General features: G+C 41.9%; 7 protein-coding genes across 10 annotated transcripts; 3 read left to right on the plus strand and 4 right to left on the minus strand.

Annotated features, from left to right (window-relative positions):
- Positions 1-2,837: 2,837 nt before the first annotated feature.
- On the minus strand, positions 2,838-6,370 carry myl2a (myosin, light chain 2a, regulatory, cardiac, slow). Of its 2 annotated transcripts, none has more exons than XM_070549339.1 (7): positions 6,255-6,370; positions 4,603-4,695; positions 4,066-4,141; positions 3,857-3,961; positions 3,681-3,759; positions 3,474-3,522; positions 2,838-3,244 (listed from the first exon to the last, which is right to left on the minus strand). In XM_070549339.1, exons 2-7 carry the CDS (start codon positions 4,636-4,638, stop codon positions 3,140-3,142), a joined length of 450 nt encoding a protein of 149 aa, XP_070405440.1. In that variant the 5' UTR covers positions 4,639-4,695; positions 6,255-6,370; the 3' UTR covers positions 2,838-3,139. The 2 variants fall into 2 exon arrangements, with proteins under 2 accessions (XP_070405440.1, XP_015814900.1); XM_015959414.3 differs by lacking the exon at positions 6,255-6,370 and adding an exon at positions 4,984-5,127.
- A 2,279-nt stretch (positions 6,371-8,649) lies between these two features.
- Positions 8,650-51,956, minus strand: cita (citron rho-interacting serine/threonine kinase a). The gene is made up of 51 exons (XM_070549338.1): positions 51,855-51,956; positions 51,545-51,667; positions 51,322-51,451; positions 50,120-50,295; positions 48,427-48,528; positions 45,752-45,894; positions 45,437-45,530; positions 44,783-44,989; positions 44,440-44,593; positions 43,176-43,365; positions 36,571-36,676; positions 35,810-35,953; positions 35,550-35,669; positions 34,491-34,661; positions 32,390-32,443; positions 32,017-32,070; positions 28,609-28,707; positions 28,273-28,413; positions 28,004-28,132; positions 27,571-27,666; positions 27,186-27,302; positions 26,178-26,287; positions 25,748-25,922; positions 24,686-24,883; positions 24,291-24,344; positions 23,909-24,106; positions 23,506-23,699; positions 23,276-23,411; positions 22,623-22,727; positions 22,356-22,496; positions 22,021-22,128; positions 21,690-21,882; positions 18,734-18,895; positions 18,021-18,044; positions 17,365-17,502; positions 15,965-16,145; positions 15,769-15,860; positions 15,342-15,446; positions 15,090-15,259; positions 14,659-14,703; positions 12,847-12,927; positions 12,624-12,759; positions 11,898-12,037; positions 11,672-11,764; positions 11,459-11,567; positions 11,242-11,370; positions 11,056-11,136; positions 10,890-10,968; positions 10,605-10,787; positions 9,395-9,782; positions 8,650-8,873 (listed from the first exon to the last, which is right to left on the minus strand). The coding sequence occupies exons 2-51, from the start codon at positions 51,644-51,646 to the stop codon at positions 8,850-8,852; spliced, it is 6,501 nt and encodes a 2,166-aa protein (XP_070405439.1). The 5' UTR covers positions 51,647-51,667; positions 51,855-51,956; the 3' UTR covers positions 8,650-8,849.
- A 239-nt stretch (positions 51,957-52,195) lies between these two features.
- Positions 52,196-54,740, minus strand: LOC107374269 (beta-crystallin B3). Its single transcript, XM_015942418.3, has 6 exons — positions 54,430-54,740; positions 54,192-54,270; positions 53,303-53,418; positions 53,068-53,200; positions 52,837-52,979; positions 52,196-52,718 (listed from the first exon to the last, which is right to left on the minus strand). The coding sequence occupies exons 1-6, from the start codon at positions 54,702-54,704 to the stop codon at positions 52,430-52,432; spliced, it is 1,035 nt and encodes a 344-aa protein (XP_015797904.1). The 5' UTR covers positions 54,705-54,740; the 3' UTR covers positions 52,196-52,429.
- A 190-nt stretch (positions 54,741-54,930) lies between these two features.
- Positions 54,931-78,266, minus strand: LOC107374270 (trichohyalin). The gene is made up of 10 exons (XM_015942419.3): positions 77,973-78,266; positions 72,350-73,330; positions 67,996-70,219; positions 59,696-59,805; positions 59,276-59,354; positions 58,979-59,117; positions 58,738-58,883; positions 58,470-58,657; positions 58,285-58,370; positions 54,931-55,996 (listed from the first exon to the last, which is right to left on the minus strand). The coding sequence occupies exons 2-9, from the start codon at positions 73,318-73,320 to the stop codon at positions 58,295-58,297; spliced, it is 3,933 nt and encodes a 1,310-aa protein (XP_015797905.3). The 5' UTR covers positions 73,321-73,330; positions 77,973-78,266; the 3' UTR covers positions 54,931-55,996; positions 58,285-58,294.
- Positions 78,267-82,042: 3,776 nt separating this feature from the next.
- On the plus strand, positions 82,043-87,832 carry LOC107374271 (protein unc-119 homolog B). 2 transcript variants are annotated; one of them, XM_015942420.3, is made up of 6 exons: positions 82,043-82,117; positions 82,199-82,508; positions 84,088-84,201; positions 84,292-84,391; positions 84,586-84,758; positions 87,442-87,832. In XM_015942420.3, exons 2-6 carry the CDS (start codon positions 82,268-82,270, stop codon positions 87,552-87,554), a joined length of 741 nt encoding a protein of 246 aa, XP_015797906.1. In that variant the 5' UTR covers positions 82,043-82,117; positions 82,199-82,267; the 3' UTR covers positions 87,555-87,832. The 2 variants fall into 2 exon arrangements, with proteins under 2 accessions (XP_015797906.1, XP_070405987.1); XM_070549886.1 differs by having other exon boundaries at positions 82,067-82,508.
- Positions 87,833-108,775: 20,943 nt separating this feature from the next.
- Positions 108,776-136,072, plus strand: LOC107385497 (RNA-binding protein Musashi homolog 1). Its single transcript, XM_054751069.2, has 14 exons — positions 108,776-108,952; positions 109,523-109,563; positions 110,094-110,175; positions 110,292-110,376; positions 116,953-116,994; positions 117,231-117,323; positions 125,983-126,031; positions 126,472-126,554; positions 126,629-126,746; positions 127,436-127,516; positions 127,821-127,877; positions 132,293-132,349; positions 132,523-132,677; positions 132,779-136,072. The coding sequence occupies exons 1-14, from the start codon at positions 108,888-108,890 to the stop codon at positions 132,818-132,820; spliced, it is 1,050 nt and encodes a 349-aa protein (XP_054607044.1). The 5' UTR covers positions 108,776-108,887; the 3' UTR covers positions 132,821-136,072.
- A 189-nt stretch (positions 136,073-136,261) lies between these two features.
- LOC107385496 (transmembrane protein 233) lies at positions 136,262-138,259 on the plus strand. 2 transcript variants are annotated; one of them, XM_070549340.1, is made up of 4 exons: positions 136,262-136,751; positions 136,957-137,161; positions 137,405-137,539; positions 137,896-138,259. In XM_070549340.1, the coding sequence occupies exons 2-4, from the start codon at positions 136,979-136,981 to the stop codon at positions 137,905-137,907; spliced, it is 330 nt and encodes a 109-aa protein (XP_070405441.1). In that variant the 5' UTR covers positions 136,262-136,751; positions 136,957-136,978; the 3' UTR covers positions 137,908-138,259. The 2 variants fall into 2 exon arrangements, with proteins under 2 accessions (XP_070405441.1, XP_015814895.3); XM_015959409.3 differs by having other exon boundaries at positions 136,262-137,161.
- Positions 138,260-142,681: the final 4,422 nt, after the last annotated feature.

The raw sequence follows: 142,681 nt of genomic DNA on the forward strand, positions 1-142,681 counted from the left end.
GGACACAACGACAGCGACAGACTGGGTGGGGCTCGAACCTTTTAGAAGTAGTATGATTGCTTTTAAGGCAGTTCAGCTTTTTTCTCAGTCCACAGACTATTCATAAGCACTAATTCACACTAGAAATAAAACATCTTAATCTTAATGACGAGGTTTTTACTTCTTGGATCATAATTTTCAATTTAATCAGAAATGACAAAAGCTAAGCATAATATGTATTTCCAGATTATGGTGCTAATAAAATCAGAAATTGGTTTTGATAAAAAAATAAAATAATAAAATGTATTGGTGGCACATTCCCACCATCCTACATAGATACATGCATGAGTTTGCAGCACAGGTGCATAAACAGCCACATGGTGGCAGTAGCTCTATCAAAAAGTGACCAGCCGTGTCAGGACTCTCATTATTAGGACAAAATGATTGTAACATCTTTCTGCATTGGAGAAAAAAATAAAATCACAAACAAGATGAAAAAAAATTCTGATCATATCTGATGGTAGAAACAGTTGAGATGAGATTCAATGAAACCACATGTGTTGAGGAGAAACATGGAGGAGTTATTCTGTCTTCATTTAGGAAGGTTAAATGTACAAAACACACACACACACACACACACACACACACACACACACACACACACACATGGCAAACGGACATAAAACTTTCCCCATTCATAAATGTTGTTTTACACATTTACCTCTATGCTCATTGCCAGTGATGAAAGTGACGTGCTTGTCATTTTGGTGGAGGTTGCACTCCCAGGGACTTTTGGCCCTAATGGCCATCCGTTGGTAAAGTCTTACTCGAACACAAACATATTGCTTGCTTTCAATGTTTAAGGTACGTACTGCCCCCTATCGTCAAGGAAAATACACACCATCACTTTAATGAATGCTCTAAAAATGATTTTCAAAGTTTCTTTTTAGATTATGAGCAAGAAAAACAGATGATGTGAGGCACTCTCAGGTGTAATGAATCAAAAGGGTCAATTTTCACCATCGAATTGACACAGTAACCTTTCATACGTGCCAGAGCTGCAAAGTCATGGTTACGCCAGCTGGAGGATCCAGACGCACAGATCAAACTCATTGTTCTTCAACGCAGACATAAATAAACTGTCAAGGTCTCCTGCAAAAGCCGTATCTCGCTGCTAAAAGTCAGACTGCTGGATTCCTCACTTGAAATAAAAGTGAATCCACACAAACCCTACAAGGCTTTACAACTTATGGGTTAAATAATCATATGTGATGAATGAACAAGATGTTTAAATCAAATGTTTGAATGACCTTTGCTTAAATCAATGAATTTGAAATGAATATTGTTCTTACAATGATCCATTTATGTCACAAATCACTATGTGTTTGATTTAACAAGTTAATCATTGTAATGTGTATGAGTGTAAACAAAAACATGCATATTAAGGTTAAAAACATTTTTGTATCCGAAGGAAGGCGTGGCTTTCTGAGGAATGTTTTGGTAAAGCCTTCCAGACACGGCACATTCTGATTTACCAGAATGGCCGGAAATCATGGCAAAGTAGTTTAATAAAACAGGAATTACTTCCCGAGTAATTCAGTTTCTAGCGGCGTTCCGAATCGGCCAATTCAACGAGCATTCTTGAGACATCTCTTTTGACATAGAGTCAAAACCTGTAAGCACGCTGCAAGCTGACGCAGCCAGACGGCTCCTTAAGAGCCACATCCACTTGGGATGCAGACAAGCATTCCAGCCATTGTTGTGACCTGAAGACATTTCAAGACTGGACGGGTCGTATCGAAGTTAATCTACTGGCTTCAGGTGCCGTGAAGCCCACCCAACTTTTGACAGTCCAGATCTGCTGGGAGTCTCCACCAGGTTTTGTAGACACAACAGATTGTGTCTGATGCTGTTTCATTAACAATCAACTCTCTATTTTATGGCAGACAACAAAGTCTTTTACACCCAGATTTCACAATTTCTTTCAGATACAAGATTCTGATAAACATCTAACTTACATCACACCACCTACACATCACATCCCATCACCGCATATCCACTCCATCACATCTCATTATTCATATCTTGTCATGTATAATCATTAGTTTAGAAAAGAATAAAATTCCTTTTTAACTAGATACTTGACTTTGTCTGAATTAATACGAAGTGCGTTTATGGTCCCTGAACAAGTAAAAGTAACAATAATCTTCTGATTGAACATTCAAAGATCAATCAGATTGATATTTCATATTTATATGGAATCATCACATCTTATTGGTCATAATTAATTTGCAGTCGTCACGCTATAAAGTGTGACAGCTACACAGGATTGTATTTTATTGAGCAAGAAAAAGCGGATGCGTTTCAGTCGCGTACGACCTTCGCCAGGACATAAACCCATGAATAAATTTATTTTTATTTACCAGTTTTGAATATTTAATACTTGGTCAGTTTACGGATTTGTTTGATTAAGTTAAATGAGATTTTAACACTGAGCAGTCCTAAATTAGGATTTAACAGTTGGTTAAATTCAGTGTTCAAAAACCAATTCAGCTTCTGAAACTTAGTGCATCTGCTGATGTTATCTGTGACATTTTAGCATGAAAATAAGGTGGAAAACGTCTAGACGTCGTCCATGAAAATTGGCCCAAAATTATCAGCAGCACAAATCAGCCGTCAGCTGATCATGACCTTTACATGTCGGCATCAGTAAAAGGAAAAAACAATATCTGTCGACCTCTAATTCAGAAGTCTACCATTTAAGTGTTCACTTGATTGAAACCTGAAATGAAAACAAGCTTTCATATGTTTAAAAAGTAAATATCATATAAACTTGAGCCTCAAAAGCAGGCTGCAGCTCCATTTAAAAATGTTTATTAGACAGACTTGCAAAATTTTAACAAGAAGACATGACGAAAGTAATTTCTGATGTAAAAAATTATGAGAAGAATAATCTAGTCTCAAGTGAAGGTGAAACAGAAAGGGAAAAACTCTTAAATGTCCATTTTATGGCCTTGAAAAGAAAAATCTGGATTCCTTTGAAATCCACTGTAGAAAGACTAGGAATCCAGCATGAGTTAATGATGGCTGGTTTCTCTTTCACGGATCTCCTTCTAGAGGCAGACGTTCTTTTTAACAAGCACACGAAGCAAAATCATGTTTACTCTTGGTCCTTTTCCTCTCCGTGAGTAATGATATGAACCAGATTCTTGTAGTCCAGATTTCCTGCCACATCAGGGGGGAAGGCAGTGAACATCTGCTCCATCTAGTCAACAAAAAAGGCAAGAACACCACACAACTCAGTCTGTATAAAGGGGTGGGATGATTCATTGTTTGCGTTCCTGTTTCTCTTCTTTTTCCACACGAAATTGTGTCTGACATGGAAGCATTCGGTCGTCACGATGACATTCATGTTTGTGTTTTTCAGGTTCACCCACATGCACAAAGCCATCTGCAATAATAGTGATAATTAGTGTAAAAACAGGACACAGTACCTCTTCAGCTGAGAATCGGTCGGCTTGCGTCGTTAGCATCTGTGTCACACTAGAAAGGGAGGAAAGAAGAAAAACGCATTTGAGCAGGAAACAATTATTTTGTTGGAGAGTTGCACTGAGGTGAACAACAGCAGTCACAGCTTTCTATGGAAAGCTCACGCACACTTCCGCCTAAAATGGATTTGCATATTCCAGATGCATACTTACTAATCCTTCTTCAGCACACCCTTCCCTTCAGGGTCAAAGACTTTAAACGCGTTGAGGATGGTCTCCTCTGGATCAGCACCTGTAAGCATTAATCAGAATGTCGCCTTGATGCTCATTTACATTGCTTCGTTGTAGCTTTTATGGGTGAATACAGCAGTCAGCTGATGAGGTCCTACCTTTCAGCTTCTCACCAAACATAGTGAGGAATACGGTAAAGTTGATCGGACCAGGAGCCTCATTGAGCATTTCATCAATCTCTTCCTGTTTCACATTCAGACGTCCTGTGGCACCGGACATGCAGCACACACACGACAAACATGAGAAGTATGGATTTAGATTATGCCTCAAAGACCACAGGACATCAGAACAGTGGATGAAAACACACCGAGAGCTGCAAAAGTGTCCCTCAGATCGTTCTTGTCAATGAAGCCATCTCTGTTCTGGTCCATGATGGTAAAGGCCTGAGATCAGAGCAAAGCTGTTCTGGTCACACAATGATATAAGAGCACTGTCCATTGCGCTCTTGATTTAAATTCTCTTTTCTGTCTCATGTTGATAGATTAAGTATTTTTAACTTCGGATTCGGTCTGGCATCCCCAGCACGCCCAGCAGTTCATTTGTGGTCTAATCACTGATGACACTGTTTGAATGTCTGGGCACCAGCAACCTTCATTCCAACATACCACAAACCTCACTGTTGTCGAGCCAGCAGCATGAAAATAGACAGGTGGACATACTGTAGCGATGAACAATGGAAAGGAGGCAAGGACAGAAAGTAGCTGGGTACCTTAAAAGTGTACCTTGTGTTATAAACCACTATACTTCAGTCAGTCTTCAGAGTGGTGAGTTTCATTATTTATTAACCATTTGAGCCAAATAGGAAACAGTAGAAAACAAAACTCAACAGTTCATCACATCTCACCTCTTTAAATTCCTGAATCTGGGCCTGCTCAAACATGGAGAACACATTAGAGTTGGCTCCCTCTGCTGTCCTCCTCTTGGCTTTCTTAGGGGCCTTTACACATAAATCAAAGATGATGAGACACAAACTAGAAAACAGTACAGTTAAAACTCTATGTAGGGGAAAACAAAGCAGCTTCATAAGCAAAAATGAAATAAAAGACAAAACAGACAAATGTAGTTTCTAACTTTTGTTTGCAAGGATGGTGTTATGAGTTATTCACATGCAAATGAGAGAGCACGACTTCAGTCAGCTGTCTAAATGAAAGATAGCATCTTTAAAGCTGAGAAAACACACCTGTTGTTGATCCAGGCCAAATCAAACACACACACACCAACTTACCATGGCTGTGCTGCTGGGATGTCAGAACAGTGATGCCAGTGAACAATGGAGGAGATTGAGGGTGGCCTTTTGTAGCTCCCCAGCTACAACTCCACTGGATGATATTTATAAACTATGTCCTCTTTAGGAAGTGACAGGTAAATGATGCTTCATAAAGTACTTATAGTACTAGATGCTTATGAAAGAAAACAATTATGACCCCCCACACACACCTCTGCAGCATCGGTCTCCTCATGTTGAAACCGATGTTGGACGAGAGTGGAATAACCAGTGGAGGACACCAAGAACAGGCTGAAGGTTAAAGGGATCCATCGTCACAATTATATAGTTGTTTCTACAGTTTAAACTGGTTTTAAATGTTTAATAAACTATTAACTTTACAAGAGAAGTAGAAGTTAGTTATGTGTGTTTATAATGTTGCAATAAATAAAAACACCATATTCTGTCATTTGTCCGATTGTACACATTTTATGCACAGTTGGACTTTGCGATACTGAAATTCAGAACATTACATTCATGAACTTTAGAAGAGTCATGCAAGCCGCATTTTTAAGTATCCACAACCTGATAAAAGCAACTCAAGGGATCCTGCACAGAAAACTTCTATGGTACATAAAGTGTTGGAGGAAAATATGTTTTATTTTGTAAGATCTGAAGTAATGAAGTAACAACCTCTTGATATTATGAACTCTTAACACTACCATCAAAAGAAATTCCTAAATTTATATTCTAATCCACGAACCATCATCATTTCAAGCTCCCATCTGATAAATAGGATGAGAGTGCTTGAAAATCAGCAGTTTATTAGGTGTAATTTAGTGACTTGTCAGGACCGAGTCGGAGCCAAACGTACTCGCATTTCTCATCAGCTTTTCCAAATCACTGGTGTGGGCTAACCTTTCCCTCACATTATAGCCTGACACCATTACACGGCCCAGATTTGATATTTAAATGTAAAATCATACACCAGCGGGACGTATTCAAACAAGGGAATTTATGTTTACGTGTTCCCACTGCTTAGAGATTTGAAACAAAGCTTACGGATGTCAGCAGCAGCGAGGTGAGACATACTAAAGTGCAACTCTGTTGACCCTGAACACATCCTCACAATGTGTCATGTCTCAGTGCTCCATTAACAAGTCATCCGGTGACACTTCAAATTCACTTGGTTAAGACAAGCGTCAGTGTGTGAAGATGAGCGAAAAGGGCCGAGGGTAGGTGGTGAGGCCACAGGCGTGTGTTCTATAGAGGGATGCAGAGAGTTGCCTCACCGTAAAACACAATGCTGCCGATGAACAGCAGTTGCTATTGGTGTCATCTCACAGCACAGCGCATACGACGAGGTCAGAATTAGACAAGTTATTGTTGACCAGAGAGACAGACGGTGTTAAAACTTCTCTTCTTCGGCCCCTCGCGGATGTGTGCAGCTGCTGCAGCTACTGTAGCTGAAATGGCAGGCTTTTGTCACACTGGCTGGGCTCAAACACCTAAAAATAGACCAGCCTTTTATAATACAATGGACATGGACAAAGTGCCATTTCACTGGCAGTCTAAAAAGAGTCTGAAAGTAGGAGGGATGACAGGAGAGGTGGAAAAGCTTTAAATACAACCAGGGAAAAAGGATGAGTTTAAGTCACTTTAAATAAAATACGATTTTTCTCCAATAGTTCTGTGGTCGATACAAAACATGTCCATAGTTATTTGCTAAATCCCTCTCACATGAAGCGACGTCAGCAGTTTTATTCTCAACAGTCTCAGTACTTTCCAGAAGGCTCTGTCACGCCCACCAATGCCCCACCAGGGTGCTAGCAGCAGCCCCCTCTTGCATGTGATAGGTGGTTCTAATGCTAATTTCCCCATTTGTTGTCACAAATGGAGACCTTTAGAAATAATTTTTTAGGCATGATTCCAAAATCAAACAGAAAAAGGATGGAGAGATTTTTTTTATGTTCGTCATGTTTATAGAGGCCCACATGGCAGCACAAAAGGATGCAAACGGTGAATTTTGCATTATACGTCCCCTTTAAATTCATTTATAGAAAGTAAACAGAAGCAAAACACAAAGACACAATTTATAAGTGAAAGACAGTGATTATAATATTTAATATTCTGTGACAAAATCTCTACAGGGAACGGTAATTAAACATTTGTTAGCAGACATCAATATCATATCCAGCATAAGAGCATCATGGTTATGTAAAGCATAAAGACATTCTAAAAAATGGAAATAAAACCAAGTAAGATGGATAAAACCCTTTTGTACAGAGTCCTATAGAAACAGCGGAGAGTGTGTGCGGCCATTTATTGTGTTTTTAAAAAGGTTTTATTAAACCAGTAATCAGCTCGGTCTACATGACTAATACATTCAGGAAGGCATTAACGTCCAACATCATTTCTCTGAATTGGAGAAACGTCTGTTGACAGATGGGTTGGGTAAGTTAGAGCGAGACATCAGAAAATATATAGTTTGATCACAAAAAAATAAAGACCTGAAATTTCATCTCAGATTAAAAAATTAGGATGGATTTGGTCAAATCGAGAGCCAATAAAAGAAAGAGGAGATTTAGTAATTATTGTCACATAAATTCACTCCGCAAATGGTTTTCATTCACGTGATTTGTTGTTCTCCTGTGCAATTAAAATATAACCCAATCAGGCAGAAGACAACACTTTGCTTCATTTCAGATATACAAATCCATGCTGATTTAATGATTCAGGTATTTTCATCTTCATCTTTAACATCTTCAGGTTATATACAACAGTAAGGGACACTGTACAAAAAGAAATGCCCAAACACGATGTAGTAAACTTCAAACGTGATCTCCCTTTTCTCCATTCCTTCATATAGTTCAGCACTGAGGTTTTTGCCTTTAGACAAACGGGTGTGCGTAAACAAGTTAGATCCAGATACACTCACTCACATGGTCAAGACGCGTGGACGTGTTAAAAGAATACTCATCGGACATTCAAGAGGACACTTTATCACTTTGTTGTTTAACAAAAATAGACAGGGCTTTTCCAGCCTTGAAATTCCCTCTCAGTTTATATATAAAATTATGTTTCGTCTATTTACACTTAGATTGTGTTCTGAAGGATTAGAAAGGTTGCTGCTCCATTGCTGCTGGGGATTGTGGGTAGTGCACTTTTTGTATCAGACAGGGATCTTTGCGTGTGGTTCTGTAGGACGGCTCGTCAAAGGCGGAGTTATTGATCATTTTTACTCCACATATTTGTTCTCCAGTCCCATCAGCTACTGAGAGACTGAGCTGGAGATGATTGTAACAAGCCAATGGTGATTGGGTTGACATGCCGCCACGGGGCTGGAGACAGAGGTGACCAGCTACACATCTGCCCTGAGCTGCAGCTACTGTGGACAGAGTTGTTTATGAAACAGAGCCAGCTTTTTTAAAAATGTATTATTAATGCCATTTTTGGTCAGCCTCCATTACTTTGTAAATATTTAGGCATGAAAAAAAAAAGTTTTTATGGCTGTGCTTTTCTCTTCTAGTGTCTACTTTCTCAAGGAAACTGAAGCTAGCAAAACCCATCAAGCTCAGTCTTAACTTGAAAACGCATCTCAGATTTTTCTGGTCGAAGAAGAAATTTGATCTAATTGTTGATCCCCACTTAGGGCAGAGAAGACAACCCTGCTCAGGGGGTTAAAATGACAGTTAGCTGATCTTTGCTTTCTTGAGCTTGCTTTATTATCGGACACTACAGTTGGGTTTCTGAGTGGATCTTTAAGTTTAGACAGAACAGATGTGGCAGTGTTTCATCATGAGTTGGTAACATTCTCACTTTTCCTCTGTTTCTCTTTGCAAAGATGGATTTCTCTGTCTGTGATGGTTGTGTAGCTCTGTGATCCCCTAAACAGATGACTGGTCCCACACCTGCAAGATAAAAGCAACAACATAGCTTCAACTATTTTTACATTACACATTCCCCCCTGGATCCAAGAATTCCCTGGACAGATTATACGTCCGTGCTAAACTAGAAACCCTTCCTGATCCTCCAGAGACAACTGAGGTGCCACTGAGAAGCGGGATGTCTGGGTTTCTCTCCTAGACCTGCTGCCTCTGTGAACCAGGTTTGCATAAGCTAGCAAACATGGATGGGTGGCTGAGTGGACTGATTTAGGAAAACAGAATTTGGAATGCTCTCATCCTGACGAATGAAAAATATACTGCAAAATCTAAAAGCATCAAAGGGAATTTATCTGTTTCAAAGATCTCTGGCAATAGTTGCTAAGATATTTCACTTCCAACAGGAAACAATGCTGATGGAGCTACAGGACTCATTAAGGCTGCAGAAAAAAACAAATTAACCCTCTAGATACCAAATAACAGAATATAAAACAAATAATAAACATACTGGGAGTGCTTATTTACCAGTCACGTATCTATGAACAAACCTTGTTAACAGGGTTTATAGGTGTGCGTCCAGAGCCAGTGTGAAGTCTTTGTCGCTCCTCGAATCGTCCAGGAGATCTCTCCCTACGCATGTCCATCATTCGGCCTGGGGAGCGGTCCATGCGGGGATCTGCCATTGCCCTCCCTGGAGACCAGTCTAACCGGGGGTCGGCCATGGCCCTGCCTGGAGAACCCACGATCCGGCTCTCCAGCATTCTACCTGGAGACTTCTCTCTTTCTAATGGACGGCTGGGGGACTTGTCCCGCCGAAACTCGGTGCGAGCCTCTCTGTAGCGGTGAGGTGTGCCGGGGTCCCCGTGGACTAGAGGATTGGAGGCAAGCCTCTTCGAGATGTGCTCATTGTAGGAGGGGGGCCCCCGCTTGTTGGGACTGTAGAGAGGAACCCAGGAATAAAGATGTGGAGGCAGCATCGGTTAAAGGAAACGCTCACGTGTGCCTCAGGCTGTGGGCTTTGCTAGGCTCTGTGGAAATAAGCTTGCTTGTAGAATGGAGGTTGAGTGACTGACTTAAATAGGCTAAACCAATTAGTTATCAAATACTTTGTTACCTGTGATTAGAAGTGACTAAATCCATCAACTCTACTTAGTTTGCTAAATGAGGCTAGAGTTGATGGTTGACAACGGTAACAAAAGTATAAATAAAGCTCCATTGCTGTTTTAAATTGCAGCACACCAGTTCAGGACAGATAAGATCTTTATTTACCAGGTGAGCTTTCTAAACTTCACAAGAAGAATCCAAAATATAATAAAACAAACAAGTAAAAAAACAAAACAATCCTAATGTTTGTTACAGGTAAAAAACAAACCCTTCCGCCTGGAAGAAAGAAAAAATTAAGTGTTACTTTTTGTTTAATAAAATGTCGATGGTGTCACCATACCCCGTGGACACCAGCCTGCGCCCTTCTACGCCAGCTAAGCCCACAGAACTGTCAACACCAGTGGCCATAAAACAGAAAAGCACGATGGGAAATCTTCCACTATAGTTCACCTAAAAATCATCTAATAGTTGCTCAGTTCATCTAAGAAATAGAAAAATAAACTCATGATTGGGAAAAAGTAAACACTTCTTAGTTTTTAGTGCCATGGACAGATTTGGGTAAAATACACCAGAAGAATTCTCATCTCAGAAGGTTTAGTGTTTTGCAGATAGCGTGTTAAATAAAACAACAAAAGGTAAAGGAGGTCTTCTCACCTGCGTCCTGACCCATTACGCTGCAGATCCCCTCCACCTTCTTGACTCTGCACCAAATTGCCTTTGCAGCAAATGACCCGCAGTTTGTTCTGGTAGGAAGAGGCCAAATAGATGGCCCCAGAGGAGATGGCTGGGCCAAGGTAGCGTGGGTTTGGAATATCCAAGTGTGCGTACGAGTGTGGCCTAGAAAGAGGGGAATAATTACTTGGCTACAGAATAAAGCAAGACTTAAATTAGGTAACATTATTCAGGGTGCTTGGGCCGCAGCCCAGTGAAGAATCTCACCCGAGAGCAGAATGCCCCTGAATCTCAATAACATCGAGAGAGTTGAAGTAAGTCACAAACAGGTAGGGCTCCCTGTAGGCTGGAACACCAACATGTCACTAAATTTCATTCACGTTGCCTTTAGAGAACTCGGTGAGAGTTAAACAGTCAGCTGGTTAACACTAACCAAATGAGAGAGGCAGACGGCTCCATTTGATGTCATCTGTTCTACTCCTGCGACCGTACGCGTCCACAAACACACCAAACTCTGCACGACAAAGTCCTAGAGTTACGTTTTGCCGCCTCCCCGTCTAGAGTTCAGGTTTGTAAGAATTATACTCTTCACACATAGTCAAACAAAGGAAAGCCCAACCGTGGAAACAGAGCAGGTATTCATCCTTCTGCGGGGCTGTGGTGACTTGGATAATGGAGATAGGGAAGCTGTGCGAGGACGCGGCAAAGACGGCAGAAGCTAACGTCACATCGTTTTTATCCAGGAATTCTGTGGAACCAAGTAGTTAAGAGTCACTCAGCTCGGTCTTCCTCTGGTAGTCATTAGTCACTGTGTTGGTTTAAATGTAATGACCCACCTTCCAGCACGTACTGCTTCATCTCAATCTCATAGAACTTGTTGGTGCCAATAATGATGCTGTAGCCAGTGAAGTGAATACAGCTGCAGGGCTCGGACGTCTCAATCTCCTGAAAAACAGAAACGAAAGTCAGCTGAGCGGCTTCTTACTAAAGCAAAGCAGTGCATTCTACCACATCATCTGTCAGCTATCCATCTCTAAGGTTCATTTTACCTTCCTGATGCAGAACTTGTTAAGGCTTTCATTATATCGCAGAATAGTAATCTTGTTGGGCATGGCAGCACAGATACAGATCCCGTTATCAATCTGTGAAGGTAAAAACAACTCCGGTTGGAACAGCAGTCGAATATCTGTTAGTGCTGCAAGGTTCAGCTAATTAGCTGTGACTGAGAGACAATCTGGAAGAAGTTTGTTCTGTTTGAGTAACAACCTGACTCACCTTTCCAGAGGAGAAAAGGTGGCATCCCTTTACTGTCTCAAAGATGAAGGGATTGAGATCCGGCTGAGCTGGGAGATGGGACTGTGATAAAGACTGTTTCACCTTCTTGATCTCCACCAAACACAAAGCCCTCTCCTCCCCTGAATAAACCATCAACCGTAACATGAGACACACATAATCACCTCATTTTACTTGTGCACTCATCTCCATCTGCACTATGCAGGTTCTTAATAACGAAACTGTCTGGTAAACTGTATTTTGACATTACAGTGCTGTGATTTCTTCCCGTTTTTGCTTTTGTTGGATCACAATCTTAGATCAACAAACATATGCCAACATTAGATAAATATAACTTAAGTAAATAAATACAAAATACATTTCCCATATGTTAAGAAACATCAAATCATCCTGGCTCTTTGGGGAAATGTAATTCACCCCTAAGCCAGACTGGGGTGGGGGTGGGGGGACACACAGCAATCAAACATTTGCTCTAAATGGGAACAAGTGCCTCACACCTGCGATGAGGAACTTAAACTCTTCTTCACTGAGCTGTTTTATTTCTAATGACACGGGGGATTTTCCAACATCAGCGACCCGTTTAAGGGCATTCTCATTCCTGGAACGATTACTTTTCACATAGGGTCAGGTTGTTTTGGAAAGGGTTAAAATCATTTTAAGATAAATAAATTAGCCAACAGTTATGATGCACTTTTGGTATTTACGTACCTGTGATCATCAGCAGCTTATCAAGCTCCTTTAGGATCTGGATCTGGAAAACTGAGGTCAAGCCAGGGATGTGGGTCAAAGAGTTCTTTATGACGTTGAGAGCATATAAACCCTCCTCCGAGCCGACTAAGACAATCTGCAGAAAGATGTGAGAATCATGTAAACTTAAAGAAAGCATTCAGAAGAAGAGATCCAATGCTGCACACTTATTTTATCCATATACCTGATCAGTGAGAGGAAGGGTACAGTTAATGTCCAAACGATCATCGCCCTCCAGCTTCAGCAGAGAATTCCCCAGAAGTTTCTATTGAGACAAGAAACAAGGAGACAAAGAGACAGGTTAAAAATATCCTCCAGAAATGTGTTGCATTAAACAGCACAAAGATAATCAAGCAAAGATGGCAGCCAGAGCGCCGTTACAAGCAATACATTGGTGAAGCGTTCATATTGTGAGGCTGAATTTGCACATAAGCTGTGGACATCTGAACTAGACTAGTAATATGTGTACTTAAGACCAAATAAATCACTTTTTTTCTGGTTAGGCAAGATTTTGTATTTAATTTACTAGATTTGCTCGAAAACAGGGGTCAGCCGATATTTGACATTTTTTACATTTCGGCTAGGGCTGGGCAAAATGACCTAACATCAATATCACGATATACTGAGGATTTCACCTCGATAACGATAAATGGACGATAACTACAGGTATGCGCAGAAACAAAGTTGTCCATTAGATGGGGCTGTCATTACGTTGAGTCACATTTTTAGTGACTCAAGGTGGTGCAGCTTCTTAAAGGGACATGAAGGTTGCCAACCTACACAAATCTTTTCATTTTTTATTTATTAATTTTATTGGCATGGGAACAATTCTCATGATGAGAGTCAGAAATGTTGATAACAATAAATTTTCAATTCATTGCCCAGCCCTAATATCGGCATAGGCTAATGTACCTTAGTAAAGCCGATTTAAAGTCAGGCACATCCCCAGGCAGCCCAGAACTGCTGCCTAATTTAAGTGTATTTTTACATTCCTAAATAACATCTGCTTTAATTAATGCTCTTAAAATGAATGGACAAAACGGCCATCAGCTGACCATGACCTTTACATATTGGTATCGGCAATAGTAAAAACCAATACCGGTCGACCACCAGTCGAAAAGCATGCTACTTATATCATAGCCATGCAAACACTATACACTGGGACTGAATATGTGGACATTATTAAATTACCCAGACAAGTCTCTATTTGCTATTTTTCCCACTATACGAGTCTTTTTATGTGCTACTGAGCCACTAAAGGGCTGAGTCTGGGGGACAGCTGAAGTGAAAAAACCAAACAAAAAAAAACCAACAACCCTGAATCAGTAAATCTGAGAATAAACTAATGTAGCAGCAACATGTATGAAACAGTTATGGATGGAAGGAGATGGAAATATGGATGTTATGTGCCAGTTTCAGCTAGAATGTAATTATTAAATATTTTTCTGTATTTCTAAACAATCAATAATAGGGGAAACATTTTCTTCTTCTTTTTTAAAATAGCTGACCGTTTCAGGATAATCCAAACTACACTGACATCTATAGTTGAAGGGAAATAAAAAAAAATAAAAAATACACAAAAGCACCAACGGTCTGCTTTTACTTCAACAAAGGAGGCTTAAGCACAGCTTTTGCAGGAGCATGCAAGACAGCATAGGACACCAAGTGTAATGTGTGCAGCAGCCTGTTCAAATTTAAAAATCCTTGATTAATCCCAGAGGGTGTTAAGTGTTGTCATAACTCAAAGCCTAAATAAAAGTAAATACTAGCAATAAAGTTCATAAAGTAAAACCATTAAAAGTACATATCTATGTATTCAGTTTATAAATAAATAGTTTTTTTAGGGCAGCCTTTCCCATTGACCACATTTACTGTCTGACCCTGGACTCTGTTGAGTAACGTGCACCAGTGTCATATGCATACTTGTGAACAGCTAATGCATGCTCTGTCGGTCGGTCGACTGGAGCTCAAGCATTCGTGCAGCTTCTTACTGTACCTGAACCAGAGGAGATAGGTTCTTCTGTCTTTTAGAAACACCTGCCTATGATATGATCCACATAATCAAGTCGAATGGACACACACACACACACAGTCACACACAATCACACACAGTTTAATCACACGAAGACGACAAATAAACACGGGATGTAAATATTGAGAACATGCAGAGAAAGAGAAGGAGGAGAAAAGAAGTGAAGGTGCGGGCTGATGTTGAATGAAAACATTAAACATATCTAACCAATCTTATTTAAGGCAAAACTACAACCACTGAATTATGCTGTTATTTAAACTAATTACATGTGTAGTAAAGACTCAATAGCCTGTGGTTCTACCTCTTATATATATAAAAAAATCTGTTTAAGTTTGGAACTCCTGAAAGCGTGAAACAAAAAGAAATGAACTTGTGTTAAATGTGAAGACACTTACAGCATCAGCTTCAGCTCTGTCTTTAGATCCACGGCTACCAGCCACAACAGACTCCAGCACCGCCACCCAGCGCTGCTTATCGGGGAAGCTGGGAGCCATGAAGTAGAGCGTCTGTCCTGGCCAACATGTGGTGTGGGGATGAGATTCCAGCTTCAAAACATACGGGATGTCTGGACAGGAACAAACATGGATCCTCAGAGAAGACAGACTCAGATATGCCGAGTGGCATTCTCGTTGTTACCGATTCTGTACCTGACTTGGCAGTGTTGATCAGCTCAGAGGCACCGACAGCCCCGTGAACAGTCACCTCTCCATCTGGAAAACAGAGCTCAAACTCCTCTTCGGCCTTTACAGAGTCTAGAGAGGAACATATTTATACATTAGAAGTTTTTTGTGATTTATAGGGCAACGCGTAACATCAACTTAAAACCCTTGCAATTCTTGAAGGAGTGCGCAGCGCCCACTGACTTTCATGCCAGAGTTTTAAGCTAACATTGTTTTTATGTATAGAAAAGGAAATTTAAATAATGTTGCTCCTCACAATGTATTGCAAGACCAGACAGGGTCTGTTGACGCCATAAGTTGTAGGTTTACATCCAATAATCGGTTTTCTTAGTCTTATTAAAGTTTATTTGACGGCTCATGAGACGTTTTGCTGACAGACAAGAAGAGGACTGACCTTCTCTAGGCTCGTTATCGTAGATCGACAGTTTGGTTCCATCAAGAACCACGTATTTCCTCTCCCAGCCTTGCTGGCCACGCTTTCCATTTCTAAACAAAGAAATACAATTCTTAAAAACCACACCAGTAACAGTGTTGTTTATAACTCATGCTTAGTATGCCTGTGATAGACTTCATCGGTGGCAGACTGGTACCTCGGCTGCTTCATCCAGCCCTCCAAGCGAACATGCCCACTGGCCTCTTTGAACTGTAGTGCAGGTGAGTTGGTCTTCTCTCGGCACAAAGCCTCTGAAAAGTGAGTAGCGTACTCAGCTGGCAGACCGCAGGTGGCTGGTAGACATGGTGAGCACTTAGGGTGGCACAAGGTGTGGCACTCTACAAAACAGCAAACTCTTGATTAGAGCACTTATTAGAAATCCTTTTGAAGATAAAAGAAGTAAAGGAACCTTTACACGTCAGATGTATTCTTAGAAGTAAGGGAGCAATATAGAAGAATGAAGTAAGGACATCCTGTGGTCAAATTTAGTTACTACAGTCCATTTTTCTGAGCAAAAAGTTGCTTTCTTGCTGCCGTTCCATGAGTTTCATGGCTGTTGCGTGTTACAGATCAGCACCAGAAGATTCTAGATGTCAAATGAAGACGAGTAATAAACAGTGAGTTGAAAAGTAGATACATACATAATTATATCTGGTGTTTGCTCTCTTGAATGTTTTATGGTAGGGAGCAATTACTACACTTATTATGGTAAGACTTCCCCGCAGATAGAGGAAGTGTGGTAGTTTGCCATCTTGCTGCTATGGGTCTGAACGACTCATTAAAGGAAGTAAAACACCACGATTGACTTATTGTCTTCTTCACACAAACTTTTCATTGTAATATCGAGTTTTTGGTGTTTAAAAAAGTAGCTTGAGACATTTTTAGAGTTGACTATTTGCTTCTAATTTACCACTAGCATTGTTAGGTCAACGTTAGCCTCTAGCCTGCTTCACCTGATTTAAAAATAAAGCAAAATGATGCTGTGGCTTCTTAGAGGTACAAGGAATAACTTCTGGGTCGCTCCTGTTTACTGGATTAAGTTCTTTAAACAACTCTTTAAACAACTCTGGAGCTTTCTGCCTGCCAGGGTCGAATTGCATTAGCTCAGACACTGTACCTCACAGGCTCACTGATCATAAACATTTTTAAAAGGAGAAAAACCGACAACCCTCCAACTGGCTGAGAATTTAATCTGTTTCATTGTAACCTTCCTTCCAACATGATTGATACATTAAGACTGTTTTGTGATTATTTCACTGTAGGGTTTTCTCACATATTGTTCCTTTAAATATGACACATTCTCCCAAATAATTTCTTCTGCTGCTCTCATAATTAATTAATTAGTCATTATAACAAGAAGAGTTTCATTCTAAAAATACACTACTGATCTGAGAATTTATCAAATTGGCCCAGGAAAGGACCCAAGAGACAAATCTAATCCATCTATTTGACGACCGTAACAGGAACAATTTTTCATCTTTGTCGTGCCTGGCCAATAAAATGTCCTCAGAAATATTTCCCTATTCCATCTGCCCACCCACTGGGCATGATACAGACCTAAACAAGTGGCAGCCTGTCGTCCAAAATGAACAGTGTCCAGGCAGACCGCACATTTAGCAGCCCTCATGTTGAGGCCCACAGTGAAGCGATGAGGGATGTTATGATGCATTCTTTCTTTCACACGACGTCCAAACTCTGCAACGAAAGGAGGGTAGAAGAAGTGCACAGAGACGAGAGTTACTAAGAGAGTGAAATGTGGCACAGTAATGGTCAGTTATGGGATTAATCACTGCAGCAGCCAGCAAAGACTAGTCTTAGATGGATTATTGTCAAGCAGCATGGGAAAATTATCTGAATTGCCGGTATTGCATATGTATAAATGAGCGTTCCAGGACCTTAAAACGGTCAAATCAAAATCTGATTGCACATGCTAGTAAGCATTAAATGTATTAAATGCCTCAGAGAGAAAGTATACTGCAGGATAATTAGGGTATCTATATCACAACTCCATAAATGAGACATTGAGAAAAGAGACAAGAACATTATGTCAAAGGTGGGCATTAAGAAAAGAGTCTGGTTTAGTTACAGAGAGCCAACAAACAGTAAAACACGTAGCCGATGTGATGATGGGCAGGTTTCAGCACAGGGTCACATGCATGTCCGGGAGATGAGCTCTGGTGAATGTAAACACAAGCTAGTGACTGCTAACTTACTTTCAAACGTGACCCTCCTCTTTTCTGTGAGGAGCAAGAGGAAAGAGACACAAAGAAGAAGGCAGTCCAACAAAAGCTAAGTGTGAATAACATCACAGGGACGGTACGAGCCTGCTTCACAAAGTGGGTTCAGCTTAAGACTAAATGGTTTCTTATTAGTCAGTGTTGACCGTTTCACTTCCACACGATGCAGATACTTTTGTGTCAGAGGGGATTTTGTAAGTGCATTTTTACACTGACACAACCTAACAGACAGTTCTAGTATAAGGTGTAAAAAGTTCAGTTTCCATGGCGATCAACTCTAAACATTTGTTTCGGCTTAATGATGTAGGTGAGCCTGGATAAATGGAAACACTGTGGGTTTAATCAGCCGCTGCTTTTTGAGACATGACTAAAAATGCTACGATTTTAATAATAATATAAAAAAAGGTTTGTTTTTGTTTTGTGTACTTCATGTTGCTGGAGTGAATTCCTGGATTAACACATTCTGAGTGTTGTCCAAAAACTATTTGACTTGCTAAACCTGCTTTGTGAAAACAGCTTTTGAAAAACTACACACAAAACACACAACACAAACAAAACAGGTGACCAAGGAGTCCATTTGTTAGCGTCAGGTTGAATGTTCCTATAGGGAAAATTGTAAATCAAGAGTTCAAGCTATTCCTGATTAGAGTGTTTTTTTTTTATATTTTAGTGTTGCATATTCGACCAACCTTCAGGCGTAGAGGTCTCTTTGCAGCGAGTGGAAGGGTTCAGTAGACTGCTGGGGTTGGGTTGATGCTCTGGTGATTTAACGATGGCCGACATGAGGATTTGGTGCCGAGCCTGGGCTGGAGTGGAAGGAGCCACATGCTCCTGGGCTTTGAAATGAGCCGCTGTGTAACCCCCAAAAAACAAAACAATTAAAAACCATGTCTGGAAAATATTTGATGCAATGTGTCCCATTATCAGTTTTGTACAACTCATAATATTTTAATGAGAAATAAAAGCCCAACCACGCAAAGAGGTAACGGCTCCTTGTTTCAATGTAGTAAATGCAATAAAACACATAGTTTAGGTAACATGGTCTTTGTTACTTAGCTGCAAGGCAACACATTTCTTTTGTCATGAATTATTTTTTATTAGAAACATTGAATTTAATATAACATACTTCACACTCATGAACAACATTCCCACTTATAACATTATACTTAACCTCCAAATCATCCACCCATTCTCCAGTGTTCACCAGTCAGTCTATTGTATCGTTAATCTGAAAGTAGCCTCTTAAGTCCATCTAAGATCGCGTGGTATCTGAAGTGGCATTACTGACCATTGCTACTGAAAGTTCCATATAGGCAATGTTCATATAAACTTGAAGCCAGTGCACAAAACAAGTTGTTAGCCATTTTCTGCCTGAGCAATGATTTTCTTCATTGCAGTCAAATCTGCAAGCCAGACTCCTCGGGGTTTCTCCGTACGCGATACTCGCGAGTCATCAATTAATAAGTGATCAACAGGATCCAGGGGGAAAGGGACACAAGACCATTATAACACAGAGGTCCTGAAGCCCAGGACATTCCCATACAACATGAATAAACAAGCCCAGAGTCCCAGAGGAACAAAATGAGCAAACAGGATCTGATGCAGAACTCATTTTGTGTTCAATAATTGGTGTCAGAAGAGCTCTGGGACAAAACTTCTTAAGAAACGTCCAGCAATGGTCAGTTTTTAGGTACAGTTTGACCATTCAACATCTGGTCAAAATGGAGACACGAGACTGCATGTGTTCCCTTTAAATCAGCCTGCCTTCATCCCATCAGCTGGAGCTCAGAGCCTCTCTGCAGCTCTGAACACATTAAAACGTATAGTCAACAATAATGTTCTCTCCTCAAGGTTTAAGCTTCCCTTATTGTCCTACAGGATTCGTCATGCCTCTAAATAAGGAACACTCGCAGCTCAGATTAGTTGCTAAATCAAAGAATGATTCCTTAAATTAAATATGAACTTTTAAAACTTTTAATAATCATTAAATAAACTTTTGTTTATTGCTACTTATAATAATTATAAAATAATGAAATGCTTTCATTAATCTGTGCTTCAATGATTGAAGTTTGAAATGAATGTTATGTTATGATTACAGTGATTGAAATACGTTTCAGCATGTTTATATGACAAGGTCATAACCATTTGCACTCACACAAGGACAAAGTAAGGTTAAGTTAAACGCTTGACACATAGATAGTCCTTTACCCCAGATCAGAGCATCCGGATCAAAGAAGGCATGTTTCTAAGTTGTCTTGGTAATATTCCTCAACTTGTCAACCTCTGGTTGGCTACACAAATCATAACATGAGAACATTAAAACTGGATCACTCTGGTGATTCATCAGTTCTAGAGAAAGCTTCAGACCGGCCATCTGAAGCAAAATCCTCTTTAACCATCAAAGCTTTTGACACGTCGTCAAAATCTTTTTGCACCTGCGAAGCTGATACAGCAAACAGTTCCTGCAGAACAAGCTGATCTTGTTTAGACTCCTTCAGAGTCCCAGATGCGCGGTTCCATCCGTCTGTTGTGACCCGGAGACAACTCTAAGACCGGACTAGTAGTGCCGCAGTTTCTTCTACGGACCTCGGTGCCTGGAAGTCCGAGGACTTCGACATTCCGGATCTATCACGAGGATCTTCGAGTGGGTATGTAGACATGACAGATTGCGTCGGATGTGTTTTTGATAATAATCAACTTCATAGCTTAACGCAACCAAATTCTTTTACATCCAGAACTCAGCTCTCCTAGATACGGAAGTTCTGATAACATCGCATTCACACATAGGTTTCATACATCACATCTAGTTCCATCCATCACAGTAAATCTTAGTTAACCTGTCATGTTTTAATTGTTTGTAAAATAAATTCTTACTTTTATAAACCTGACTCTTTTCTCAATCAAAACGAAGTGTGTATAATCCCTTAATGAATAAAGAATCCTAGAATCTTCTGATAAACACAGTAAAGACCAAGCAGGGTTGATATTCTATATTTAGATAGAGCATCACAGCTTATTGGTCATAAGTAGAGGTAATATATATTGAGCTCTTAAAGCACTCAATTTCCTAACCCCACATTAAGTATATCGATGATTGGGTTTTTTGTGGCTGTCATCTTCCCAGGCTTTCCTAACAATTTTATAAAGAGGATAGTTAGCTTTTTAATATAAATCGAGATCAGCCAATATACCTCTTTAGTAGAGCCGATTTAGTCAGGCACATCTGCGAGCAGCCCGATGCTGCTGTCAAATTGTATGTAAATGTATGTTAATGTTGCTGAGAAACATCTGCTTAATAAATGCTCCAACATTATTGTGAACTGACATTCCTTTATAACTTCTTTATTTATTTACTCGTTTTATATTTAATACTTGTTCAGTTTATTGATTTGTTTCATTGTTATACAATCACACAGTGCACAAATTTAAGATTTAACAGTTAATAAAATTCAGAGTTCAAAATCTGATTAAAGTTCAGAAACACATCCTCTGTTATTATTAGTGACATTTTAGCAAATAAGGCAGAAAAAGATATCAGCTATTAAAAATCATCCCCAAAAAATCAGAAGCGTCGGCCATTGGCGGACCTTCACCTCTAGATATTGACATCAGCTATAGAAAAACCCATACTAGTCTAGTTCTTACCTTCTTCTCTAAGAGTTCGTAACTCTATCCTCATCTTCATCAGAGCTTCTTCTAGCTCTGAACATCTTGAGCGCTCCTTGTCTAAAGCCAGCTTCATGTCACCGTACTGCATGGGAACAGCTGGCTGAGCCTGTTGAGCCAAGGCTCCATTAGTGGTGGTGCCGACATCTTCCTTCTTCCGCCCAAATATACCCTGTACAGGCAGAAAACGGTGATGAATTTGTACTAATTCATACATTAGATCAAATGTTTTTACAGTAAAAATCTTTCCCTTGGAGCCGATTATTAACCTAATATGGTTTGTACATAATTGCTACATATTTTCCCAGACCTTCTTTTTTTTGGTGGGCTGGTCCATCTTGGCCTGCAGGAAGTCGATGAGTTTGGTCTGTTGGGAGATGGTCCCTTCCATCTTCACCTTCTCATGGGAGTATACAGCCTACAGCAGCACGGAAATCGGAAGCTCAGAGAAGGAAATGCTGGAGACAACTTAAAAAGAGAAGTCCCTTTGGGAACACATGAATCAGGTTTTATCATCATCATCCAGCTGAGATCTCCTTTACTTGCCAACATCAGTTACACAATTTTAATATATAACTGGGAGAATTTCCCTCCCTTGAGAGACCACCGTATTCCATCTGAAAATGAAGGAAATACACCAAACACCTGTATATTTTCTAGCTGGTACTCCAGATCGGTCCTCTCCGTTTTCAGCATATCCGTTTGGTCGAGGGCATCCTGAAGACCTTGAGTCAGACGGAAAATGTGACTTTTCTGGAGGTCCATCTGCTGCTGAAGCTTTCCTTGCTGTGGAGACACAATTTAATCAAAACAAGAAAGAAAACCTGATTTTGACCACTTCTGAATAGTAACACAATCTATTGCATTAAATGGAGATGCACCCCAAACAGACGTCCTGATTATACTTCATACCTCTTCCATCAGCCTCTGTTTCAGTTCTCTCTCCGTCTCAAGTTTCTGCTGTAGGCTGCGGGCGTTCATCTCTAGCATGGCGTGCTTCTTCTCCAGATCATTGAGCTGTGATAACATGTGAGTGTGTGTCAGTTGGTGACACAAGCCAGCCATGAACACATTTTATAAAATAGGATTGCAGCGGCAGAGAAAGCTGAACTTACAGGAACCTTAAAAACTCACAGCTAGAGTTAGAGACGGGCAAATAAAGAGGTAATCTTCATCCGTCTGAGATGTTGGTGAAAATGTATCAAGTGCAAAATAAATAAAAAATAAATAATCGCAATAACAAATGACAAAATTAGGAATGTGCTGCAAAAGCAATAAGAAAAGAGTTTTCAGGGCCCAAAAGGTGACAAAGTGATTTAAATATTTTATGTTTCTCATCTATTCCATCATTGTTGGACTTCTGCAGTCTGAGCTATTTAAGGGATTTCACCTGAAGTTTGAACAAACAGTATTTGCATGAAACATTTTATGCCCCTTATAAGTTGTAGTGTATTTTTATTTAATTTCATTTAAGCCTTAGTTTAGAACTCTCTCTATCGTATAAAACTAATCTTGATTAATTCAGAAGTGTAAAGAAGGGTTAAAGGTAAATGTGACAAACTCACAGTATCAGAAAGACTTTCAGCCTTCAGTCTTTGCTCCTTCAAAGCCTGCTGTAGGGCCAGAATCTCTGCCTTATGCTCTTTGACTGCCAGCTCTACAGCCTGTCGAGACTCAGTGCTGCGCTGTTCCGCACGAAGCCTAAAAGAAAAATAGCAAAACATTATGTCACGTTGCTGCAATGTTTTATGTGCTACAATTGTTTGTTAAAGCATAAAAATAATCTAAATATTACCTGTTTTGCTTCTCATTATCCAGGAGTCTCTGCAGGTCCCGGGTGCGTCTTTCAGCTTGAGTTTTTTCATCCTCCAGAGCACCTCTCCATGCCTCCCACTGCCTCTCCTTCTCCAGCAACTCGTCGTTTAGAGACTCCAGCTCCACCACCTGCTCCTCCAACATGCTGCATGTTGTCTTCAGTGTCTCGATGTTCTGGGACCAGAAACGAAAGGACAGACTCAAGGGAACATCTTTCACAGCTTTTGGCAGCACCACATGATTATTGCCTGCAGTTTCACATGGTTTAAATGACATGTAGCTATTTTAATAACATGTCATTTTTGTGGGCTCAGCTACTTTTAATTGCATTGCTGAGAACATCTTTGCACCTTGTCTACTATCGGAGGAAAAGTGTTTAATACCTGTTTCTGGTTGTTGAGGTGCATCTCACGGTCAGCCACCTCCCTCCTGAGGCGGTCCACCTCCTGGCTGAGCTGCAGCTTATCCTCCCGTTCGTCTGAAGCTTCATCGAGTTGTTTTGACAAGTAGAAGTTTTGGCGGTTCAACTCGGCGTTCTCCTGACTCAGCTGGGTAAGCTGCTCCTCCAGGTCAGTGATCACCTGAGGCAAAACAAACAGGCAGAGCGGTTAGCTTAGCAAAACAGTCAAGGCTCACAAAGGAATCAGTAATGTGCTGTGCTATTGTATTCGAGTTCACCAAAATGATCTGGAGGAGACAAACTCTCACAATGGAATTAGAAATCCTGCACCATCGAAGGTTTTACAGAAGAGAAGAGAGACTTACTGAGCAACTGTCTCTTAAGGCATCAAATTTGCGCTGAATCTCATCTCTGTGGTTCTGCGAGAATCAGATCAGGAGCAAATAAAAAGCAAAAACAAAACAAAGTTTAATTACAACATGTTATAAGAAATGACGCATTTCTACAACAGTTTTAAAAGATAAACAATGTTAAAAATGCATGCATATTTGGACTACATCTACAATAACAATAAACATGCCTCATTAGGATATTTTACCTCATCTCATCTCTCCAAACATGAAAAAAACTTAGTGACAGTCTAACCATTTGCAAACTTGCAACTAACACGCCAACACTTCTGGAACGATTGCTTCCAACTCAGGACAGAAGAGATCAGAACCATCTCTGAAAGCATTTTGAATGTGTAAACCCCTCCTACCCTCAGTGCGGTGATCTCCTCTTCAGCCTCAGCAGTAGTCTCTTCCAGCTCGGTCTTAGCTTGCTGTAGCTGACTCTCCAGAGCAAGGCGGGCAGCCTGCAGACTGCTGATCTGGGACTCACGCTCTTGCAAAGACAAGGTCAACTCAGACACCTGTCTTTTGATCTCCAGCTTCTCTTCTTCATGTTCTAGGCCCATCTGCAAGCAGAAGAAAGTTCGAGAGACTGGTGACTTTATAATATTAAACCAGGTGATTTAAAACAACAGTACCATGGTTGGTAAAAAAATATATACATCCCAGTTTATTTAATCTTTAGATTTTGGAGTCAAACAGAAAGAAAAATAAAATAAGGAGCTTAATTAGGGACATCAAGCCACTAGTTCAGTCAGATTTAGAATTACATAACCACTTTATGCTCCAACATATCCAGATGCATTTAGATGCTGTGTAAATGAAACCAAATAGCCAATTATATTTGATGGTACATCATATGTTTATGTGCGAAAACAGTGCATGTGTGCATGTGTGTGTGTGTGTGTGTGTGTGTGTGTGTGTGTTAGGGGACATTGAGGCCAGCAATTAGTGCCAATCTGTATATCACGTCTCAGTGGTTAAGAGTGTGAGGAGGTAGAAACATGACAACAGGCTGTCAACCAGGAACATCAGCAGACAAACTCAAGAAAAAGGAGAGACTGCAGTCCTCATGTCAAAATGGGTCTTATAATGTTGATTTGCATGAGGCATAATAGATTTTTAGTTTTGAAACAGATTTATGTAAAACTCCAGAACTGAGTTTACTGCTTTATCAGATATGAAGAGTATACCGTTCGCTGGACAAGAATAAAGAAAATCCTTAGTAATCTGGGTACGGCTGCCATTTTTAGACCTGTATTTAATTAGCTGCGTATATGAAAGCTGCCTAAGCTAGCTTGCTGATCAGCTGCCTTAATCCCTTTTCCTGATGGTAATGATGTCAGGCAGAATCTGTGCTGGCTTAAGTGAATTACTTAATCTTGATCTTTATCGATTCAGCACCATCTCTTTGCCTCCTGCTGCCTCACCTCCCGTAACCGGCTCTCCAGCTCCATCAGCCGGCTTCTCCTGGTTTGCTCCTGCTGACTCATCTTCTCCAGGTGTTCTTCTAGTTTGGCATTCTGGGCCTCAAGCTTACCTGCTTGAGATTCCAAATAAAACTTTTGCTGTCGGAGTTCTGAGATCATCTCCTCCTGGGCTTTCCTGACACCCCAAAAAGAAATGTCACATTTTACTTAAAAAGGAACAATAGAATCCACAACAAGTATTCATTGTTTATCAGAATAGTTTGACTTAATGTGAGTTAAAACAGTTTTTAATCTAATTAAACCAAGTGAAAATACAGTTGACACATATGCTAAATATAATCCAGCCACTGTGCATGAAAATGTTGAACAAGCTAATGAAGCAATTAAAGTCAAAATGTGTATAAGGGCTTTTGGGGGGCAGTTTGCGTACATATTCTTCTGGGTGTAGATGCTGCTGTTAGCGGCCAGCTTATTAGCCTCTGACAGCTCAGCTATGCGCTGTTCCAGGTTCTTCATCTTGGAATCCATAGCATTGATGGTCTGTTGGAGGAGAAAACATAAAAACGACCCAATATGTTTGTTTTTGTTATTACCAGACCTGTCAGGAACTTTACAGATATCTAAAGGGATATATTGAACCGAAGTACAATTTCTGGTAAAATCTATAAATAACAACCATCTTACAGCTTGTAGATGGATGTCCTGAATGGCTTATGTTCAGAGAAATGGAAATAAACTAGTTGTCTTGTAAGACCAAACTAGACAGCTGCCCTTTTGAAATAGCTCCGGACTAATTCTCATTGGTTCATGCAAACATTTACTAAACCTTTACAGTGTTACTAGTTTCATGTTATACAGTGATTTCTGACCCCTGGTTGCACTGGAGGAGCCACATTTAGCTGCAGCTGGTGGACATTCACTCCTGTTAATAATCTTGGAATCCCATATAAATGTAATCTGGAATAAAAATCGTTGCATGGACGGTCGGGAAATTCTGGGAATTTGAACTGCTTCAAGGGGGTGCTTTGGTCTTGGCTGTCAAGGCTTATGCTGATGCTATTTATTCAAATAGAGGCTGTTCAGGAAGCTATTGAGCGCGGGTAAGTAAATATCCCATTAAGCTGATTGACCCTGATTTTAGTTAAACAAAATCCTTTCAGGATCCATTTAGGTGTTGCCTGACATGTTTACCATCATGGCCAGATAAATACCTCTAAATGTTCCTTAACGGCTTCAATCTAACACATTAACCAGATTAGACGGCTTAATCCCAGGCTTCACAGAGTAATAAAAATATCTGCTAAACTAACTGGTCTACTTCTAAAGTACATTTCAACACAGTCACACCAGGCAAAAGGAAAAATGAAGAAATCAGAAGAAATCCAAATGAGCTTTGTGTCTTACTTCAGACAATAATTAAAAGGTCTTGTTGACTTACTGCTTTCTGTTCACTGATGAGTTTACAGTTCTCCCTTGACTCCTCCTCCTGCTGTGCCCTCTTCGTCTCGAGGCTCTCCTTCTCTGTCAGGTCCGCCTTCATCTGCGTTTCCAGGACCTGATCGGTCAGAGCCCACCAACATCAGACGTGTCAGACTTCATTTAACAAATTCACACTTGGGCTGTAACCAGTAATTTGCTCCAAGATAAAGCGATCCTTCGTGACAAGATTGTAAATGTACAAAGCAGTAAGGAAACTTTAATTAGTGCTGTTGGTTGTTTTTGTAAAAACACGCAACAGCTCTGACTTCCTTCAGCAGAAACACAGATTTAATGTGTCATGACTGGCGAGGGGTGACTTCATGAAAAACATTAAGATGACCCACCTTGATCTTATCTTCAAAAAGCCTCTCCTTCTGAACAAGCTGCGTTTCCATCCTCTGAGCGGTTGACTGGGCCTCCCTCAGGTTCTCCTCCAGCTCCTGAAGAACATGAGACATGTCAAACATCCTGAAATTTTATACAAAAACTCAACGTAGCCATCAATTAAAAAAATAAAGACACTTGCATTGAAAAGCCTGAAATCCACAAGGTGACTGTAGCGGTGTCTGCTCATGTTGGCTACAGTAAAAAGCATGGATGACAATGAAAGAGTGAGACTGCCCTCTAAAGAGAAGTGTGTATGTGTGGTCTCTAAGGACTATGAGGGCAGCTATAGTTTTATGGTTGGATGAGTGGAAGGAGTGGGCACAGGGCAGTGGGGAAATCAGGGGTGGGGTTGAGCTGAGTATTAATGAGTCTTATCTGTAGCTCGCTCACCAGGATCTTTTCAGCCATCTGTTGGATCTGCTGGGATTTGGTCTGAATGTCATCTTTGAGCTTATTCTCTCGCCGCTCAACCATTTCCAGCCTCTTCACCTGGTTTTCCAGAGTTTTCCTGCCCTCCTGCTTACACCACAAAAGAGAACAAAACAAGATGAATTTCATATCAAAGTCCTCCTTGCAGCCGCTGCTCATTTACTACGACATAAAAGCCACAAAACAAATATTGATGCATTTTGTTTAATATGGTGTGTTTAGTCTGGTACCTCGGTCTCCCTCAGGCGACGTTTTAAAGTATCGCTGGAGTCAGTTTTCCCTCGCAGGCGCTCCAGATCTCTTTCCAGCCGCTCTTTGGCCTGTCGGACATTCTGCAGAAGCTCGGTGGCTTCAGTGCTCGCTTTTACTGCCTGAGGCAATTAAGAAGGTCAAAGGTTATTATTGGATCCCAGGACAAACTTCTCAATGTGCCAGGTTGATTTATACCCAAGGAATATAAAGGGATAAATAGTAGCTTCAAACTATAAAAAACTCCTTACTTCTTACAAAACGATGTAGAACATTTGTAAAAATATATTTAAAACGATCAGTCCTTGAACCGTCACCTTGTCGTGGTGGAGGAGTTTGAGTGTCCTAATGATCCTAGGAGCTATGTTGTCTGGGGCACTTTGTAACCCTGGTAGGGTCTCCCATGACAAATGGGCCTTAGGTAAAGGGTGAGACAAAGAAAGGTTCAGAAGATCTTTCATGGACGTAAAAACAAAGAGTCGGAGTACCCGGCCCGGAGTGTTACCGGGGTCCCACCCTGGAGCCAGGCCTGGGGTTGGGGCCCGTGAGCGAGCGCCTGGTGGACGGGCTTTCACCCATGGGGCCCGACCAGGCCCAGCCCGAACCGGATACATGGGCTCATCCAACTGTGGACCCACCACCCGCAGGAGGAACATGAAGGGTCCGGTGCAGTGTGGATCGGGTGACAGACCGAGGTGGGAGCCTTGGCGGTCCGATCTCCGGACAAGGAAACTGGTTTTTGGGACATGGAACATCACCTCGCTGGCGGGGAAGGAGCAGGAGCTTGTGGCAGAGGTTGAGTGGTACCGGCTAGATATAGTCGGACTCACCTCGACGCATAGCATTGGCTCTGGAACCCAAGTCCTTGAGAGGGGTTGGACACTCTCCTTTGCTGGAGTTGGTCCGGGTGAGAGGCGGAGGGCTGGGGTGGGCTTTTTGTTAGCCCCAAGACTCTCTGCCTGTGTGTTGGGGTTTACTCCGGGGGATGAGAGGGTTGCTTCCCTGCGCCTTCGAGTCAGGAAACGGGTCCTGACTGTTGTTTGTCCTTATGCTCCAAATATCGGTTCAGAGTACCCACCCTTTTTGGAGTCCCTGGGACGAGTGCTAGATAGTGCTCCATCAGGGGACTCCATTGTCCTGCTGGGGGACTTCAGTGCTCACAGGGTCAATGACAGCATGACCTGGAGGGGTGTGATTGGGAGGAACGGACCGCCTGATCTGAACTCGAGTGGTGTTTCGTTATTGAACTTCTGTGCAAGTCGCAGTTTGGCCATAACGAACACCATGTTCGAACATAAGGATGCCCATCGGTACACTTGGTACCAGGACAGCCTAGGTCGCAGGTCGATGATAGACTTTGTAGTTTTATCATCTGACCTGCGGCCGTAGGTTTTGGACACCCGAGTGAAGAGAGGAGCGGAGCTGTCAACTGATCACCACCTGGTGGTGAGTTGGATCAGATGGCAGGGGAAGATGCCGCGTAGACCTGGCAGACCCAAACGCATAGTGAGGGTCTGCTGGGAACGCCTGGCAGAAGAACCTGTCAGGACGGTCTTCAACTCCCACCTCTGGCAGAGCTTTCATCGCGTCCCGAGAGCAGTGGGGGACATCGACTCCGAGTGGGCCTTGTTCCACTCTGCGATTGTTGAGGCGGCTGTTGCTAGCTGTGGTCGCAAGGTGGCCGGTCTCAGTCGTGGTGGCAACCCCCGTACCTGCTGGTGGACACCAGAGGTTTGAGGAGCCGTCAGGCTGAAGGAGGCCTACAGGGCGTGGCTGGTCTGTGGGTCTCCGGAGGCAGCAGACGGGTACCGGATAGCCAAGCGGGGTGCAGCAGTGGCAGTTGCCGAGGTAAAATCTCGGGCGTGGGAGGAGTTTGGTGAGGCCATGGAGAAAGACTATCGATTGGCGCCAAAGAGGTTCTGGCAAACTGTCCGGCACCTCAGGAGAGGGAGGAAACAACTCGCTCACACTGTTTACAGTGGGGATGGGGAACTGCTGACATTGACTGAGGCTATAGTCAGGCGGTGGAAGGAATACTTTGAGGAGCTCCTCAATCCCACCTTCCGCATTCCGAGGAGGAACCAGAGCCGGGAGACCTGGGGATGGACTGTCCCATCTCGGGGGCAGAAGTTGCTGAGGTAGTCAAACAACTACACAGCAGCGGAGCACGGGGGGGCGAATGAGAGTCATCCTGGGTATCTCAAGGCTATGGATGTGGTAGGGCTGTCGTGGCTGACACGTCTCTGTAACATTGCGTGGTCATCGGGGGTAGTTCCTGTGGAGTGGCAGACTGGGGTGGTGGTCCCCATCTTTAAGAAGGGTGATCGGAGGGTGTGTTCCAGCTATAGGGGGATCACACTCCTCAGCCTCCCTGGAAAGGTCTACTCCAAGGTACTGGAGAGGAGGGTCCGATCGATAGTTGAATCTCAGATTTAGGAGGAGCAATGTGGTTTTCGTCCTGGCCGTGGAACTGTGAACCAGCTCTATACCCTTGCAAGGGTGATGGAGGGGGCATGAGAGTTTGCCCAACCACCAATCCACATGTGTTTTGTGGATTTGGAGAAGGCTTATGACCGTGTCCCCAGGGGCACCCTGTGGGGGACGCTCCAGGAGTATGGGGTGGGTGGCCTTTTGTTGAGGGCCATTCAGTCCATTTACCAGAGGAGCGTGAGTTTGGTCCTCATAGCCAGTAGTAAGTTGGACCTGTTCCCGGTGAGGGTTGGACTCCGCCAGGGCTGCCCTTTGTCACCGATTCTGTTCATAACCTTTATGGACAGAATTTCTAGGCGCAGCCGTGGTGTGGAGTGTGTCAAGTTTTGTGGCAGGAGAATCTCGTCTCTGCTTTTTGCGGATGATGTGGTCCTCCTAGCTTCATCCAGCTCTGACCTTCAACTCTTGCTGGTTAGGTTCGCGGCCGAGTGTGAAGCGGCTGGGATGAGGATCAGCACCTCCAAATCTGAGACCATGGTTCTCGACCGGGAAAGGGTGGCTTGCTAACTCCGGGTCGGGAGAGAGGTCCTACCTCAAGTGGAGGAGTTTAAGTATCTTGGGGTCTTGTTCACGAGTGAGGGTAGGAGGGATCGGGAGACCGACAGGCGGATTGGTTCGGCGTCTGCATTGATGCGGACGCTGAGCCGATCTGTCGTGGTGAAGAGGGAGCCAAGCTAGAAAGCCAGGCTCTCGATTTACCGGTCGATCTACGTCCCAATCCTCACCTATGGTCATGAGCTTTGGGTAATGACCGAAAGAACGAGATCGTGAATACAAGCGGCCGAAATGAGTTTCCTCCGTAGGGTGGCCGGGCTCAGACTTAGAGATAGGGTGAGGAGCTCGGACATTCGGGAGGTACTCAGGAGAAGAACCGCTGCTCCTCCGGATCGAAAGGAGTCAGTTGAGGTGGTTTGGGCATCTGGTCAGGATGCCTCCTGGACGCCTCGGGCATGTCCTGCTGGCAGGAGGCCCCCGGGTCGACCCAGGACACGTTGGAGAGGTTACATCTCCAATCTGGTCCAGGAAAGCCCTGGGGTCCTGCCGGAGGAACTGGTGGAGGTGGCTGGGGAGAGGACGGTCTGGAGCTCTCTAGTTGGGAAGCTGCCCCCGCGACCCGGACCCAGATAAGTGGAGGAAAACGACGACGAGGACGACAATCAGTCATTAGATAAAATAAAAGGGTTTGTTTGTGACAAAGTAAGAAATACACAATGACAGTGGTTATTAACATTTACCTTGGACAGTTTGTCCTGAAGTTCTTGAATTTTCACCTGCTGTTCAGAGTTTGTCTAAAATAAAAAAGAAAACTGATCAAACTTTCATTCGTCTTCTGTAATCATCTCTTCCTGTAAGGGTCACAGGTGTCCATCTCCTGCAGTGACCAGGTGGAAGGTGGGGTAAATTCTGAACAAGTCGCATGCCCATCAAATGGACATGTTTAGACAGTCACACTTATTGAGACCTAATCAACAGTTGTTACCCAACATGCATGTTCTTGGTCAGTAGGAGGGGAACCGGAGAGAACAGTTCTACCACACAACCAGTGATCAGACTTATCCAACATAACAAAAACTTCTGTTAAACAGAAAAGGTGTCTTTTTCCTTTACCTTCTCAAGTTTGGAGAGAAGCTCCTCCACGTCAGCCTTTCCCTGTTCTTTAGCCTAAATATAATAAACATTGAGAGGATTAATCAATGCCCAGAAGTCATTGTTTGCCCAGAAGTTTTCTTAGAAACCACATCTGGTTTAAAAACAACAAACTTTTAGGGCATAAAAAAGTTAAGTGTTGGTTCTCCAGGTCAGACAAGGAGTTCCTTTCCAAAGGGGGTTTCTAAAGCACATCAGCATTAGATAGCTGTTACTGACATTCATATAAATGCTAAGGAGTAAACAATTCTAATGTTACTCACACTTAAGTCAGTTGCGGATTAATCAGAATAGAAAAAAAAATAATAATTTCGTGAGCGCTGGCTTGTATGGATATCGTGTGCTTTTGAATTTTAAATGGCTCACGTCTTTCCTTCTTATTATTCTGTTTAAACAGTTTAGTTTTTCATTAAGACAATATTATAAGCTAAAGCATCATCAACTAATCAGATTATTTTTAGTTATAAGCAGCCTAAATGTCTGCCTAGGGCTGGAACGATAATCAACAAATCAATCGTACGACAGATGAAAACAAACTCAATAATTTTTCCACCCTCAATACATCGGTCTTTGTCAGACACGTGACGATCACATCCCCCTCAGCGCCATTTTAGGAGTAAGACTTGTGTGGCTAGGGGAAGCCGCAGCTGAAGTTGAAGAACGAGAGTTAAAAAGGATGGATGAAAAGAACAAGGATGAACGCATCCCTTACAGGAATAAAATTGTGAAGGGGGCTAGAGATGGGTATTTTCAGACATTGTCTACAATCAATAACGTTGATCTCTACGACCTCAAAGGAAACAAACGGAGCTCAGATGTTTAATTACTGGCAAAAATATATCACTTAAGTTAAATAAAGGTTTAATTGTTTATGTTTATGTATTTGCATTTTAAAGGGTGTACTTGCATTATTATGACATTTTAAAGGGACTTTACAGAGTTTTGAATTTTTATGCTCATGATTGCCCCCTCAGGCCAAATGCGTAACGGCAGCTTCAATAGTAGGCTCGTGCACGAGGCGCGCATGCTGTACGTGCACACTCCTGAACGAAAATAACAGCTGAGACAGTCAGCTCTGTGTGTGTGTGTGTGTGTGTGTGGCCCGGAGGACAGAGGACAGGAGATCGCGCAGCTAATTAATTAAATAATTTGGTTCTGTACCTTTATCTTCAGCACAGCCGACAAAGGTTTATGATGGGTCAGTCCGTCAGCTTCACAGAGCTTCCCTTCCCTTGCTTGAAAAATTGTTCCAAAATGAAAGTTGAACCCACATCTTTTTTTATCTGTGAATTCAATGCCGTTCGGCGAGTCTCAAATAAAAATTTGGACATCTTACTGTAAAAAAGTATACCATTAATGTAAAAAATAAACTCTAAATAAATGTAGTTCACATCTAGATTCAAACTCAGATATTCCGCACGGGAATCCGTCTTCTAACTAGGTGAGCTAAAGCGCCGGTAATGTCTTTTGTATCCGTAGCTTTTATATCCTTGATGACAGCTGAAACAACGTCCAAAGAACGGTTCAGAGCGAAAATGGATATTTTGTTGCTAATTTGCAGGAAATGTCTAGAAGAAAGTAGCTAAGGGTCCTCAGAAATGTAGCTAGGTTCATCACTAGGCGTTAGGAACAGCAACAAAATCGCTCAGTTGGCACTACCTCACTCTCTGCTGCTAAAGCTACTGATAGCAAATACTACGGGCTATGCCTGAGCGTGAACGAGCATGAAGCAGCCTGCTCGACCCGAGCAGCTCTCTTTTTCTGTGATTTTACAGAAAAACAGGCAATCACAGTAAAAATGCCAGGGCTCATTCTACAGGACCAGGGCATTGCAGGAGAATGTATGAACAAGAAATTTATTATTTTTATACATTTTTTGGCTGTCAAACTTCCATAATGCCCCTTTAACATTATTTAAGTGGTTATTTTGGTCTCGATAATGTCGACAATAATATCTTTTATTGTCAATAATTTGTTGGATAATATATCGTCCAGCAAAATTTGTTATCGTCCCAGGCCTACATCTGCCTCTGTAAAACGAACTGTAAGACAGTTCAAGTACCTTTTGAATTCTCTGCTGGTATTCCACAGCTTTCCGTTTGAGCTCCTCGCTTGTTTGTCTGGAGTCTCTGAGCTCAGACTCGTAGAGGTCGCTGCGACGCCGAGCAGCGGACAGGTCCTCCTCCAGCTGCCTGATGGTCACCTGCATTTCCTCCAGTTGGGCATGGTACTCCTGAGGTCATCGATAGAATCAGTAGTATGCATTGGAGAGTGGCAGCTTAATATCATATGTTTGGGGCGATCACTCTTCTTCATTTATTTATTTTGTAATTCCTTAAGTAAAACAATCCAAGTTAAAAAAAAAAGAGTATAAAAAGACAGATACAGTGAAGAGTATAACTGACTGAGCCAAAGCAGTTGTTAAATGTTCACTTTGCTGTGGTGCCAGTTTAAAACTGAGATATCAACACGGGACAGGCAGCGTTTGAATCAAGCTCTGCTCAGACAACGACAGACTTCTCATATCTGCTGACACCGTTTCTTTGTGCTGTGATCTCCCGAAACCGCAATGCTCTGTGCCAATTACCATTTATCAGCAAAAATGTCAAATTCAAAGATAAAACATTACAACTTCACATAGCAGAGCTCCAAGTGGAAGGAAACCCAACACTAGAATATGTCAGAATCTCTGCAGACATAGAAACACTAGAAACTCAGAATCTGATGAAAATCCTCCAGCAACGACATCAGGTGACATTTTGTATGAAACCAAACTTTTACTAAGGTTATTTAGGGTTTCCATCTGTAAAAACGTGTGTATTTATTAGTCATTTAAGTCATCAAACTGTTGCATGTGAGGGTGGGTGGATCGCCTGAGTAACATTGAAGGTTTTTAACCTTACAGGGATAACATCTGCGGGGATGACCTTTGTGAGTTCTGGGCACTCAAGAGGGCAAGCCCCATCTGTTCAACACTGAGAAGGAATAATATCACACTGCTTCCTTAGTTACTCCACTACCAGCTACAGCTTAAAAACAGAAAAGTCTCAGTAGGACAGAAGCCTTGTGTATTTCCCCAAGTAAGTAAGTATGAGACAAAGAAGAGGGAGAAATGACATACTTGTTCCTTAATCTCTTGTAGCTTGTTGCTCTGTTCTCTTATGTCATGCAGAAGCTGCATGGCCTTATCGTCCTCTCTGGAGACTTCCACACGCGCCTCCTCCAAGCTTCTCTTCAGGCTCTGCAGACACACGTGTGCAAATTGAATTGGCACCTTTTTTAAAAGATTGTCGAGGACAGTGATGCAAAAGGAAGAAAATATTTTGCAATGGAGTTCAACCATTTCCCAGAACTGTACTAAAAGAAGCTGGTATGACTCACGCTGCATTCAGTAATGTAGGTGGCGAGGTCTTGCTCCAGGATGCTTCTCTGTGTCTCTGAGGCTTTCAGCTCCACATCCTTCTGGTGGAGGACCGACTCCAGGTCAGTCATTTTACGCTGGAACCTGGAGATTTCCTGCTCCATCTATATACGTCAAAGAAAAAATCATCTTACTCAGTACCTTCAAGAAATGGATAATTTATGGCATCAAAAGCCTTTTGGTGTTCTGTCTGTGTGAGCTAAAGCTCGTACTGTAGGATCGCCATAAACAAGCAGCACAATCCTCGTATGCCAAGGGACACGTGGCCAGTATAACGGATTCAGATTCAGATTATAGCTGATTTCTCAGACCCATCACTCTACCATGGAAGCCTCGAATCATGAAGCTGTAATGTTGTACAAACAGGAAGATTATCTTGGCTTATTAGAGCACCAACAGAAGCTTTCTTGATCGCTCTTTAGCAAGCCTGCCAATTTAAACACAACAAGTCTGGAAATAAAACCCAAAATGATTAAATGAAAATAGATTTTTACAGTTTCCAATAAACAATTAAGTCTGTGTAAAATTCTTTCTTCCAAACAGAAGCGTTTAATAATCATTTCGGGAAAAGGGGCTTATTGAGAGTAGTCAAAATCAATCACAGGCAGATGAAACTCTGAATATAAGCTTCCAAAGACAACAAGTTAATGAAAACTGTAGTGACAGAGATCTGTTAATAAGGATAAAACATGAATAAAAGCGTAAGACTGTGCCCACCCACCTTATGGCATTTGTCTTGAGTTTCTTGTAATTCTTTGCCTTTAAGATGCAGCTTCTTTTCCATAGAGTTGGTCTTAGCAGGAGAGTTTAGGCCTGGAGACACTGACCTGAGGAGAGAACATCCTACTGTCAGAATGGTGAAATGTTAGAATTTGTTATTGCCAGCTTATATGTTCAAAGTTTACACAGGCAAGTCAGAGCTGCATTAATTATGATCACTTAAGCTTAAAAAGAAAGAAGAGTGGTCAGAAGACATCAAATCAAAGTGGACTGCGTGAACCTGTTAAACCAGGAGTGGCATGATTCACCCAATAACAGTGTGGGACTAGAATCATTTGCGCTTTTTCTCACAAAATAATATTAATGAAGCTTTCACCCTGTGCCGTTTGCTGGGCAGGGTCAACTTTGATCCTGATACACACAGATTTCCTGTTTATGCAGAGACATCTCCTTTTTATTTCTATGTAGTAAACACATTAAATTTCCAACCTTCTCATAACAAGGCAACTCTGAAAAGATTAAAAAATAAATGAAATGTATGAATGAGTTTACAAATACCACAGAGATCTTAAATAAAGTTGACTCCGTCTGAGTCACAGTGTTAAAAATAATCACAAAGGCAAACACTGCTGTCTCTGTGCTAACCTCCCCCTGAAATGCATTTATGGACGGCACACATATTCAAAACCCCTATACCACCTACGCGCACAAACACACACACACACACACAAACACACACACACACACACAATTATTTTTTTTACAAGAATCACAATTGAATAGGGAGACACTCCAAATTAAATTTTTTACCTAAACCTAAAACGAAAGGAGAAACCATTTTGGACGTCCTAATTCAGCCTCTTCTTTAGTTAAATAAATAAAGATGAGCTTTGCACAGATAAGATGGATTGAGCCCTCCAGCTGGGGAGTTTTGGGCTGAGCTAGACGATTCATTTCAATTTAGGTTTCTTTTCATAAAACTGCCAAACTATAAAAAGATGGAGATTTATTCCAAACACATTCTAAGTCTTATTTTATCTGAAATTGAAGCAGATAACAGTTTAAGAATGAAAAAAGTTTAAGTATTTTTGGTAGTTGTGAACATCATGTAAAGAAAAGGACAGGAAAAAAACACTTCAGACCACTCTGTGGTTGAGGTTTGTCATTTCTTTGAACTGCAGAGGAACAATCTTCGGTGCAACCAGTCAAACAGACATTATAAATGCAATATAACATCAGTAACTGCAAAAATATGCAGAGAATAAAAGGTAACTAGAAATATGATTTTATTTGCAAGAAACGAGTAAGAATGATGGAGCGTTTTTTTTACTGTAAACAAAACATTAATGGAAAAATAATGTTAAAGAAATCTGAGAAACATTCATTCTTTGAGAAATTATATAACGATGGAGAAAAATAAGCAACAGTTGAGAAGTAGTTTGCTGCTTTTATACAACATCCCTTCTCCTTCCTTCCAATTGCCAATATGGCACTTTTAAATGACACAAATGCACATTCTTATTGAGACCTGCACCTAAAATCTCCAAAAAGAACGAGTCATGTTTCAGTGGAGAAGTCTCTCTTGTACGTGAGCAGAGCTACTGGCCTAGTAGTAACACTGTGAGGGAGATCGAGGACTCCGTTGAAAACATAAGAAAGCTTGTGCGCGTCCTAAGAGATTTCTCCAAAATCTCACCATTAGCTGCCAACATGCTCCTCCAAACAGAAATCCTAAACCTTGTAATAGCATAAGACGAGGGTAAAACTGTCAGTTAAATAATTAGAACGCATCCTCTGAGGACGTGGAATACAACTTTAGAGCTGCTAAAGCCATCTGGCATCATTCAGAGCATTCTGATAGAGCTGTTAACATATCTTATCGAGAGTTAGGTGTCGCACCAGACTGTCAAAACTGATCCTGTTGTCAACCCAAACCATCAGTAGGCAAAAAAAAAAAAAAAAAAACAACTGAGATCCACTGATTTAATGCAACTACAGTGCACATGGTGTCTGTTGCTTCATTCATCATTTTGCTTCCTTTTGCCAATTTAATTATCATTTTCTTTACACAGTATGGTTAAAAAAAGTCCATGGAGAAGAATATGACGTTCAACACATTTCAGAATGTTTTTGTAATCAGAATAAAAAACCAAAGTGACTGACTGCACTTCTTAATCATATTGTGGTGGACTTAGATCCTATTAAAAAGTAATTTTAGTAGTTTTAGATTTTCTTTGGCTGTGTTTGCTGCTAATGCTATTCTCAACGATTCACCAGTTCAGTTGGTGGTTATGTGGCTTTCAACAACACTTTGCAGTTTTAGCATCTCTGAGCTGCGGGGTGCCTGAGGGATCTGTGCTTGGAACAATATTATCTCCTAAGTTTCCCTCGGTCAGCTCACGGGTCCCCGGAAAAACAAAAAAATGAATGCAAGTCAATGGAGCTAAAAGAGCCATTTTCTAATCTGCTTTGCCCTACGCCCTGGATCGCACGTATGTTGTACTGCTATTTAAATGACAAGTAATGAAGTGTGTTTCTACCACACCAGTCACTTACTTTGAGATTTATCAACTTGATTTGTTGCATGACTACGAATCAGACGTCGGATATATGATGCAACCACATCATCTCCTCTCCCCTAGCGTAGCTGCTACTTACCACATGGCCAGATTTATGGTGGTTCTTTCCTCCTGAAAGAAGGATTTGAAGTTCGCTGAACCTCTGTTTTTCTTCGTGTCTGGTTCAATGAAGCGCATTTGTTGTCCTGGACTTATTTTCATATAAAACCTAAAATAATGTTTCCCCCATTCAAAAATAAGCGTGTTTTTGGCATCAAAATGCATCTTTAAAATTCACGGACATCATATGTGGAATCCATGGTGCATAACAAGCGGAATTATAAAATAGCGTTTTTTAGCCCCATTGACTTGTATTCATTTTTTCGTTCTTCTGAGGAACCATGTTCTGGAAGTAGATGGGCGTGTCTTAGGCTCCCTATAATCTTATTTTAGGCCATTGCCAGAAACCCAATAGTGCCATCACTGTTATAAAAACAATCTGCATCTTGATTCACAAAGCCTACTGATGACGAAAACAGAGCTGTTACACGGATCTTACCTGTTACTACACTACACGGGGCGACGGTGGCACAGGAGTTAAGTGCTCGCCCCGTAATCGGAAGGTTGCTGGTTCAAGTCCCGCTCAGTCTGTCGCTGTCGTTGTGTCCTTGGGCAAGACACTTAACCCACATTGCCTGCTGGTGGTGGTCGGAGGGACTGGTGGCGCCAGTGCTCGGCAGCCTCGCCTCTGTCAGTGCGCCCCAGGGCAGCTGTGGCTACATTGTAGCTCATCCCCACCAGTGTGTGAATGTGTGTGTGAATGGGTGAATGACTGATTGTGTTGTAAAGCGCCTTGGGGGGTTCTAGGACTCTAGAAGGCGCTATATCAAATACAGGCCATTTACCATTTTACACATCTTCCTGGCTGAAATTTAAAAATGGATAATTTATTTATTTTCAGCTATGACACAGGAAAACAAATGTTCTGGTTTTTGCTCCAAATCAAGTTCCTGAAGGGATAAAATGGCCCAAACTATTAAGCTGATAAGGCTAAATAATCTACTGCACAGTTCATTTTCAATCGCGTATTTATATTTGATAAACATGTTTAAGTCTGTTTTAATTTAAAGGGACTTTACGGACTTTTGAATTTTTATGCTCGTGACTGCCCCCTCAGGCCAAAAGCGTAACGGCAGCTTCAATAGTAGGCTCGTGCACGAGGCGCACATGTTGTACGTGCACACTCCTTAATGAACATAACAGCTGAGACAGTCCCGTGTGTGTGTGTGTGGCCCGGAGGACAGAGGACAGGAGATCGCGCAGCTAATTAATTAAATAACTTGGTTCTGTACCTTTCTCTTCAGCACAGCCGACAAAGGTTTAAGATGGGTCAGTCCTCCTGCATGCTCAGATCATTCCCTTCCCTTGCTTGAAAAATTGTTCCAAAATGAAAGTTGAACCAACATCTTTTTTATCCGTGAATTTAATGCCGTTCGGCGAGTCTCAAAAATTTGGGCATCTTACTGTAAAAAAAATATACCATTAATGTAAAAAATAAACTCTAAATGAACTATGTTCACACCCAGAATCGAACCCAGGTCTTCAGCATGGGAGTCAGACATCTTACAAGGTGAGCTACACTACAGTAACATTCACAGTATCTGTACCTTTTATACCCTTGATGACAGCTGAAACAACATCAAACCAAAGAACGGTTCGAAGTGAAAATGGCTATTTTGCTGCTAATTTGCAGGAAATATCTAGAAGAAAGTTCTACAGAAAGTAGCTAAGGGTCCTCAGAAATGTAGCTAGGTTCGTCACTAGGCGTTAGGAACAGCGACAAAGTGGCACTGCCTCTCTCTCTGCTGCTAAAGCTACTGATAGCAAATGCTACGGGCTATGCCCGAGCGTGAACGCACATGAAGCAGCCTGCTCGACCCGAGCAGCTCTCTTTTTCTGTGATTTTACAGAAAAACAGGCAATCACAGTAAAAATGCCAGGGCTCATTCTACAGGACCAGGGCGTTGCAGGAGAATGTATGAAGAAGAAATTTATTATTTCTATACATGTTTTGGCTGTCAAATTCCATAATGCCCCTTTAATGATTTTCAACAACAAAAAAATCGCAATTTTTATCTGATATGGTAATTCAAGGTTTTTTTTGTGTTGCAACACTTTTAACTTTACTCTTTTTTATGAAGCGCCTCATGATTTTTATCTTGAGGCGCTACAGAACAGATTGTTTTCTTTTCTTTCTTTACTTCTATTTAATTAAATACTGTGTTTCCTGTTAACAGTGGCCCAAAACTCTTACAATACCGTTCATTAAAACCCATTTTTGCTTTGCTACAACCCCAGTTCTTAGGTCTCAATATCAGCTTTTTAACAAATTTGAGACTCAATTAAATATTTCCCTGCTTGTCTATGAAGTTATAATCGTCCAGACTCCCACTTCAGCGACCTTTTAACTCATTAAATTCCTATTAGACGTCTAATGGTCAAGGCTTTCTGGATGTTCGTCCCTCTTGACAGAAAACAAGAGGGGACTGCATTACTGTCCTGGATCCCAGACTGTGGAAGAGTCCTCCTCTGGGAATCAGGGTGCCAAGATCTCTTCAGTGATTCACTGAATGTTAGATTCGCCCATCTTAAGGTTCTCTTTTTGCATTGATTTAAATTTCAAATGTTGCTTTTATCCAATTCTCTTAACTATCTGCTTGTATTTTTTGTGTCCATATTATATGCAGTAAAAATTGTTACATAAATACAAATCTGTCATTTATTACATATATACGAAAATATAGTTTTGTGCCAATCCGTTAAGAGAAATCAAAGAAAAATTTGTCATTAACAATGAAGAGACACAACTGGTGTTTGAAAAAATAAATTAATAAAATGCATAAAAACACAGCAATTACATCAATTCTCTAAACACATAATTAACACGTCATCAGGCGTTACACCGGGATCATTTAATTTTCCTTTTTGGTTTTGTAATGAGGAATGTGAGCGTTAATGTCCATTTATCCACACAAAACTGTAATTCTAAAAGCTCTGAGGTCCTCTTAGTCAAATATAGCAAAGAAAATGACTGGCCTCAGATGAAAACCATGAACAGATGAATGATGGTGTAACAGCAAGGAGCAGAGACATTAGACGAGAGAGAGGGAAAATAAGAGGAGGAGATAAGACGGGTAAAGATGGGGGTGGGGACCAGGAAAGAAGAAAAAAAAAACATCACGGTAGTAACCATAGAAAGATTTTCTCCCCCAATCTGAGCTCTTATCCTTTTTCCTGTCTCATCTGGTAATGCTTTTTCATCTCTTTTCATGCTGCTGCTGTTTTGATCCGCAGTCTCCAGCATCATTAACCTGCTAGAGCACTGGCATGGGGATGCAGAAATGAAACCCATGCCTCTGCATTATTATCAGGGGTTAAGAAGCCAAACACCATTAGGATAAATTACAGTCCCAAGCTGTAAAAGTCAGGAGCCCATTATGCTTCACAGCAACAGAGGAACCACAGTAGGAGCGGCGAGGGTGGGAGTGTGCCTCTGTGTGGGGGTTCCACTTCTCAGCAGACCTCATTGACACACTCAGACGCATACCAATCAGTGCTCAAGGAAAGACAACGCATGCTTAATCTCCTCTGGTTCATTTTATTTGATCCATCTATGTAATGAGCAAACCATGTGAGATCTCAAAGCTCCAACAAAAACCACAAAAACAGAAACCAAAGGAAAAGAGCACGTGAGAAGAGGGGGATCTCACCTCTCCCTTGCTGCTTGTTTGACACAGCATATGGTCAAACCAATTTAGCCACCAAAAGGCACAGCATTACTGACACAGGCACGACCAAGATAACTCAAAGGAGAGTGCCCGTTAATAGGTAGACGTAGTAATAAGAATAAAGTCAGAGGAGCAGCCAACCCTAGTGTGGGATTTTTAACCAACAAAGGTGCTACAGGAGTATGCAAGAGGTCTCGGTGCTGACAGGGGATTCATTCTGAAAACAAGCCCATCAGAGCTAGTAAACAGGTAGTACTTACTCAGTTTTGGTCAATGCTGCTAATGCCCTGCTAAAGAACCAGCCTAGAAAGGGCAGATCCTGGCCCTGAAAGCCCACTGGCAGAGCTCCTGGCTGGGCTGCTGAGGCTGGCCAGGGGGCAGCCTGCTCCGGCTCCTCAAAATTAGAGGTGTCATCCTCAGCATGCAATGCAGGAACGAAAGGCGGCAGAACTGCAAAGGGTAAAGGAGGAGAGGAGGGAATAAGATGGGGCAAGGAAAAGGGGAGTAGTGTCAAAAAATAAAGGTAGTAAAAAATAGATGTTAAAAAAGAAACAAGGAGAAAGGAAAGAGTAAGGAGGGGAGGAGGAGCAGAGCGGTGGGAACCTAGAGTGCGGCAAGTCGCGCGTTGATGCACATGCTGCCTCTGTCCCTCCCTCCTCCTCTCTCCCTCTTTCATACACATGCTCACTCACTCTCTCTCTCTCTCACTGCAGCAGAGCAAGCTAATCATCTGGAGCCACAACTGAAACAAAAAGCTTCATCTGGTTTTAATTGTAAATAAACAATACAAACACATTAAACCTTAATACATTTTATTTGAACACAACAAATAAAACAAATCTGAAAAATCTATTAATTATTATGTAAACATTGTACCACCATCTAATCTGATGTTCCTGCTGAACTGAGCTGGTTTTCTGAATAAAAGGGGCAGATAAGAGGAAAATCTCGGAGGAAAAATATGTTTGATGAATGCGTCTGAATGGGAGGGTTTAGTCATCTGAGGACACGAGCAGAATGATCTGGCAGAGCAAAATAAGGACTCATCATCCCTGCAGATGTAGTTGTGGATTACAGGCAATGTCAGGATGTGGCTCATGAATATGAGCATGCTTCACTCAAAGTGTTGATTCATTTGTATGTTGTGCATATTCACACTCAAAAGCAACAACACTAAAACACGCACACGTGTATTTTCACCACTAAGTGAGTGCTGGTGGTGTTTAAAATTTCTGCTGCTCATTTTAGCCTGCTTCACTTCTCCCTTCTGCCTCCTCTTGAAAAACAAGCTGGCTCGTTGCCACCGATATAAAAAATCTTATGATGTACAAATAACATAATGTACCTCTCTGTAACCCCACAAAAACCTAACGCACACTGCATTCATATTTACATTTGACAAGAAGTCATTACTTATCTATTGATAACATGGTTACAACAATTTAATCATATTTTAAACCAGATTGAGCTTTTTTTTTTTACTTTCAAAGAGAAAATAGAGTCTGACATTAGGAATCCACTCACCTTGTCGTAGGTTGTTCCAGTCAACATTAGAGAAGAAAGAGTGACAGCGGAGTCCCTCAAAACCCAAACGTTCTTTGGCTCCACACAGCAAGCTCTGCACCAAGTCAACAAACTGCCTACTGGCACGTGGCTCTTCTGGAAACTTTAAGTAACGCTGCAGGCAAACAAGGTAGGCATTACATAATATAAAGCCTGATCAATAATTAAAATTGTCATTTACCCAGCATATTATGGACTTGCATCAAACTACAAAGTGGAAATCTTACTTTGGTTTATTTTTAAATCTCTTTACAGATCAGATAGAACCATTGGCTGAAGATGAATAAGAACAACTGATCTGTACCTGAAAGTTAAGAATATTGCGAATGGTCTTGGGAGAAGTAGCATCAGCAAAAGGCGACTTGGCATAGATCATTTCATAAGCGATAACCCCTAGAGACCACCAGTCACACTCAACCCCATAGGAGCTGTGAGAACCCCCATTCATAGCTGTCAGAACCTCAGGTGAGAGGAAGTCATGGGTGTCAACAGGTATTGCGGCAGCAGTCACCTGTAAAAAAAAAAATTAAAAATAAATTTTTTTTTTTTTTAAACTTAAAGAGTTGGTTGTGCTGATGTTTTGGCTAACGCTACAGCCTGCCTCAGAGTTGGCCACCGTTTTTGACATCACTTCCTTCTCCGTTTATATGCAGGCAGCAGAGGATGGTTTTACACAGTCCCATGTGTGATTCAAAGTGTAGACCCCATCACCTCTGATCGTGGTTGTGTGTCCACGTCTCCTTATTTCTACAGCTTCCTTAAGGATAAACAGAGAAGGAAGTGACGCCGACAGCAGCGGCAAACTGAGGAAAGCTACAGCGTTAGCCGAAACGTCAGCAAAAACAAGGCAGACCTCTTTCGCTGTGTTGGAAAAAGAACCAAGTAAGGCAGTTAGAAAAAAATACACAGAATGAACGTACAAACGATGTTTAAAGATCAAACTCTGTAATCCACTTACTGTTTTGTTTGCAGTCAACTTAGCAGCTGATCCAAAATCAGCTAGCTTGATGTGACCAGTTCGATCGATGAGAATGTTTTCTGGTTTGATGTCTCTGAAAGTGGATGGATTGTAAAACATTTGATCGTGCTCTCAAGAGACTTGTTACCCTGGCTGCTATCAGCTATTCTACAGTAAAAGGAAAATATTTGCAAACAAAACTTAAACAAACTGAGTAGAAATACCAGCTACAATCACCAATTTTTTTTTTTATCAAATCTTTCAAGATAAGCTCTCAATCACTAGAGAGACTGGATTTAACAGCTGGCGTCTTACCTGTGGACGTAACCCAGCTGGTGGACTGCATGAATGGCCTCTACAAGCTCAGCCAAATAAAACTGAGCCATTGACTCGTCAAACTGATCCTCGTATCGGTTCAGCAGGGACATCAGGTCACCACCTGGAAGGTACTCCATAGCCTGAAGACACACAAAACACATTATATACTTATTAAATGACTTTAAAGTGATGTGTGTTAAAACGTTTACCACTTGTGAGCTCACAACAAGGCCCTACACAGAATAAACTTATTGATAGTTTTCCTCATTATAGATTCAGTTATGCAACAACCTGGGTACTCTTACTGATTCATTTGTGATACTGCAGTCAGAGCTTTGCTATAAATACCCCTAAGAATAACTGCAAAAGCCCTGTGTAGCAGGGCGCAGTGTTTGTGCCTCTAATCACAGAGCAACAGACGACCTTTTCAGTTAAGCACACAGCTCATTTGAGATCATTTTAATAAAAGTCCTGAAAGGCAAATTAATGGTGGCCATGTTGGCTATCTTTTCTGCTTTTTATAAACATTGAGAAGAAAAGGATCGGGCGAGTTGATTAGAGCTATACGGTTGCTTCCATGCAGCCATAACAAGTGAGAGCCCCTGGTGCATGAATGGTCTGCAAGTCTGAATGAACGGGAGCATTCTCGGGTGTTACCTAGCAACAAGGAGACTGGGTGCCTCTCTGACACATGGATAAAGATGGATGCTTTGTATTTTCCTCCATGCTCGGTTTGTGAGCAGGATGAAAAAGAGGGGGAGTGAAAAGAGAAAGAAGAAGCACTGAGACAGATGTGTAGGGGACATAAAGGAAGGCATAAATGATCAAAAAGAATAACAAACATTCCTATCAATGTCAGGCTTTGCTGTGCAGAAAATTATTTCTTTCCTACTTAACCTAGCCCACTTCAAAGAAAATAAATCTTGTGCCTGGCCCTGGCCTGGGATCCTTGGGTGGAACTTGTTCCTCCCTAGCTGGCAGAAATGTTTGTACTTTCCACCACAGGGGAGGAGGACCTACGGGAGGGGGAGGATCCAACTCTGCCATGGTGTCTCATGCCTTATGTAGTCTGAAAGTTGATCAAATGGGAGTAGATATTTTGCTGGGGTGGGGCTGAGTGGATGGCTTCAGGCTCAACAGGGCTTTGTGATGCTGCTACTATGGACCCTGGGTAGATGGGCTGGGGTCTCCCTGCCCCAGGTGGGTTTTGGGAACAGGGGTGCCTTGTGGGGTCAGCGATGGAGCGGGCTTCCTGGGATGGCTTCGGCCCCCCAGTCTTTCTTCCCCATCCTCAGACATTTCCCTCCTCCTGCTCCATCACATCACATCACCACACACACACACACAAATACAGGGTCTTGGAGTGTGGACAAGTTCAGGGAGTGAGAGGATGGCTCCCATCTCCACAGTCCCATGACGGCCTGAACCCCAATTTTATTTTGCAATTGAATCACCTCCACCAACAACATTCCATGCAAAAACACACTTAGGGCATTGGGGGTGAGCACACTCAACAGCACCTGGAGGGGGGGGGGGGGGGGGGGGGGGGGGGTCTGGTCTCAGTCTCGCCTCTGGTGCTGCTGTCCACATCCGATTTAAGTTTAACACACAAACGAGTTGCAGCTCCAACTTTTTTCCTTCATCAGGGTTGGAAGAAGCCATAAAATCACATGACAGACACCACACATTTATTACATGTGTACAGACGGACACTATATAAGGAGATTTGGTGGTAATAATGTGAGAGAGCTGAACAATAACACCAGTCAGAAGAACAAACGATATGAAGTAATCGTGTTTGTCCAACAGATGCTCTTCTTTAAGAGATAATGCTGACCACTGTGGATGGACAACGAGGGAAGACTGACTCTCTCTGAGAAGATCAAAGAAGTATTTAATAAAAGCTGCTAAGTTTTATTTAAGGATGGAGGGGAAATTAACAGCTGAGAGGATTTTGGTGAGAGGTAGAGGAGGACAGTTCTGGCAGCGGAAAATGATTTCCAAGTAAATGTGATGACGCAAATTCAGTCATAACGAGCAGTCGTAGCAGTGATGGGCATGAGTAACTGATGGCTGTTAAAATCAGCTGTGCTGTTAGAATCATACGATTTGCTCGCAGCAGTTTTATTCTTACACAGGTTTTAGCTAGCATCAGTTACTGGTGAGAGAGGCAGGTCAGCACCACTGAGTATTCACTTTTAGAGAAGAGAGGAACCATAAATTAGAGGTGGTGTTGAAAAAAGGGCTGCTTTAAGAACCAATGATTCAAGTGACCTAAACAGAAAGTTGGACGTTGCAGTTTTCTACGTCTGACTATGACCAATAAACGAGTGCTAGTTAAGGCAGAATTAGTGATTTCAGGTCATCTACCTAGATACGTACGTTCTGGTAATAAGTCCAACCACAACACTTGCAAGAAAGAGTTAAGTGCTACACTATAGCTGTCAGTTATTTTGCAAGTGTGCTTTACATTTTAATTGAAAAGACCACTTTTAGACCTGGATGTAATAGGAAAAGATGTGATCCTGCACATTATTTAACGCTTCTATCTTTGTGAGATTATTAACTTTCTGTTTTCTTCCTTACCTCTATAAAGTTTCACGCAAAATTGGCTTTTTCCTAGAGATAAAGGTATGCAGAATTAATTAAGAGCAGAAATGTTCCAGCCTCACCAAGTAGACATGATCTGTATCTTGAAAGGCATACACCAGCTGTGGAATCCAGGCACTACTGTTTAGAGACAAGATCCTTCGTTCCTCTTCATGAAAAACCCCCTGAAAAGGGTCAGCAGGCATGCAATCAGTATACAAACATGGAAATTAATTAATTAATAAAACAAACCTTACTCATACACAGTACTGATATAGCTGCAAAATTAATTACAATATTTAAGCAAATTTGTGATCATCGTATTTGTACAGCAAACATATAAACAAACGTGTATATATGAAAGAATTGAGCCTGTATGTTCACCATTAATCCCTCCGATTACCAAATAATCTAAAACTCTACAACCACCAACCCAGGAACTTAACTTTAGATCAGGGCTGGCCGATATAGAAAAAAGCTCATCAATAAAATAAAATAAATAACATATTGATCATTATTGAATACTATATTTAAACAATAATGTAGAAAACATATTTTAAGTGCAGCCCTGGCCATTTTATGGCATTACTTTATGATAAAACAAGTTGGTTCCATTACCAGACTTGGTTTTTATTGATTCTCTGCTAATTTTGCCAAATACTGTTTGTTTTTGTTGTCAGACATGTAAGAATGGAAATATTGCCACACAGGTGAACTACTGTAAGCTTTTTTGGGGGGACAATTTCTTCCACCTCTCCTTGCTGCCTGCAACATCTTGTTTAAGTCCCTTTCTGTCTGTTTAGGTTTGAGAGGGCTTGGTGACGGAGTGTGCCTTGGTTTGTGTTTCTGATTGGTTAGGTTTAAGTAATGACTAGTATGTAGCTACCAGATAGGCTACAATGGAAAAAGGAAACTTTTTTTTATCCATTTTATTTCCATCGCACCACATGTCTATTGATCGATATATATTGTTATTGAATTATTGTCCAGATCTTCTAGATGCAACCAGTTCACACCCTCCCTTCTCTAGCATTGATTCTTTTTGCTTGATTTTACAGTTAAACGTCATTTAAGACAGTTACATTTTTTTTCCGTTCATACTGAGCAAATTGTTGCTCACTTCCTTGCTGCTCATGTGCCATTCTGACTGAGAATTGTTTCATTAGTCATATGCCAGAGAGCAAAGCTGTGAAATAAAAGTTAGATTTAGCCCTGTAGTGCACTCAAGTGGGCCTTTTAAAGACTACAACCAACTTGGTTGATAAGTTAGCAATTGCACACTCCCGTCCTTATACAGTAGAAAAAAATAAGAAAAGAAAAAACTACTACTTGAGCTTGGTTTACAGGAGAATACATCTCAGCAAATACCAATGTTTCACTGTTATAAAAGGTGTAAAACCAATGCTGAGCTTTTAGAATAGCACTAAACCACTAAATTAATTAAATTCGGATCATTCTGAAAAACAAGGTGAATGAACATAAAAGACATTTTAGTTTTCTAAAGCAGTAAAAAATATAAGTGCTCCTAATATCAGGTGCAAAAGTTCCAGAACACAGAAAAGCATCACAGCTTGGTGGCACCCTGACTCTGAAAATACCACTAAACGTGAAGCAGAGTAAAATCTTTCATATTTTAATGAGTGTTTTCCTTGCAGTGACAAAAATACATATTTTACCTGAAAAACAAGCCACACAATTCATTAAACATCCACTCCAAGTATCCTGTTCCTAGATTTTACTAGTATATTCTTGCTGAAACCAATTTAGGAAGCTTACACTTTCTTGGGTGCGCAGCACCGTCTTGTTCATCACTTTAAGTGCAAACACCTCTCCGGTAGCTTTCTCTTTGACCACTCGAACCTCAGCAAAGCGACCACGGCCCACCACAGCACGGACCTCAAAGTCCTGATTTCCTGGCTGCAGAGCACGCAGCTCTGAGACCGTTTCAGAAACTGTTACACACACACACACACACACACACACACACACACACGTTGAAAAAAAAAAGTTTGTGTCCATTATACTGATATTCAAAAGTAGATAAATGACATTGCAACAGAATGTATTTTTTTAAACTGTTTAGAGACGTATATGGGTGCACTTTAGGATTTTAGGAAACATCCTATGTGAGGTAAGAAAGAAGAGTAGGGGAATCTGAGGCACTCCGAACGATGCATCGGCTAATCCTTGCACAATTAAAGATTCTTACACTATTCGGAATGCCTCGAATCCCCCTTCTTTTTTTCCTTACCTCACATTGTAGAACTACATATTGTAACATAATGCTATAATTTTAATTAAAATAAAGCAGTTACTGTGAACATGTCCTAAGCTAGTTACATTAAAACAAACAATGTTGTGCAAATAACACTTTTATTTATATTTTGCTTCCCAGGAACTTGTCTTTTGAGCAAGAACGTTAGTTATTTGTCCAGGCTTTCTGAAAGTTGCAATGTTTTGAAAATGTTTTTTTTTATATTTGCCAAATATTTTTGCTCGTAAAACCATGTAATTCTGACCTTTGGGCCCTTCAAGCATAAAAAAAAAACAAAAAAATACACACAAACTTGTATTTCATCGTCAATAATGGCATTTGTTGAAACCATGACACAACTCAGGTTTTTAAGGTATTTTCTTTTGTTTACCTTAATTTATTTCAAGCCTAACATCTTTACATCTTTTGTCCACTTGTCATTTTTCTAATAGGTTATCATTCCAGGTAGTAGAAATGGACAGGATCCGTGTGAAACAGCAGCCAATGTAAAATAAAAACATTAAAAAGACCTTCAGAAATTCAGAAAAACTGTTAAAGATTAAAAGCACGCCTGTTTCTTTTGAAGTAAATCAAAGAAAAACTAGAGACTAGACTTTTTGTCCAGTTCTCTACAACAATACTATTAAATAACCACAGACTGTACATACTGTAAATAACTAGCTACAAATGTAATCATTTGTAAACGCATAAAATTGACACTTACATTTATTGACAAACTTTGCAACATGATGTATTTTCATGAGCTCTGGGGAGCTGCACTCCTGATAGAGAAGCAGAAGGGCCTCCAGAAGGTCCTCCCGTCCTCCCTGCTGCCCACATAAGCTCACTCTTCCCTGGAGACACCGGGAAAGGCACGTCAGCTTCTCACTACAACAACTAGTTAGCTGAAAACTCTTCAGTTTGTTGGGAACACACGTTAGCTTTACCTGAAACACCTGGTTAAGTCTCAAACTGCGGCTGGTGATGGGGTCGGCAGCGGAACCGAGTGTTTTCAGGTTTCCCTGACTCACGTACTTGAATTTCAGCATGTTTGTCTTCACGCTGACAACCTTAACGAATGACACACGTTCAAATAAAACAATAGTGAAATATTGTTTACAGACGGAGCGGTTTGGTTAGCACAAGCTACGTTAATAGGCTAACGTCCGTTGTCTATAATGTACTCAAACTGGATGGTCGTCATTTTCTTCTGCATATATAAACAAAATCAACACACTAGGACACGATAATACTCACCAGGTAGCCATGTAGAAATTAAAACCGCAATGTTTTTAGAAAACTACAGCGGTGTGCGCAAAGCACACTGTTGTCCTTTCTGTTATTTCCGGGTGAACTTTCAAAATTTGCGCGTTTCCCGCCCACCTCGCGAGCCTGGTGAATGAAGCTGGCGTTTGATTTGATGTCCTGATTTTTTGTGGGCGGGTCTTACTGCAATTTTAACCAATCACTGATGACTGAGCACTGTTGGCCCTGAGAGCCCGGTTTTCTCATTATAAACAGGCTGAACTTAAGTGTTTCATAACTAAAAGTTACTTTATCATTTCATAAAACATTACCCTTTTCTGAAAAAAAGAATCCAACCGTTTTCCCTATAAACAATTCACAAATGTATGCTTTAAAATAACATTTAAACACACCAAATAAACAACATCCACTTGCACAAAGCCAACATCAGGGCCAAAACCTTTATTTCCAACAGATACATGTTTCATGGTCACCAGTTCATTTTCCAAAACTTCATTGCCAGATTGTTTCATTATTTCAGGAGCATGAGCAAAAGAGCATTTGTGGATTTTGTTAGAGGTGTGCTGTTAGGGTTGGGGTTGAGACTGAGGTTTGGGTGTAGGTTTAGGGTTAGGATTAGGATTAGGGGTAGGTTTGGGGTTTGGATTGGGATTGGGTGGTGCAGGGGTTGGGCCAGGGCCAGGGGCTGGAGCAGGGGGAATATAGCACCCTTTCTTATGCCACTGCATGTCCCGCACACGTCGGACGGACTGGATCTGAGGTGCAGTGGCTCCCCAAGCATTCCACTGCTTGAAGTCTCCATGTTCAAACACATACTGGGGCCCTCTGTAGCCTGGATACCTGTATCCCACCCACCTTCAAAGGGAAAGTTATGATTAAATAATAGGGCAGTGAGTAACATCACAGTTTTGATAACATTTATACAGAGTTAAATATACACTGTAGTTTTTGCCGTGAAAAAGGTGTATCTCACGTTCCAGAGATGGCCTTAGCGCTGGCTACGCGGTCCTGAAAACCATGCGCCCACAGACTGGGGACATCATCGTCTACAATCTCCATATTTCTGCCTTCAAAGCCTGCATTCTCAAAGAGGTGCAACTTGTGAGCTGCACTGTCCTGAAGAGAAAAAAGGAGCACATTCCCATATTCACAAGCAATATAACATAATACAAAATCGTCAGTCTGACTCATGTTGGGTTCTGACCACTTTCAGAGGCCTGAAGGAGCTCAGGATGTTGCTACTCTGGCAGTTGGTCCAGGTGCTCCAGCGAGGAAATTCTCCTTTCTCAAGAACAAACTGTTCTCCAGCAAAACCTGGACGCTCAAATCCCACCCATCTGGTGACAAAGAGAAATGGTGTTACACTTAAAGTTGCACATTCTTTTCTGAGCAAAATTGTAACCGCAGATGGCATTTAAGGGCATCAGAAAGTCCCTCACGGTCCTGACTCCACAATAACCGAGCCCACTCTCTGTGTCTTCTCCAGCACATCCTTACATTCACCAGACAACTCCACCTTTTGTCCACGGAAGTTCTCAAACTCAAACACGGCCAACTGCAAAACAGGAACAGTTGGTGAAGGTAGATGATGCTATCCAAACCCCAAAAGTGTATGAGGTGCCATTTGTAAAGTCAAAAAGTGATAATTTAACAGTGGTATCTTGGGTTATTTAGCCTATCATAAGTTCCTTTTCCAAATTCATATTTCACCATGTATACATTTATAAATCTTAGTCTTAAACAAAATGTATAGTTAGCAAGCTAGATATTTTATTTACAGGTAAATGTTTATTTTACAAACTAAATATTGAAGTCACACATAAACATTTTGTTTGTAAAATAAATATTTAATTTACTAACTAAATACTTAGTGTATATATACAGATTCTAGCTAAATATCTTATTTGCTGCTAAATATTTAGTTTGCAAAATCAATATTTAACTGGGATCTAAATATTTAGTTTGGAAAATAAATATTTAATTTAGAGCCGAATATTTAGTTTATAAACTAAATATTTAGCCCCAGATAAAATATTTAGTTAGTAAATAAAATAGTTATTTTACAAACTAAATATCTAGATCTGACCTAAATATTTAGTTTGTAAATTAATATTTACCTCAAAATATTTAGCTTTCCAACTAAATATTTAGTTAGGATCTTTAACATTTATAAATGTCTGAATACCATGGTGAAAATATGACTTTTAAAAAATGAACTCCCATTTTTTCTGACTGTTGACTTTACAAATGGCATCCCTTAAAAGAGAGCTTTGTTGTCTTAGTATTATTTCTATAATACACACATGATTCTGTTAACATTTCTGTTACCTTGTATGTGGCTCCAGCTCCTCCTTGGCCCTTCTCTGCAGGCAGCTGGTCTGGGGTTCCTTGCTTTTCTGTCATTTCTCTAAAATTACAATTGTATTGTCTATCAAATTCAAGAGATTTAGGATTTATGGAGGTGCACTTTTGAGTTGCCTTTACACAAGGTGGTAAAATTAGGCAAATTAGATTAAAAAAAGAGAAACGCCTGTCGCAAACAGTTATTATCTCTAACTTGATTTACCTGAAAGGCTTGTGCTTCACTGCCCCCCGAACAAGCCACACTCTGTGCTTCCTGTCTTGTTTTTCTCTTTTCTGCCCGTTCTGTGCGAGGGTGTGTGGTTGTGGAGGCCTGGCGAGTGGTCGGTGGATGCCAGTGGGGGTATTTATGGTTTGTTTCTGGCCACAGCAGCAAAAAGCCTGTTGATGCAGCAAGTCTGTCGCACCCATTGTGTCCATCACACTGCTTCTCAATAGGTTTGCCCCTCTGTCCCTGGCACACAAGCAAGCGCTGCCCATGCTGCCATCCTGATCGTGATCCTATGGTGGGCACAAGCACTGACTGCCAGCCAAGAGAATGACCAGAGATCGGTCTCACTCAGCACTATCGGGCCCACCCAGCTGTCTTCATCCACACTCTGCAGTCTTCCCCTTGTTTCATTTTCTCTTGCATCACAAATCCCTGACACTTGAAATAACCAAGATGGGCACAGGCAATTGTATACCCCCAAGAACACTCTCCAACTTCATTTCATAGAAAAAGATTTATTAAAACTCCCTGCTTCCAATAAACAAACAGTATGGTGATCTTAAATGATCCAAGAATTCATGACAAGTCATTCAGCAGCATGAAAAAAGGCACATCAGACATTAAATGCACTCTGGGTTTTAGAAAACACACACACCTCCAGAATATCGACCCCTTAAAGAAGAAAAAAACCTCAGCCCACTGTGGACGTCGTGAGCTGTTAATAAACCCCTTATTGTTTAAGTCTAGCAACGCTGTAATAAAAAAACAAATAAAAAACTCCCTGATCAGTTTTATCAAATTGAGTGCATGATTTGATATTGCTCTGTTGTAAAACACATAAAAAATTTGCCATGATTTATGTTAAAGTGCATCAAACTTTCTTTGCTTTGGATACGATATAAAAAAGCAAACTAAATAACACATTTTATCGCTTCTGTTTCATATTTCTTTGCATTTTTTTGTGGCTATTCATGCGTCTCTGTGACTGTAGGTATAGTTTGGGTGTGTCACATTGTGAGGATTTTGAAGGGCTCTTAAAAATTTGAATAAGCACTTAAGATTAACACTAGAAAAATAAATTTGTATTGAGAGGGGACAAGCTATTTCACTATGATGGTTAAGGTTAGGATTAAGTTGAAACTTCTGATAATTGCATAAACGCATGCATGTGTGTAAAAGTAACTTCCTGCTAAAGTAGGTGTTAATGTCACCAGCCCCTGCATGATGGACTTGCACATTTAATCACTAACAGTACAAAGCGTTTCTCTAAAGTACACTTAAAGGTTCATGGTCCCACTGAGTCTCCAGACAACACATTATTAAACATTTACTTGACATTAAACATTATTTGCACGTGGTCTTGGCACCAATTTTCATTTACAAGTTAAAAAAGTCTTTATTGCTTCTGTATCCAAAAATGAGACTAAATTCTTCTCTGTAAAATATCAGAAAAGTTCCACAATAAGACACTCAAAAGTGCAGAACCAATATAAAAATATCTGTCCGCAGCAGGAAAGTGAAACAGGCCAACTCCTGCTGGAGAGCGATGATCCAGTGTCTCCTAAAGGACACAAGAAAATGCAATGAGTGAAGTTTTGTTCAGCTCGCTAGTGTATGGGTACACTGTCTTCGAGCTCTTCAGCAGCTACATGAATTGAAGTGGAGAAAAGAGCATTCAGGTGCAGCAACAGTGTAACTTTGCTGTTTCGATAACAGGACAAAACGTTGCAGCGATAAAGGGCTGCTTCCTGTTTATATCTGCTCTCAGTTTACTCAAATCACAATCTGTCACGCTAAGCTGAGTGCTTCTAGAAGCATCAACATAAACACACCTTGGTCTCAACAGGCACGGCTGTTTCCGACGCACTGAAACATGCCGTTGCTTTCATGGTCGACTACAGATGATCCTGTTTACTTAAGTGATACAAAGGTCACGAAACCAATAAACATTATTTTTCCTTTAGATTTTTTATGACTTTTATGAAAGGTGAAAAATGTATTTGACCAAAATGTGAATGACTCTCTTGGTTGATTAAAGGTGCATTATGTAGAAATGAAGTAAAAATGACATCCTGCTGTAAAGTTTGGTTACTGCACCCACTTTAAGCAACTCTGGAGCTTTTTGCCGGCTGTTGTCAAATTACAACTGTCGGCGCTGCAGTATTAGCTCGCAGGAGACACGGCACCCCCGCACTCAATGATGGTAAACAGTAGTTACGTCCCTCCTTCCTTTGTTTTGAAAGGAGAAAATCCTCACAGCCAGCTGGATATGAAACATGTTTCAGTATAACCTTCCTTCCAAAATGACTAAAACGTTAAAGAGCAAATTGCAAGTTAAATTTTTTTTTCTAATTCATATAAAATGCTGTACAAAAAATACTATTTAAAAAGCTTATTGTGGATATTTGGTTTTAAAATACATAACAGCAGAGTTTTCTAGTAGAACGTGGCCTTTCTCAGCAAAGCTTTTTTCTAAATGTGAACCTCTGACGTAATCAAAAGGAGTTAGAAGCTCGGCGCTGCCTCAGCTCAGTGTGGAGAGTGGCTAGTTGTAGGTTAGAGAGGTCCTGTTATCCAGTCAGTGTGTGTGTTTACTAGTGTTGAATTGTGTTCATGTTGATAAACTATAGCGTGTGAAGGCTGTACCAACTCCAGCCTGTCTGGACATCGAGTCCACGGGTTTCCAGACAAGAGAAACAATGCCTCTATCTCCGTGTCCGACGGCGTTTTGTGCAGCTGAAAAGACGGACTTCTGTAGCCCACATCGGTCTTTATTGGGACAAGGAGGTCCGCGCTGGGCTCCAGAGACCTGTGGCAGGGTTTAAAAAATTAAATGCGGATTTCTGGAGCTAAGATCACTGTCAGAACCAGGTCAGAACCGACCACTAGAAGAGACGCGCGGCTCAGCAGGCCAGCTGGTTTCCGGGTTGGAACCAGATCAGAACCGCTGCATGGACCACCAGGAGAGGATGTGCAGCTTTTAAAAATACCAGCTCAACTGTCTCGCTTATGTTTGGGCCAAATCCAGCTCACAGAAGCCCGGATGAGCTCCAGAATCAGATGACAGGCATCTCTCTCCCTCTCACTAAGCGCTAAACTACGATATGTGAACGGATATTAGCGAGTAGGAGACCCCTGACAGACGCTCATTAGTATTAATATTATATTAACTGACCGATACTATTTTAATTGTCTGGTACACGATAGTAATCTGTACAATATTGTGATGTTAGCACACGAGTTTAAGCTAACATGGTTAACTCACCAGACACTTGCTGACCCTCGCTACTTCTCCTCCGTAATCTCTCTGCTTTGGCCGATCGTTTCTCCCTCCGGTTTGTCTCTGCCCTCTGGGGCGAGCAGCAAACTCATAACTTTATGGTTTTGGTCCATCATGAATATAATTGTAAACATTTAAAGTTTCCTCTGTGTCAGCGCCGGCATTATAATCTATATTTTTCACTGGATTAAGCTAAGAGGACTCCCTCAGATGACGTCACTTGGTTTGGCCCAAAAAAAAAAAACGTTCTCACAAAAATGACTCTAAAAGCCTAAATAATTTATGTTTGTGTAAAAAAATGTTTAAAACGAGTTTCTATTATGTTTCTCTAAACATCGGTTCATGGGAGTCTCTAACCTGCTATTTGCTCTTTAAGACTCTTTAGAGATTTTATCACTGTAAAATTCTCACTATACTCTTACATACTGCACCTTAAAATATTTTCTTTGTTAAAACTGTTCAAAGTTAATTTAATAATTAAAACGGCTCTGCTCTCTTACAGTAATAAATTTATTTTATACAAAATAAATCAAATGTGACTGTTAAACATTTTTAAATAGAGTACTTACTTGTGTCCAGTTATGTTTTACCACCCTGTTGATTCATACGCTTCTTAGACTTCAGCTCTGCTAACCATGCAGGAGAGGAACCGGCACTGATGGGCAAGCCAAATCAGCATTTCAATCAAAAACTCTCCAATCACTTTTGCAAGGGTTTTTGGTGTTGAATGTTTTTGGCCTCTGCGTTCATGTACCTTCCACCTGTGTCTCCCATAGGGGGCAGCACTCGCGCAGCCCCGGCCATGTGACCAGGCAGGCGAGGAGACCGTGTTGGCTGTGAGGGAGGCTCTTCTTCCATCCCTTTCTCTTCTGTTACCTTGTTCTTTTCTGTCTCTTCCACTGCTGCAGGTGCTTCTCCACCTGCTCTTTTCTTTATCCCAGCCTAAATAAACAAATATCCAATTGTTGCAAATATCCATAATAACAAATAAAAAGGTGTGTTATATGCATGGGAGAACGTACTAGTAGGGCTGCAGGACTCAGACCAGGAAACATGGGAACTTTCGACGTTGAGGAAGGATGAGAAATGATGGCTTTTGGTTGCGACTGTTCCTCTTCCTGCTCCTCAGAGTCGGACTGCTCTTCTTTCGGCAAATCCTCTGATGTATCTAAAAGAAAAGTGGTAGATCAGAACATTAACCCTCTGAGGAACTGGGTGTCAGTTTTGTTTTAGATCAGATAATATTATATATTCTGTGTTAACCTGTGTTAACCATCCAGTCCAGCCTGCTCCTCTTATTTAAGTCTACGCGGAAAGAGCGCGAGGGAAGCGATCGATTTCGAGCCCTATTCAGTTTTGCTTTAGATCTCTGGGTGCTGGTGTCCAGCAGAGGAGTGGACATCTGTTGTAGAGAAACAGACAGATGTTCATTAGAACTATACAACCCTGCAACAACGTTTTATCATGTAGGTTTGCAAAATTACTAAAATCGAAGCTTGTTTTGTAGTATAGAACAGTCAGACGGTGTCTTATGACAGGATTAAAAACAGATTCACTAACCTCAGGAAATGGTACAAATTCTGGCTCTTTGCAAGAATCAACATCTTCATCAAATAGCTCTTCAGAGACGGGCTTTGGACTGAAAGTGAAAAAGAAGAAATGACAAATTACTGGATTTGAACACAGATGGAGATTCGATTGCAAAAGCTACTGGTTAGAAGTCGTCATATTTTCACAAGTTGCCCCTCCTTCACCAAGCTGAACAGTTTAGGTCATTGTGTGATGTGCTTTAGTAACCACAAGGAGGGAGGTTGATGCTAACTCTTGTCCAACCGCTGTAATAAGACAACTTGTTTCTACTGCAGTCTTCACTGAGATAAACTCATTTAAAATCATCTTCAGGATATAAAGCATTCAAAATAAAACCAAAATACAACGATTTAAGTTTTATTTCTCCTATAATAAAAACCCTTTACCTACCTGTCAGTTTGAGACGTCCCTTCATGGATCTCATCCTGCTGTGATTCATTGTCCGACAAGTCATCCGTGTCTTCGTCCACAGGTTTTATGGCGTAATTGCCAGTCTGTGTCTGAGAGAAAAACACGAATGAAACAAAAGCACCAAAACAGAGGCAAATGAAATGCTGCCATTATCACTAGATTATGTGCAGTAGATGTGTTTTTATTTTCCTTTTGCTCTGTAGATCAACATGTTAGAACTTTAGTCTGTGGAGGTAAGTCAGGAGGAAAATGGCCCGTGTGACGAGCCAACATCCCTAACAACAGGAGGAGGAAACACTTGAGGACCAGCCAAGCATGCCTCTTTTAATGAGCCAGTCACGGAGACTGAACTGTCCTCAGTAAACACACACACACACACACACACACACACACATGCGCACACCTTCCAAACAAAAGCAACTCTCTGCACTTCTTGGCAAACATTCCTCTGAGCTCCTCTGCCTTTGAGTCAAAGGGCACATCCCTCTGGTATGCTGTCTGATATTATCACCTGGATACACGTCAACACTCAAGTAAACACCAGCGCCCTCATCTCATCCCCTTCATGGGGCAGTTTATTGCTCAGAGCTCAAAGTTTAGCTTCATTTGCACAAAGCCTGTTATCTGGCAGCACAACAGCATGAATGAATAGGGCTCTGATGATTTTCCTAAAACCACAGTCGGACGCAGAAAACAAAGTTCACTCTGACAGAAACACCATTTACATCTAAACAAGTTTACAGCAGCACATTCATCTGGGATTTTAACCCTCCTACACAACAATATTGTCTCTTTAGTTTAGACATGGGGAGATAAACCTGCAAAAGTACTTCTACCTCTTGATGTTTTATACATCATGACACTCTGCGACCACAAACTTAAATGTTTTCAATTGAGATTATCTGTGATAGACCAACACAAAGTAGACATTTGATATGTGGAATGAAACTTTTTTCCCCCCACAATTTTAATCAACTTAGGTATGGTTTGCTCAATCTCCACCACTTCTCCCCGAGATCCACATAGCACCGGACTCCCAGACTCATGCCATCCTTCCTCCGTTAGCTGGTGGCTAAGCGGTGGCCAGCGTCGTTTACTCAGGCCCTGTCAACACGTAGCCGGGTATCTCCCAAAACGAAAATATTTTCTTTTTATGGAAGCAGGTGTCTTTGGGGCTGCCTTGCAGTGGATGTTTGCGGCTGTGCTTTGTCATAAAGTAGTACCAAGTGTAAAATGGCACCTATGAATCCTTTATGTTACTAATTATTTTCACTTGCAATCAGTCTGATTATTTAGGTCACCACTGGATCACTACTGAGTGATTTTAAGGAGTTTTTTACTCGCAGTGCTGGTTGGACCCATTTCCTTACTGTGTTAAGCTAAAGGTGTACAGCCTGGTCAGGGGAATGACTGGACTGATAAAAAAAAAACTTTTTTCTCTCTTTCTTAACTCTGGGAAATAAGTTGGGTAGAATATCCCTTTAAAGCTATTTACCCTAAAAACTCATGTTGGTTGTTTTTTTGTTTTTTTTGCATCACAACATATGTGAAGTGTAGTAAATCAGCTTGACTGTAAATGCTAATTATTCCTATACAGAAGAATTGAATGCTGTGGTACGTTTTGAAGAAATGTTGCTTATAAGAACTTAGAAGCCTATCACAGTCCTATTTGAGTCATTATTAATAAACAAACACGTTAGAGAAGCCTTAGGCCACAGTAGGACGGAGACCCGACTGAAGCCTTCTTTCAGATTCCTGAGATACTTTTTATGAGGACAAGAACTGCTAAACAAGATGAGACACAACCATCGTATAAGTTAAAAACTACCTATGTGTGTGTGACAGAGTGGCTGCTGGATGGAGCAAGTTGAGGCAGAGTCTGCTTCTTTGTAGTTCACCTGCATCAAACTGTTGTCACTGTCAAGGGAATGTGCATGAGGCTTGTTTGGAGTTAAGTGGAGAGGATAATGGATTCAAGTTGCCGCAAGCACAATAAGCTGAGACTGCAGAACCGTTGGTTGGAGGTAAAGTGCCAACAAAACATCACAAGTATTTAATATTTTTACTGAAGGATACAAATTCATTTCTCAGGCCTGCACATGTGATTGGCAATATAAGAGAAAGAAGCCAGCCGTGAACTAAAGAAAGAACCAAGACGTAAACAGCCAGATAAGCCTGGTCCAAGAGTCTCACACAGTGTTTGCGTCTTCTGCTTTATCTCTGACACACACAGAGGGGAAAAGAGCATGCACCGGTATGTACAAAGATAAAACATCAGATAACTTTTCCTTCCTGAAACAAAACAGCCTCTGCCACTCCCTGTTTGGATTTGCATCTTTCTGTCACATGGGTGTGGAGCTATTGGATCAGATATGGAGTTATATGGAGCTACTGAACAGAAACTAGCTGCTGCAGTCATTCATCCCAGTTTCTAATGTGAATGATAACATCAGCTCTTACAGAACAGGTGCCAGTAGATCTCCTCTGGAAAGCCCGCCGACTTCTGATGGAGAAGCGATGCAGGGAGCTCCTGCTTCGCCTGGCGAAGCTACGAAGGGGTAACATGGCTCTCTCCAATCTTCCTCCTTCATTTACAATCTCCTCTTTTTCTTCTTTATCATCCTCCTCTCCCTCCTCCTGTTTCTCCTGTGAGGAGCCCCACACTAGCTCCAGAGCTCCTTGCAAAGACCGCCTCAAGTTGCCCACCAAGCTAGCAGCCTGCAGCTGGGCAGCCGACAGCTTTCCTCCCAAGTACTGCATGGCTGCAGAGTTCACAGTGTTAGTTGTCCTGATGCTAGGGTAACCATGGAATTGAGGTTACCACAGAAACTGAGGTTCAGCTTGGACAGAGATGAGAAAACGGTTGTCTGGTCTGGGTTTCATAGCAAATGACCTCAGCATGATGTCAGATTTAAGCCATTTTCTGTTTGACCAGGATCCTTCATTTCCCCACGTTTTATACTTCAGTTAAAAAAAATCACCTCAACAAGTCTAGAGCTTGGCGTCAGTAAAGCAGCTGAAGAGTTTTGCAGCCACTATTCCATTCTTGTTATGCCTGGTTGTAAAATCCAGAAGAAAAACAAAATATGATGAATTACCTCCTTAATTCTTTGGCTGGACAGGGTCCTGCCAAACTCTGTACGTAAGTCCAAAAAAGCAGCGTGGGAATATCTACACCAAATATCCAAACCAGGTGTAGAGCATTAGATCATCCTTTTATCTCCAGCAGAGTTGAACGACTGTTACGAAACACCAACCTGAAGAACTACCTTGAGCTTGGATATTTAAAAATCCAAAGAAAAGGTGTGGCAAAATGGGGCCAATGTGCGTTCTGTACCTCCCTCTGGAGTTGTCTTCCTGCAGGTAAAGCAACCAACGAATGGACTGGGTCTTTGTGAAACGGATAAGAGAGGAACAGGAAACAGGTGGCCAGCTATAAAAGAGATAGGGTTTGACCAACCGGGAACATTAGATGAAAGAATGGGCAGGAGACGTGAATTTTCCCCTTTTAGGATAAGCCCAACCTCTTTTTGTGTGAATTTCTGCCAGCGTGTGGAGGGAGGGTGAGGTGGAGAGAATGGGTGAGAGACGCACAGAGAATAAGAGCATGACACCATTTATGGTCATCCTGACATGCTGTCCTGTTGGACAAATCCAAAAGAAGTCATAAAATTAGAGCTATCCATCAACCCCTCTTTCTGCAAGTGTCCTGAACGGTGCACGCACTGCTGCACAGCTTGTATTTCCAACAGCACATTCCACATTCAAAAGCTCTTCTCTGCTGCCATAATCCTTTTTTATGTTTAAACCACACTGCTATGAGTTTAGCTGTTGCTGTAGAAGAGAAAAACTGGAAGAGCAGTGTGGTGCAGGAACAGGAAGTGCAGGTTCCAAGAGCAGTGGCGCCACTTGGTGGTGAAAACAGGAATAAACAGACAGATGAGACTGGTAAATTAGCAAAACCAAAAGTCGTGACAGAGGTTGTACAAACAATATGTCATTATAGCAGCATGCAAATGAGATGTTACATAGTTAATTCTAGCAAAAATCTTGGAAATCACAAAGCAATAGTTATTTTTTCTGGTGTTTCATCAGCTCTAAACATGCTGCATGTTACAACAGTGCTGCAGCACTCTGTCTTGACTGGTACGTCTCTTATAAGGCAACACCCTTAACCCTCCCACTGTCTTTATGGGTGACGCCGCGAGGAAAGTTAACCATTGAGCAGGACTGATGGTTTATCCACAATGTAAATGCTCTTCACATACCGACGGCAAATAATTAATGAAATGTTTTGTCAAAAAATAAATAATTTAAAGCACTCCTGAAATGCCTCGCCTCTGTCAGTGCGTCTCAGGGCAGCTGTAGCTACATTGTAGCTTATCACCACCAGGGTGTGAATGTGTGTGTGTGAAGTGCCTTGTGGGGTTGTAGAACCCTAGGAAGGCGCTATACAAATACAGGCCATTTACCAAGTTGAACATTACTGAATTAGTAGGACTTATTTAGTTTACATATTAAGCCTAACAAGGCCCATCATCATCACAATATCACCTGAAACATTAAGGGTAGATTCAATATACTATGTTGTCGGTTTTATCGGGAATTAAAATGTTTTTGAGGCATTTTGCACATTATCTTAACTTTTGAGATAAATAAATTAGCTATTGATTATTGGCGAAAGTATAAAAGGGGCAACTAGTATGGATTTTTCTTCCTAAAATGTGAAACTTTACTGTTTGATATCCATCATAGCAAAGCACTTCATCTTAGTCCCCCATCCAAAAATAAATGTCATTAATGTATTTTATTTTATATTAGAAGTGAAGGAGAAATTTTATTTAATTATATGTCAGATTGACTTGTGTATATTAAGCATAGAAAAGCTTAAAATAGCATAAAATAGTTTTGTACTAGCCTCCGAATTTGATTCAAACCTTTTTATGTATTTACTTTTAAAATCACATGTTTAAAATGTGAATCACAGCTACACCTTAGCCTCCTTTACTTTTACCTAGGGCTGGGCGATATGGCCTAAAATCAATATCACAATATATTGAGGATTTCACCTCAATAACGATGAATGGATAACTACAGGTATGCGCAGAAACAAAGTTGTCCACTAGATGGGGCTGTCACACGTGTTATGTTGAGTTACATTGTGTCTGAAGGTGGTACAGCTTCTTAAAGGGACATGAACGTTGCCAACCTACACACATCTTTTCATTTTTTATAATCAAATTTGTTGACATAGGAAAAAAGATCTCGATAAGAGTCAGAAACTTTGATAACGATACATTTTCGATTTATTGCCCAGCCCTACTTTTACCCAGTAAAACTAACAACAAAATGCTCAACCTCAACTGTTACAACCAGCCAAAAACATAAAGGATGGAACAAACAAGCTCAGAAACACCATTCAGCTCTTTTGAGGTGTCATTTCAGTATCTAAAAATTAGAAACACTTCATAGTGAAAGCACAGTAACCAATCCCAAATTAAACTATGGAAGAGTTCATCCTTTCTTTACGTGTTTTTGATAACTCATCTTTATTTTTACACATGCTGTTTATTTCTTAAAATCATTAAATTAACAGTAGAGTGAAAGATTAGATGAGCAGAAACACAAATAAGGAACAGATTGTTTTAATATATGAGAAAAAAGATTATGTTCCCCATAGTTTCAAAGCATTTAAAAATCAAAAATCACTTTACTCTGTACTTCAATATTAACGCTCACCCTTTTGGGAACCATTACAAAAGCCATAAATCTTAATGTTTTTGTTGCCAGCTTTCTATATTCCTTTAGGGAATTTGCTCTCTTCCTCCTCCAGTCTCTGTTTCTCCTTCCGCTTCTCGTCCTCCTCTCTTCTCTGTTGCTTCTTCCTCCTCTCTTTCTCATTCCTCTTCTGAAGCTTCTGGTGCTGTGAAGTTATTGGTTCTCCCAGTGTGTGCTGCTTTATTGAGCTCTGTTTGCAGATTTGGGATGAGTTTGGGTCTGGGGATCTTTCAGAACACCTAAAGATTCACTCAGAGGTTCGAAGAGTTTTTAAGACCATTATTCTGTTGTGGAAGCTGGTCTTCAGTTACCATAATGTTACCTTATCTTATTTTTAAGTCTTCTCTCTAACTCTGTCAATGTGTCATCTTCATGTTTGGTAATGGTAGGAAAGATATAAATCTCCATGTTCTGATCCATTGTTAAATAATTTAGGAACACAAACTTGGATTCACAGCTAACCTCCACTCGTGTTCATTTATCCATCACAATTACACTCACTCACAAACACACGTCCTCAAGGGACGTTCCAGCGAATGCCATGTAATTCCTGGAAACCACCTGAAAGCGTAACTAGACCTCATCAATAACTTAATGAGATCCCAGAGTCACGCCCATGTGATGAACTCGAGGTCACACCTCCCTGAGATCGGTCAGGCTCAAGCCAGTAGAACGAGAATTTTTCTTGTGCTACAGGAATAGCAAAGTGTTTGTGAGATGTGTGTGTGTGTGGCTGCTAGAATGACATAATTGAATGGGGAAAACATGTGCAATTGCTCCTTCTTATCTCAGTTCTTGACCTCAACCTCTCCTCAAAAATAAACTCATTTCATGGAGCCCAAAGGTGACGTGGGCTTTAAATGTCAGAGAAACAATTAGTCTTGTGTTTCTTTTTAGCCACAGAAGGCTGAAGTTATACTCCTGTGGGAATTGTGATTGCAATGCTGTCATTGTAGGAGCTTAAATCCAAAGTGGACAAAAAACCTGAGTCATTTTCAGAAGCTCATTAATGCAGGAACAACTGATTTAAAAAGCGGTGTAACAGATGTAGGCTTTCATGTCTAAGTTTCTTTATCAGTATTTGGAAGCTGACGTTGCAACTGGCACTCAAAATACAGTAGCTCAATATGAATGAAACAGGCCACTGGAAAATCGAATGTATTAGGCAGAGCCAAACACTGGTAAATACGAAGAAAATGAGCAGAATGAGCCTTATGCAACCATATGAGGAGCAGAAGAATTTAAGCCTATACTACCTCATCATGAAATCAGTTATAAAGGTAAGGAAAAAAAGGCAAATAAATTTGGGAACAAACTTAAGAATAATTAGTAACGATGACAAGAAAAAGTATGACTTGAAGATGCTGGAGGTAAAAATTTTAATGTATTAAATTTTTTGCTTCAAGAGAGAATTAGAACTTAGCAGCAATGGTGCATTCATAGCCTTGAATCTAGTCCATCGTTTGCGAAGCAAAATAATTTTGCTTTGCACGTCTTTCTAGCAAAGCTCTGTTGGAATCTCCGCAGCCCTGGTAAGTATTGTGGCTGGCCAATCACGGCATGTTCTTTTAGGAAAAAACAAAATTATTTTTGTCTTCTTCTCTGCTTCTTCCATGATGTATGGTGGACTGCCATGTTAACTGACATCGGTAGTGGTCCAGTTACAACACTGTTGGCCAATAAAAACGCTTAATCTGTCAGGTGGGTGGGATGCTAGTGCGACTGAGCTAACAAGATGGCTATGGCTTTGTAGCGGTCCAATCACAGCGCTCTGTTGACTTAGTGGGCCAATCACAGCTGTTGGTGGGCAGAATGTTACTGAAAAACAAAGATGGCTGATTTGAAACGGCTTTGGCATCAACTTTGGAGAACCCCAGATGTAAAAAAAAAAAAAAAAGTTACACAACTGATCCTGGATCAGTCAAAACCGCTAAAACCGCAGCTTTGACGGTCACGTGATCATGCTGTTTGAAATCGCAATTTTGGTCCAAAAACGATAGATCATTCAACCCATTTGTTCGTTATCCAATAGCATGCAGAGACCGTTTGAAAGACAACAGTAGATCCCACCCCACGAATGAGAGCCGCCATTGGACCGTGTCCAGACTATATTCACATACATATAGGATAGCTTGCCAGGCTAGGGCATTCATGGACTAAAACAAAAATCAGATTTTTGAGTGTTGGACTGTCCTGGACAGCCATTAGTAATGGTTAATCACCATGTTTGGTGCAGTAACAATGACATAAAACAATCTGTGAAAATCAAGCAGAAAGTGAAGGATTTTATTTATTTATTCTTCTTGCTAATAAACCTAGCTAAATTCAAGCCAAGGGAAAATGATTTATGTGACTAATGTGTGTAACTCCTAAACTCTCTTCTAAACTGGATGAAGATAAATAAATGAGGCTGTCAGGTCATGTGAATATTTCCTGTAAACAAAAGACAGAGTGAAAGTTTCTCCTGAACAAATGGTTAAGGAGAAGGTTTTTGTTTTTACCTTACTGTCGTCACTGTCATCACTGCTGTAGTCTTCTTCGGTTTCATCTTCTTTCATTTCCTCCTCCTCTTCCACCTCTGTAGAAACAAGCTCATCTTCCTCTGATGACTCCTCCTCCTTCACCCCAAAGTCCACCAACAACCCCATCTCTTTTTCCCGTGGGTTCTCCTGAGTTGGGCTCTTCACCGGCTCGTTTTTCACCTCCCTTCCTTCTCCCTGATTGTCCCAAGGTTCGTCATCGAAGGACATGAGCAGATCCTTCTCGTCAACAGCCCAGCTCCTGCTGACAGGTTCTGCTTTGGTTGGAGGAATCCACTTTACTGGTTTGACAGAAAAGTCGTCGTACTCCACCTCGATTGAAGGCTTCCTGACGGAGAAGTCATCGTAAACGACATCAATCAGAGGTGATGGGAGCTCGTCTACGTTTGATGATTCTGTCTTCTGAGAAAACTCTTCAGAGTCACACCAGATGAGACTGTCCTCCTTTTCGTCCGATCCACTCTCTGCTCCTGTCTCAGGTTCTGTTCTGTCTCCTTCTCTCACTGTCTTCTGTGTCTGCAGGTCCAGCTGCACATCAGCTCTTTCTTTCTCCACAACTCTCTTTCTCGCCTCTTCTTCTTTCTCCTTACTTCTCTTCCTCTCCAACTCTTTCTCCTGTAGCACCTTCCTATTTTCCTTCTCGTCCTGTCTCTGTTTCTCCTTCCTCTTCTCCTCCTCTTGTCTAAGTTTCTCTTCCAGAATGTCCTCCTGTCTCTGTTTCTCCTTTCTCCTCTCTTCCTCCTCCTGTCTCTGTTCCTCCTTCAGCCTTTCATCCTCCTCTCGCTGTTTCGTGCTCAATCTCTCCTCCTGTTTCTGCTTCTGCCTAAGCTTCTCCTCCTCTTGTCTCATTTTCTCCCTCAGTCTCTCCTCCTCTTGTCTCAGTTTCTCTATCAGTCTATCCTCCTCCTGTTTCTGTTTCTCCCTCAGCATCTCCTCTTCCTGTCTTTGTCTCTCTTTCAGTTTTTCCTCCTCTTGTCTCTGTTTCTCCCTCAGTGTTTCCTCCTCCTGTCTTTGTTTCTCTTTTAGCTTCTCCTCCTCCTGTCTCAGTTTCTCTCTCATAATTTCATTCTGTCTCAGTTTCTCCTCCTCCTCCTGTCTCTGTTTCTCCCTTTTCTCTTCCTCTTCTAGTCTCTGTTTCTCCTTCCTCTTTTCATCATCCTCTCTTCTCTGTTGCTCCTTCCTCTTCTCTTCCTCATCCAGTCTCTGTTTCTCCTTCCTCTTCTCATCCTCCTCTCTTCTCTGTTCCTCCTTCCTCCTCTCTTCCTCCTCCTGTCTTAGTTTCTCCTTCAGCCTCTCCTCCTCCAGTCTCTGTTTCTCCTTCCTCTTCTCCTCTTCCTCTCTTCTTTGTTCCTCCTTCCTCCTCTCTTCCTCCTCCTGTCTCAGCTTCTCTCTCATAACCTCCTCCTGTCTTTCTTTCTCTCTGAGCCTCTCCTCCTCCAGTCTTAGTCTCTCCTTCCTCTTCTCCTCCTCTAGCCTCTCTCTTTCCTTTGCCTCCTCCCTTAGTTTATCATTTTCCTTCTTTCTTTGCTCTTCCAGCTCTTTCTGCTCCACGTGTCTTTGTTTTTCTATCTCTTCTTCCTTCAGCACCTCCTCCTCTCTTTTCTTGGTTTCTAACAGTTGACTCTCACTTTTCTCTGCCGGTTTGCTGGTTATGGACTCTATGTTCTTACTTAATGACTTTTCTGAATTATTAGTCTGCATTTCCTCCTCTTTCGCTTTCTTTTGAAAATCCAGATTTATCCATTTTTCTTTCCGTTCTAATTTGAGCCTTGTATCTGAAACGTGATCATCTTTCTCATTCTCTTCATCTACTTCTTCTTCCTCTGAACTAGATTCAGGATCGGAACTAAGTATCTTTGGAGGTGACCCATCATCTGACTCCACGACACCAAAGCGAACAGAGCGACGCAGGCTCCTCCTTGCCTCGTTGTCTGCAGCACCGTCTGTTGTACGAGGTCGGCGTAGCTGAACAGTACCTTCTGTGGTTTGGTTGTTCTCTCCAGGGGTGGCAGTTGAGATTCCTGGTAATTTTTCTTCAGTGGAAGCTTCTTTTGTTGGTTGTTCAGCAGGGGAAACCATCTGCTGTGGATCAACACTCTGAGTGGACTTCTCATCTGCAACAGGAGCCTCCACCGTAATCTTGTCAGGTGTTTTCTCTGATGGGGAAACAGCTGCTGGCTCAATGCTGCAGAGAAAATAGCAATCATATCATGTGGTTTAACCGCTGGAGATAGGCACCAGCCCCCCCGCGACCCTACGAGGACAAAGCGGGTTCAGACAATGGATGGATGGATCATGTGGTTTAATCATGCTTAAAGGCAGAAATAATTCACCTCAAATGTCTGTTTGGATCAGTTAAAATATTGAAGCAAGTTGTCATTTTACTGTTAATGTTTCCCTGAGTTACTGGAAGAGAAAAAAAATGCTAAATTTCTTCCCGGTTCACTCAGAACCTAACTGGAATGCAGAAAGTCAGTAGCTGGGAAAAACTGTTCAGGAAATAACACATCTCACCATTTCAGGTAAACAGACCTAAGAATTGCGTCGTTTAATGACTCTGTCAGCAAGAAGGTCAGTGTCTTATCATTTCTTTTGTGGTTAGTCGAGGATGTGTGGATCTCTCGTTTAATCAATGAATTTGCAGTGGTCGCTTGTGTGAATGAATGCCTTGCAAGTTGTACTCTGGAGGGAAAAAGCTTGAGTTCACTCTTTTCAGGAACTAGAAGTGAGCCACACCAGAGCTGAGCTTCAGACGACAGGATATGGAGTCTTATTTCCTGAAACTCGGACATTCTGTCTCAAATTGAATAAGAGCGTAACTCTACCACTGACTCTGTTTGCTTTGCAACGCTGATGTTTTATCTCCACAAATAACACAAACCTGGAGGAGCTCTGCTGTGTGGTGGAGCTGCTAATGCTAACAGTTAGTTTCTACTAACCAAGATGTTTTCTTCTAGGGTTCCCCCAACCCTCACTCCCTTGGAACACTGAACAGAAGACTAACCACATCCAACACAACACTGGCAATAAAACCCCAACAAAACACACCAAAATAGAACAAACAGCTGGGAACCTGGCTACCCACAATGCACCTCGCCTGCTGCTTGTTCCACAGTCACTTCTTCAGAACCACTGTAGTGAACCTGCCCACTGCTGAACAGGCAGCAGGTGAGGTGCATTGTGGGTAGTGGATTTTCAGTTATTTTGTCCTATTTTGGTGTTTTTCAGGTGTGTTTTTTTTTTATACTAGGATTGTGTTGGCTGTTGGCTGTCTCTTGTTCAGTGTTCTGATGGTGCTATTTTTGGTTGGTGTTAATTCTGCACTGCAAGTAGTGATTCAATTCTGAGGAATGGGACCCCGGTGCCGTTCGGCTTTTCAACAATGTGGCTCACAGCAATCTCTGGTTTCAGCGTTCTTGCCGTTTTCTGTGCAATGAACAACATACAAAGTTTTACGTTCATCAGATTAAACAACAGCAGTCATGTCAAATGACTTTCCGTAAACTAGAATTATAATCAATTTAGCTCAATTGGATAATGCAAAAAGAAAAAGCCTAACCATCTAGTAAAACAATGATTAAAAAAGAAGTTTTAATCATGTGTACCTTTAGTTTGGTGTCTAAACTCAAAACCAGCTTAGTGGCCTAGTGGTAGAGTGTCCGCTCTGAGACTGGGAGATCAGGGTTCGATTCCTGGTCTGGTCATACCAAAGACTTAGGAAAATGGGACCCAATGCCTCCCTGCTTGACACTCAGCATTAAGGGGTTGGATTGGGGGGGTTAAACCACCAAATGGTTCCCGAGCGCGGCTGTGCCTGCAGCTCACCGCTCCCCCAGGGGATGGGTCAAATGCGGAGAACAAATTTTGCACACACATCAGTGTGTGTGACGACTAATGGGACTTTAACTTAAAATTCATTCCCTACCTTGACAGAGTATATGCATCCTTCCATCCGTTTGTTGTGGACAGAAACTGGCCTTGGGTTTTTATAAATCTGGCAACATTTCCCTTTTTACTCACTAAAAATATTACAAAGAACTTTTCAAACGTTGCTGCTACTGTTTGAGACTCGCCTGAAAATGTTTACAGCTACTAGTTTTGGCAAAAGCTGTCAGAGACGACACCCAAAGCTCTAAACAAAATCTAAAATCTCATCACAACCTACACTAGCAGTTACAAAAAACCAAAAACAGGTTCAGTGTCACAATTTCAAAACAAAAGTCACTCTCGATTGAATCTGTTCTGTTTAATCATGCCTGGTCTTGTATCCAAACACAAACTCCACACAGATTTAAAAAAAAAAAGTCTTGCTCACCTCTTGGAGAGAACCCTGGGCATCTTCTCTGACTTTGGACTCTCAGAACCCGTTTCTGCTGACCAGTTCTTGATCTGCTCCTTCACACCACCGATACCATCGGTGACATCCGGCTCCTCTTTCTTGGCCGTGACTCCCCGCCTTGTTACCGAGCCAAACAGACGATCAATTCTGTTTTGGATGCTGTATATTTTGTTGGAGGTTTCCTCCTGATCATCAGAGCTGCTCTCATTGTTTGAAGGATTTGGTGCTGCCTGCTGTTGCTCTGGCTCAGAAGACACTGTTTTAACTGAGAGGCATTTGGTGTTGGGTTTAGTGGTGGTCTTCACTGGTTGAGGGGGTAGCGGCACGCCACCTGACTCAAACCTGGAGGTGAGCGCCATGGACAGGCGCTTCCTGGGACCGCTGATTATGAAGGGAATTTCGCTGGCTGGTTCTTCGGGCGTTTGGGGAGCAGAAACCAGAGTTGTATTCATCTCATTTTCATCCTTCTGCTCTGAGTTAGAAACGGCACCAGTGGATGTTTTGTGATTTGTTTGGGCATCAGTGTCTTTCTGGACAGGTTCTGGATTCACTGTCTCTTTAGATGGAGCGAGTTTAGGGGCTCCATCTGGTACTATAGAATCAGGACTATCCTCCTTCTGTGGTACATAATCATCTGCTTTGGTTGGATCTAGAAGGGTTTCAATTGGCATACTAACAGGTCTGGGTCTGAAGGCTGATTTAGAAGTTGGCTGAGGTGATTTTGGAGCAGGAGCAGTTGAATCTGATTGAGGGCCACCAGTGGGCTTCGATTCATCAGCCAGTTCTGTTTGTGACCAAGACCTAACTTTTACGGATCTTGGAGCATTGATGGAGCGGATTTGTGTACTGTTCTTCACAGAGAAAGGCTTGGGAGTGAGCAGAGGTTTGGAGCCCAAAGATGGTTTTGGGTTTTGTCCGCTTTGGGAAGCCTCGACTGAGCTCTCCATAGCTTAAGCCCTTGAGAATAGAGGGAACACATGGGTTAACTAACAGAAATGTAAATGTTTACACTAAAAATACTTGATCACTCTCAGTTGAAAATAAGCTGGTTATGTTGCTTCAAAGAGGACTGGATGTGTCTGGTTGGTCCAGATTTTTTAAAGCACTCTTCTGCCTAAAAGGTAAAGTGAAACAGATCAATCACACAAAACAGACACTAACCAGTTTTATCTGATGTCTCGTTTTTTTCTGCTTGGTTTTCAGTGATCTGTTTCAATGATAAATAACAAAATGCCTTCTTTTTGTTCTTTTCTGTGACACTCACTGACAAATGCAAGCTGAGTAATACAGAACACATTTTAAAATGATTCCATGTATTAAAAAGGGGGAAAAAACCTATCCAAACCAACCAACTCGGGGTAAAAATATAATAACCCCTTGGTAAATCATGGATTAACAGGGATTAACCACAATATTTGGAAAGCTGAGTTAATCTAGGGCTCATACTGTATGACTAATATAATGGGACCTCCCTGAAAACATGAAGGCTAAAAGATCCCAAAAAGCAACACATCATACAATCGAACAAAAAATCCCAGGACATCTAAAGCCCTGCTGGCCTTACTTGGTCAAGATTAAGATCAGAATTCAAGAACAAACCATAGGAATTACACTGGGAGCAAAAATGCCCTCCACGGAAGAGAACCAAGCCCAAAACCTCTACAACATTTACTAAAATCTGTCATGTTGCGGGGATGTTTAGGACCCAAAGTGCAGATTACCCAGACGACAAGAGGCAGGAGTTGGTAAAAAGTAACATTCCTTTTATTTGGCAGGAAGAAACAAAATAAATCCACAGGCAGCAAGCCAAAAATCCAAAAGTCCTGGAACACAGGACACCCAAAGCTCACATAGAACACTAAAGACACAAAGCTCAACTAGAGCACAAACAAACACAGACAACAATACAACAATGGACCGACAAGACACTGATACAAGACAGGGCTTAAATACACTGGGGCATAATGGGAGGATGATGAGCTGCAGGTGTGAAGGGAGAGAACCAGGTGAAAGTGATAACTAATCAGGGAGGAGGAGCAGGAGAGGACACCAGAACTAACTGGGAAAGGACACACACACACACACACACACACACACACACACACACACACACACACACACACACACACACACACACACACACACACACACACACACACACACACACACCTAGCTAGAGGAGGAAATAAACACACACACACCACACACAAAACTGGAATAATAGACTATGGAAATTATGGTGGGGAGACTGAAGGAACACAGGACCTAAGAGGGAATATCTGGAGGGCTGAAGACCAGGGGACACAAGAGGAACACAAAGAGACACAGACCATGACAAAATCATCTTGATGATCCCTAAGACATTTGGGACAAATGTAGACTTTTTTGGAAGGTGTGGGTCCCATTACATCTAGAGCAGGGGTGTCAAACTCATTTTAGCTCAGGGGCCACATTGAGGGAAATCTAGTCCCAAGTGGGCCGGACCGGTAAATTAAAAAAATACTTCAGATTGTTTTCTTTGTTTTAAAACAATCAATATAAAACAAGGGTGGAGCCTGAGGACAGTGTATCCAAAATAGTACAAGTACAACACCTGAAGTGTACTTGAAAATTTGAAAAAAAAAAAAAAAAAAAATCAACAAATAAAAACATTCCTTAGTGATTCAAATAGCTTACAGATCACATGGCAAGATCAGTTTCATGCAGCACTTAAAGTATATTTGACTCATTTTACTTTACATCTTTTAGCTTTCACCAGCACATCAATATCAGAAGTCACATCCTGAGTGGCGGCCAACTTCAGGATGTGATTCAAGTTTTTGTGTGAGCCTTGAGCGCAGCTTTGTTTAATTTATACTCACTACAGATCAAACTTGCTCACAAAGATAAGTTTATTTTAACTCTACATTGTAAAGTATGAAAATGAAGTTTACACAACCATCTCGCGGGCCGGATTTAACCCGCTTGCGGGCTGGATCCGGCCCGCGGGCCGCATGTTTGACACCCCTGATCTAGAGGAATGATAAATGGTAAATAGCTTGTATTTAATATAGCATTTTCTAGAGTCCTAGAACCCTGGCAGGAATGATGCAGATGGAATTGAAACAGGAAATGGACAATGGCTGAAGGAATGCACAACAACACACAGCTTATTTGGTACATACAGTCCTGTTTTATGGTTTTACGTGTGTTGCTTTGTGACGATGGTCTTGTCAGAAGACCGCTTCCGTGGTCTCGTCAATTTCGTAATGTGTGCGTCATAGCGGTTTAGTTCAGCCGACCCGTTTACATGCAGATTGTATTCGGATTGCTACCGCATTATCTGGGTGCTTCAGCTCGATTACAACCAGTTCACCATCAACCAGATTTACGCGTTTACATGCAATAAAAAAAAACTTTTTAGTCTTTTTAGGGCAATACTTCGGTTTTCTGGTGCGAATGTAAACACACTGAGTGATTCCCAAACTTTTCAGCTTCAAAATAGAAATTCAAGACATGCTAACCCAGCTATCTCTGACTTGACAATATAAACTATCAAAATACTTCAAGGCATTGAGGAAAACCACTTGAACTCATATTCATTTAAGCCCATTATAACAACTTCTTTGAGTTTTTGTAACAATGATGATAGAACTAGCTTCAGCAATTGTTTTCCATTTTATTTTGATTTCTGAAAATCCTCTCGTGACCCCCTGTGTAGTTTCTGGAGACCCATATTGAGAGGTCCCAACCCCAACTTTGGCAGTCACTGCTCTACACCATACCAAGCAAGGTGGTGGTAGTTTGATGGTCTGGGGCTTCTGCGCTGGTTCAAGACTATTTACTGTAACTGAGGGAACTTCTGTTCTCTACCAGAAAACCCTAAAGGATGTCCAACCTTAAGTTTTTCATCTTAAATTAAAGCTCACTTGAGAATGGTTCATCTATCACCTTTCAATGGCTCAAAAGAAAAGAATAAAGAAAAGATAAAATTGACGTTTTGTAGAAGTCTAGTCAAAACCCAGGCTTAAATCCAACTAAGAAGCTGTGGTATGACTTTAAAAAGACCATGCACGAAAATCCATAAACATGGCTGAATTACGATAAATGTACAAAGAAGAATGAGTCAGAATTCCTTCACAGCAATGTGAAAGACTCATTAGCAGTGATCACAAATGCCTGATTGTAGTTGTTACCTCCATGAGTGTTACAGCCAGTAATTAGGTTTAAGGGTCAGATAACTTTTTAAGTATGAAGTGAGACAAAAAACCAGAATCAGACAGAATCTGTGAGGACCATTGTGCAGACTAAACTAGAGTGTACAGTTTGAAATAATTACATGTAATTAACTTTGTAGTGCTTGTCTTTACAAACCCCACAATCACAAACTGCCCCATGTAAATTAACCGATTTTTATCATGTGTTTAGTTAAAAAGCAACACCACACACATTTCTTAAGAACTGAAGACAACGTGTTCTTGGCAACATTCACAGATATTCTTTAAAGGACAATTAAAACTCAAAGAGTTCGTAGAAACAGGTTGATCTTCGGTGTTGTCATTTTTTCCAAAGGAAAATTAAAATTCACATGCAGGCAACACTGTCTGTAACTGAAGTAGCTTTGATGAGTCATCACGAGTTTCTAACAGGCATTGCACAGAGATAACAGTCTAACCACAATATTAACTTATCTGAATACTAGAAAAAATGAGCAAAGTAGAAAAAAGTGTTTAGAGCAGCACGTGAGTATTGTGAAGATGAGAAATATCCAAACCCCAAATGTAAAAAAAAAAAAGACTGTGTTTTCTTGAATGATTCATTAAATACCTCGGGCATTGTTTGCAGCATCTGGTTGGGCCTGTAATTCTTTTTGCGCAAACAGGTAACTCCACACAGAGCACTTTGTTGCAATTCAACACAGCATCAGTTAAATATTCTCTCTGGTATGGCCAGTGTATGAGCTGGGATCTCAGGCAGGAGATATACTATTGTATATGTAGTGTGTGCTATGTTGCTACACTGCTTAAACATAAAACATGACTGTGTGTGTGTGTGTGTGTGTGTGTGTGTGTGTGTGTGTGTGTGAATTATGTTTCCCTCTATTTTATTTTATTTTTACAGCTGAATTTCATAAGAAATAAGATAAAGCTACACCTTAACTCTTTTTCTGGATTCATATGAAATGATTGAGCCGCAGCTTTTCTGTTGACAGGCTTTTAAGCTTCTTTATCTCTGTTTGCCTTTGCTTCATGTCCCCATGCCAAGGCTGCGCTGCTTTAGGTTTTAGTGTTTACTTTGATTTCCCTGCGCTGTGGTGGTGGGTGAAACCTTTCTTTGTTTAGAGTCAGTTTCGGCTCAAATATCGCAACAACGTGCCACGGTTTACATTTACACGAATAAACGCGTGTGTTATAGTTGTTTATACTTGTTTATACGTGACTAATAAACAGGTTACTGTGAACTCCAACCAGAACAAGTCAGAAACGTGCACGATAGATGAATGCCAGGTTTTTGTAACTCGTCTGAGTGAATCATTAAAGATGTAAAGATGTGCACCTGCTACTAACATAAACATCTCGTCACACAAACATTGGCAGTGTAAAGTTTAGGGTTGTCTTACCTTGTGTTTTCACGCTGTCATACAGACGGGCGATGAATGGAAGCGGGAAGAAGTCGCTAGAAAAGCTATTTCTCTGCTTTCCGTGACTGTCTCGCCTGCTGCGCTGTTGTCAAACAGTGTTTTTAGTCTTCTTTCAAGTCATTCTCAGTAACAAGACGTCAGAGCGCTGTTCCATCTCCACCCAGCCAGCGGACACTCCCTTTGCCCGCCTCAGCTCAAGCAGTAATGGTCCGCCATCAAGTTAACGTGAGAAACAACGATAAACGGGAAATTATGAGCTGGGATTTCAGAATAAAAGCATATAGCCTAACTAGTAATTTAATCTTGTGGAGTATTGCATGAAACTGTGTATAAAAGTAGTAGCAGTAGCACAATAATAAATCATTAAGCACCTATAGATTAGATAGATAGATAGATAGATAGATAGATAGATAGATAGATAGATAGATAGATAGATAGATAGATAGATAGATAGATAGATAGATAGATAGATGACTGTCTGCCTCCCGACTGTCTATTTGAGCAAGTTGTCGATAATTTCTATTTTCTCCATAATTTACTTAGTTCAAAAATATTTTTGTAATTTGTAAAGCAGATCCCCCTCCCCCCTTTTAAATTATTTTATATGTATTTGTATACAATAAAAATATTTTTAAATTACACTATGAAAAAAGAACGAAAACGACTTTTCTTTTGAAAATTCAAACCATAAGTATTCAGTGTTTTTCTTTCTAGCTTTGTTTTTTTCCCGCGGACTGGATAAGCAAGTTTGAACAGACATGAAAAGACTCCACTCACCCAAAGAGAAAATGAATATGACCTCGTGGATGTAGCTGAGGCTTCCTGGGGATTTTAACAAGAGGAACTGCCCATCAACATTCACATACACGAATTTGCATTAAACCCGGGCCTTTACAAAGTTAATTTGCGTTTCCACCATGCACATTTAGAACAGGTAACACGGCAGTGAGGTCACCGTAAATCTACGAAAGATGGCTTTTTAGAGTTTTTCCTTCATAGAAATGTCAGACCAAATTTGGATTAGCCTACTGTTGAAGCAAGTCATTGTGGCAAAGATTATTATTATTATTATTATTATTATTATTATTATTATTATTATTATTATTATTATTATTATTATTATTAATATTATCATTAAAAATAATAATAAGTAGCCTACGTTAGTATCGGCAGTGTAGTGTTATGTGTTTCACTGAGACATGGCTGAAGGACCATATCCCCGATTGCAGCAGCTCTCTGCCAGGATTCCTGACTGTACGAGCAGACAGAAATCTGAAGAGGAGCGGGAAAAGAAAAGGAGGTGGAGTGGCAGTGCTTGTCAACAACAGATGGTGCCATCCAGGTCATGTTTCAGTGAAATGTCGTCTCTGCAGCCCAGATGTTGAACTCTTGGCAGTAAGTTGTCGCCCATATTATTTGCCAAGAGAGTTCACCAGTGTTGTCTTGGCAACCGTTTATATTCCACCTTCAGCCATTGCTGAGAATGCATGTGATGCCATCAGTTCCGTTGTCGCTAAGCTACAAACCCAGCACCCTAATGCATTTGTGGCTATATCTGGTGATTTTAATCATGCCTCGCTCTCTGCTACACTTCCAACATTTCAACAGTTGGTCAGCTGCTCCACCAAAGAAAACAAGACAATGGATTTGTGTTATGCAAATGTAAAGAACGCATACATATCCAAAACAAGACCTCCTCTGGGACAATCAGATCACAATCTTGTTTTTCTCTGCTCAGAATACAAACCACTTGTTCAAAGGCAACCTGTGACAAGAATAACTGTGAGAAAATGGTCACAGGACGCTGAAGAAGCCCTGCAGAGTTGTTTTGAGACCACAGATTGGATGACTCTATGCCAAGGATATGAAGAGGACATCAATGCCATGACTGGATGTGTCACTGACTATATAAAGTTCTGTGTGGACAATATCATACCCACCAGAACAGTGAGATGCTTCGCTAATAACAAACCCTGGATCATCAGTGAACTGAAGAATCTGCTAAATGAGAAAAAAAGAGCCTTCAAGGAGGGAGACAGGGAATTATTGAGGAGTATACAGAAGCAACTGAAGATCAAGATCAGAGACAGCAAGGAGGCATACAGGAAGAAGCTTGAGAGCAAACTACAGAAGAACAATATCAGAGATGTCTGGTCAGGGATGAAGAAGATCACAGGGTTCAAGCAGAGGAAGGATTGCACAGATGGCAGCCTGGACACAGCCAATGAACTGAACAAGTTCTTTAATAGGTTCAGTTCAGGAACAAACCCAGCATCCTCCTCACCTGTCCCCAGCCAATCAGACATCCCATCCTCCTCTGATCCAACATTTTCCTGTCACATGCCAGCTCTTTTGTCCTCTAACGCAGTCATTGACTCTTCTGGTTCTATAAATCTGTCTTTAACCAAGTCAGGAGATGCTGCTGCCCCATTTACCTCCCCCTTCCACCTATCTGTCTCTAGAAGTCAGGTGAAGAGGCAGATGGAGAGACTGAACAGGAACAAGGCTGCAGGTCCAGATGGTGTCAGCCCCAGAGTACTGAAGGCCTGTGCAGAGCAGCTCTGTGGGATTCTGCAGCACCTCTTCAACCTCAGCCTGGCCCAGGAGAAGGTACTATTCCTGTGGAAGACATCCTGCCTTGTTCCATTTCCAAAGAAAACTCGCCCATCAGTCAATGATGACTACAGACCGGTTGCCCTGACATCCTACATCATGAAGGTCCTGGAGAGACTCCTGTTGGTCCACCTGAATAAGCAAACTAGAACATATCAGGACCCGCTGCAGTTTGCTTATCGCCATGGAGTTGGAGTTGAAGATGCCATCATCCAGCTGCTTCAGTCAATCCACTGTCATCTGGACAAAGCCGGGAGCACTGTGAGGGTCATGTTCTTTGATTTCTCCGGTGCATTTAACACAATCCAGCCTGATGTACTTTGCCAGAAACTCCAGAAGACACAGGTGGGGCCTCAACTATCGCCTGGATTAAAGACTACCTGACAAACAGACCACAGTTTGTGAGGCTGAAGAACTGCACATCAAACCAGGCGATCAGTAACATTGGAGCACCACAGGGGACTGCACTCTCACCACTTCTTTTCACCCTGTGCACCTCAGACTTCCAGTACAAATCCCAGACCTGTCATCTACAGAAATACTCAGATGACTCTGCAGTTGTCAGGTGTATCAGAGATGGACAGGAAGCTGAGTACAGAGAGCTGGTGGAGCGCTTTGTGGCATGAAACAATCATCTGACCTTGAACGTGAACAAAACAAAGGAGATGATTTTAGACTTCACAAGAAAGTGGGTGGAGTCAAACAGTGTTTCCATCATGGGGGAAGAAGTGGAGGTAGTTGAGGAATACAAATACCTTGGAGTTCACCTGGACAACAGACTGGACTGGAGAAAGAACAGCGAAGCCGTTTACAAGAAGGGACACAGCAGACTGCACTTCTTGAGGACGCTTAGGTCCTTCAGTGTCTGTAGCAAGATGCTGCAGATCTTCTACAAGTCTGTTGTTGAGAGTGTAATCTCTTCAGCCATCATCTGTTGGGAGTAGCATCAGAAGCAGGGACCTAAAAAGGCTCAACAGCCTAATAAAAAAGGCTGGTTCTGTTCTTGGGACGACTGTGGAACCACTGGAGGAGATAATGCAATGCAAAGAAGGATTCTCCAGAGAATCAAGAAAAGTATGGACAACCCTGAGCATTATCTTCACAAGACTGTCCGACAACGAAAGAGTGTCTTCAGTCAGAGGCTTCTTCAGTTTCGCTGCAACACTGACCGCTACTGGAGATCCTTCCTGCCAACAGCCATTGTAATATACAATAACTCTTTGGTGACTTGATTATTATTATTATTCTGAGCTACTATAGCAATCAATTTTCCTCTGGGATTAATAAAGTATTTTTAAATTGAATTGAATTGAATTAGGCTTTTAAATTTACCAAATGAAAACATTAGGTGCATTTAGCCTCTTTGCCTCTATTTCTTATTTATGTTTAATTCGTTTTACTCGTTTACTTATTTTTTGTTCTCGGGTCTCTCTGTCGCTATCTGGTGGTAATTTCTTTGGATCGCTCACATCCATCTCCAGCTCACTGAGCCAGTTGTCGTGGCAACTACAGTATGCGCTTACAAAAACAAGCAGCTGGCCATTCACCCATGATTCTCTGAACGTCTGCCACCATTTTTCTTTTTGTTTCAGTGTGGGGCGGGGAGACACCAGGCGCCGCGCTGCCGTCGAGTCCCCCAGGGAAGCCGAGGAAAGTGAGCCATGAGCGGAGCCAAAGCCCGCAGCGATGCGCCTGTTGCTGACAATGTATACGGTGGCGGCGGAGGCGGGCACAGTTCTGCGGTTCCTCCGCGTGACCGCAAATCCGGCGGAGGAGTCCTGAAGAGGCTCAAGTCTCGAAAGAGCCAGGTGGACAGCAGGCCCGTCACAGAGGAAGAGCTGCGGAGAAAAAGTGAACCGATTTCTCCAGAGGATGTTATGGGACTGCAAGCGGCTACCAGAGGTTGACTCTATTTTTGTTGGGACTCTATTGCTGAATAACTCAACATAAACAGATTCGACAGGAACAAACAAATCCATAATGAACCAAATTTTAGTTAAACGGGTTGAAATGTCTAATTGTTAGAAAATAAATGCAGGATGAAACATGTTATAATAGACTGCAATGTTGTGATTATGTGGACAAATTATAAGACAAACAGCATTTGGACTTAAGAAGGCTGTCTTTGTTGTTTCTATATTTAACCAGCCCAGAGGACACTGGGTGTGTGGAACAATTATAACCGATGACAACTTGTGGTGATGTAACTTCAACATTTACTGTGAATAATCTTCTCAAAAGTCCTGTAGATTTACGGCATCACCAAAACTGCATCAAGGCCCTTCTCCAGGGTTCTTTGTAAGAGTAAAAAAGATCACAGTATAATACTCACTGGGCCACGTAATCAATCACATGGCAATCCCATCTAGGACTTTCCCCCACAACCCTCTGGAGGAGGAGGGGGGGGGGGGGGGGGTCATGGGGCGCATGGTCCAAAAAAAAAGTAAATATCTAATGAACAGCAGTTGTGTGGATTAAAATCCTGCTTACGCCTGAAGTCGGAGTAGCCTGGGCAGATTGGATCAGAGGATCTCAGTCCTGGGTCAGTATCCAGCATGTTTTTACTGTTCCTCTTGATTCAGTGGTTGAATCAGCTGTACAGCATCTCAACGGGCTCTGCAGAATAATCACCTGCTGATTAAAATTAGGCATGTTGAAGCAGAAAAACAACTCATATGCTAGATACCAGCCCACCAAGACCAGGATTGAGCACCCCTAGAACAGCAACAGTATAGCTCTCTAATATCCACTTCATACAGGTAAGGTCTGCAGAAATATGAAGTAGATGGGTATCCAGCAGGAGGAGACCACACCAGAAATACAGTAAGAGATTGGAAAAATATTTTCTGTTCTGATGAGTCTTGATTTCAGCTGCAGCAATCACCAGATCTCAGTCCAGTCCAGGACCTTTGGGATGTAGTGGGACAGGACAGCTTTTTGGATCAGAATTTCTTGCTGTAAAATGCATGGATCCATCCTGCCTTCTATCAGTGGTACAGGACAGATGCGGATGTGGGGTTAGGGTTAGTGATATTTGGTTGTTGCTGTTCATGTCCATCCATTTATGACCACAGTGGACCCATCTTCTGACATACGTCCAGCAGGATAATGCACCATGTCACAAAGCTCAGATCATCTCAAACTGGTTTCTAGAACATAAAAAGGGTTCACTGAACTCCAGCGGCGTTCAAAGTCACCAGATCACTATCCTGTCCGGAACCTTTTTGGGTGGGGTGGAATGGGAGGCTGGCATTATGGATGGAACTGTGATGCTATCATGTCAATATGGACCAGAAACTCTAACACTTGCTGGATCCATCATTTGAAGAATCATCTAACAAGGTTCCATTTTTTTCGGTTCTTTTCTTTACACAGAGATTAGTAGAGCTTGTTGTTATCTTCTTGCTAGCAAAATGTACCTAATAAACTGGCCTGTATATAGCTGTTTATAACTCATGTCTTCTGCTTGCCCTTGTTTCAGGGTATCTCTGTAAACTCGAAGACAACATTTATAACATAGACTTTGTGCGCTTTAAGATCAGAGAGCTGGAAACCAATACTGTCCTGTTTGAGATCTCCAAACCTCCACATTCAGGTACAGTATCTTTAGTCTGGAAATGTAAAGAAAACCCAGTAGAGATGCCTGTAAAGGATGTGGAATAACTTGATTTAATCTTGTTGAAAGATGAGGACGAAGAGCACAGGGAGCGAGATGTCAGCGCAGGACGATTTGTACGTTACCAGTTCACCCCGGCCTTCCTGCGGCTGAGGAACGTGGGAGCTACGTGAGTGACTCACACGTCCTCCACACCTAAGACAGACTCACTCACCTGATCCAAACAGACAATGAAAACAATAACAGCATTATTGTCTATCAGCTACACACCCCATTGACTGCTCTACTGTCTGCACCAACAGTAACTGCATCACAGCCCTGTTACCTTTAAATCTCCTCTTTTCCATTTCTTTATATAACCAGGGTGGAATTCACAGTCGGGAACCGACCTCTAAACAACTTTCGCATGATCGAGAGGCACTATTTTCATGACCACCTGCTGAAGAGCTTTGACTTTGACTTTGGGTTCTGTATCCCAAACAGCTGTAACACCTGTGAACACATCTATGAGTTCCCCCAGCTTTCTGAGAGCACAGGTGAGTCATGTTTCAAACACCAATAACTTTTAGAACCTCCTAGAAAGGCTGCTGCTGATTGGCCGTACAGTCATTAGCATCTCTGCAAAATAAAAACATTTCTTGTCAACTTCAAAATATTTCCTTTTCACACACAGAAAGACAAGTTTTTAGCTTTAGGCATGTTGCTACAATGGTTTAACTTACTCTAATTAAGAGGAAACAGTGAATCAGGCTGAGTTAAACAGTAAGCACCACTTTTATCTGATTCTAGAATCCGACAGCTCACACATATTTATTTATTTTTCCGTACATGGGTCTGATTTTAGGCGAAAGAGTGCTGGTGCGTGAAAATCACAACAGCGTGGATGGTCTTTATTTCCTTTGTGTCCAGAGAGATGACTTCCTCTTTGCAGGATAACGTTTCAGGTTGCATGTCAGGATTAAGCGAAGGATTGTGTGAAATGACAATGGACTTCTCTGTGTTGAGGGGCTACATGAGGGGTTTTCATGCGGCGCTGCCCAAGAACTCAAAGGTCACACACATGTCCAACAGTGATTTCTGGCCTTGGCCTTTACACACTGAGAATTCCTCTGAATCTTTTCACAATGCGGTGCACTTTAGCGGTGGAAAAGGCTTGGCTCTTTACGTTTTATCTATTTTAAATCTGTGTTTTTAAAGTGATTGTTGATTTGGTGACTGAGTTTGGCACGAAAGTGGGAGCTGTGACACATTCTGTTAGAGTGAGAGTTGAACCGAAACAGGCATGGCAGCCACCTTTGGTCCAAGGAGCCTGAAAAAGTTCCTTCTGATATTGTCATGCAACACAAAAATAATCAGGGTCTAAATCAGAAAACTGACAAAAGAAATCCAAGGCATAAACCTAGAAAGCAAAGGGAAGATACATGGGGTAGAGCAGGGGTTCCCAAAATATTTTCTTTGAGGACCCCCTTGCTCGTGTCCAAGACAAGCCAGGACCCCCAACCCCAAGTCCTATACACATACACACATTAAATATGATCATTTACTATCTTTATACAGAGTTATAACTTATATACGGAGTTCTAATTGTACTGTATGGTATGTTATTGGGATTTTATAAATGTAATTTTTTTCAAAATGAAATCTTGTTAACCACACAACCTTAGCAAAGAGAAAATTGTGGAGACCCCCTGCAAACTTGTGGGGACCCCCTCAGGAGTCCTGACCCCCAATCTGGGAACCCCTGGGGTAGCGTACAAGCAGGGAGGGACAAAGAAAAGTGGATCATTAAGGTGTGGCAAGAACTGACTACAGGTGTGAAAAGCATACAGGAAGTACATAATTCTATGATAAAGTACTAACTGAAGTTTTCAGTCCAGGTGGACAGTTTTAGTAGTAATGTAATCAGGATTTAGATTATTTTTGCATCACATTTCTCACATTTGTAGCTGCTCACTTAGAACACAGTTAGAGTTCAACAACTAATATTGAAAGCACCACTTAAATATGCTTTGGGACAGTTTCAGTGGTGGCCCCAAGGGGTGGCCAGGGGGGGCCATGGCCACCACCCTGGAAAATGGTGGCCACACCTTAATAAATCACATTCTTGTTCACACAAACCATACGTCTGTCCTCTTTAATCAAGACATAAATGTTAAAGCCAACAAATACATTTACTTTAATAACATCTTAATCAATTATTAGTTTAATAAATCACAAATAAAATGTGTGTGTTACACTGATTATTAAAAAAACGTATTAGTCCCAAAAGTCTATGTTTGAGACAGCTAGAGGTAAATTTAAAATTCTAGAACAATAAAATATGGAACAGTAACTCAAATAACTGTCTGAGATTTCACTTTCTTTCTGAAATGTTTGCTCTTCTCAAATTTGAGGTGACTGTGTTGGATGCACAAGCCTACTGTATTTGTGTGTGTGTGTGTGTGTGTGTGTGTGTGTGTGTGTGTGTGTGTGTGTGTGTGTGTGTGTGTGTGTGTGTGTGTGTGTGTGAAAGAGAATATTTAATGCACAGCTACAAGCTAAACTCTCTCAGAGTTACCAAAGGGACAGATTGGCTGTGTCATCTGCAAAATTTTTGCTGGCCCCAACTGGTCCCCCCATGAAAATTTTCTAGGAGCACCACTGGACACTTTTAGAAAAAATAAATTCATATAAAAATAAGTCATGTTTGAGGGACTGCTAACACCCAAAGAGTACTTAATCTTTTAAGACTTTCTTATTACCAAAACAGGTTGTTGGGTTTTCTCAGAACTGCAGGGGTTTCCTGAGCGTTACATGGCTGGTGAAGACAAACAAAAACCCTGATGTAAAAAATAGCCAAATTCTGCCAAAACATAATTAGGCTTCTGCATTTAAATCAGCCAAATCTAGTGGTTTCCTAAATCCTGACAGTCTGTTTAAGTTTGCTGCCAACATTTGTCCCAAAAACGAATCCAGTTGTGATTACCTCAAAATACTTCTGGGCTTCTGCACGCAAAACACAGTGAGTGGATTCTGGATGGAAACGATGCTCAGAATTTGGCTTCTTCAGGATGATTTAGGCAAATCTTTAGCACGTGTTCTCAGATTTTACCGAGACACGGTTGAAATGATCAGGAAACAGCAACAGGGATGGTCTTTTTGTGTATAAACTGTATTTAAACAGTTGTAAATGTCATTTACATGGTTGTATCTTTAACACACCTGTATTATGTCTTGCAGTGTGTCAGATGGTGGACCGTCCTTACGAAACCCGCTCAGACAGTTTCTATTTCGTCGACAACAGACTGGTCATGCACAATAAGGCAGACTACGCTTACAATGGAGGGCACTGACTGCAGCCCATTTGCATCCACATACAACACATTCGCTCACATTTATTGACTGACACGCACATGCATGCGTGCTCTCCTGCAGGACATACAGCTCCAACATGAATGGACAGCTACAGACATTTGGATTAATTGCCAGTCAGATTTGAAATCATTTTCAGTGGGTGCATTTTCTTTGAATGAAAATGAACATCAATCTCTGATCTGACACATTATCAAGAAAACATCTATTAGAGGGAAAGCTCAGTATTTGACATTTAATAAAAGATTTTTCTCATTCATTACTATTGTGGCTCTGTAATGTGTTTGAAACAGGTCAAACTGCCGTAGGGCAGATGCTTTGTCTCCTTTTTTAAGTGTCCAACACACACAAACACACACACTCAATCCCCGAGTGACACACATAGTTTTTTACACTGCCGTTGTCAGAAGCAGCTGTTCTCAGAGCTGCCGCCTCCACAGAGCACTCCAGACAACACCGGGGGAGAAAAAGAGACAAAAAACCACTCATGTCAAATGCACATGGTCACTCCTGCGTCCCTTTCATTTCTGCACAAAGAGAGACATCAACACTGGGGTAGGCTGATCAAAGGGTTTTAATATTTTGTTTAATTTCTACATTTATATCTGTGTGGTTACGACACCAAATAGAGAAAAAATCTGTTAATTTTGCAAGTTTAAGGTGATCTGTCCAAAAACCCCCACAAGATTTCCGTAATAATCTTTACATGTTGGAGCAGGGCTGATATCCTGTTGCTCGTAAATAGATGACAACATCTCTGTTTGGGGGGTGAATACACACACACACACACACACACACACACACACACACACACACACACACACACACACACACACACACACACATATATATATATATATTTATATATATATATATATATATATATATATATATATATATATATATATGTGTGTGTGTGTGTGTGTGTGTGTGTATAAGAATCAAAAGGCTATTTGACGAAAAATTGAATTGTAGAGCATTTTTGTTTAAGATATGAATCAAATATTTTCATTTAGATAGGGTTCTGTTTGTGTCTTTATTTTTGACGGTGTACTTCCTCTTTAATTTTATTTTTCAGGGTTAAATCTGTAAAATATATACACAAATATAAATATATAAATACTTTGTAAAACATTATTCATGAGAAAAAATGTACATTTTTCACATACAACAGATGTCTGTTTGATTCATCTGTAAAAGAAGAAATGAACCTGGAATGATCGTATGTGACGATTTTGTTCTTTCACCTGTTTAAGCAGACACACGTTTGTGACATTCATTTTCTACACTCATGAATATTTTTAATTTAAATTGTGATTAATGGTACGTTAAATGCAGCAATATAATGTAAAATACTGAGTTTAAATTGACGCAATTTAATTTAATAAAAACGTTTCTTCAGAAGAAGCTAAGAAAAGATTTTCTATGACAATTTTGATGTTTTACATCAGAAGTTCCATAGGTGACCACCAGGAAGAGCTGTTTTACAGCTAAGTTGTACCTTATTTTTTTGTCAGTCCAAAAATGTTATCCAGCCTGTTTATGCCTAACTAAAATATTATCTTTTTAATTTTATTTTATCATGTTTCTTTATAGTAGAAAAATAAATATTAAATCATTAAACTTGTCATTTTTACCCTCTCCTCCAGATTAATTAACTGTTTTATTCTTGTAGGATTTAAATTGCTCCTTAAATATTTCTCTTTTATTTTCTTTTATCCATCGACATCTTTTTCTCACTCCCACGCCCTAAAACCTTCTAATCTCTGCCCTCTGTCTTTTTCTGTTTCTCTCCACACCTAGGCAGCTCTCTCTCTCTCTCTCTCTCTCTCTCTCTCTCTCTCTCTCTCTCTCTCTCTCTCCTTTTCCTCCTCTCTCACCTGGTAACCAGACCTCTGGAGAGGAGTATTGAGTTTCCACTTTCCCAGAGAAGAGGACAATCTGAGCCACACAAAGACCCACAATGGACCCCCTCTGCTCACTCCTCCCTTCACTCCGTCACTGCACAGCTGCGCACAAACACACACAGAGAGTACATACACTCTCTGTTTTTTATTTGCTCTTTCTTCTTTCATTTAAATCCCTTCACTGTCCTTTCTGTGCAGCTTCTCCCCTCACCATATCTGTTGACTTGCTCTTGTGGCCGGGAACTGTGCCAGTTCTCACCTTCCTCTCCTCCTTGGCTGCACCAATTCACCTTGTAATGTTTAATCAGATTAGGGCTTTGAGATTAAACACGAATGCTGACGCTCCTCCGGGATGTCCCATCATTTCTGAAAATGATTGTGACTTTGTTGTTGCAGCTGTGTTCACGGGGTCATGCAAACAGGAAGCGGTCAAAGTTTTCAATTTTACAGCAGAAAGAACTGATTTTTGAAGCTGCACATCTCAAAGCATGACTATTGTACAAAGCCTTATGAAAAACCAAGTTCAAAGAATGCTTCTGTTATTTCATGTTCAATTTTTGTTTCCCTTTACATGAAAAAATCCTGCTGTCTTGTTTCCATCTAGTTGGTTGTCTGTTTGGATTTATAGATCAGTGAGAATGAACCAAGCTACAAAGCTATGATCACTACAAAAGCTAAATACTCGACAGCAAAACAGAAGAACAGAGTCTGAGGAAATCTGCTATGAAGCAGGCTTTGAATCATTCCAAAGGGGGATTGTTCTTTATCATTTACATGAATATATTCTTATTAACCCATTTTTGTGAATTTAAAGACTGGTGCACATGCAAAATACATCATAATCCATCCATCCATGCATTGTCTGAACCCGCTTTGTCCACGTAGGGTGGGGGGGGGGGGGGGGGCTGGTGTGTGTGTGTGTGTGTGTGGGGGGGGGCTGGTGCCTATCTCCAGCGGTCAACGGGCAATCAGGTGGGGTACACCCTGGACAGAGAGCCAGTCCATCGCAGGGCAACACAGAGACACGCAGGACAAACAATCACACACACACACACACACACACACACACACACACACACACACACACACACACACACACACACACGCACGCACGCACGCACGCACACACACACACACACACACACACACACACACACCTAAGGACAATTTAGGCAGACCGATTAACCTAACAGTCATGTTTTTGGACTGTGGGAGGAAGCCAGAGTACCCGGAGAGAACCCACGCATGCACAGGGAGAACATGCAAACTCCATGCAGAAAGATCCCAGGCTGGGAAGCAAACCCAGGACCTTCTCGCTGCAAGGCAACAACTCTATTATAATACCGTGGGTCAAAAAAGTATTTAGTCAGCCACCGATTGTGCAGGTTCTCCCACTTAAAATGAGACAGAGGTCAGTAATTTACATCATAGGTACACTTCAACTGTGAGAGACAGAATGTGAAAAAAAAATCCATGAATTCACATGGCAGGATTTTTAAAGAATTTATTTGTAAATCAGTGTGGAAAAAAAGTATATGGTCACTTCAAACAAGGAAAATCTCTGGCTCTCACAGACCTGTAACGTCTTCTTTAAGAAGCTTTTCTGTCCTCCACTCATTACCTGTATTAATGGCAGCTGTTTGAACTCATTATTTGTATAAAAGACACCTGTCCAAACAGTCAGACTCCAAACTCCACTATGGCCAAGACCAAAGAGCTTTCGAAGGACACCAGGAAAAGAATTGTAGACCTGCACCAGACTGTGAAGAGTGAATCTACAATAGGCAAGCAGCTTGGTGTGAAAAAATCAACTGTGGGAGCAATTATCAGAAAATGGAAGACATACAAGACCACTGATAATCTCCCTCGATCTAGGGCTCCACGCAAGATCTCATCCCGTGGGGGTCAAAATGATCATGAGAATGGTGAGCAAGAATCCCAGAACCACATGGGGGGACCTGGTGAATGACCTGCAGAGAGCTGGGGCCACAGTAACAAAGGTCACCATCAGTAACACACTACAACGGCAGGGAATCAAATCCTGCAGTGCCAGACGTGTTCCGCTGCTGAAGCCAGTGCATGTCCAGGCCCGTCTGAAGTTTGCCAGAGAGCACATGGATGATACAGCAGAGGATTGGGAGAATGTCATGTGGTCAGAGGAAACCAAAGTAGAACTTTTTGGTGTAAACTCAACTCGTCTTGTTTGGAGGAAGAAGAATACTGAGTTGCATCCCAAGAACACCATACCTACTGTGAAGCATGGGGGTGGGAACATCCTGCTTTGGGGCTGTGTGTCTGCTAAGGGGACAGGACGACTGATCCGTGTTATGGGCAGAATGAATGGGGCCATGTATCGTGAGATTCTGAGCCAAAACCTCCTCCCATCAGTAAGAGCTTTGAAGATGAAACGTGGCTGGGTCTTCCAACACGACAATGATCCCAAACACACCGCCCGGGCAACAAAGGAGTGGCTCCGTAAGAAGCATTTGAAAGTCCTGGAGTGGCCTAGCCAGTCTCCAGACCTCAACCCCATAGAAAATCTGTGGAGGGAGTTGAAAGTCCGTGTTGCTCGGCGACAGCCCCAAAACATCACTGCTCTCGAGAAGATCTGCATGGAGGAATGGGCCAAAATACCAGCTACTGTGTGTGCAAACCTGGTAAAGACCTATAGTAATCGTTTGACCTCTGTTATTGCCAACAAAGGTTATGTTACAAAGTATTGAGTTGAATTTTTGTTATTGACCAAATACTTATTTTCCACCCTGATTTACAAATAAATTCTTTAAAAATCCTGCCATGTGAATTCATGGATTTTGTTCACATTCTGTCTCTCACAGTTGAAGTGTACCTATGATGAAAATGACTGACCTCTGTCATCATTTTAAGTGAGAAAACTTGCACAATCGGTGGCTGACTAAATACTTTTTTGCCCCACTGTACATCATAATACCAATTCAAAATTATTATAAAATGTCTCAAGAATCTAAATTATGTCTGAGTGAAATGAAACAAACAAACATACAAACAAATGCACAGCCAGGAAATCACTTAAAGTCAAAATTTGAAGCCATCCATGCATTTTTAAAAGCTTATCCTGGGTTGGGTGGCGGGTGGCAGCAGCCTAAGCAGGGAGGCCCAGACTTCCCTCTCCTCAGCCATTTGGCCAGCTCCTCCGGGGGAATCCCAAGGTGTTTCCTGGCTAGCAGAGAAACATAGTTCCCCTAGCGTGTCCTGGGTCTTCCTTTGGGTCTCCTCTCAGTTGGTGCCCGAAAAAATTCACCAGGGAGGCGTGCAGGAGGCATCCTAACTAGATTCTTGAGCCACCTCAACTGGCTCCTCTCAATGTGGAGGAGCAGCGGATCTACTCTGAGCCCCTCCCAGATGACCAAGCTTCTCACCCTATCTCTAAGGGAGAGCCCACACACCCTGCGGAGAGAACTAATTTTGGCGGCTTGTACCTGCAATCTCTTTCTTTCGGTCGCTAAAGAAAAGCCCAAAGCTCGTGACCATAGGTGAGGGTAGGAACGTAGATCGACTGGTAAATCGAGAGCTATGCCTTCTGGCTCAGCTCTCTCTTCACCATGACAGACCGGTACAACACCCGCATCACTGCAGACGCAGCACCAGAGACCAAATGAGATTTGTCAATCTGATGCTCCAAATTCGAAGAATTAACAGTAATTCAGACAAGCTGTGATAATGAAATCATTTATGTCCATCCTAAAATACAAAAGTAATAAAAAAAAATTCTTGCAAATTTTAGTCATTAGTGGCAATATTTTAATGAGTTTAAACGTTATTCAATCAACCCCATCATTTTTAGTTTACTTTTTTTTTTACTTTGAGGTCAGTTTGTGCATCAGTAGATAAAACTAACCAAAAATAAAACATTAGAAAGTTAGAATAAAACATTGCCTTAATGTTATAATTATTATTTTTTATATTATTACAAATTCATATTTTTCATAACATTTACTGGCCAAAAAGAGATAAAAAACACAAAAATTAAAATATGTCATTGCTTTTATCATGGTGTGGAACTACTGGGTTTAACATTTATGTCTTGACTAAAGAGGACCAGTGTGCCTCTGGTTGTCACTGAACTGGAAAATCCCTTTAGTTTCTTTTTCAGACAGTGAGAGACACCTTGTAAGGTCATTTTTTAGTGAATCCACATAAATTTGTGTTTACATCTAGTAATATAACCCTCCAAACCACTTTGTATTAACGCAGTCCCTTATAACCACACTCCCACCACCATGCTTCACAGTTGGAATCATATAATTACTGTGGCATTCCTGAGCACAATAAAACCTTTTTGGTCTGAAACAGCCATTGGATCCAAACAAGATCTTTTTAGTCTTTGGAGGGGCAGCAGTCGCTCAGGAGGTAGAGCGGGTTGTCCAGCAATCGGAAGCTTTCAGGTTTAATCCCAGCTCCTGGCAGAGAATGCTGCTGTCGTGTCCTTGGGCAAGACACTTAACCTGCCTTGCCTGCTGGTGGTGGTTGAAGAGACCGGTTGTGCCTCTGTCAGTACACCCCAGGGCAGCTGTGGCTACATCGTAGCTCATTCCCACCAGCGTGAATGTGTGTGTGAATGTGTGGATGACTGATTGTGTTGTGAAGTGCCTTGGGGGGTTGTAGAACCACAAGAAGGCAATATACAAATACAGGCCATTTACCATTTAGTTTGATCTAACAAAAGAATATATTGTCAGAATTCATCAGGCTTGTTCTTGTGCTCTTAAGCAGGACTTTGATATTGGAGTCACTGCGCCAGATATCGACCTTTGTTCTTCTTTTTTAAAGATTTATTTGAAACTGTCCAAAGACTGACATCACGTAAGGTTCTTCACACCCTTGACCAATCATTGAAACTCAAAGTTCTATGGCAACCTTTGAGCAAGATCCAAAGAACCCGACTCTGAGCTGGAATTGTGAAAACTATGGCTTTATTCTGATAGAAAATAGACGGTGATTAAAAAATCCTGACAGATCTACGTCACACTGTCACTTAACATTCATGGACTCACCCATCTTGACTTGGCTGTTGTTGTCCTCCATGAAAACCCAGGGTCCAGAACAGGAAGCAGAGTCGTAGTTTAACACACCCCTCTGCAGCTTCTGTTCTGTTACCCACCCACTACCGCATTGAGACAGTGTCCTGTCCATGGCCAAAACCACACAGATTAAATATCAGGCTTAATAAAGCAAATCATGGAAATCTCATAAATATTAGAACAAATTCAACTGAGCAGAAAACTAGAAAAATCAAATGTGGGTTATTGAACATTAGGTCTATTTTTTCTAAGACTTTGTTAGTTAATGACTTGATTTGTGATAATCAGATTTATTTGCTCTCTCTCACAGAATCCTGACTGCAGCAAGAGGACTATGTTAGTTTAAATGAGTCGACTCCTTCTAATTATTTAAATCATCATATTGCTCAAAGAACAGGGCAAGGAGGAGGAGTAGCAACCATTTTTCATTCAGACCTATTAATCAATCCTTTACCAATTAATAGCTACAGTTTGTTCGAACATCTTATTCTTAGTTTTCCTAATCCAGATTGCAAAATTGTAAAACCACTCTTGTTTGTAGTTTTATATCGTCCACCAGGCCCTTACTCTGAGTTTTTGGATCAGATCTCTGATTTTTTTTTATCAGATTTGGTGCTAAATACTGATAAGGTCATTGTAGTGGGGGATTTTAACATTCATGTGGTCATTGAAAATGATTGCCTCAATTGGGCCATTCCCATCTGAACCGGGTCGGCCCGGGCCGGGTAGCCCCAGTCGGCCCCAGCCTGGCCCGGTTGATTCCATACATTCTTGTCTTAAGCCCATGTGGGCTGATTCTACCCACCAATCAGAGGCTTGCTCTAATGGAAGGTGTGAATTTGCTGTCAGCAGTGGGTGTGTTGGCCCTGGTCGGCCTGAAGCAGACACCCTCGAGAAGAGGGCTGAGAATGAGCCTTGGTTGGCCCGGAAAAATACCAGGCCACCCAGATATGTAAACAACCTACGCTACCCGGCCCGGGCTGACCCGGTACAGATGGGAATGGCCCAAATGTAGCCTTTAGTAATATCTTAGACCCAACTGGTTTTACACAAAGAATACATAGCTCCACCCACTCCTGCCATCATACATTAGACCTTGTGCTGACTTATGGCATAGAGTGTGAGGAAATAACAATCTTTCCACATAATCCAGTCCTCTCGGACCACTTTTTGATAAACTTTGAGTTTTTTATAACTGAGTTCTCAAGACATGAAAGTAAATTTCACTATAGTCGGTCTCTATCTGACAACGCTGTTGCATCTTTTAAATCAGCTGTTCCATCTTTACTGTCCTCAGCATCTCAGAGGAACATAGCAGAGGGCAATATTTTTATTTCTAGCCCTTCACAAATTTATGCTTTAGTTCATAATGTTACTTCCTCTTTACATGTGGCATTCGATGATATTGCCCCTTTAAAAAAGAAGGTAATTAGGGACAGGAATTTGGCTCCCTGGTTTAATTCTCATTTAGAAACTTTAAAACAAAACTCTAGAAAATTAGAGACCATGGCACTCTACACACCAGGAGGAGGCCTACCTATTCTGGAAAAATAGTCTTGTGCTTTATAAAAATAAACTTCGACAAGCTAGAACTGCTTATTTTTCATCGCTAACTGGAGAGATGAAGAATAATCCAAATTTCTTTTCAGTACAGTTGCCAAACTTTGACAGAATCATAGCTCTGAACCATCTATTCCCTTAGCCCTCAGCAGCAATGCCTTTATGGGATTTTTCACAAGTGAAAGTAATTCTATTAGAAACAAAATCATTAGCATCCTCCCTAATGCAATTTCTTCTTCCTCAGTAAGCGAAGCAGCATCTGAGGTAACTGTAGAACCTCATCTGTGTTTGAACCATTTTCAGAGTTATCAAAAATATTAGCTTCATCTAACCTTCAACTTGCATTTTAGATCCAATCCCAACCAAATCATTTAAAGATGTATTTCCTTTGATTATTGCCCCCATTCTAGATATAATCAATCTATACTTAGTAAAGGGATATGTACCACAGGATTTTAAGGTTGCTGTAATTAAAACCTTTACTTAAGAAGCCTTCTCTTGATCCAGATGACCCAATGAATTATAGACCAATATCTAACCTTCCATTTTATCCAAAGTCCTTGAGAAAATAGTGGCCAATATGTGAGCATTTAAACACTAATGATCTGTTTGAGGAATTTCAGTCTGGTTTTAGAGAGTATCACAGCACTGAAACTGCGTTAGTGAGAGTTACAAATGATATTCTCATGGCCTCAGATAAGAATCTTGTGTCTGTTCTAGTCTTGTTAGATCTCAGTGCTGCCTTTGACACAGTTGATCACAATGTTTTTTAGAAAGGCTTGAACATGTTGTAGGGATCAAAGGAACAGCACTAGGCTGGTTTAAATCCTACCTGTCTGACAGATTTCATTTTGTAAACGTACATGACAAATCTTCTTCATACTTCAGGGTTACTTGTGGAGTACCACAGGGTTCAGTGCTTGGACCAATTCTTTTTACTATATATATTCTCCCAGTTGGTAAAATCATTAGACAGCATGGGATAAACTTCCACTGTTATGCTGATGATACTCAGTTATATCTATCCATTAATCACGATGAACCTAATCGGTTAGTGAGATTACAGGCTTGTCTTGAAGACATAAAAAATTGGATGACTCTAAACTTTTTGCTTGTAAATCAAGACAATACTGAAGTTCTCATATTTGGAGCTGAAATTCAGAAAAGGAAATTGCTTAGTCAATCACTTGACCAGAATGGCATTAAATTAGTCTCCGAGAACAAAGTAAGGAACCTTGGTGTTATCTTTGACCAGGACATGTCATTCAAATCTCACGTTAAACAGTTTTGTAAGATTTCCTTTTTACAACTTCAGAATATTGCTAAGATTAGAAGCATCCTTTCCAGGAGTGATGCTGAAAAACTAGTTCATGCATTGATTACATCAAGACTGGATTACTGTAATTCATTACTCTCAGGAAGTCCACAGAATGTAGTTAAAAGTCTTCAGCTTGTCCAAAATGCTGCAGCTAGAGTTCTGATGAGAATTAAAACGAGAGATCACATCTCTCCTGCCTGTTAAATTCAGAATAGATTTTAAGATCCTCCTTCTCAGACATCAAGCTCCATCATACATCAGTGGCCTGATTGTTCCATATGTTCCTAACCGAGCACTTCGCTCTCAGACTGCAGGTTTACTAGTGGTTCCCAGAATATCTAAAAACAGGATGGGAGGCAGATCTTTTAGTTATCAGGCTCCTCTCTTGTGGAACCAACTCCCAGCTTTAGTCCGTGAGGCAGACACCTTGCCTACTTTTAAGACTAGGCTTAAAACATTTTTATTTGATAGGGCCTATGGTTAAAATCTGATGTTAGCCTAGATCTAGACAAGTGGGGGAGTAGAGGGAGGTGGAGTGTACAGTCGGTAAAGACGGCTCTCCCTTGCCCTGCCTCCGACATGTCTCCATCTAAAAGGCTAGGCTATCCAGAGTTATCTCTGTAGTTATGCTGCTATAGGCTTAGACTGCTGGAGGACACACTGACCACATTCCACACTCTACTACTTTCTTCTACAATCTGCTCTTTAACTGTATTATTTCCTGCAATTTCAGCTGTTAACTTTATTTTTTCTCTAAGTGTTTTTCTCCCCCAGAATAAGCTACAATGAAGTTCTGCTGAGCTGTGGTAGCCTCATGTGTCAGACTCGAAGACTGGTTTCGGGAGTACGAGCTTTATTAGAGACTGCTGGCTGCAAGCGGTGCTGAAAAAGCTGACGGAAGGATGAGGTCTGAGTTAGAAAGGTGGAGGTTTAACTGTCTTAGCTTCTGAATACTCTGATCATGGAACATGGTGGAATGATGACTGAGTGAAGAGCCGGTGTGGCGTCTTCCATATATAGACATGGATGACGCAGGTGCAACGTGGAGGGAATCCCCGCGAGGGGCATGCTGGGTAATGTGGTCCGAGACAGAAGCCGGTCAGCTGGGAGAGCCCGGCCTGGGGGCTTGGACTCTGACATCATGGAGGGGGCCATCGGCTTGAACACTGTTGCTAACCACTTAAACATTTTCCCTCTCCTAATAATAACATTTTACTTTCTTTGACATTGATTATGCTACTACTAGTTTACCCGTTTAATTATAGATTCACTAGGATAAATACAATAAAGTTTATCCCTCACCAAATAGAATATTTACAAAGAAATCACAATGTAACCATAGAAACATTATTTGGTATATATGTTGTGTGTGTGTGTGTATGTGTGGGTGGGTGGGTGGGCTGGTGTTGGTGTACGCGTGTGTCTGCTCTGTCTTCTCGATCCCCAGTGAGTCATGGTGGATGGCTGCTTATACTGAGTCAGGATCCTCTGGAGGGTTCTTCCTTTTAAAAGGGAGTTTTCCTCTCCATTGTCGCTAAATACTTGCTTAGTATGAAGATTGCTGTAAAGACATTGACGCCAGTCAGTGGCTCGATGCAATTTGCTGGCTTCCTTATGTAGGAAACGTTTTTCTGATTGGTTTAATGAATTGACCTGCATTGGAATGTTTACAATGTGAAGTGCCTTGAGACGACTCTTGTCATGAGTTGGTGCTATATAAATAAACTTGAATTGAATTGGTTTAGCGCCCAGGAAACAACAGAGAACGTCTCGAATAGTAGAAACTAGCTGTTAGCATTAGCTACTCCACCACACAGCAGAACTCCTCCAGGTTATTTGTGGAGATAAAACATCAATGTTGCAAAGAAAATGGAGTCAGTGGTAGAGTCGTATTTCTGTGATCCAGTCAGAAATGAGATGTCCAAATATCAGGAAATAAGACTCCAAATCCTTCTGTCTAAAACTACTTTCTCCTCTGGTGAATATGTACTGAAACAGGCACACTGGTGCTTTTTTTCCTTTGAGTACGACTTACAAGCATTAATTCTTACTAGAGACAGTAAATGTACAGATTAAAACGAGTCAACCTCACCTTTAATCATTGATGATTTAAACATTTCAAGAATTTCTATTTTACGCACTGCAAAAACGTATTTTATAAAAGTAAATAACGTCTAATTTTTAGATATTTAATCTTATTTTTAGTCTAAGAAAAAAATCTCTAGAAAAATAGTAGAACTTAAAAAAGGTAAATATTTTAACTATGATCCAGTTTTTTTATTTTGAGTAAAAATCTGCCAATGGGGCCAACAAAAGTTACTTGGCTGGAATTATTAAAACTACCTAATAAATTTAAAATTAGAATTTTTTGCTAGTTTTAAAAATTCTAGCCAAGCAACCTGGCTTTGCATGCCCCATGGGGCAGATCTTTTACTCAAAACAAGAAATTTGGATCACAGTTAAGAATACTTACCTAATTTTAAGTAATGTTATTTCTCCAGAGATTTATTTTTCTTTGTAGACTAAAAACAAGACGAAATGTCTAAAAGTTGGTCTTTTTTATGTTCTTAGAAATCAGTTTTTGCAGTTTGTGGTATCTACTAAATAAAGCTTTCAAGTTTGCAGGTCATTTGTTTAAACTGCCCAAATAAAGAGTGAAAAGGTTAATTTTTAGTTCATTTAAGCTATGCAGAGATGTTTTTTTTTTCATTTACTGTTTTAAACCTATGACAGATGAACTGGCTCAAAACATTACAAAACAACATCCAGTATTGGATCATTTGACACACAGGTGATATAATTCATGCAGTTTAATATTCCTTTAGGCTTGGTGAGAGGAGCCAGTTAGGATATTTAAAGATGTCTTTCCGACTTTGAGTCTCTGAGAGCTCAGCTGATCCCATAATTTATGATGAAACCCTTTAAACAGCCTGCAGGTGCAAATGGCAACTGTAACCCAACTAATAGTTCACAGTGTGAGGACTGTCAGTTGTCAGTTGCTGATTAGGCCACATAGCAGGGCACAATTTAACCCTGAGCTCATAAATCAATAACCACAGCCTTCCATCAGGCTCGTCAGACATGCGTGCTGCAGCTCACATGTAAAAACAGCTGGACATTTGCAAATGATGCAAGAAAACAACAGGAATCTCAACATATCTGCTAGTTTGAGTCTTTACAAAACACAGTAAATACACTCTTTCCAGGGATACGTTGTCAGACCATCGTGGAACAAATTTCAACAGTCAGTTCTACACAGGAGACAACAGGATAGAATAAATCATGCTCATTCTACCCTCCTCGTACACACACATGCACATAGGGTGTGTGTGTGTGTGTGTGTGTGTGTGTGTGTGTGTGTGTCGGGGGGGGGGGGGGGGGGTTGTTACAGAGGTGTCCTATAAATAGAAGCCAGGAATGGTGATGATAGGTCCCGTGAAAAGAAATGGAGGGGGAGTGGAAAAAGGATTAAAAGTGATACAGGGACTCCTCATGAGTGTGTCTGTGAGGTACTTTGGAAATAGGTTGAATAGATTTCTTTTTGCCCCTCCCTCTCCATCATCCTTTTTCTCCCCACTCTTCTTTCCATAATTGTTGCTCTGAGTTTCCTCTCGTCCCGATAAGACACCCTGCTGAGAGATCCATCATGTGTTAAAACTTCATCGCTTGCAAAGAAATGATGAGTCATCGTGATGAGACTTCTCTTTGGGTCACCACGATAGTTCGGTCTCAGAGATCGTCGTGACTCCATCTGTGTGTATGTTATTATGTGATTCCCAACAATTGCTTGGTGACTTCATCTCTCTCGCCTGAAAGAGGTCAGGGCAGATGGTGATGCATCTCCTGTAAACATCCAAGTAAACATCAGCTTTGATGTGAAATGAGAGCTTGTTTACAAACACACCTTTTAAGGCTAGTTTTATGGGGTGCCAATTAAAAAAAAACATTAAAGAACTGTCAGCTGGATTTTTTCCAATTCAGCTACTCATAACACTAAAAAAGGTAGTTTGAATGATTAAAGTGACTTTTTCAAGATGTTTTTACTAAATAATTACAATATCAAGTATAAACATAAAAAAATGAATATTTAGAATCAAACTTAAAAGGATAAAGTCATGTTTAGATATATCTAAATTAAAACATGATGGTTTAGAACCAAATTTTAGACTAACATGCACATTTAGACTGTCTTGATATGGAAGTATCCTACCAAAATAAAAGCGGGGTGAAAAGATTCCTCAGAGTCCTTTTGATGGTTGGATGAAGTTGCTCAATTTAAACATGGACCATTTTTTAAAGTTCTTGGTTGAGCTCTCCCAGTAGATTGATGATGATGATCCATGTTTAAATTGAATCTCACAATGCTACCAACAAAAAGACTCTGGGATGTTATATAGGGGATCTATTCACCCAGCGTTTGTTTTTGTGGGGGTGACAACTATTACAGTAGGCTGAATTTGTGTGTTGGCTAAAAAATTTTAATTTAAAACCATTAGATTTTAATTTATATTTCAATATTTAGATGCACTTTTATGTGTTTTATTTTGATTTGAAATATTTTACTCTAAAGAGACAATGTGTAGTTTTACCATTAATCTCTGGAAATATTCATCAAAATGTTGAAAATGAATAAAATGATGCCCAGTTGTTGAAATATTTAGGGGGCTTTGTAAGATATACAAAAATTGGGTCTAAAATACAAGGGAGCAGGTCTAAGTAAGGAAAGAAAAAAAACAATCTTTTATATAGTGCCTCTTGAGATAAAATCACAAGGCGCTTCACAAGAACAAAATCTTCAATATGAAAAGACTTTTAAAAAAGGATTAAAAAAGATGGTTAAAATGAAAAAGAGAAAATGGGGAGGAGAAAATGAATAGGAAAAAGGGAAATTAATGGATGCCAGAAAGACGGAATAGGTAGAAAGAGTAGAATTAGCAAAGGGTGATAATAAAGGTCATACAAAATCCATCTGGGGGACGCCATATTAGATGCCATGTTTCCTTCTACGGGAGCCCGTGAGGACAAAACGCAACTACTGATTTGTAACAAGTGATAAAAAAATTTCACCATTCATAAACATTGTTGTTTTACACATTTACCTCTTTGCTCCTTTCTGATGAAGTACTCATTCCAAAATTGCGCTCCCAGGGATTATTGACGATAATGGTAATCCGTTTATCTTACTCGAACACAAAAATACCACTTGCTTGCAATGATTTAGGTATGTACTGCCCCAGGGAAAATACACTCCGTCACTTAAACTTTTTACACTCAACAAAAATATAAACTCATCACCTTTGTTTCTGCTCCGATTTTTCATGAGATGGCCTTAAAGATCTAAAATTCATTCCAGATACACAAAATTACCATTTCTCTCAAACATTGTTCACAAATCAGTCTAAATGTGTGATAGTGAGCACTTCTGCTTTGCTGAGATTATTCATCCCACCTCACAGGTGTGCCACATCAAGTTGCTGATCCGATATCATGAGTAGTGCACAGGTGTACCTTATACTGCCCACAATAAAAGGCCAGCCTGGAATGTGCAGTTTTGTCTCACAGCAAAATGCCACAGATGCCACAAGCATTGAGGGAGCATGCAATTGGCATGCTGACAGCAGGAATGTCAACCAGATCTGTTGCTCGTGCATTGAGTGTTCATTTCTCCACCATAAACCTTCTCCAAAGACGTTTCAGAGAATATGGCAGTACATCCAACCGGCCTCACAACCGCAGACGACGTGTAACCACACAAGCCCAGGACCTCCACATCCAGCAGGTTCACCTCCAAGATCGTCTGAGATCAGCCACTCAGACAGCTGCTGAAACAATTGGTTTGCTTAACCAAACAATTTCTGCACAAACGGCCAGAAGCGGTCTCAGGGAAGCTCAACTGCATGCTTGTCGTCCTCATTGGGGTCTTGACCTGACTCCAGCTCGTCGCCGTAACAGACTTGAGTGGGCAAATGCTCACATTCGATGGTGTCTGACACGTTGGAGAGGTGTTCTCTTCACGGATGAACCTCGGTTTACATTGTTCAGGGCAGATGGCAGACAGTGTGTGTGGCGTCGTGTGGGTGAGTGCTTTGCTGATGTCAATGTTGTGGATCGAGAGGCCCATGGTGGTGGTGGGGTTATGGTATGGGCAGGCTTCTGTTATGGACGAAGAACACAGATGCATTTTATTGATGGCATTTTGAATGCACAGAGATACCGTGATGAGATCCAGAGGCCCATTGTTGTGCCGTACATCCATGAAAATCACATCATGTTTCAGCAAGATAATGCACGGCCCCATGCTGCAAGGATCTGTACACAATTCTTGGAAGCTGAAAATGTCCCAGTTCTTGCATGGCCAGCATACTCACCGGACATGTCACCTGTTGAGCATGTTTGGAATGTGCTTGACCGGTGTTTACAACAGCGTGTACCAGTTCCCACTAATATCCAACAACTTCGCACAGCCATTGAAGAGGAGTGGACCAACATTCCACAGGCCACAATTGACAATCAAACTCTATGTGAAGAAGATGTGTTGCACTGCATGAGGCAAATGGTGGTCACACCAGATACTGACCGGTTCTGAGTCCCCAGACCCCCAATAAAGCAAAAACTGCACATTCCAGGGTGGCCTTTTATTGTGGGCAGTACAAGGTACACATGTGCACTACTCATGATGTCAGATCAGCATCTTGATGTGGCAGACCTGTGAGGTGGAATGGATGATCTCAGCAAAGCACAGGTGCTCACTATCACACATTTAGACTGATTTGTGAACAATAATTGAGAGAAATGGTAATGTTGTGTATCTGGAATGAATTTTAGATCTTTAAGTCCATCTCATGAAAAATCGGAGCAGAAACAAAGGTGTCGCGTTTATATTTTTGTTGAGTGTAGATTCAGATTCAGCTCACTTTGTTGTAATTCAGTCAGCAGATGCGTTTCTGAACAAAATTATGAACACAGATTTAAATTAATATATATTACATATTATCATATGAAAATTACAGAATTACATCATATTCGATTCTAATTACATTTAAATATTATTTGATGCAACTTAGGTTAAAATATAGCTGTCAAATTTTTCAATGCATCACTTTAACTTTGGTGCCCCATATACTACTTCCTCCCCTTTTGCTTTCGGACAGAACTGCTCCTGTAATTTAATCCCATTTTGAGCAAAGCGTTTTCAGATGTGACAAGAGATAATTAGTTATCTCCAAGTTAATATTGTGCTCAAAGCAGCAGAGATAGATGGACAGTCCTTTAACAAACTGTGATCCCCATAACAATTTCCATGGCGGCAAGTGCAGTATTGACAATCTGTCTTTAAGTGTTAGGTCTCTGCTGATTTGTACCCAGAAGGCTTTGTGTGGCTCCTGGTTGTTGTGTGTTTGTGTGTTGCTCCTGCGTTTGTCCGCCCAGCCGTCTGTGTCTGTGTGGTATTACAACACAGATTTCCGCTGCTGCTTTACCCAATGCGGCCGTCAAACAGAAATAGTCCTGTGTCATTATGGTAGATAGGCAGTGGTGTGTTTGCACTCACAGGAAGCCCACAGTCAACCCTTTGGAAGCCTCCCAGCAGCACCATCTATCAGTCAAGTTTGTTTAGTGTGGGTATGCTTAATAAAACTCTAGTCAACTGTTGCATGTAAATCTCCTCTTCAATCTCTTCCTTCCTCTGCCTTTCTCTCCTCCCTTTGTCTCTCCACCTTTTGCCACACCTTCTCCCTCGAGGGATGCAGGGATTGTGGTTGGAGGTGGAGTTCTCTGGCACATTCACAGGTGTGCTCATTTCCTCCCATCTCCTCTATCGTGTAATGATTTCTTCAGCTCACCACCTGCCAGGTGAAAAAAAGAAAAGAAAGACAGAAAGAAAAATACAACACCCTCCAAAAAAATGGATTGCGTCCGCTTTGAAGGGGATTTATTTTTGCTTGTTCAAACATTCCATTTTTATTCTTTATTTCTTTGTCTGCCATCTGTGTTTAATTCCCTTTAAGGAATAGATTGTTGCTTGTTTGCATTTGCATCACATTCAAACTACGACTTCAGCTGAAACACCCAGCTGAGTCTTTCAGACCAGTCGTGGACAGCTTTTGAACTCTTTTTCTTAGGAGTCTCCTTCTCAGCTCCTTTTTAAAACTGACTCAAGGGTGGTGGGAGTGCAGGTCCCAGGCCCTGACAGGTCAAAGGTCGCTCATGGACAAAGGCGTCTCACTTTGGGTCAGCCGTGGTCAAGGAAACAAAAGCAGTGAAGACCTGGATTAGACAAACAACTGAGGTGGCAGAGTGACAAGAAGACAGAGGGACTGGGATGGGATAGGGCAGAGTAGAGCAGGGCAACGAGTGCACTAAAAAAACCTCTCCAACACACTGAGACACCCGTTCACACTCACACACATACACACACAATTGTGTAAATTTAGCTTCCAAGTATGCTTTGCCAGATTTTTAAATCTGCCAAAACTGTTGCTTAAGCTCATAAAACAACGCATCCAAAGTTTCTCAAGCTGGAAAAATCTGTTTCTTGTTCTGACTTCATTTTCATATAATCACAGAGAAATGGACTCACCTTGGTGCCAAAATGTAGTTTGAATCTGTCTCGTCACAGTGCCCTGACTTGTTCCTTCCCCTCCCCCCATCCATGCTGCTCTTTCTCCTCTCTCTTTTATCCGGCGCCATTGATCATGCATGCAGAAATTCAGCACGCCCAGCCGTGGCTCCAGCCGGGATAGGTTAGCAAGAGCGAGGCCCTGTCCTACATACTGTTCTCTTGCTATGGTCTACCAGGCCACGGTCACACACACACACACACACACACACACACACACACACACACACACACACACACACACACACACACACACACACACACACACACACACACACACACACACACACACACAAACAGCCTGAAGGTCCTTCGCAGAAGTGGCACATGCACGGATCATCATGTGGTGCTGGGAATGTTTCAAATTTTCAGTCAGGTGCTGAATTAAAGAGATTTATGGGAAGTTTGTTTCACTCTTTACAAGATGCAATAGTAATCTTTCCTGAATTTGTTATTTTACGTGAGAAGTTAACCCCCGTGTAAGATCTTCTTTTTCCAATGTGTAAATAGGAGGAATTCAGCAGGTTAATGTTAATCACCTGCTCCATGTTTGACGCAGCAGCTATGAGACTCACAGCTCAGCTGACCAGGAATGTCCCAGAGGAAAGTGCTGCTAATCTGTCTAGTGTGTCAGGACAACCTGTCACATGGGCCAGGGGAGAAGGTTAGTGAGATCAGGATGAGTAATGAGCTGTGATTGGGTGAAGGGGACAGGTAAATCCAGGATACAGGGATACGGAAAGTGGGAGTGCAAGTCACCTAATAAAAATAAATGGGTTTTCTTCCACTCAAGTCAAGACAAGTCCCAAGACATGCATGCATTAAGTCAAGTGTGTGTTCTAAACATTGATGAACAAGTAATTTGATCAAATACAGAGAATAAGAAAGTATTCCTAGAAAATGTTAATTATTTTTAAAAGGTGTGGTTTGGAACAAGCAGCAAACAGCTGAAGTTGTTGATGTTGCTTTTTTCTGTAAATATTAATTATATCTAGTATTTTCAACAATCAAGCTCAAATCCAAAAGTCACAAACTGTCAGTGTTTAAATCCAATCCGAGTCCAGAGTCTGGTGATTTCCTCAAACTGAGTATGACATCATCAGAACTATGACTCAAGTCCACGCCTCAGATGATTGGATGGACAGAAATTCAAAGATGCTACTGATTATACAAATGCTTGCACTAATGTTGAAAATGAATTAAAAAGACTTGATGTTTGACATCATCAAATGTCAGATAACATGTAATTTCCCTCTGGGATTAATAAAGTATCTTTGATTTGATTTGATTTGTACTGTAACACGGACTCAGATCACATCAAAGCAAGAGATGATGATGTCACTGACAAACAAGTGCAGGTGGAAACACATTTTATTTATGTGGGTTAAATATAAAACATGTGGTTTTGTATCAAACAACATACCATACCAGTTAATTTCTAAAGCACACAAACACAGCATGACAGCTGACCAAGAGCTGTACAAGCAAACTTCACAGGTGGAAATCTACCTGACAAAGGTAGGTTATCCACATAAGATGGGACCTTTAAAAAACATTTTCATATGATTGCATGTAAAAATGTGTGGATTTTTCCTTGACTTCTCTGTGTTTAAATGTCCCTTTGTGGTCAATTTTAACTTTTATGATTGAATGTTTTTTGTTTACCTGAGCTTGTGTGTGTGTGTGTGTGTGTGTGTGCACGAGCATGTTCTTTTACAGAGATAGTGCAATATGTTCTGAATAAATAACTTGATTTTTAAAGTTAATATATCGATCCAGGCTGCATGGTGGAGCAAGGGATAGCACTTGTGCCTGCTTTGCAGCATAAATGTCACAGGTTTGAATCTCAGCTACAGTCTTTTTGCATGGAATTTGCATGTTCTCCCTGTGCACATGCAGGTTTTCTTTTGGTACTCTGGTTTCCTCCTACAAACCCAAAACATGCATGTAATATAATATAATATAATATAATATAATATAATATAATATAATATAATATAATATAATACAATACAATACAATACAATACAATACAATACAATACAATATATAATATAATACAACATAATTTTTATGTCATTACTTTGAATGTTTAACCTGACACATTCTATTCTCCTAAATAAATGGGATGAACATGTTACTCTTTTTATTAACATTAAGAACTAAATACAGCCATAAGGAAAAGTTCTACAGCAGATTTTTTTCTGATGATTTATTTTGCAATCAGCACCCCATACTTACAAGGTGGCAGCATGTGACAGAAATCAAAAGGTCTGGGAGGATTTCTGCGCCACGTTTTCATATTGTATTTTATTCAGAGATGTAAACTTGTTAAACTTAATTGGCATTTGATTCTAAGAGAACAGGGTCTCTGGGCTTTTTGTCTGACTTATTAAAACTTTGTCAGAAATAACATTTTTTGTGTTTTAGAGAACTAAAGAGTGACAACACTGCTGTCTATGGTGCACATGATGTCATTAGTGTGCATGTGCATGTTTCCCCTCTATTTAGTCCGTGGTGACGTCACGACAGGTTGAGTTTGCGTTTGTTGTGATCAACCAATGACAGGGACGGCGGGGAAACACCACGGGGAGACTTGCAGGAGGGGAGGTCCGAGCGAGGCCACGGGAAAACGAGGTAGAGAAGGGGGGCGGGGCTTCGCCCTCAGTGTGTTTCCTCACTCCACCCCTCCTCCTTTCATCCTCCCCCACCCCAGCTCTCCTCCTCCCTCCTCCCCCTCCCATCGATCTGCCCGCCCCTGAGTCTGGAGCAGCAGCAGCAGCAGCAGCAGTGGAAGCCTCGCTGCCTCTCCTCGCCTCACAGTGCGGGAACACAGCAGCGGAGAGAGCGGAATGGACACGGAAGGGAGCCAGAGCAGCCTGTCCTCCGGCACGGACAACTCCCCCCACGACCCCTGGTAAACGGCCTCCCGGTCCGTCCCGGCCTCGCTTGACGGCTCGGCCCGCTTTGAGTTCACCTTGGACTTTAAGTGGAGTTCAGTGCGGGAGTGAAGCCGCGCGGAGACAAAAGACGAGCACGCCGTGTGTGTGTGTGCGTGCGTGCGTGCGTGTGTGTGTTTGTGTGTGTGATGGATCCACTCACCGGAGGAGACACAGACGCACCGCTGCTTTCCGTCTGCCCCCCCCCCCCCCCCTCCTTCTTTTATCTTGTTTGTTTATTTATCGCGCTTTTCCTCCTGAAAGCTACTCTAACTTCTCCATCATCTGGAAAAATCCCCCCTCTAATATCTTTATTTATTTCTGTGTATTTCCTCCTCCTCCTCCTCTAGGGGATTATAACGGCCCGGCTGGCCGATGGGTGACTTCGCAACATGGCCGATGCTTTCTTCTTACTTTCCTGATGCTACATGACACACAATTCCTTCAGATTTGAACGTTCCAGTGTTGCGCTTAAAAGACGCGCTTCTTTTTTCTTCTCTCCCACCCCCCTCCTTTCCCGTGTGACTTATTGTGTTTCTCTCATTCAGCAAAATGTTCATCGGGGGTCTGAGTTGGCAGACGACACAAGGTGAGCTGTCCCAACACACTCCTGTTCACTCGTTTCTAGCTTCCACGCAACCTGCCAGGCTCCTTGAACTTAAAGCCTTGTAAATAGTTGAATGAAAGGCTCCTATTCACTGAGGATCAGCTCTTAGGATTTCTGTCGAGGCGCATGCAGGAGGAGATTAACACTAGTGGGAATCGTGCACACGCACACACTTGTCTTGCTTTTTCTAACATGACGAGGGCGCCTCTAGAATAAAAGTAATGGTGTGTTTGTGCGCTAAAGCGGAAGTTTTGTTTATTCTAAGGATGGTGAGTTTATTCTAGCTGCCATGATGACCTGTATTATCACAGTGCTGTAGCTTGTTTGTGAGTGGCCACATAACTAGTGTTTGTGTGTGCGCGCGCGCTGTGGTGGGACACAAACACAACGTGGTCCAAGCCCACGACCCCATTGTTTGTCTCCGATCTCAGCTCGCACCGGGCCTGTGTCCTCTGCTCGGGTTTGATCGTGCACTCCTCACGCTGCGTGTGTGGTTTTTTTTATTTTTGCAGAGGGCTTGAGGGATTACTTCGGTAAATTCGGCGAGGTGAAGGAGTGCATGGTGATGCGGGATCCCGTTACCAAGCGGTCGAGGTAAGCATGGAGGAGGCGTGTGCGCCCCGCCGTCCTATCACTGGATGCCTCATGCGCTTCCATGCTGCTTTTCCTTCTCACTTTATTTCCTTCTTTCTCTTGATTTTTTTCTGCAGGGGGTTCGGCTTTGTAACATACGCAGATCAAGCGGGTGTGGAAAAGGTTTTGGCGCAAAACAGACACGAATTGGACTCCAAAACGGTGAGTTTTTAAGCGCAACTCTTTTCCTCTGCCCCTCTTGGTGCGCTTCACCTCCCACTTGTGTGGCTTGTAAAGTTTAGGAGTTCGTTCTGGAGCAGCCACCCTCCTCCTCCTCCTGTCTGCTCATTTCCCCTTTCCAAATCCTGGTTCAGGGCGCCAACATGAAAGCGTTCTTTCTTGGTCTTCATTGCCATGGTTACCTGGGGACCTGAATGGGGTTAGAGAACCCCTGCAAAAAAAAAAAAAAGAGAGACCCAAAGGTTTTATGCAGAACACGGAGCATCAAGTTTTTTTCCCCTTCTTCAATCCTGCACCCAATTTGAACTTTTTTTTTAAGTGGCAGCTCTCAGAAGTTTAGTGGAGGAAATAGTCCTGCTGGAGGATCTCTAGGCTGCGATGTCAAAATGAATTGAATTTGACTAGAAATGATTTGAATATTAAGATTAGTGGTAGAAACGTGCAAATTCTGGTTTAGGAAGCCAATACTGATTGCAGATTTTTTGATTTTTTGTGAATTATTCTCACAAAGCTGTAATTTCAAAATTTTTTCAAAAATATTTTAAAAATCACAATTTTGAGAGTTCTGTATTTGTGGGTTGGTGCTCAGTGATGTCACATTTCTAGTTTTTTTTATTGCTGGTTCGTTTACTGTACCTAAAAAGCCAACTAAAGAGTTTAAGATTGTCCGAGGATGCTGAATTGGTATGCCATGGTATTATCAGCTGTGTTGTTGATGCATCTTTAATTGGAGCTGCTTCGTTATCTTATTGGTGGCTTTTATTTGTCATTTAACCTTCTCGATGTTCTGCAAAATAAAGCTTCATAGCGGTTGAAGCTATATTTCATTTGATTTATTTTTAAAGGACTAGAATTAATAGAATGTTTAGAAAATGTTTGTTAGCTTCCTCCTCCAGATGCTGATTTAGCTCGAAGTAAGGATGAGTTCACAGACTCGTAAAAAAAATCAGATTTTTACAGGCCAATGATGCCTTCGTGGGCTGGAGAATTGGAAAATATATTTTCAGATTATCTAATGAGTTTGAAGCATTTTTAAAAATAATTTTCCTTTCTGCAGCATGAACGTCTAGATGTGGGTAAATGGGACAAGTGATTTTCTCGGATGGAGGTCATGCCTGTGTTTAGATGATCAACACGTATGTAGAAAATAATGGGTCTGACAGCATGTGTGAAAAGTCAGAGCTGCTGACTTCCATTTGGGTTTCTATGCAGGTGTGAAAGTCGTGGTCATGTAGATTGGCTGCATGGGAGCAGGGGCTGGGTGTGTCTTTGTGACACACACACACACACACACACGCACGCACGCACACGCACACACAGGATCATTTGAGAGTGAAAATTGGTGGCACAGAAAGACAGCAGAAGCCCAGGGGGTGGAGAAAGGTAGAGTTGGTGAGTTGTTGGAGCAAGTCTGTTGCCGGGGGTGATGCCACAGCCTCTGGAGACGCTGCTGTAACTGCACGACCCAATGGGATTTGCGTCTCCATAACAACTTCTCGGCTATTTTGCATTAACTTAAGGCTCTGGGCTCAGTCGGGCAGCAAAGCACTGACAGATAATGTCAAGTCGTGTCAGGCTCTTTGCACTTCCTGTGTGCAAATATACTCCCCTTTTCTAGATTTTAGGTTGAAAACTTTTTAAGAAATTAAAATAACTTGTGTGTGCAGCAGCTAAGTGTTACTCAGTGAGTCATGTTACCTCTTAAAACCAGGTACAGCTGAAGTAGCCGGACCCCGTGTGTTGGATGTGAACGCTGGTCTGGATGCTTTTGGGAGCTCGGCTTGGCAGGCCGCTAGTGGGGGTAGGCGTCGCCCTATTATAAACCAAAACACACAACGCTGGGTGTTGTGGTTGTGACATTAATGGGTGCAGGAATCGGCAGAGGGGAGAGGAAGAATGCTGTGACAACAATTTTTGGAACATGACTGATTAAAATTTAGATTTGGGTCGTTCTTAAGCATATTTCTTTTCTGTATTTGCTCGTATTTCGTACAAACCCAAGTTCTGCTGTGAGCTGATGTTTTTGCCTCTTAAACTTTGGTTTGTGAGAGAATCTGGTGCGGTTGGCTAACGGGGTGAGGACACAGGGTGAGATGTGAGATCTGCCTGGTTCAAGGTCCATCCCTCCCTGGTTAAAAGTGATATTAAACATTTACTCCTATGTCCTCCTTTTATTTTTGTTTAAGCCCACAGAGCAGGTGAATTATCAGCAGATCGTTATGATTTCTGTCGATACCTGCGTTGCTTGGAGGGAAAAATATAAAGAAATGCAAATACAACAAATGTGAGGCGGCCTATTGTTTTCAGAGAGGAGTCTGTGGTGGTTTCTGTTTTGTTTGGAGGTTAGATTTCCTGCCGGGGCAAAGAATTGCCTCAGGGCCGTAGTGTTGCTGTTGTGCTTCTGCGGACAGAGAAGAAGGGCACAACTGGTTCCTTCTTTGTTTTCTCTGCTTTACTGGAACCAGTTACGAGGAAAAGGGAAAGACGAGGCCGGATCGCTTCTTAGAAAAATGACCACCTCGATGGTCCGGGGGGGGGGGGGGGGGGGGCAAAGTTTGTGGCTTGTTTATAAGTGATAAATTATTGTTAATTTTTGCAAACTTGTAGGAGAGGTGGCGTGCATTAATTTCGTAATTATTCATTTCAGGAGGGCGTTGTCTTAAAATAACCCCAATAAAGCACATTGCTGACCTATAAATAAAAAGGTCAGTTTATCTGGTGAAAATCCGAGAACTTTAGGATCGTTTAGCTTTTATTTTGGGTCTATTAAGAAAAGAAAGCCCCAAAAAGAAATGTGGCGTGTTCTAGCGGGGGTAATTGTTGCTTTTGGCACTGGCTCATCGAAGGCCAGGAGGTGCTAATATAGCTGCTGTCTTTTCCTCTGGATTCTGGTCCAACACCTGACTGTGGCATTCGGTTCCTTACTGGAAGATTAGCTGTTAATGCTGACATGGACAGAACTGAAGGTGGGGGGTGGAGAGCAGGAAGGAGGGGGAGGTCCGGCTCCTGTGCTGTAATTAGTATGGATCTTGAAAGCAACTAATCGGATTGAAGGAGCAAACTGGATTGTGCTTCCGAGGTCCATGCAGGCCTCAGATCTGTGGATAATGCTCAGACCTGGATGCAAGGCCAACCTCTTGACACGCCCCCCCTGGGTTAGGCGCTCCAGCCAGGTTTCTGGGTTAGGAACAGGGTTGGGTTGAAGGACCTCATTAGTTTGCTTCGTTAACTAATTACCGTATTGTTGTTCATTTGTGCAGGTTGACCCTGCTGGCCTGAACCCAACCCAAGTCTCCTCTGTGTGTGTGTGTGTGTGGGTGTGTGGGTGTGGGTTGTATTGACACACCAAGTCCTTTAGTCTCTGCTTGTGTTTATGGCGTTTTGTTTAGCTGTTATTGATTATACCGCCACTACTATGCTGTGGGGCGGCCTGTGGTGCCGTTTTTATCGGTGTGGGTGTTTGCCATTTAGTTGCACAAATGTCTTGGCAGGCTGACTGTGTGGCGGAGCGTAAAAACATCTCTGTTTCGGGGTATTTGGAAAGCTGCACGTCTCTCCATGTAGTCGGATGAGTCTCGCTGGTTTAATCACGTGTTTATGTCATCGTGTGTAAATGTGTTGCTGTTGATGTTATGTGTGCCTGCGAGGGGAGGCCCCAGCTCCTCTGCGGACCCATCTGTTTTGTACTCTTTGTCCTGTTAATTAATGGAATCAGAGGGGACGCCTGCTGGGACTGCCCGCCACGCCGGACAGGCCCACTCTTCTTCTTCCACGTGCTTCGACTCTTCTTTTACTTCCATTTTTACCTTGATGTGTAAATGTTCATCAGCTGGTTTGATCCTTTTACTATTATTATTATTATTTGTGTTTTCCAGTTTGTAACACTGCTGGATGCTCTGCGCCAAGCAAGGTGACTATTAGCTGTAGATCTCTGTAGCAGTTAAAGCGCTCAAGTCATGATTTAGGCTCCGCTGTCACTTTTTGCTCCTTTAGATTGAGTTGAGGTTGCACGCCATAAAGCAGGATGTTAGTCGGACCATTTCACCAAACACTCGGTTGTAACTCTTCTCTCTCAGGCTCACAACTCTTTTTATTTTTTTTAATTTCCGTTCCTGTTATTAAAGTGACATTTTCACCAACTCTGACATGGCCGATGTGGAACATCCAGCCTATGAAGAGCTATTCCTGAGTGTTAAACAGTGACCTGGCTCAGTCATTTCACCTTTTTTTTTGCTTTGTGGCCTGTCTGTCTTCCCTGAGGCTAACCTACCTCTCTGATAGCTGCTTTACCTTTCATTTATTATCGCCCCCTCATGAGAACAGATAGATGTAGACTTTATACTTCAGAATGAGTACTTTTTAACAGCATGGCATGATTGTAGCGGTAGTAGCACTACTACAGACGTTGCATTGGTCTAACCTAGTTTAGTTAACAGTCTCGTTTTAAAGGTGTTGTTTTAGAGGATTTAAGGTAATTTTTAAACTGTGTTGGTCACAAGGCATGTTTAATAATATGCTTGATCTAGGGCTAGGCATTATGGCTTAAAATCAATATCACGGTAAATTGAGGATTTCACCTCTATAACGATAGATGTTGTCCACTAGATGGGGCTGAAACGTGTATCACGTTGAGTCACGTTGTCATGTGACTTGATGTGGTACAGCTTCTTAAAGGGACATGAAGGTCACCGACCTACACACACATTTTCAAATTTATTGACATGGGAAAAATATTTAAAGTCAGAATTTTTGATAACGCAAAATTTTTGATTTAATGCCCAGCCCTAGTTTGATCGATTATCAAATGGTAACCATTTGGATTATTAGGGATTTGATCAGTTGGGTGATATAAAGAAGCTGTGTAGTGGTATTTACCCGTTTCTGTCTTATGTGACTGCCGTTTATATGAAATGTGATGTGGTTTGCGGTCCCTGTCGGTCCCACAGTGGCCTCGGGTGGCTCTGATCCTCCAGTCATGTCGAACAAGTTAAAGGCAGGTGGGATGACCTGAGCACCAGAGGTCAAGCAGCTGCCAACGTTGCACCAGAATAAAGACATAATCATCGCCGTCCTTTTGGATTTACTCGGCCCTGTTATGAGATTTATTTTTTCAGATCCAAAGTGCCTTGTGCTGGACTTTTTTACTTTGCATCCAGTTAAACTAGTCATTTCGAGGTATAACCTTCTATTTGTCCCATTTAGCGGGGGATTCTGCAAGGAATGCTGCGTCACCTCATTTTGTGTAATTTGTTTTCCTTTCTGCTAGTTGCCGGTGGCTTCTCGTGTCCTTGTCACCTCGCGCTCTTTGTGTTTAGACCAGCTGGAGGTGACGGGACACTTCTCGTCTTTGCGTCCCACTTCAAGGTGTAAAGTCCTTCCGTCCAAGGGCGCTGCAGCTGCATCAGACCCGGCGCTGTGTTAAATCCCAGCCACTTAAAGGCCCTCATTGGATATATTTTCCAACCCGTTTGTTATCAGAAGCAGGCAATTATCACAGATAAGAGATGAAAGGATTTCCTTTTTAATACTGAACGCTTGTCCTTATTAGTAATGTGTGTATTGTCCACACTATATGTAATTATTTTAGGCTTTTTGAAAGGCCCTCTTTAGCTGCTGGTAGCAATTTAATACGTCCGTGTGAGGCGCAAGGGGCTTTGCTTCACACATCCAGTTAATAGAGCATAGATGGAAACTCTAAGACTATAATACACCACAAGGTCCTGCGACCTAAAATTGTCTCTCTTGTTGGCTTGAGTGTGAATAACACCAGATTCCACACAAATTTCAAATGCCAGGCCAGGCTTTGCATATTTAGCATTATTAAAGGCCAGCTCATTCAAAACTCATTTCTTTCTAATTTTATCTGTAACCTTGACCACTGCTGAGACATTCCAGCGGAAAGAGAAAATATGGATACTGTCAAATCTGACTAATCCAAAATGGAGGTTGTCAGGATTTGGGAGATTTAGGAAAAGAGAAGGAAAAAAAAATAAAACAGATCTTAAATTTATTCAGAATATTAAATGCTTATTTTAGATTCCAGGCTGCCATATTCTGTCCAGCTGATGCGTCCAGTTGTGTCTGAACACACGAGTCGGAGAAAGTGTTGCTGCCTCGCTGTGAAATCTGGTCAGTTTGCCCGTCTGTTTGGATCTGCGAGGGCTCGCAGAAATAAGTGTCCTGTATTTGCAGATTAGCATTTGCTCTATTTCTGGACTTTAGCAGTCCTTCACATGAGGTCAGACTTAGAGACGTGGTGTTGATGTTGTTTCTACTCAGCAGACTGTTTGGGGGCTTTAAAATGGGTTTATTAATCTCTTTGATTTGTGGTGTCAGAGCGTGCAACGTTAACTTTGGTGATTTTCACCCGCGATTGAGGTTGATTGTATGTTTAATGCAGCTAAACTGTTGGTGAGTTGTAACACAATTGGAGGTAATTAGGCCAAAGGGAAAATGATCTGTTAAGATAGCTCAGCCAGACAGGAAGTGGTTCATGCTAATTAAAAATAAATCCACTTTGTCACTTTTTTGAAGCCTTTTTAAATCTCTTCTTTGCAGATTGATCCAAAGGTGGCGTTTCCGCGTCGAGCTCAGCCTAAGGTGAGTGCACCTGACCTAGTAGAGGTTAGCGACCGGGTGATGATGTCACATATCATCTGTACACTTTCAGCTCTGGCTATCTAGACCCCAGTTTGTACTCACATGCTCACACAGCTTTAATCTAGCAGAATTAGCCTTAATGTTCAAATCTGCATCAGTGTCTCCTTCACATGCATTAAGCACATATTTAACACTGCTACTGATGAAAGATCTCCCTCCTCTTCTTGTGTTGCTAGCTGGTGACCAGGACAAAGAAGATCTTTGTCGGAGGGCTGTCAGTCAATACCACCATCGAGGATGTGAAGCAATACTTTGATCAGTTTGGAAAGGTAAGGTCATCTCAAACCGGTTGTCTGTCTTTTGTATGAACCTCTTGTTTATGTGGCTCGTTTTTTTTTACCTCCTGTGCTAACACTGTGTTTTACGATGACACACATTTAAGCTGCACAAAAGCAAAAACAGGGGAGGAGGGGTTGAGACTAAAGGTGAAATGTAGAGAAAAACTTTGTAATTTCTCGAAAAACGTTAAAAGTTGTAGATTTCAAAATCAGTTCAAGGACACGAACCCGGTCAGAGAATTAGAGTGTCATGACAAAGTTAATTAATTTCAGTAATTCCTTTCAAAAAGTGAAACTTGTATTTTAGATTCATTAATTAATTACACACTGACTGATATATTTTAAATGTTTATTTTTTAAATTTTGATGATTATAATTGACAACTAATGAAAGCCCCAAATTCAGTATCTCAGAATATTAGAATATTGTGAAAATGTTCAATATTGATGTCCCTTGGTGCCACACTCTAATCAGCTAATTAACTCAAAACACCTGGAAAAGCCTTTAAATGGTCTCTCAGTCTAGTTCTGTAGGGTACACGATCATGGGGAAGACCGCTGATTTGACATTTGTGCAGAAGACGACTATTGACACCTTTCACAAGGAGAGCAAGACACAAAAGATCATTGCTAAAGAGGCTGGGTGTTCACAGAGCTCTGTGTCCAAGCTCATTAATAAAGAGGCGAAGGGAAGGACAAGATGTGGTAGAAAAAGTGTACAAGCAACAGGAATAGCTGCACCCTGGAGAGGATTGTGAAACCAAATTGATAAAAAATGTGGATAAGATTCACAAAAAGTGGACTGCAGCTGGAGTAAGTGCTTCAAGAGCCACCACACACAGATGTATGCAAGACATGGTTTAAGCTGTCGCATTTCTTGTGTCAAGCCATTCTTGAACAAGAGACCGTGTCAGAAGTGTCTCGCCTGGGCTAAAGTCAAAAAGGACTGATGAAAGTAAATTTTGCATGTCCTTTGGAAATCAAGGTCCCAGAGTCTGGAGGAAGAGAGGAGAGGCACGGGTCTAGTGTAAGGTTTCCACAGTCAGTGATAGTGCCTTGTCATCTGCTGGTGTTGGTCCATTATGTTTTCTGAGGTCTGAGTTTTATGCTTCTTGCTGATGACCAACTTTATGGAGAAGCAGATTACATTTCCCAACAGGACTTGGCACCTGCACACAGTGCCAAAGCTACCAGTACTTGTTTTAAGGGCCATGGTATCCTTGTTTTTGCGTAGTAAGCTATACAAAATTATGCCTAAACATCTGGAATGTACCTTAAAGCTTACAAACTTAACAGAGAAACGTGTTATTTGTTATACTGGAAATACGATTGGTTGCGCTAAGTTGCACATTCGTGGTGAATGAAAACCTTTGTCTGCATCAGCCACACATTAGCTATTGGGTTAGAAAAAGATGTCTCCTACATCACAGAACATTAGCATTTATGGGCCCAGCAAAATTGGCTCACAACCACAGCTGTGTTGATGTTGTATCCAGAATAGAGCGGAGTGTGTCTCTTGGCTAGTAGAAGCTAAGTGTTAGCATTAGAAACTCCACGACATGGCAGAACTCCTTCATGCTTGTGTTGTTTGTGGAAAATAAAACATCAATGCTACATTTACGTATTACCCAACAAAGAAGAGCTAAATTTACAAGCAGAAGTATCGTGTAGCTGTTAGCCAATCAGAGGTGAGATGTGTACATATGATGAATATTAATGAGAAAGACTCAAAATTCTGCAGTTTTCTACCACCCACCCTGACAAACTTTAAAGGTGCAATATGTAAGAATTCAGCAGCCACAAAACTAAGGGTCTAATGTCTCAGTCATGTTGGAAGGAAGGTTACATAGAAAAGGATTTCATACTCAGGCGGCTGGGGGGTTGTTAGTTTTTATCTTTTCGAAAAAAACAACAACAAAAAAACAAAAAACAAAAGAGGGACATAGTTACTGTTTCAACCAGAGTTTGTGAGGTTGCCGAATCTGCAGCAAGCTAATGCAGTAGCACAGGCTTGTAATTCTACACTGGCAGGGAAAATGCTCCAGAGTTGTTTAAAGAACCAAAGTCAGTGAACAGGAATGACTAGAGGTTATTTCTCTTACCCCTAAGAAACCAAAGCATCTCTTTATTTTACTCTAATATCGGGTGAAGCATGTTGAGCTAACAATGCTAACAAATTAGAAGCAAATAGTCTGCTTTAAAAATAGCTCTAGTTACTTTTTCAATTACCAACAACTCGATATTACAGTGTAATGTATGTGTGAAGTGAATCATGAGTCAAATGTGGTGTTCGTTCAGAACTATAAAGCTTCATTTATGCTTCTCCTTATGTGCCCAGACGGAGACACGCAACACCATTAGGGTTGGGCATTGTTTGATTTTGAACGATTCCGATTCCAATTCCAATTCCAATTCCTTGTTTCGATTCTGGTTCCTATCGATTCCCGATTCCGATTCTTTGAAGACAGGACATGTTTTACATGAGCCAGCTAACCACAGGTCCTACTTGATGAAATAATCTTAACTTCAACATGAATTTTAATTATATGAGCAAAAACATCACCTTCATTTAGACAGTAGCATGTTTTGGAGAAAAAAAGAAAAAGATTTGCAGCACAACCAGTGTGTTTGTTTCTGACCACAACCAAGGTCTGGAAGCAGCCTCTGGGACGAAAGGCTAAATGTCTCCAACATATCCAGAAACGTCCAGCTGTTTTCAGCTAAAACTCTCAGGATGATCATGTCCAGGATGGCTGAGAACTACACCTCCATGCTGCAGCAGCGTTCAGTCAGAACAGAAAGTGAAACTTAAATGTAGCTGCTGTCAGTAACAATCTGACAGATTTTAAACATTAAAACGCAACAGATATAGTTCAGAAAGGAAGTAAAAAATGTTATTTATTATTATTATAATTATTTATTGTGGCAGAAGCTGGTGTGGTCCACCACAGAGAAGCTTCTCTAGCATGATGACTTTAATTATTCTACAGGTTATTGTTCAGCCTTCTGACGCTCAAGCGGCTGCGTCTGACTGCTGACGCTCTGTGTGTGTTTTTCTTTCTGCAGTGGGACAAACTCACCTCACACTGTCCAGAGTTTGTTCTTTAAAGCTTCTATTAAATCCACCGTGTTGACGTATTTAACAAGTTTCCTCTACGGCACATTTTTTGCTGCAGAAGTAAAAGTTTACCTTACGGAGTAAAAGTCCGGCAGACGCGTTTGTTTATATTTGGCCGCTGCGCGCGGGGTGGGAGGAGGGGGGACTCGGTGCTGCACACTGACAGCTGGTGGGATCAGCTCTGAAAAGCGTTGATCACAATTTGCAGATCACGTTTATTTTTCATGGAGATCGTCCGTGGATTCCTCTTCCGTCGGCATTCTAGGAATCGAAACTAGGAATCGAAATAAAAAACTTTGAACGATTCCGGGAAAAATGAACAGTTGGAACCAATTCCAATTGATGCTCGATGCCCAACCCTAACCTTGCGAGGGCTCTGCAGCAGGGTCGCAAGGACGCACGGAGTCGAGCCAACTTTTCTAAACATCCATCCGACGAGACGGAGAATGCAAGCTTGTGATTGGTCTGGTCACCGCTTTGTCAACAGCTCTGTCATTGCGATCTTCAAAAAATAAAGATAGTTGAAGATATCTAGTGGCAGACACTGAGCAGCTTCACTTGTGACAGGAGGAGTTAAAAGATATGCAGCAATCGATATGCAGTGGACGGAAATGATGGGAAACATGGGTTTAGAGGTGGCAAGGGCATGAATAGGTGGAGGAGAATGAGGGACAAATTTTCCGTGTTAAAAAGTCTTAAATACAAAAAACACAATAGTAAATGCACTATCTTGGACTGGCTACATGACAGGATACCACAGAACAGCGCTACGCCCTCTGTTGTCCTGGCGGGGAATTGCTTTGCAACACTCCCCAGGAGACGTAGATGTCCAAAGGCAAAACGTCTCTGTCAGTGCATGTGTGTCTCTGCCTCGCAGAGTGGATGCAGAGGCGTAAACTAGGCTTCACAGCAAGACGGCAAGCAACACTTCCTGTAATGCCGGAGACAAACTACCGTAATAAGTGTAGTAAGTGCTCCCTTCTGTAAAACAAACAAGAGTCCTAACACCAGATATGACAACGTGTTTATCTACTTATCAGCTTACTGTGTATGACTCATCTTTGCTTGTCATTTAGACTCTTCTGGTGCTGATCCATAACTGGCAATTGCCATGAAAGTCACGGAAATAGACTGTAGTAATCACATTTGCCCACGGGATGTCATTCTTACAAATTGCACCTTTAAACCAAGTTTATAAAATAGTTTACTGATATTCTCCTTTGAGTTTTACTGGACTTTTATTGTGAAGGATGGAAGGCAGTTCCAACTTCCACTCTGAATGTTGCTATGAAAGAAAGCAAAACACCTTGTATTCAGTTAGGTGCCTATTTTCAAAGTTGGGTTTAGCCAATCAGTAGAGCTTCTTCTGGCGATTCTTGAAGTAATCTACTTGTGACCTTTTGTGAAAAAGTACTTGTGTTTTGTTTAGTTTTTCTTTCCAGTGACACACACACACACACACACACACACACACACACACACACACACACACACACACACACACACACACACACACACGCACGCACGCACGCACGCACGCACGCACGCACACACACAGTGCTGCCAGACACAGCAAAGCAGGATGCAAAATCAGATATCTCCAAAAGCAAGACTGCAGAGGCTGCTTTTGTTTAATAATGGAGACAAGTTCGTTTTTCTATCCATATGAGGATTTTGTATTGACTTACATTTATTTTAGTAACAACATTTCTGCCTAACTCTAACCAGCGCACTCCTAAATTTAACTGTAACAAACACTCAAATCACATCTTACCTCTAGATCTCACCCCTAAGCCTAAAACAGGGGGTCCACGGTATTAGGACCGGGTTGTGGTCATAATACGGCCCATTGGTCTTCAGAAGATTAGTGAATATGCCAGTTTTGGTTCTGAGTAGGATAGTTACACTAGCACACACACACACACACACACACACACACACACACACACACACACACACACACACACACACACACACACACACACACACACACACACACACACACACACACACACACACACACACACACACACGCACGCACGCACGCACGCACACACACACACGCTGTAGTGGTATTTAGTAACTGCTACTCCATTTTTATAACGAAGTAAACAATATTTTAGCAATTTTCTGCATTTTTTCTGTAGATGTATATTAAAAGAGATGGTGAAAGGCACAAGCACATGCTGTGGAGCCAGATGAGTGCCCGGGGGAGAGGCAGGGAGAACAAAACAAAACCAGATAAAAGTGAAGGAGGGGAGGAAGAGAGGGAGATGGAAGGGGCCTGAAAGGGAAGGAGTTACCCCCCATGGAGAGAAAGGGAGGGGATCTCAGAAAAGGTTAGGGGTATGGAAAAGGGGGGGTGCAGAGGAGCAAAAGTGACTATTAAAATAGCAAAACGCCACCGATGAGTAGCAGAGATGTCCAGAAATCTGATGTGTTGGGTTACTGGTACCTTAGGATGAGTTTTTAGGTAACATTCAGGCTTTTAAACTAATTCGATGCAACAGCTGCTCCTGTAGGGGCAGGAGCCCCCCCCTACCCCAAATCAGTCCTTCAGACACCATCCCAATCCACACACACTCCCTGCCCCAGCCCCTCTCCGCTTGTTGCCGTGGTGACCTGCCTTTGCCCATTGTCCCGCTGTAATCCAGTGTATTTTTGTTTCTTTAAAAAAAAAGAACTGTGCCAAAAGTGTACATTTGCATGAATGGAAAGACGTACATGTGTGTGTATGTGTGTGTGCGTGTGCATGTGCACATGAAAGTGTGACAGTGTCATCGTCATGGCTGCAGAGGGAGGCGAGCTTGCATACATTGGTGGAAACAAACACACACACACACATTCAGTTGTCACAAACATTAAAGTGTGCAGCTGTACTGCTGTCGGTGAGCAGGCCGGTCTGAAAACGAGCACCGCTCCAGGATGGAGGCCTAATGGGTTGGAAGAAATTAACAGCATGAAGCTCCCTCTGTCTTGTGTCTGGCTGAGCTGTCTCCCTGTTGGCCTCTGATTCATTCTTGCCATATTACCATATTTCAGGTGCCCGTTTGGATTTAGATGTCGTAATTATCGGCTGTGGATGCTGGTGAACGTAGATGTGGTGTGATGTGCACCTTTTTTTACCTCCAAAATGTTGAAATCAGTTCTTCCCCCGGTGATTAGATAAAGAGACAACACTCCCTTCCTCTGGACAAGGGATTATTTGGACTGTTTGGACAGGTGAGACCAAGGCTGTATCACGGATAGCGGCGATCCCACAGAGCATTCCTGCTGAGCGGGAGGTATTCCTTGTTTATTTTCCGAAGCGTGGCTACAAGGTGCAGGTCTGGATGGAAACTGGACTCCGTGTCCTGTTTGTTTTCATGCTGTAGCTCCACCTCATAAGGAAAACACAGTGTGCATTTAATGCAGCTCCATTAGACTGGATGCACAGTTGACTTATCAGGTGCTTTGGAGTCACACGTGTGTGTTTATGTGTGGTTTTTTCCGACTGAACAAATCTCAGCTCTTCTTGCTAAATGTCCCCGGGCCACTAAGACTGCAGCCATCGTGTTTGTTTGAGACCTACGACTGAATCCTGAGGTGGAGGTCTTGTAATCCCCCTCAGCCTGCTGGGGGGTTGACAGCTCAGGCTGAAAATAGAACCCGTCTGCATCATATAAATGTTTTTTACTCCGGTGGTCAGACATGCAGCTACAGCTCATTTGATCATTTCAGGTTTGTTGCTCATACGTGCACTTCTGTAGAAACTTAAGGGAATCCTTGTCCCTTTTTACTTATGCAACAGCACAGGAGGAGTGTACGTTAGGGTGGCGGGTCGAATGAAAGAGGAGCGGATGAAAGCTGGAAAATGCAGCATGGACGGAGCAGACGGGAAAAGTTGGGACTCCACTCACCCATGTGAGCTGGCGATTAGAAGGCTTGACTGAACACTTTGTCTGCTGGCCTGTTAAGAGAGAGGGATGGCCGGAGAGCCAGAGCGAAAATGAAAGAGGGGTAGATGTGAGGAGGCAGCAGGGGGAAAAAATGTGAATGCCACCTTTCATAATCCTTCAAATAAAAAAACAAAACGTAATGGACTTGTCAGCAAACACTTGTTCTTCGGACAATAGCTGCACACATCTCTACAACTGGAAAAGATTCCAGTTTGAGCACGGGGAGAGCTGCTCGGGCCTCAGAGGCACCGTGTTTTTAGTACATCTGAGAATGACCTTCTCCTCTCCCTGCATGCGTCCAGGGTGCAGCAGTTAGCCACTGCTATGCTAATCTCAGACTCCCACAGCTCTCCAATCAGATTGTTTTACTGCACCCTGAGCCGTGGACATCGTGAGAATGTCTTTTTTATTAGTTTTAGGAAAAGAGGGATCCCAGCACCAGCTTGCACACGTGATGGGATTGTTTGCACGCACGCAAACCTCTGTTTTCATTAGCTCAACCACTTTATCCCTTCAAATACAGTTTAACCCCCTCACCTATTGTAGGTTATCCCACCTTCTTGTGTTTGTGTGTGTGTGTGTGTAACCGTACTCTAATGATAACATGTTAGCTTGCAGCTGTCTACCTCTTCCCACTACCTCTCTCTGCTGTGTCATTGAGTTTGGACAACCGGAAGGGCAGAACATGAGAGAGGAGAGAAAGGGGGGAGGAGGGGAAATCCGAACGAAGGACACAGAGAGAGAGGGTACTTTTGGACGCAGCCTTGATCTCCGCGGCTCTGAAATCAGACGGCTGGAGCATCCATCGGTCCCAGCTCACGCCGGTTTCTGTTCATGAAAGTAGTCGTCCTCGTTGCATGCTGCAGATCTGAAGATGGAAAAGTTCCCCTTTCAGCCTCCTCGTGTCACTGGAGCTCGAGCGGAGGCTGCAAACTTTCCTGCCAGTGAAGGACAAGCAAAGGGAGGGTGGGAGGTGGAATATGAATAGGGCAGCAGAGTGAGTGCAGAGGGGAGGGAGGGTGGAGGAATAAAAGAGGAGCGTGATGACAAAAGACCCCAGCTCACTTTTTGTTTTCTGCTCCGTTAACCAGAATCTTCCAAAAACAGAAATCTTCAAACTTCTTTCTGAGATCATCCTCTTCTGTGTCCAGTTTCAGTCAGCCCCCAAACCAAGTCGTCATCCTTTTCATTGAAAAGAGTTATGGAGAGGAGATGGGGTGCCAGTTCTAATTGAAATTCTTTACAGAGTCTCCATGGGAATAGTAAACGTTGCAGAAGGGGGGAGAAACAGGCGCCAAGGGTGGATCAACGAGAGAAAGAAAGGGCAAGATGAAGCTGGACAGTTAGGGAGATGTTAGAGAGAGTTCTTCTGCACATAAATACACACTTCTTCTCTGATTTCCACATAAATATATAGGATTTCCCCGTCGTTCTCGTCCTTTGTCACCTGTCACCCCTCCACCCTCTCCATCTGTTTTCTTCACTCTCATGCTAAAGAGGGACAATACCCCACTCTCACCCCCCCATGCTGGGTAATGATGTGTGCGTGTTAATATGGCCCAGCTCATGTGTTTTCTGCTTTTGTTTCCCCGCAGGTCGACGATGCCATGCTCATGTTCGACAAAACAACCAACAGACACAGAGGTGGGTGCGCCGGGTCCACATTATGTAAATGTGTGTTGACATGTAGAGACGCGGCTTTGCAAAAGAAGGGAGAAACAGTGTGATGGAGTCATTAGGTGAAGCTCTGCAGGGGGAACAATTAGGAAGAAGGTTTTTTTTTCTTTAGATTCAGTCACATCATGTAGTCTTCTCCCTCTGTTCCGTTTATCGCCATCCTCTCAGTGGGCTAGGGCAGGGTCGCCGCTCAGAGTCAAGATGGCCACAGGCGATGATGTAACAGAACGAGACAAGCGAGGAAATGGGGGTGGAGAAAGTGATGATGATAGTAATAATAATCCAGGCTCAGTTTTAGTTCCAAACCAGACTTCTGATTGACAAGCGTGACACACCAGACCCCCCCCACCCCCCCAGCTCTTTTGTGTCATAATGATCATTCGTTTTCCTCGTTCCCCTTCTCACAGGTTTTGGTTTTGTCACCTTCGAGAATGAGGACGTGGTGGAGAAAGTGTGTGAGATCCACTTCCACGAGATCAACAGCAAAATGGTACGGCTCTGAGAAGTAGCTCCTCCGGTTGGTGTGTGAAGAATCCCGTCAACACTTTGTGCGATTTGCTTCAGGTGGAGTGTAAGAAGGCCCAGCCCAAAGAGGTGATGACGCCCACGGGCTCGGCCAGAGGGCGCTCGAGAGTCATGCCCTACGGGATGGACACGTTCATGCTGGGCATCGGCATGTTAGGTAAGATGATTAAGACCATTAAGTGTTTCTGCTCCATTTTTCATGAAAGAAACCGTTAAAAATCCTCAAATCCACTGAAAATATCTGATAACCTGCTTTTGGAAACAGGAAGGAACTAAAGGGTTATGTACGCCATTAGTGTCTGAATCTGCTTTTTTAGTCAGATTCCTTCCTCTAGTTGTGATACGTCTTCAACATTTGAATGAGAAGCTCTGATTGGAGGAAAAAGATTCATTTGAAGAGATTTTCATTGAGAAAAGAGTTTCTTCATCTGCTGTTGTTTTGCTCCCTCTGCTGGCCGTTTGAGATTGTACTGTGATAAGCTCCGGATCAGGAAAGGCTGGAGGTCAGATTAGTCATGAAGAAAAGCTAAGAAAATCATTAAAGCGATGTTTATTCAAGTCAAGTCAAAGTCAAAGTCATTTATTGTCATTTCTACCACATGTGCAGGACATACAGAGAAACGAAATTGAGTTTCAGTACACACAATTCAAAGATCAGACATACGTGGGTAAGACACATGACAAGAATTGGTGACTGCGGTCATTCGCAACATGAGTCGCGCTACCTATTCTGTTGGGTCTCGACCTGCTCGCATTTCCTGGAGGTTTGCTTTATTTAGGAGAAATCTTTTATGAGAGCCCTGCAGGAGGCGGATCATCTCTAATATTCGGAGTGTTTTTCTACAGGATACCCAGGATTCCAGACTACTACCTACACCAGCCGCAGCTACTCGGGACTAGCACCTGGATACACCTACCAGTTCCCAGGTGAGTCTTATATTGTGATCTCCTTATTTCCTCTCATACCTTCCCCGTGTTTTTCCGTCCTAAACACCAGATGTTAATATTTAACTTTTCCCCCCGTCTTTGATTCGTTTCTGTTTATTTGATCTACTTATGTAACTCCCTTTCATTTTGGCTGCATCGCCCCTCCTTTTCCTCTGCTCCTACCTTCCTGTCGCTCGCCAGACAGTTGTGTCTGCACGTGCGTGTGTGTGTGTGTGTGTGTGGGCCTTTGTACTTCTGCCTGTGGATAGGAATTGTATTTATGCAATTCTCTCTTCTCTCTTAGAGTTCCACTTAGAGCGGACCCCACTTCTGACAACATCCCACCCCCCCGAACTGGCAGGTCAGTGGCTCTTCACTGATAAACTGAATTATTTAGCAGCATTTTTGTGTACCTCGATGATGATGATGATGATGACACAACAGCTCTGTGGTTTCAATGTGAATGTTTTCTCTCTAATCCTGAATAATCTGATGTTGTCTGACTCACATTCGGCAGGAATCCATTAGCCCCTAAAAGTGCCTCCATTTATTCCGTTTCTCTCACAGACGTCTGATTAGGAGAGCTAACATTAGGATGAAGGGCCGTGCTGACGAATGTATTGATTCCACAGTTTAGTTCTGCTCTATTTTTAGTTTGAATGAAGTTAGTTTGGGCCAAACAGGCTCATTAAACCCACACAGGTCCGGTTTTATAAGCGCCTGTTGGGCCAAACGGCCTGTTCTTTCCTGTTTTGTGGTGTACAGAATGAGCTGGCCCAAACCTACCTAAAGAGGATCCAACTGGATTTTAGTAGGTTTTTAACCCTGTGATGCAGATAGGTTCACAAACATTTCAGCTTCAGACCCTGAAAATAGCAACTCCTGTTATCTCTGATTTGACAATACAAACATGCTAAAGGAGCTAAATTATTCAGGGAATAAAAAAAAACTTTGACAATAACCACTTTTATCCATTTAGGACCAAGGATATATGGAAATATGGAGACACTGAAATATTGCAATATTTTGTGCTATGATACTTTATCAATGTTTTTTATTAAGGATTCACCTGCAAACATTTACTGTACTTCGTTTGTGTGGTGCAATTCAAACTCCGACAGCTAGGTGGCAGCAGTTTTTTCTGCCTTCATTCTGGTTGAACAACGAGATCTCGCGATAACACGGGATCTGTTTTGGAAGTGTCTGGCCTGAGTTTTCCAATTAAATTCAGTCTTAAAGGGCGACGGTGACACAGGAGTTAAATGCTCGCCCCACAATTAGAAGGTTGCAGGTTCGAGCCCTGCTCAGTCTGTCGCTGTCGTTGTGTCGTTGGGCAAGACACTTAACCCCCCATGCCTGCTGGTGGTGGTCGGAGGAACCGGTGGCGCCTGTGCTCGGCAGCCTCGCCTCTGTTAGTGCCTCCCAGGGCAGCTGCGGCTGCATTGTAGCTCATCCCTACCATGGGTGGGAATGAGCTCGTATCGTCGCTCCTGTATTGTCATATATATTGTATCGCCAGATTCTTGCCAATACACACCCCTATTTATGACAATTTCATTGGGTTTTTGTAACAATTATAGGTAGGGCTGAAACGATTCCTCGAGTACCTTGAATAATTCGAGTACAAAAAATCCTCGAGGCAAATTCTCTGCCTCAAGGATTTGTTTAATTCATGTGTAATTAATTCATGGCTTTGCAATCACCTGGGGTCATGTTTCACCTGGACTGAAATAAGTGACGCACATACACACTGCACTGAATGCACACGCGAGTAGTGAATGTAACTTAACTTTCTCTTAAGCCATGGCGGACAACGTGGACCCCGGTGTAGTGCGGAAAAAGACAGAAAATAAAGGTGTGGGACCTAGATGTCTGGAGCGCGTCAACGATCAGAGCTTTGTATGCGCAAACTGGTTAAGATTAGTATGGGGGTGAGGGGAAGGTAAAATTGCAAGAGGGAAAAGGTCACAATTTGGTTAAATGTCCGTTTTACCGCCGGTGTCAGTACCGACGCTCTGGCACAGCGCGTCGCCTCCGCCTCCCGACGCAGGGCCTCATCACCTGTTGTCTTTTCCGAGGACTGCATCTTGTCAGTCATTATCACGTGACAGCGACTAGTCGATGACAGGCATAAAAAGTCACTACAGAGCCGTGAAGTCGACTAGTTCATACAACCCCTACTATATATTCTGCGGACACTGACTTTTTCGTTTGTAGCACTCAGTTTCAGCTCACATTGTGTGACTGGTAGCAACATGTCAGACCTAAAAATGTGCTAAAAATAGCAGTTTTTACTAGGGCCCGACCGATATGCTTTTTCTGGGGCCGATACCGATATAAAACTTTTAACAAAGGCCAATAACCGATATAATGGCCGATCTCCCTCACAAAAAAAAAAGAAAAAAAATCTTAAGCTTAAACCCTTCATTCTCTGCCTTTTTGATGCAAACTTATTTCTCTATTACACACCAAAGAACTGTCTCAATAACTCACTAGGGTTTCCAAGTAATGCAAATAAGATTTATTTAGCAGATCTCAAAACAACAGAACACACAAACTCAGTCACAGCATAAATCTAACATTCAAGTTTTTTCTTGTAAACTGGTTTCCACAAATACATTTTAACTTAAAGGAATATTCCACCACTCAGTAAAATTGTGTCTTGTTAAGATTCCCCAGCGTTAGACAAGTTAGAAAAAGCATTTTATAACCAGCCCAATATGATCTGGCAGCAGTTGGTTTTCTTAGTTTAGCATAAAACAGTGTCAGTGAATTCACATACATTGTAGTGTTTTTTATGTAGGTGAATGCAATCCTTCCCTTCCATTGCTTTATGCTAAAACAACTGGTTACAAAATGTTGTTCTGACTTGGCTAACTCTGGGGAATTTAACAACACACACAAGTTTAGGAACAGAAGATCCCTATAAGAATATTAAAATAATAAGAATGCAGCAATAAATAAAACGTAATACTTGTGCTTTGTAACAAAGTAACACTCTGTGGAAGTTAACTTGAACTTATTCACCTTGGACAGGAAATAATTGCACATAAGAAACATAAATAAGAATAAATAAAAAAAATTCCAAAACAATAATTTGTGTTCAAAGTTCGAAGGAGTGGAGCCACACAACATGAGTTCATAAAGCTGGCGCCATCTGCTGGATAGGTAGCGCAATATCGGCCATATCGGCTGTCTTTTTGGCAGATAGCCGATACTGTTAATGACCCTAATATCGGCCGATAGTATCGGTCGGGGCCTAGTTTTTACACAACACGTCGGGCTTTTTATTGTGTTGTTATCGATGTCTGTTGTCCCTCTGGAATGCTGCAGGAGGACACGGGTATTTATGAGAATGGCGGAGGAAAACGAAAGAAAGTAAATAAATGTTGTGTGATCAGTATAATTTGACATGACCACGGCAAACATGCTTTCTTGACTATCCTTGTTACTGTGTGAGGAAAAAAAAGTGTAGAAATTAAAACAGATGCGTGTTAATAGGGAAACAGCTGGCGAGCTGTGTTTGCGCATGCGCCGTGAGCGGTTCTGGTGCTGTTTGGGCAGCAGCTGCTCGCAGCGCTACTTCAACAGTTATCCTCATAGTTTTTAGATTCTCGCATGAGGGAAAACCGGCTCAGGCTGTACACTTACTTGTTGCACAGGCATTTGGTTACTGTGAAGTAAAGTTGAAGTGCTGAAGTTTTACAAACTAATTTTGAATAAAACTTGAAGAATAACTGGTAATTGCGGGCTCATTTTAAGAGGTCTTTCATATTTTGTAACATGCTATTTGATGTAATTGGTTTACAAACACAAAATAGTAATTCATTAGAGTACTCGAATAATCGATAAAAGATTCGATAGAGTACTCGATTACAAAAATATTCGATGGCTGCAGCCCTAATTATAGGTTTAGTAGTTATTTTTTTCTTTCGTTTCTGGAAATCCTCTCGCGACCCTGTGTGTAGCTTATGGTGACTCTTGGTGGGGCCCCGACCCCAACTTTGGTAACTACTGCTTAATGAACTCTAACATCGTGATGCTCTCAATTTTAGAGTTCTACCTCTTCGACAGGATTGGTACTTACCTCAAAAACCTGCTGCACGAAATCTTATAATTGTCTTCTGCCCTCTAGTGATGCATCTAAGTACTGCAGGTGGCATTTAAAAAATTGCTATTATACTGTTATATCATTGCATAAAAAATGACATTAACCATCAACTAGTTAATGAAACATATAAGTCTGATTATTATTATTTTATGCATCAAGCTTGAAACTGATTATTTGTTACATTTTGAGCTCAGCTGCTACATTATATCTTATAATAACATCATTGCATTGCAGGAACAAATACCACAAAGCGTTTTTAAACTCATACAAAGGAAGTAAAATAATTATTTTATCTAATATGGATACATTTGTAAAAATCTGTGTTTAGCTGGGTTCTTAGAACTATCACTCAAAGAAATGATAGGATGTCATAAAAAACGGCTTTGAGGTCGATTAAAGCACGCCACAAAGTATTGCCGAGTCATAATTACATCCTCACTTGGTCACATGATTTTTTTTTGTTTTCGTATCCAGTGACCCTTGAGCCAGATGCTGCTAGACGTAGCTTTCTCCCTGCACCAGTTGGATTTAAATGACATGACAGATGTGTGAGCAGATGTAGCTTCTCCCACACTGAGCTGTAGATTATTGCTTATGATCTGAAATAAGAGCGATCCACAATGAGTTGTTTGTGCAATAATTTGGTTTGTTGTGTAATCCCCCAGCCATTCCCCTCACTGCTTACGGACCAATGGCAGCTGCAGCAGCAGCAGTAGTCAGAGGTATGAGTTAGTGCTTTTGTATGTTTGTGTGCTTGCTTTAGGAAGAGTGTTTGCACAAGGGCCTGCTTGTACAAATAAAAGCATATTTTTAGATGCAGTGTGTGCGCGCGCGCGCGTGTGTGTGTGTGTGTGTGTGTGTGTGAGAAGTTTGACTCTTCTCTCCTGCCTCCCAGGCTCCACTCCGTCACGCACAGCTGGCTTCCTGGGCACCAGCAGCCCCGGACCAATGGCCGACCTGTATGCTGCAGCCAATCAGGACTCAGGAGTTAGCGGCTACATCAGTGCAGTTAGCCCCGCCCCCTCTACAGGGTTTGGTCACGGTTTAGGGGTAAGTCACACAGGATACATGCATGTACATATTTAATGAGAAAGCAGGTGGAGTGTATGTTCATGTTGGGAGTGTGTGTGTGTGTGTGTGTGTGTCCTCAGGGTCCTCTGATTGCTACTGCATTCACTAATGGCTACCACTGAGGAGACTCGTGTCACCGAGGATTGGAGGGATTCTTCTCTGCTGTTGAGCCAATCAGAACGCTGGCTGCCCACCGATGGCACAATCTGATTGGCTGGGCCACAAGCTCCAGCAGGCTCTTCCGGCTGCACGTGGCTCCACCCACCGACTGAATATCTTTTTTAAACCAGTTCTCTCATTTCACCGTACTAATCTCACTTCACCACAACATCCTCGTTTCTCCTCTTTCGTCTTCATGTAGTGTAACGACTAGCTCCCACCTCCCTCCCCATCAGTTATCCATTTCTTCATTCTTTTGAAGCCGACAAAAGAAAACTGCTGAAAAACAAAAAACAAAACACAAAAAATTACATCTGACAAACTGTCATTGTTGAGTAAGACAAAAAAACAACCTTTTTTTTTTAAAACTTTTCATTATTTTATTTCAACGTGATGTGTCATTTTGTCATGAAATCCCGCAAAGCTGTTACTGATGTGAACAGAAGAACCCGTGTGAGATGGATTGTGTGAAATTCCCGTTTTTAACTAAGGAAGAACAAATCCAACAAAGTCCATTTTTTACATTCAAGTGTAACAAAACACGGAGAAACAAACAAAAAACAAAACAAAAACAAAAGTGTATATTTTGGTAGTCTTTAAAAACAAAACCTTTGTAATATTGTTATTAATATTGACATAATGATAATCTGTAAGGTATTTTATTCTGTAATTGGTTTTAAAGCAATGTTTTTATGTCTTCCTGTAAGATATTGTACATAAACACGGGGTAAGGGGTGGAGGGGTTACCGAAACCAGCTCGCATGCCATTGGTTGGTTTGAAGAGGGTTACCGGTAGGGCTGCTCGATTATGGCAAAAATAATCACGATTATGGTGACTGAAATTGAGATCTCGATTATTTAAGACGATTTTTCAATTTATGTTGATTTTATTTGTTTTTATTCAGTCATAAAATTGCTCAGGGCACATTCAGGACAAAAGAAATAAGAAACAAGATGATCACTAAAATAACTCCTGATTCCCGGTATAAAAAGACCAATATACTTATAGCTCATAGTCTATGACCCAAGGGCTATAGACCTTGGTTTAACTCATTTAAGTCTAACCAGTACAGACCCAAATACCAATATCTTGCAAATACTGACAGCAAGAATTATACAGTGGCATTTATAACAAATACATGCAAATTGATGTTCACAAAATGTTGCATAACGTTCACTGAGTCGTGTCAAGGTGCTGTAGGAGAGTACACTAGCACCCTGTCCTCAGATTAGTTATTATTTATCAGAGTGAGGAACTTATTTCTACCTTATTTATAAACTATGTATTTACAAGTCCATCAGTTAATGTAATAAATGTCCCAACCACAGCTGCACCCCCCACCCCCCAACCCGGTCTCAGTAATCGGGGCAAGCTGCATGTGTGTTTAGCACACCGCACGCGTTTTAGTGGCTCAGGAGTCCGCAGGTGCGGTGCGTGTGTCACTCACTCTGGTTACTCCAACAGGGAGCCGGCTCCGAGAGCTGTCTTTAGCGACCGACACATCACTACATCATTCCCTTTCCTAATGTTGTGAAGAACGGTCCGGAGCGCAGGCGGAGTGTTAAGCTAACCTGCAGGAAATGTCAACGACAGTTATCCAGAAAGTAGCTAAGGGTTACCAGAGATGTTTCTGAGGTGTTCGCTAGGTACTTTTAAGATTTAAAAAGTCAAGACGGGGGTCTGAAACGCTGTTGGAAATCGCGTCAAAGTCGCTAAGTTGGCAACACTGTGGGAGGAGCGCTTCATTTGCAACTCAGGGCAGCGCCAGTGGGAGGAGCAAATAATCGGCTTGTTTTGTTTTTATAATCATTCAAAACTCAGATCGTAATCGTGATTAAAATTCGATTAATTGAGCAGCCCTAGTTACCGGCATTTTGACTGGACGTCATCTGCTGCTCATCTCACTACTTTAACCTTACTGCACATAGATGTGCACGTCAGCCAGTCCTCCCTACTGACTTGTCAACAAGTACATTTCCAGGACTTTATCTGGTGTATTTGCTCATTTATTACCTATAATTTCCTTTTTAAAAGCAAGTTTCATCTTGCATCTCCTTCAGAACCTTTGATGAACGATGACAAACTTTATGGAAGAATAACGACTCAAGAAGGAGTAACTGGGGTGTTATTTTGTTTGAGGGGAGCTGACCAAACCTCCTCTTTTAGAAAATATTATACATATATTTTGTGCAGTTTTTGCTTAATGTTTTTGTTTATGTTGTTTTTATTTAAATTTTTTCAGTTTCTCTTTTACGCGGTGTTTTTGTCCATCGCGGAGGAAACAGACCGACAACAAATGAAGGACGTTCTCAGAACACAGTTGTAGAAAATCACGATCATGTTCTGTCCTGCGATCGCTTATTGAAGGTGCATGTGTCTGAGCGTGTGTGAGCCAGTGTTTGTGCGCGTACATCAAAGAGTAAGGTGGAACTACTTCTGGCAATAAAAGGAGCATTTGGATTGCCTTTTTTCCTTTGGTACTGACAAAAAAAAAAAGATTGCCCTGTTCCATTTTTGTTGATCTGCTTTTTTCGCCTGACTTTCTTCCATTTCACATTGACTTATGATGAATTTGTGCTTTTCTGGAACCAACATATTTTTGTTTATATGTGTGCTCCGAGTGGTGGAGGACACGGGGGCTGGGCAGGGAACCAGGAATGGAACAGGGTCACGCTCCCAGTCGGCTCTGATACAGGGCCTCAGACTCTGGCTGGCAGGAAAACGCTGGAAGGAGCTGAACGTCTGCAGAGGAACAAGGAGCCTGCTTGTTCGGGCTTCCAGCACAGCAGAACAACCTCCCGATCCAGCCAGCAGCTCCTCTGTCAGACAGGCTGGGACACGATTAAAAAAAAAAAAAAACTACTGCTGGACACCAACACTGTAACTTTTTAACTTACAATAAAGCAATATGTTATTTTTTACCTTACAAATGAGAATAGTACTATTATTGGTAATAGCAGACAACAAGTGGAAAACTTCTGCGGCATTAAGAGTTATTTTCAGAAAAAAAAGAAACTATATTTTTCTGTTTTGAGATATTTGTTCCCCCCTTTCCTTGGATATTAATTTTATTGATGTCTTGTTTTGGAGATGTATGGATGAGGGCCGATGAGCTCTGATCATGATTTGAACGGCCCCTTGTTGAGATTTCTTTCTTTTATTTTTTTTCTTTCTGACTTTCAAATTGAAGTTCTTAATAAATTATTCTAAAGCACTTCATGGTTTTGTTTTAATGTAACTCAAAAAAAAAACCCATCAATGGCTCTCTAACTCTTTTTACCTTTTATAAAGTGACCAGTGATACTAAATGAATGTATAATGTTTTTAAAAATAGAGCAAAACTTAAAAAAAAAAAAAAAACGAATTAAATTTGAAATGAACTTGACAGTCTAATTTCTGGCCAAACCTCCAAGGGCAAAACACTTGTTTTTAAATATATTTTATAAGGTGCAAAGAGAACCAACAGAAATGTTATAGCAGCTGTCAGTGTCTCATTAGGAACACCATGATAACCACACATCTGGAGAGCCGAGCCACAAAAAGGGGCGGGTTTTTCTTTCCTATTTCACCAAATTCCTAGTATTTGGACGTTTTTGGTAGTTTGGTCTACAATGTCCACTCACAAAAATCTGCACTACAGGTGAACATGTTTTACTGAAAGATTTGCACATTTTTTCTTAATCTGAAAATATTTTAAATGCATTTAATACATGAATAAACAAAAGTGTTTAATGCACAACACCATGCATACTTTTATACCTGATTGAAGACCAATGTGTCCACCTCCTATGAACACAAGTTACCCTAGCTGTTGGTGTATGTGGTCTCAGTTCTGCAGCAGTAAACTGAGTCTGATCCCCTCACCACTCAGGCTGTGGACAGAGGCCAGCGAGGTCAGCGATCTTCCACTCTCTCTCCCATTCTTCGTCTTTCCCAGGCTCTTAATGAAGACAGCAAACCAAACAGCACCAACCGGACTTCTTACGCTGCTGACTTCAAACTAATGTTCAGATCGCCAAACGTGATGTCTTGCACATGATTGGGATTTTTAAAATGTTTTAATTTTGTAAAATATGCGTATCTTTCACCTCTTCTAAGTTGTCGATTGCTGTCTGGTTCAATGGCGCACTCTGTGCCGAGTCCAAAGAAGACCTCTCTAAGTGGGAGCACAGTTTTTGACCGTGGTTCCACAGAGGAGCAGGGACCTCAACCTCCGCTGCGTAGCTTCCTTTGTTTGACCATGCTGGCGTGTTTCTGTCCCGCCTACCCCGTCAACATCGTGGGCCTGGTCTTCTCTGCCATGGTGAGTTGGAACTCGACAGCTTCTATAGCTAAAGAAAATAATTAGAGACGCTGTGCTCTGACATGTTGGGAGCAAATGTGCTGGAGACTAAAATGAGACACCCCCCCCTCTCTACACACACCTGCTCTCCCCATCAAACACATGTGACACAAAACAAGCTGCTACACTAAAGCAATAATTTAGACGTAGGATCTTAAAATAGCTTGAAAAGAAATTTTAGGTTGTATTTCTATTTTTTTCCAGTCTAGAAAGAGTTATTATCAAGGCGACTACGAGGGTTCAAGGCGACTGGGCAGGAATGCTTTGCTTGTGTCCGTGGCGTCCATCTTCATCGGCCTTCTCGTCATCGCCATCACCTGCGTTGTTCATTTCACCTCAGTAAGACTATCCCCACCACCCTCGTTGGCTTACCAGTTAAAAACAGACGAACAATCAGGGTGCTGCTAGAATGTTTCTTTGGAAAATGTTTTGATTTGTTCCTCCAAAGCTCTGCAGCTTAATAGTACATGTCTAATATTCAAATACACTTCTAAAATAATAAAAATAAAATCACCTGATCAAATTTAACAATGTTCATTAGATGTAAGAAATGTTTGCATTCAACGTGTTTTTTCTTTAGAACAAAAACAACTGAAAACCAAAAATACTTTTTAGAATGCCGATCAGATGTGCATGAGATCTGTGTGACACATGCATAAAATTTACATTTATTGGTCTCCTATTCCTTTCTACAGATGGATTTTTAGCATTGAGGGGAGACCGAGAAGAGAAAGGAGCCGCCAGGTGACTGGTCCGATGTGTTCACCACATCCACAAATCAAAGGACATGACTTTGGTTCCTCATTTCCTGGTTTGCTTTGTGGACCATTAATGACTTGATGCTTTCTAGAAAAATGTATAAAACACTTGGATATGAAAAGTTTTCTTCACTTTTTACTGCTTGTCATTTAGCACAAAGTAGAATAGTAAATAAATGATTAAATACGTGAAGATGCACCACAGCCATGTAATAAATATTAATCTTTGGTGACAATATGGCAAAAAACAGAGAAATACTTGGGCCTGAATGCGTCGTTAATAAAACTGAATGAAGACCAACAGAAGCATCCTTTTTCTAAGGCACATTTACACTATAGAAGATCCAGAACCAGAGCAACACGATCATGAACTATCCACCTTCCTTCCTTCAGGCACACGATTGAGCAGCCTCAAAGTCCAGAAAACAGCTATAACTTCTTCCTTAAGGCTTATGAACTCTGACCTTTAAGCTGTCCTCTCCTCTTTGTTTTTTCCAGTTTAATTTAGATGTTTATTGCCTCTTTAATTATTATTTTAAGGCTGACCTGCTCATTTGTTCTTTCTAACATGCTAAATGACATCAAATGTATCTGGACTTTTCTGAATATTTTTACTGTTTTCTAGTGAAGAGCTCCAGTAGAAATGACCTCGTGCTTCGAATCTGACTGATAATTCTTATGTTTTCAAGTGTGAAAACTGTGCCATGGGGATTTACGTGAATTGCTTCTGTGGTCTAAAAATGATCTTAGATTTCAGTGCATCGAGAGGTGAATTTGTGAACCTCTGACTCTGAGTTGTGTTGAGGAAACAGTAAAGGTTTTGTTCTGATGGCTCTTTGATCAGTGGGAGATCTGTGCAGGTGCAGCTGCACCACCCGTCCGGTCTGCTAAACCTTCCTGCATGCCTTTTGAAGTCAGCTCTGACGTCCCTTTTTCATCAGTTACTCAGAGTGCTCTTGCTGTTTAAGTCCTCAATCTGACCCCATTCTGCTATTTCTTGATTACATGTTGAGCTTTGGAAAAGTTGGAAAACACTTTGATGGAATCCAGTTTTATGGTCTTTCTCAGCTTTTTTATTTGATTTTTTTTTGTATCTGTTGTTTTCATTTGAACGCTGCTATGCAGCTGCTCAGAGATTGCTGGACAGAGTTAGAGCGTTTTAGAAATTGCATCAAAGTATGTGACCACATCGGTACTCAAACAAGCTGTTTAAAGTCTGAAAATTCAATGAAATGTTTCTGACAGCTTAAATATTTTGAAGTGCCTAGACGTACTTTCTAATTTTCACCCCTGATTCGTTTTTCTTTGATCTAGCTTCAAGTGTTTTACCCGCAGATCTGAATCCGTAATGTAATAGTTTGTAGTTGTGCTGTTCACCAAGCTTATGCCCAAAAGTAAAGCTAAAAATGTCTTTTAAATGTATCTTCTGGTGCAACATGGACCTTTCTCCTATAAAAACACGTTAATGTCCTACTGTTCCATTTTCTGTGTAAATTTAGCAAACTATCGATTTTTATTTATATCATCTTTCAACAATCTTAATTTGAATAAACATAGATTAGTTCTGACCAGATCGATAAGCTAATGGCTAGTCAGATTCAGGCCAGTTCCTAAATGGATTTATGCTGTCCTGAATGCTAATCTAAAATATGCCGTTAAAAGGTTACGCAACCCCCCTAAGCAGGGAGGCCCAGACTTCCCTCTTCCCAGCCACTTGGGACAGTTCTTCCAGGGGAATCTCAAGGTGTTCCCTGGCCAGGAGAGAGACATAGTCCCTCCACCGTGTCCTGGGTCTACCTTTAGGTCTCCTCCCGGTTGGACGTGCCAGGAAAACCTCACCAGGGAGGTGTCCAGGAGGCATCCTGACCATCCTGACCAGATGCCCGAGCCACCTCAACTGGCTCCTCTTGATGTGGAGGAGCAGCGGGTCTACTCCGAGCCCCTCCCGAATGACTGAGCTTCTCACCCTATCTCTAAGGGAGAGCCCAGCCACTCTTCGGAGAAAACTCATTTCGGCCGCTTCTATCCGTAATCTCGTTCTTTCGGTCACTACTCAAAGCTCATGACCATAGGTGAGGGTAGAAACGTAGATGACCGGTAAATCGAGAGCTTCGCCTTGTGACTCAGCTCTTTCTTCACCACGACAGTACAACGCCCGCATCACTGCAGACGCAGCACCAATCCACCTATATCGATCTCACGCTCCAGTTTTCCCTCACTCATGAACAAGACCCCGAAATACTTAAACTCCTCCACTTGGGGCAGGACCTCATCCCTGACCCGGAGAAGGCATTCTACCCTTTTCCAAATCAAGACCATGGTCTCAGATTTAGAGGAGCTGGTTCTCATCCCAGCTGCTTCACACACAGCTGCGAACCAAGCTCTGACACCGGTCATACAGGGACCTAACAGCCCATATCAGAGGGCCTGGTACCCCATACTCTCGGAGTACCCCCCACAGGGCCCCCCGAGGAACGCGGTCAAACACCTTCTCCAAATCCACAAAACACATGTAGACTGGTTTGGCAAACTCACACGCACCCTCCAGGATCCCCCTTGCCACAGAGGAGCTTTTTAACCACCTCAGTGACCTCAGCATCAGAGATTTGAGAGCCCAACCCAAAGTCCCCAGACTCTGCTTTCTCACTGGAAGAATTGTCGGTGGGATTGAGGAAGTCTTCAGAGTATTCTGCCCACCAATCCACAACGTCCTGAGTAAAGGTCAGCAGCACATCGTCCCCACTATAGATAGTGTTGGTAGTGCACTGCTTTCACCCCCTTCCTGAGGCGCCGGATGGTGGACCAGAATTTCCTCAAAGCCGTATGGAAGTCTTGCTCCATGGTCTCACCGAACTCCTCCCATGCCCGGGTTGTTGCCTTGGCGACCACCTGAGCCGCGTTCTGTTTGGACTGCTGGTAGCCGTCAGCTGCCTCTGGAGTCCCACAGGCCAAAAAGACCTGATAGGACTCTTTCTTCAGCTTGACAGCATCCCTAACCGCCGGTGTCCACCAGCGGGTTCGGGGGTTGCCACCACGACAGGCACCGATGATCCTGCGACCACAGCTCCGGTCGGCCGCCTCAACAATAGAGTCACGGAACAGGGTCCATTCAGACTCAATGTCTCCCGCCTCCCCCGGAACATTTTGGAAGTTCTGTCGGAGGTGGAAATTGAAGCTCTTTCTGACAGGAGACTTTGCCAGACGTTCCCAGCAGACCCTCACAATACGTTTGGGCCTGCCTGGTCTGACCGGCATCCTCCTCCACCATCTGAGCCAACTCACCAACAGGTAGTGGTCAGTTGACAGCTCCGCCCCTCTCTTCACCCGAGTGTCCAAGACATGCAGCCGCAGGTCAGATGAAACAACAACAAAGTCGATCATCGAGCTGCGGCCTTCGGTATCCTGGTGCCAAGACCACATATGGACACCTTTATGTCTTAACATGGTGTTCATTATGGACAATCCATGACTGGCACAGAAGTCCAATAACAAAACACCACTCGAATTCAGATCAGGGGGGCCGTTCCTCCCAACCACCCCTCTCCAGGTCTCACTGTCGTTGCCCACATGAGTGTTAAAGTCCCCCAGCAAAACGAGGGAGTCACCGGAAGGAACGCTTTCCAGCACCCCCTCCAAGGTCTCCAAAAAGGGTGGGTAGTCTGAACTGTAGTTTGGTGCATAAGCACAGACTACAGTCAGAACCCCTCCCCCCACTCGTAGGCGGAGGGAGGCTACCCTCTCATTCACTGGGGTAAACCCCAATGTACAGGCACCAAGATGGGGGGCAACTAGTATGTCCACCCCTGCTCGGCGCCTCTCAGTGGGAGCAACTCCAGAGTGGTAGAAAGTCCAACCCCTCTCAAGGAAACTGGTTCCAGAGCCAGAGCCCTGCGTTGAGGTGAGTCCGACTATATCTAGTCGGAACCTCTCAACCTCACACACCAACTCAGGCTCCTTCCCCACCAGAAAGGCGACATTCCATGTGCCAAGAGCCAGCTTCTGTAGCTGAGGATCAGACTCCCAAGGTCCCCGCCCTCGACTACCACCCATCACACACTGCACCCGACCCCTTTGGCCCCTCCCACGAGTGGTGAGCCCATGGGAAGGTGAACCCACGTTTCCTCTTCAGGCTGTGCCTGGCCGGGCTCCATGGGTGAAAGCCCGGCCACCAGGTGCTCGCCAATGTGCTCCACCTCCAGGCCTGGCTCCAGAGGGGTCCCCGGTGACCCACGTCCGGGCGAGGGAACACGGTTTCCATCTATATAATTAATCATAAGAGGTCTTCCGGCTGCTCAATGTCTGATCCCTCACCTAGGACCTGTTTGCCATGGGTGACCCTTCCAGAGGCAGAAAGCCTCAGACAACTTAACTCCTTAGATCCCATTTGAATCAGAAGTTTTTAATTTAACATAACCCAGTAAACATTATCAAAATCTTATGGTTATAAGTGTGTGTGTGTGTGTGTGTGTGTGTGTGTGTGTGTGTGTGTGTGTGTGTAAGAGCATGTTCAACTTTGTACTCTTATACTCTTTTTAACCTGCTGCTATGGAGAGTAGGTCCTCTTGCAAAGCTGTAGTTTGATAACTGGAAAGTGTTAGAGTGTGAGTGCTGCTGTGTCTATTTGTTTTATTTTGCATGATTAAATTTAGAAACATTTTATGTAAGTTGTTACTCCCCAACCCGGGTATTTGCGAACATGTCTTAGTAGCAGCTGTAGAGAGGT

Source organism: Nothobranchius furzeri, chromosome 3, assembly GCF_043380555.1.
Source record: "Nothobranchius furzeri strain GRZ-AD chromosome 3, NfurGRZ-RIMD1, whole genome shotgun sequence".
NCBI classification, from domain to species: Eukaryota; Metazoa; Chordata; class Actinopteri; order Cyprinodontiformes; family Nothobranchiidae; genus Nothobranchius; species Nothobranchius furzeri.

What these genes read in the sequence shown, in the direction of transcription:
- myl2a (XM_015959414.3), bottom strand. An exon ending in AGATTCAGGAATTTAAAGAG is followed by an intron (nt 4,142 to 4,602) that starts GTGAGATGTGAT and finishes CTCTGATCTCAG; the next exon opens with GCCTTTACCATCATGGACCA. An exon ending in GGACACTTTTGCAGCTCTCG is followed by an intron (nt 3,962 to 4,065) that starts GTGTGTTTTCAT and finishes CCGGTGCCACAG; the next exon opens with GACGTCTGAATGTGAAACAG.
- cita (XM_070549338.1), bottom strand. Translation starts at nt 51,646, where the DNA reads ATGCTGAAATTCAAGTACGTGAGTCAGGGAAACCTGAAAACACTCGGT. An exon ending in TCATCAGTGAACAGAAAGCA is followed by an intron (nt 26,288 to 27,185) that starts GTAAGTCAACAA and finishes CTCCTCCAACAG; the next exon opens with ACCATCAATGCTATGGATTC. An exon ending in GATAATGAGAAGCAAAACAG is followed by an intron (nt 23,412 to 23,505) that starts GTAATATTTAGA and finishes TTTTTCTTTTAG; the next exon opens with GCTTCGTGCGGAACAGCGCA.
- LOC107374269 (XM_015942418.3), bottom strand. Translation starts at nt 54,704, where the DNA reads ATGGGCAGCGCTTGCTTGTGTGCCAGGGACAGAGGGGCAAACCTATTG. An exon ending in GTGAAGCACAAGCCTTTCAG is followed by an intron (nt 54,271 to 54,429) that starts GTAAATCAAGTT and finishes TTGTAATTTTAG; the next exon opens with AGAAATGACAGAAAAGCAAG. An exon ending in GAGCTGGAGCCACATACAAG is followed by an intron (nt 53,419 to 54,191) that starts GTAACAGAAATG and finishes CCTGTTTTGCAG; the next exon opens with TTGGCCGTGTTTGAGTTTGA.
- LOC107374270 (XM_015942419.3), bottom strand. Translation starts at nt 73,320, where the DNA reads ATGGAGAGCTCAGTCGAGGCTTCCCAAAGCGGACAAAACCCAAAACCA. An exon ending in GGACTGGATGGTTAACACAG is followed by an intron (nt 58,884 to 58,978) that starts GTTAACACAGAA and finishes CTTTTCTTTTAG; the next exon opens with ATACATCAGAGGATTTGCCG. An exon ending in TGAGTCCTGCAGCCCTACTA is followed by an intron (nt 58,658 to 58,737) that starts GTACGTTCTCCC and finishes TTGTTTATTTAG; the next exon opens with GCTGGGATAAAGAAAAGAGC.
- LOC107374271 (XM_015942420.3), top strand. Translation starts at nt 82,268, where the DNA reads ATGAGCGGAGCCAAAGCCCGCAGCGATGCGCCTGTTGCTGACAATGTA. An exon ending in CTGAGGAACGTGGGAGCTAC is followed by an intron (nt 84,392 to 84,585) that starts GTGAGTGACTCA and finishes TTATATAACCAG; the next exon opens with GGTGGAATTCACAGTCGGGA. An exon ending in CCAGCTTTCTGAGAGCACAG is followed by an intron (nt 84,759 to 87,441) that starts GTGAGTCATGTT and finishes TATGTCTTGCAG; the next exon opens with TGTGTCAGATGGTGGACCGT.
- LOC107385497 (XM_054751069.2), top strand. Translation starts at nt 108,888, where the DNA reads ATGGACACGGAAGGGAGCCAGAGCAGCCTGTCCTCCGGCACGGACAAC. An exon ending in AACTCCCCCCACGACCCCTG is followed by an intron (nt 108,953 to 109,522) that starts GTAAACGGCCTC and finishes TCTCTCATTCAG; the next exon opens with CAAAATGTTCATCGGGGGTC. An exon ending in GAGTTGGCAGACGACACAAG is followed by an intron (nt 109,564 to 110,093) that starts GTGAGCTGTCCC and finishes TTATTTTTGCAG; the next exon opens with AGGGCTTGAGGGATTACTTC.
- LOC107385496 (XM_015959409.3), top strand. Translation starts at nt 136,979, where the DNA reads ATGGCGCACTCTGTGCCGAGTCCAAAGAAGACCTCTCTAAGTGGGAGC. An exon ending in GCCTGGTCTTCTCTGCCATG is followed by an intron (nt 137,162 to 137,404) that starts GTGAGTTGGAAC and finishes ATTTTTTTCCAG; the next exon opens with TCTAGAAAGAGTTATTATCA.